Source organism: Asparagus officinalis, chromosome 1 (genome assembly GCF_001876935.1).
Source record: "Asparagus officinalis chromosome 1, Aspof.V1, whole genome shotgun sequence".
In the NCBI taxonomy this organism is placed as follows: Eukaryota; Viridiplantae; Streptophyta; class Magnoliopsida; order Asparagales; family Asparagaceae; genus Asparagus; species Asparagus officinalis.
This window is the reverse complement of record NC_033794.1, coordinates 67030924-67136887: the sequence shown is the minus strand read 5'-3', so window position 1 is coordinate 67136887 and position 105964 is coordinate 67030924. Positions and strand designations below refer to the sequence as shown.

The window sequence follows — 105964 nt, the reverse complement described above, 5'->3', positions numbered from 1 at the left end:
GGAGCATTCGTTGCCTGTTGGCCTCTTTCCGCCTTCTTCCTTCTGAGGAATCGCTCGGCTTGCTCTCCTCGGACCTTTAGATCCTTCCATGTCTTGGACGGTGCTGTCCCCATTGCTTCCAACACGTCTAATGCGAGGTTGTTGTGGCAAGTCTGGAGAATGAACTCCTCAGTGATCGGGTCCCGACAGTTCATCGCCTTGTTCCGGAACCTCTTGACGAAGGTGTCAACCAATTCCCCGTCTTTCTGTTTCTCATCAAGCAACGACCCGATGGATATCTCTGTGTCGTCGTCGAAGAAGTTGGCGAGGAACTTAGTCTCCATATCATCTTAGCTGTTCACGCTTCCTGGCTTGAGACGGCGATACCAATCGAAGGCAGCTCCACGAAGAGTGCCAACGAAGGACCGGACCATCAGAGGCTCATTACCAGAGATAACCCCCAGGTGCGATTTGAAGTAAATCGAGTGGGTGAACCCATCCCATTAAACGGCGTGAAGTTAATTAGGTTGAACTTCGCCGGATATGGGATCGATTCCCACTCTCTTGGGGATGGACAGGGAATGCCTGTTTTCTTCATCTCTTGAGCGGAAATCAATGTATTGATTTTGCTCTCGAGGTTTTTAATTTTCAGGCTTTTTCGTTGGCATTCTCGTTACCACCCCCTGCATTGACGGGAGGATTATTAGTATTACGAGCTTCATTCGTATCCTCGTCCTCCTGATGAACTTGGTTGCGACGACTTGGCTCGCCTTGCTGGGTTGTCAATGCTTGGATTTGTTGGTCATGCATTTCTCTCATGTTCTGCATGGCCATCTGCATTTCGAACCTGAAGCTCTCCTGTTGTTTAGCCATGGCTTCTTCGAGTATCTTGGCCACTTGTTCGGTGCTTATCATTAGCGACTCGCGGGGTTGTCCCTCGCTGGATACTGTATTATCCGATGCGACCGCCGAATCGGCATCCGACTCTTCATCTTCTGAAGGTACCCTTGTTCGAACCCTACCATAAGTTTTTCGTTTGATGGCTCCAGACTGCAGACGGGTTATACGCTGGGATGCTTTCAGAATTAACTCGAGATTATCCCGTGCCGATGTCCCTCTGCTGGTCATGTTAGTGGTGACTCTCGGAAATTCTCCGTCTTCAACCACCATTCTTCTTCGTCGGAAACGCCTAAGCCTTGGTTTTGGCGTTTCGGTGCTGAGCCTTTCGAAAACCGAAACTCTTTCAGGGACCGCCTTGATGAAGTTGCACTCAGACAATACTGCCCGAATGAGTTTGGAACAGGGGCATTGAGTTTCCAATCTTCGGGGACTCCTCTTCCTGGTTTTACTCGTACCCCCAACACGATAGTACAATTCGTCTGCTTGACCTATCGTGTGTTGGCACGACTTCTCAGGTATAACATTATCGTCATCAGATGATAATGTTTCCTTCTGAGGGTGAACTGCCTTCTTTGGGCTTTCAAAAGTCACGCGCCTCGAAACCTGTCTTTTTGGGCGTGAGTTCTCAGCGGGCTCCTGAACTTCGATGCGCAAAGTAGTGCGCTTGGGTGCCATGATTTCTTTGTCATGTTGAGGGTTGCGGCGACCCCCATCATGTTGATTCGTTCGGGGTTTTCTTAGTGGGCCCAAACGTCCTTGGATTGGAGCTTTGCTTCGCTCCTCGGGAAGTGGACCGAGGCGCTCCAGGACTGACTTCCTTTTCTAGGATGGTCCTGCGGGATCTCCCGGAGCAGTTGTGGAAATCATCGGTGGTCTGGATTGATTCGCCGGAGGTTGAACTTTCGAAGGCTGTAGATGTTGCTCCTTAGTCTGAATCGCCGCTTCAGACTTAGGTTTCCAGGCTTTGCGGGTTGATGGCGGCTTCTTGGCCACCTCTTTCTGCATCTTTCTACGGGCTTCTTCAGCTTGAGCCCGCGCCTGTGCTGATAGTGCGCGGCGTTTGCGGATACGTTCTTCCAGTGTCGAACGATTCCGTTTGACATGGACCCATTCCATTGTTGGCGGCTTGGAAGAGGCGCCGTTCATCTGTTGTTGAGGCTGTTTGCCTCTCTTGTTCTTCAGATATGCGTTGAAGCGGATTCCGTCGGTGGACTCCATCGCTTTGGCGAATTCTTTGGCTAAGCGTTGGCGTCGCCTTTGGCGGGCTCTCTTTGAGAGAGTCACCGGCTCTCTTTGAGAGAGTCACCACGCCCTCTGCGGCAGAAGGGTTGGCCAGAGCAGATCTACCTTGGTTGGAAATTGGAGGAATCTCACCCGATGCGACTTTGGCATCAAACGGGGCGAGATCTTCGTTGGTGTTTTCAACGTCTTCATACCAACGAGTTTTTCTCCTGGAGGAGAGCTTTTTGGACTTGCGGGGGGAGGTTGATCCGGACGAGGACGATAAGTATTCCTCGAACTTCTACTGGTCGAACTCGTATTCGACCTCCTCCACGACCGGGATTAAGATCCGCGGCTGCGACGCTCCGATCTCGGCAGCGAGATCGGCGGCTCCCACTGTGGTCGCCAGATTGTTCGCGGGAAAACAGTTATCGATTACAAAAAATCCGGTCTTTTTATAAGATCCGGTTACAACGAGATCAAAAGAAAAAGAAAATTATAATTCTTTCCTTATTTGTCGAACGAATCGCGAGCTCCTGTTTTGCGGTCACTCGCTTGTGTGGGTTCTTTGCATGCGCCGGGGTTAATCCGTGGACCACCGCACGATCTAGATCCGATCGGATCTACGCAGTATGACGGGTATTATTTCGCAAAGGAAATAATAGTCGGGGGGGGGATTAATTCACCAAGGAAATAATCGCCCTAGTTCTCAGGATCAAAAGCCAAGCTTTGATCCGGAGGATGACTACGTAGATCTGAGATCCGGTTCCTCTCGAACTCTTGCCTTATTTGGCGTTGACAATCGCCGAGCACCGGATCTGGAAGAGCAAGTCCTCAAAGTCCCAAAGCTTCAATCTTTCTGAGTTCTAAGCCTTGAATCCAGCAGAGCTTCGCCTCCAAAAATTCCAACCTCTGAAAATAAACCAAGGAGGGCCTATTTATAGGCTACCCTCACTGTGCCCGGGCACAGATCTGGCCGGCCACCCATAGGTGGCTCGGCCACCTAGCCACCTATAGGTGGCTAGGCTTTGGCCGAGCCACCTATAGGTGGCTCGGACCCTCACTGTGCCTTGGGCACAAGGTGGCTCGGTTTTGGCCGAGTCCCCTTGGTGTTTGGGTTTTTGACGTTTTTTCCGGTCTCGTGGTTGATTTGGACTCTGATTTGTTGATCTGAATCCTGATTTGGCAGTAAACCCGCTTCGTTGTTGATCCGAACTCTGATTTGACAGTCTGAATCCCAATATGGCAGTAAATCCACCTCGGTATTTGAGTTCAAATCCGTTCTATGGTTGGATGACTCGTTGACTCACCGAACTGTTAGCTTGATTCCGCATGCGAATGGATGTATTCCATTGTTTGCGTGCGGTTTGTTAGCCTCGTCGCCTCGTTAATCCGCTTCGTTGCGTGTCACTTGGCTTTGGCGTTGTGGACTGACGCTCGTGTTTGGATACGTCGCCCGATGGTTCGTCGGTTTGTGCTGAGCTGTGCTAAGGGACCGATAAGCAATTTTATACGCCTACATCGGTTACCTCCCGCACTGAGTGGAAACATCAAGACACAAGATAGCGACAAAGGCTTGGGCAAAGTCCTATCAAAAACATCTGAGCCTGACATTCCCTTGTCTGCCACATGCCTGTGAACCTAAGTAAAGTCATGAATTTGCTCTGATAATCAGTCAATGACATGTCTCCCTACTCTAGTCGAGATAGTTTAGCCTCCTTCACAGCTTTCGCTGCAAAAGATATGTACTACTGATAAAAAATAGATAAAATCCTCTTAGCTGACCGTCATCCATTGCTCCAGTGAAAACTGGAGCCTATACCATCCCCCGACGTCACCCTTGAGGCTAAATGCTGCTAACCTCCGCTTCTAAAATGGATCGATGTCGAGTAAATCTAGGATGTTCCCCACATCCTTCTTCCACTTATGTGCTGTAAGTAAGTCTGATGAACCCTAAAACTCTAGGGCCTTCATCTTCTGATACCTCTCAACCAGACGAAGCCAAAACTCCTACTCTGCGGCTTTGTTTACAGTTTGTGGTGGTGTAACCATTGGTGATGCTTCTACAATAAACATAAGTGTTGCTAGTGATGGCACCACAGGAGGTGGTACCACTGGCGGTACTGGATTCGCCACTCACTCCTCGAGCGTTGTCAGTCTAGCTACAATTGATGCCAGCAAGTCAATCAGATACTTTGGAGCCTACTACGGCTCATGCTCTAGCTCAGCCTACCCAGCTCCCCAGGTACAAGATCTACCTCTACCACGTCCTTGTCCTGACATCTGAAATTTCAGGAGGAGAGCTTATTAGATAAAGTAAATGAGACCACAAATGCTAATCACATAATATATAGCAATAGGAAGTCATAACACATAGTATTTTCGAAAATACTTTGTAACCAAAGTAAGATAAGCATAAAAAATTGAAAATTTTTGAGTTATGCATATTACAGCCTAATCTAGGATTCCCTAGCGAACTCTATACATGAGCCCTAGGGAAACTCTATACTAGCTTCATGACACGACACAGGATATCATAAGGATACATGAACTAGAGCTCTGATACCAAAGATGACACTCTTGGTTTTACACATGGCTGTAGTCCAAGGTAAATCCAAAGATGTCAAACCTGCCAAGCACCCAACACTCTACATAAGCATGTTTCACTGTCATAATCACTATCACTCTAGCAGACGTCAAATGTAAAGTAGTAAGGGTACAAGCAGATATAAAGAATGAAAATATAAGGAACAAAATATAGAGTAGGTATATCCAATAGTATCTATAAATATGTCCCAACAGAAGAATAGAAAGTACATCTGATAAACTAAAATAAAAACAATGAGTCTCTAAAGCATAAGAGTCAACTGAAACAGTATTAACCCTCTCAGGTTCCAAATTTAAATACATCTCTAAAAGACTAAAACTATAAACAATCCACTGTGGAGCACCAACTAGCTACCTATGAATAACAGTAATCTATGCTGAATCTCTATCAATCTACGGCTCTTCGAATTCCCGACCTGCTATCTAAAAAAGGTGGAAACAACGAGCGTCAGAGCGCTAGCAAGAATATCTCCCTCCGCCCCAGGGGGAAGGGGTAACGCCTATATAATACTACACATAGTATATGTATATGTATCAGCTATCTTGTACCAAGAAAAGTTAAGATTTAAAAATACACAACACGAGATGAGTACGTCGAGGGAATAATCCAAATAAGGAAACCCTCATATATACCATGTAACTCAAATTGTAAATAGCTAAATATCAACTCCAAACCCAAAGAACAAGTAATAAAGAAATATATCATCAACTACTGATCCAGGGCATATCATACATGTCATGGCACAATATCTCACACTACTCTCGGGTAAGTGGCACGGGAGTAAATTTACAATCCTATGTAATCATTACCAAAGATGTAGACCGTCGCAAAGTATACATCAATAATGGACTACATCCATAAATGGTACCCTGCTGAGACCTAGGCGATTAAATTTTCCATAATGTTGTCGCTTGTAAAATCCTGCGGCTCATCGCATCATCATGTAGGACAGACTACCCACTAGGGCATCCTACATAGTACAAGGGCATCAGCCACATCATATTATCATGCGGGATGGACTACCCACATGAGCATCCAACGGGTACGGCGCTCCGGCCTCATCGCGTCATCATGCATAATGGACTATATTCTCTGGCATCCTACGTGTACGGTGCACCGACCTCATCGTATCATCATGCGGATCGGACTACCCACAAGGCATCCTTTAGAGTATCGAAGCATTGGCCAACTCCAGTATGATGTACCGACGCACTACCTTAGGTAATATTGAGCTATGCCCATCAACAATACCCATGCAAACATTTGTAACTCTAACTTGACATCTCCAATCGCGACAAAACCAACACTTGAGGTTACATACTTCCAAGGATCCGTGCGTGCTCAAACCCCACATGTGCACTTTATGGACGTGCACGTGTATTGATGTACGGGATCGTGTTTTGAGTTCGTGACTAAATGTGTGTGGAAGATCAACACACACAAAACAACACCAAATCAGTCGACTGGTATCTCATTAGTCAACTGAAAATCGATCAATCGACTAATATCTCATCAGTCGATCGAATAGTGATCAGTTGACTGATTTCCCATCAGTCGACCGATCAGCGATCATGCACAAAATATAAGTCTTGATTCGTCGACTAATTATCTATCAGTCGACCGACCTGAGAGGATCGAAAAATCCTTAGATGTCGATCGGTCGACTGATCAATAGGCTCAGTCGACCGACCCGAACACTGAACAAAAAATTTCCAATTTTCTACAGTTAAACGATTTTCTCAAAATCTTGTAAAATTTCAACATTAGGTATGAATCATGTTTTAAATCTTGCATTTACCAAAGTGGGGTTTGTCCTAAAATGTTTCATCAAATAAAAACATGGTTTTGGGATCCAATTTCCCTAAACTTCACTAATAAATGTTAACTCGATTAATTAGGGTTTCTAATCCTAATCAATTCGTCAATTAGCAAAACATTAGTGTTTTAGTCATCAAGATCAAATATTTTCATCATTTTTTGATTAGATCTAAAGTTCTATTCATCAATCTAGGGTTTAATCCGTCAAAAAATCAAAACTACTAGGGGATGGGTTTAGAAGAAGATGAACTTGCCTTTAGAAGTGGTTTTGATCCCTCCAGCGGCTGATTAGTACGAACTTGCTTCACAAAAGATGTAGATCTCGTGTTCCTCTTGAACTTTGCTTCACAAAGTTTTTCCAAAATAAAACGAAATTTTTTTAGGGTTTGAGGAGGGGTAGGCAGCTGCTCTGCGAGAGAGAGAAGGAGAAGAAAGAAGGACGGTAGAAAAGGGTTTTATATATATATATAATTATATATATATATATATATATATATATATATATATATATATATATATAATATATTATATATATAATATGTATATATATATATATATGTGAAAACTTGTGTCAACTTAAGTGATAGGGAATAGTGTGTGCACCAAAGTTTTTAACCATTCATATTGCCTAGGGATCCATGTATTATATAAAAAGGTGTTTATATTAATAAATGTGTGGCTACAAACTTTGGTGGACATCAACTTAAGTTGATAGGAGTCTTGCTCTCTCTCTCTCTCCTCTCTCTCATCTCTCTCTATGCTCTCTCTATCTATCTATATATATATATATATAAGTATATGTGTGTGTGTGTGTGTGTGTGTGTTGGTGTGTTGTGTGTGCTTGTGCTGAGAAAATAAGGTTTTAGTCTCTGTCATCAGAACGCAATGAAACTTTACCCACATCGTAGTCTCGACATTCTAAGATCAATGGTGTAAAGCTCGTGCCCATTTGATTAACAGAAAATTTACTAAAAATGAAAATACGGTAGATTACAACAAAATAAACAAGGAGAAGAAATAAATAAAATAGAAAATAAAAATCAGAAGCAATAATATTAAATAGGAAAATCAAAATAAATAAAAGATTGACAAAATCAAGTAGAAAAAATAGGAATTAGAATTGAATCTACTAGTAAATTTCATTAGAATTTGCGAACTACTCACTTTTTGTCAAAATTTACATTAGATTATCAAACTACTAAAGAAAGCATAATTCATGAAATTATCATCCAAGAAAAATTTTATTCATAAAAAACAATTGGATAATAATTCTTCACAACTATAACCTATCAGAACACTCATCATAGGCATAGATTATCATATTCTTCTTCTACCAATTTAGTTCTCTAAGTGATTATCCATCATTCTCTACCCCTATTTATAGCCTACATCAATAACTAAGAGCCATTAGATTTGGTTTGAGCTCTATGAAATAAATTTTAGCCATCATTATTTCTGTTATGAACCAATTTGTTGGCTAATCTATTAACCAATCGATTGGTCGATCAATTAGCCAATCGGTTGGTGAACCGATTTGTTTATAATAGAATTGATTCATTGCTGACTTGTTGACTCAATTTTATATTGCATCCTTGGGCTTTGGTAGACCTCTTTTTGACTTGATCTTGAGCTTTAATAAGTGGTAGAAAAATGAAACAATTTGATACTTTCGGGCTCTTATTCATTTATTCTTTATTTCCTATAAATTAAGATAAAAACTTGTTATACTACAATAAAATATAACATCACCGACGGAAAAAAAAAACGTCAACAAAAGTTTAAAAAACATCAAGAAAAATCTTTCCCGACGCAAAATACAGTGTTGCTAACGCATCACCAACAGTGCGTCAAGGAAAATATTTGGCGACGCAAACACACTACGTCGGTAAAGTCAACACTTTTAGAGATGCTTCATACGTCGAGAAAAGTACATCTTATAGTGACGCATAATATTTTGCATCGACAAAAATATGCAGAATTTTTTCATATACAAAAGTGCGTCAGTAAAACTTGTACTTTTGTCGATGCATGCATCATCGGTAAAAACCAATGCGTCGACAAAAGTATAGCTTTTAGCGACGCAAAACTGTTCTTCGCTAAAAATTATACTTTTGGCAACGCAAGTTAGCGTCGGCAAAAGTATAGCTTTTAGCAGCGCAGAATGTAGTGTCGCTAAAAACTATATCTTTGGCGATGCAAGATAGCGTCACTAAAAGTATAATTTTTGGCAACGCATAATTATGCGTTGGTAAAAAGTATACTTTTGTTGATACTATTTTGCATCGCCAAATATAATATCTTTTCTGTCAACTACAAGCCTACACTGAACCTGAACATCCATAAAAAATTTACTCCCATTCACATCAACACTAAAACCAAACGTCAAATTATACTCCAAACAAGTTTTATTTTATGATAAACAAATAATTTGCTTCCATTGCAAAATAGTTACATTCATTTCCATTTCCATGTCAACACTCAAAGACCTATTTAAATATTCCAGTTTGCTTGTAATTCATGAAGGAAAAAAGAAACACAATGGAAAGATAGGAAAATATGAAAGAAAAGAAAGAAGGGAACAACTGTTTAAATATTCCAGTTTACTTGTCAAAATTTTTTAAAATTATTTGAGAAAGGCTACACATTCTATAAAATGTTTTAGGTGTACATATATCATAATCATTAAACCAAAACATACACATGACAAAAATAAATTTTGTGCAGCTTTTGTGAATTGTGCATTTCTTCGTATTTAGAACTTTCGATTTGTAAATCATAAATCATATATGGTTTGATCAGATAATTTAGAATCCTGTTGATTGTATCTAGTTTTTTTGGCTAATGAATGTATTCTAGTTAATATACATGATCACAATCTTCAGTCATGATTTCTAGATTTTAAGAAATTTTAGTTTACAACAGATTTAGTGCACATGTATCAGATCCGTGACTAGATGTGTTCCTGAATTTTATTGGTCATATTATGACTCCCCAGGTTTTGTGCGAGGCTGCAGTCCAAGGCGAAACCCAGAATGTCAAACCTGCCAAGCACCAAACACCGTGCTACGACATGTTTCACCATCACAATTACTATCTCTCTAGTGGAAACAACAAATAGGTGAAGGTACAAACATGCAAATAAAAGAAATAGAGTAAAGCCAGATATACACAGAGGAAGCATGAGAATAATCATCAGTGAGCCTAACAAAAATAGAGTAGAAAACTAGAAATACCTCTGAGTCTGAAATAAACCTCAAGTATAATGAGTCAAATAAAATATCACTATGGCTCTCATCCTCTACAAAATGAAATACAAGTCTAGAGTTTGAACATAAACAACTAACTATGGAGTTCTGAAATAACTACTAAATAGTAAACAGCTAGATGGAATCTATGAGGAAATCCCATCAACCTGCGACTCTCTGTGCGTCTGACTCAGTGCCTGAAAGGGAGGAAAATAACGAGCGTCAAAGCGTTATAGCGAGATCATCTCCACCTCTCCCCAAGGGAAGGGGTAGGAGTAGATAGAAAATAGAGTTTGTACATATACATATGAAATCATTCATAAAATTCTAACTGGAAGTTAATATTTAGGAAATCATAACACGAGAGTTAGTACGTCGAGCGAAGTAATCCAAACAAGGAAACCCTCATGTATATACCATGTCTCAAATTGTGACTCCCTAAATACTAACTCCAAACCCTATGAATGAAAGCAATAAACCAAAAGGAAAGCACTCCAAACCTTAAACATATAGAAAAAATATCTCATCTCAATTACACTCGGGTGGATAGCTCTAACATAAGAGGGATCTCATCCAGAACAAAAAATCAATCATAAGCCATGACATGTAAACCACGATCTTAAAGGAAATACACTACTCGTGGGAAACCAATATGAAAGCAAAATACGACAAATAATACATACATATATGCATCTCCTTATGCAATAGCGATATTTTTGTAATACTCTTACTCAATCGCCCTGCGGAAATAGGTATTATCTCCCTATTTCGGAATTCAATGAAATATGGTATGCTCTTCATATTTATCAACTTAAATTAGGACAAAAAATTATGTTGACACCACATATTCTAAACATACATGCATATATCTCGGTGTGCGTGTCCATAACTGGTGTTCACTGATATCTAAGGTGTTATACAACTCATAAACATTGAATTATAACAATACAAGGTCGAGAGACTAGCTCGAAAACTCAATAGTCGAACAAAACATGCACAGGGTCACTCACTGTGTGGCGGTCGACCACGATGGGTTCCAGAGCCTACTCAGGCCTCTATCCTGCACGCGATCGACCACCGCTATAGCACGGTCGACCGTGGGCTGATATTCCAGATTCTCAATCTGTTTGTGTGTCGTGTTCACGCCGTGTTTAGGTGATTCAAACATGATTAAAATAACATGAAACTTGTATGAAAGCATGTCTATAGTAGATAAAAACTTCTGGAAACAAACTCAACATATATAGCATGATTATTTGCATAAAATTTATATTCAAAAACCTAAGTCATGCTTAAAAACTCAAAATAAAGAACAAATCATCTTTCTTTAAATTAAACCATGTTTTAAATTATTTTCAGATCTTACATACTTCTGTAAATTCGTTCTCAAACTTTTTAACATGAAAAGACCTAGTCTTTATACATATAATATAAAAGAATTGACTTTTATTCATAAACAAGTCAATTTGGCTCTACAAAACATGTTAGAAACTCTTTAAAAACATTTTAAAAACTAGGAGGGGGATTAGCAGGGATGAACTCGCCTGGGGTTTGTAGAAAAACGTTTAAGAAGACAAGCCAAGGAAGATATATAATCCAAATGCCAAAAATCACGTGAAAATCCACTTGAAAGCCTTCAATCTTCTCCAAGAATCAAAATTAGGGTTTAAAGGGGTTTTGGTGGTTGTTAGGGTTCTTAGAAAACTAAAAATATCGTGAATATATGATATATATATATATATATACCAGAAGATGGATATGGGCTTTAGAAAACCAAAACCAACTCAAAACAGGAATCTGACTTTCTGCAGGTTTCGCGGTCGATCGTGATGGTCGACCGGACTGCGGTCGATCACGGCGGTCGACCGGACTGGAATTTTCCAGTTACACATATTTAGCCATTGTGCATGTTTTGACTCTTTTCTTTCTCATGTATGAACTCGTTCATATTCAAAACACATGGTATCATACTCATACCCCATTTAACTATATTTATCAAAATAAATATCCATAAATCATAATTAATCTCATATTAATTATGTTAACATAAATTTTTGGGGTTTACATTCACCCCCTTAAAAGAATTTTGTCCTCGAAATTCTGCAGTCACATCACATAGATTAATAATACGAGAAAAGTACAAAAAGGGGATAGTCCAAACAAGAAAACCCTCACGTACACATCTCGTATCATTAATCTTCCGATTTAAAATATAAGCAACATTTAAACTTAACAATCTAAAATGTGTACATTCTCACTTAACCCCTAATTAGATGGAACTAGTATGTTGGGCAAAGAATCCAAACAAGGAACCCCCATATATATACCATATGTTCCGAATAATTAAGAGCTAAGTGTTGAATGACCCGTTCTAGCGTTAAATATAAATGTAACTAAACAACACATATAATCAAATCTATCAACGCATATAAGCACAATTAAATATCGACCTTACCTATTCAAATAGGTGCGGGTAGCCGTGATGAACATCCTCCTCGCGCTCCCAAGAAATCTCTTCGGCTCCTTGCCGGTTCCATTGAACTTTCACTAATGGAATGACTTTGTTTATAAGTTTTTTATTCTCTCTAGCAAGAATTAATACTAGAATCTCTATTGTAGTCAAATCATCCTCGATCTCAATCTCTAGTGAATCAATCACTCTCTGCTGCTTTTCGTCATGCAAATGCTTCTTGAGCATCGAAATATGAAAGACATTGTGTATGGTCGACATCGATGCTGGAAGGTCTAATCTATAAGAAACAGGTCCAATGTGCTCTATAATCCTGAAGGGACTAACATATTTCGGAGCAAGCTTCCCCCGTCTACTGAATCGCTGAACGCCCTTCATCGGTGATACTTTCAACATAACTAAGTCTCCGACCTGAAATTCTAAGGGTCGTCTCTGACGATCTGCATAACTCTTTTGCTGACTCTGTACAGTAAGAATGCGCTCCCGAATCAATACCACCTTTTTCGTGGTCTGCCTAACTAGCTCCAGGTCAAGTAATAGACTATCCTCTGGCTGTGCCCAACATATAGGTGATCTGCAAGGCCTCCCGTACAAGGCTTCATACGGCGCTATCCCGATGGTAGCTTGATAACTATTATTATATGCAAATTCAATCAATGAGATGTGATCCTCCCAGCCACTACAACAAAGCTGTTTTTTTATAGTGTTGAATGATAGCGTTTATGTTGTAAGTGCTATAGATCGTATGTGCCTTATTTTTTGAGTTTAAAAAATTTTAAATGCTATAAGTAGTTGATCGTAATTTTTTTTGTTCTGACGCGTTGAAAAGTTAAGCGGGAGACTGAAAATTAAAACAAGCGCCCCAAATTATATCGATCCCTCTCCTATCAAATCCCTGTTCCTTTTCCTCTAGTCAAAATCTCAAACCATAGTTTTTCCCCCTTTTTTTCTTTTTTTGGGAATCAGGGAGAAGTGCTGAGCGGTCTGAACGATCTCGTGATGATGAACCCTAGCCGATCGACTCTAGGTGACCGCACCGCTGTGTACCCCTGCGCTCCGCTGGATCTCGAGGTGGTTAAGGGCAACATCAGATCCATGGAATGGGACGAGTGCCCCATCGGATCGATCCTGGCCGTCGGATCCGTCGTGGCCGTGCCGTCGGATCTCTACAAAGCTCACTTCCTGTTTCTGATTTCTTTATTATTATTATTTGGTGCTTAATGTTTTTTACTGGATTTTTTAATCATTTAATTTGGGTTTGTTTTGATCTGAGATGTGCCGATGGGAGAGGCAATTGTGTGAGGAAGACATGAGATAGGGCTTGGGGCTGAATCATATGGTAATTTCTTAAAGACACTTAGTTTTTTTTCTTTGTGATTGAAATTATTGGGTTGCTTGTAAATCCAATTGATGTCTGAAATTTATTATGGTGAGTAACAAAGTTTGGGGTTTGCATTGCAATACGAATAAACACAGTACTAGATCTCATTGGTGTGAACTTGAAATAGAATCAATTTAATGCTAGAGTTTTGGTTCTTGAGCTTCGTCTTGTTTCAATCAATTAATGATATCGTTTAGGATTTTGTCATGTGAAATCATTTTTCCCTTTGCTAATCTTCTTATTTTCTAGCCTACTGGATGTGGGGAGATGTTATCTGTTCATTTATTTTACGTTATGAGGGATTTATGGATTCTTTAAAATTTATGCTTTGGGTGTGTTTACTGGTTATAAGAGATTTAAAGATGCAAAGTTCATGTTTTTGATGTCCTCTTTGAGATCCAATGATGTAAGTTTTGCTCAATCAACGATGAAAATTTGGGTTTTCTTGATTTATAGAATTTTTATCTTTTTATAACCGTAGAGTTTTGTATCTCTTTTTTTTTGTTATGACATATCTCTCTATCTCATAACCTCTGCTCATGTTCATTCAAAGACATATTACTTTGTATTTAGCTGACATTGGTCAAAGCTTGCTATGTCTTATTTGTGGGCTATATATCACGAGCTTTCTTATTGTACAAAATGGAATCACATAATTTTCAGCATGTTATAGGAAACTTGGATTACAGTGCAGGTCATATTAATCAGATTCTCTCTTTAAACGATTTCAATATGATACCACTTCTAAAAATGCTAGAAGTTGTGTCGCATGCCTTTGTTATGTATAATTGTATTTGTGAAGCAAATTTGATGTTCCCATTTCTACTTATTGGCATGCTATAACTATTTATTTCTGTCGTTTAGCTTTTGCTGCTGTTAAGTAATTTAAAAATCAAAAGTTCTGCCCTGGTGCAGTATGAAGGAAATGGATAAAATACTGCAAATATAAATCCTTTTTGCATATAGTTTTTAGCTCACAATACATGACTTTCTTGACTAATTGTCATTTAGTACTGAAAATTGTTTCTAGCAAATTTCTATATATTGTACAATGTGCAAATCTTCTGAGATTATTTTAGAAGAATGCTTAGAGCATGCATACAGTGATATCTGATAAAATTACATATATGAGCACAAAATATGTCGAGCGTCTGGGTATTCTGTGGTTTCTCCTTTTGATATTATAGTTGTAACCTCTCAATAATGCAGGTTGGGATCTTGGATGCTGAAGGATACTCGGTTAATATTCCCTGGAGCTGTGAGGGTGTGGGGGATAATGAATACATTTTTGCCTTCCAAAACATTATACTTCCCATATGTACTGTCTTGTACTTGTTGAAGACCCTCTTATTCTTCAGTTACCTATTTGATGATGCCTGTTCTTGGATGTTCCCCTTAATTGCCTTTGGTTTTCCTTAAAAGACTAATGATTGCATGTCCTAATGTTCATCTCTATTTCCTTTCTCTGCTTTTGCCTTTTGTTTTATGCTGGTTATCCTTATGTTTATACTGCTCTCTTGTGCTTCGCCTCAACCATTTATTACTAATGTGATTTGATGTTCCCCTTAACTGACTTTGGTTTTTCTTAAAAGACTAATGATTGCATGTCCTAATGTTCATCTCTATTTCCTTTCTCTGCTTTTGCCTTTTGTTTTATGCTGGTTATCCTTATGTTTATACTGCTCTCTTGTGCTTCACCTCAACCATTTATTACTAATGTGATTGGTTTAATTGCAGCCTCCGAATTTGCACTTGATATCACTATTATATCAGCAGTATTTGATGCAGCAAGAGGTGATCCACTTGGCTGTTATGATGTAAGGATTGCATTATCGGTTTTCTTTTACTTGTTAGATATGGAATAACTTATTTCCTTAATTTTATTTCCAATTCCTCTATTAAGCATGTGGATGACATCTATAATTCCAGCACCTTTATATATTCGATTCGATTATGGGTTTTCATGTGCTCAAACAATATGGTTCGAATTAACCATGCTATGTACATTGATCGATATGATTGTTAATTAGAAGGCGCAAAAAGAGCTTTGAACTCGTGATTTAATAGTTAAGCTGAATGATAACATATATGACTTAATTCTCATCATATAGCTGGTGATTCAAAGTGTCTTCTGCGCTAGGTAACCCCTGCTGGATATGCACAGATGACACACATGTTGACTTCTCTTTCCTAGGCAAAGTTGCTCGTTTGTACTTGATGGAGGGTAGGCACTTCCCCTGCCATCCCTTTTCATTTATTTTATTTGGCATATTTAGGCCATGTATCCGTTGTCACTAGTTTATCCCTCTCTTCTTTGTTGTTTGCAGTTACAATCTTCAATCAATATCTTCTTCAACTACAGCAGTAGTTAAGGTATTTTTTTTGTTTTTTGTTGCATGATGCATCAGATTCCATTCTCATTGTCATATGTTAGTAATGAATAAGATTTTAGTTCTTGCAGTTCTCAATTTTGTCTCTCTTAGAAGTGCTTGATTTATGATGTCTTCTGACCTCCTGTTAGCTTTATGAATGAAGTAAAGCAATTGTTTTAGTAATGATTATTGTTCACCATATAAAGATTCAAAATTGAAGGCATTAGCAGGAATAGCAGTAGGAACATGATCAGGTAATGATATCAGGAGAGTTCTTTGTAGGAAACTAAGGCCCAGCTTGATAAATGGGGTTAAGTTGTAGTGGTCTATGTTTCTAGAATGGGAGTTAACAGGCATTACCAATTTGGAATTTTTTGGGTGTTTGGATAATTGGGTTAGAGCGTAGGACTTACCGATTTGCATATCTATCTTTCATTTTCCATGCATATTGTTCAATTCTTGATGTGTATGAAAATTACAAAATATACATCCCTCATATTGTTAATTAAAAGCAATGTTGTATAGATTCTTGTTGTCATGTATCTTTGAAGTCGCATATTGGTTAAATCCTCTCTAGGGGCCTAGCTTTTTACCATTCTTTTTACATATCTTCAGTATAAAAAATGGAATCTGAAGACCTCATGTAACTTGCATGTGGAGGATGACTATTAACTATTAGCAAATCATTTTCAGGACAATCCAATCTATTCCTCTACCTCTCTCCGCTGACAGCCGCCCACTGTCCCCTTCCCTATTTTAAGTTAAGATTACGGTGACGGTAAATACTCTCATGGTAAAATTTTTAGCTTCCATTTAATTGATCTCTTCATTCTCCTTTTCACGTTAAAAAAATCATGTTACTGCCCTAAATATTTTGTTCCAATTCCTGCATTTTCTGTTGTTTATATTTTGATTGTTGATTTCTGTTTTTAGTCCAAACCTTCATGACTCTAGGATTTCTAATTATTGGTGGTGTTGTTTTTTGTTTTGTGTCCATATATTCATGGCTCTAGGATCTCATTATTGGTGTTGTTAATTTCTATTTTTGCAACAATACTAGTACTCAATTGCTGAAGATGATGAGTCTCTCAAGTCATATGTAATGCAGCAAAGTTAGTTTTTGTTGTTCTGTGTACTATGGTTAATTTCTTGTACTCCATGTTGGATTATCCAAAGACTAGTATTTGTTTTTTGGCACATTTGTGTTGAACTTTTTGATTGCTACAACTTGGTTATGTATCAGTTTGAACCTTTAAATGAAATATTTGCTTTTATAGTTGTCATAATTGGAAGCTATTTCTAGTTCAACCTCAAAGGTTTATAGGCACAACTGAACTGCTATAAGAAGTGAAAACAATTACTGAAATGCTATTAAAAGAAGAAAGACAACATTCACTGAAACGCCATTGTAGTAACTCAAACGCTATCAAATGTAAGACAATAGCAACGTTGAAATGCTATGAATGAAAACTAACTAATAGCTTTTTGGCACATTTGTGTTGAACTTTTTGATTGCTACAACTTGGTTATGTATCAGTTTGAACCTTTAAATGAAATATTTGCTTTTATAGTTGTCATAATTGGAAGCTATTTCTAGTTCAACCTCAAAGGTTTATAGGCACAACTGAACTGCTATAAGAAGTGGAAACAATTGTTGAAATACTATTAGAAGAAGAAAGACAGCATTCGCTGAAACGCCATTGTAGTAACTCAAACGCTATCAAATGTAAGACAATACTAGTGTTGAAATGCTATGAATGAAAACTAACTAATAGCATTTTTCAACTGCTATGAAAGATATTTGTCATAGCAATACATAAACGCTATTGAATACCCCTTTTATAGCTACATAAAAACGCTATGCTTGGAACCTTTTTGATAGTGTTTGGGGAAACGCTATGTAAAGCCACAGACCTACTATAGCAGGTTCTAACACAGCGCTGATTAAAACGCTATGAAATAATACCATAGTGTTTTTCGCCGCTATAGATGATTTCAGGTGGTGTAGTGAGTTACCCTGAAAATCTATAACACAAGCTCTCAGCATATTCTCCAATACCTGATTCACCCTCTTGGTCTGACCATCTGTCTGGGGATGAAATACACTGCTAAATAATAACTGGCTGCCAAAAGCATCATGAACACTCCTCCAGAAATAGGATGTAAAGATTGATACTCGATCTGATACAATCATCTTCGAAACTCCATGCAACCTGACAATCACTCGAATAAAAATCCTCGCATAGGTGTCCGCCGTATAAGTCGTCATCACAGGTAAGAAATGCGCTGACTTTGTCAATCTGTCTACTATCACCTATTTGGGGAGAAAGTTGATTGATTTATTGCTGTGTTCATTACAACTTCAAACGTTACAATAAAAACAAAAGTTAGTCTTTTTATAAGACCTTTACACAATGAAAACAAAAGAAAGTACAACTCTCGTCAAACAGCGCAACGGGTGTTTATCACCCGCTGCTTGCGTATGATCTTAGCCTGTGATGGGGATGTTGATATCCGTGGACCACCAAACGATCAGATCAGATCCAGAGCTTCGTTGATTCACGAAGGAATCAAAAAACCGAAGCAGTTATCTCGGCAATAGCTAGATAACCACTCTTCTCGAGATCACCGTAACGGGGCGATCTCAAGGAAAAGAACTAGGCTGCAGATCTATCGAACTCTTCTTCTTTATGCCGAAGAATTCGCTGAAGTCTCCTCCTCCTCTTTGAAATTCGTGCTTCTTCAGTCTTTAATTCAGCAGGGCTTCGCCGACGCTCGAGAATTCTAAATCTAAAAAATGAAGGCCCTGGGGCTGTATTTATAGGCTTCAGGAGCCTTGTGTTCGGATAAGAACGATCGATTCACTCTTATCTTTAGTTATAACCACTTAACCACATTTTTGGATGATATCAGATCAATTAAAACAAATCCATGCGGTTAACGATCACAAAACAGCTTAAAACCGCCAAATCAGCATTTTTGGGTTGCGGACACCCGTGGGTGTCTCATAAAATCATATTTTATTATAATTTTATACCCTCATTGTCTATTTATATGAATAAATATGTCATTAATACTTGTTTTTATCTTTAATTGCAGGTTAATGAAGAATAAAGCCCAAGATCTCTTCTTTCAACAAAAACCATGAATTAAATGAAGAACACAAGCAAGAGCCAAAAATCCCAAGCCTAGAATCAAGCCGAGTAGCCTATAGAAGTCGGAGAAAATAAAAAAAATCAAATATGAAAAAAAAATATATTCAAGATAGTTGGCCGTAAAGAAAGGACGATATCTCTCAATCCAGAAGGCGGTATTTAACATATAATATATGAAAATCACATATCTCGACGAGAAGAAGCCATCCGTGAAGGCAAAAATTTGATAGGAGATCGATGCTAGCATCGATGCGGGCATCGATGCCAGCATCGATGCTGGCATCGATGCCAGCATCGATGCTTACAGATCAATGGCTGATTTTTGATGGTTTTGGATAAGGATTCAATCCAAGGGCTCTCATTCATTGATGTTTTATTATAAATAGGGGTAGATAGTGAGGGGTTAGGGATGTGAAAATTTTTATAACTCCATTTGAAGAGGAGGGTCACTCTTAATTGAGAAGGCCTTCCAAATTAGTAACTTTTATTATAATTAATAAAATAATTTTTTTCACCACTTTAAATATTTCTTCTCTTTGTTAGATAATGAAGATGGAGATGAATAATTATTTGGAGGTTTGCATTTATTTTATTTTTCTCTTTTATTTTATTTTATTACTTATTAGTTTAGATTTATTTCTATGCTTGAAGTTAGATTTTATTTTCTTGTTAAATAGCCAAGAGGCTAGAACCCTCTTGCCTTAGATTTATTTCATGCTTATAGGTTAGATTTATTTTCTTGTGTTTAATTCTTACAATTTATTTTATAGTTTAGATTTTATAATTTTTTTGTAGTTAGATTTTAATTTCTTGTACTATTCACCTTGAGGCTAGAACCCTCTTGGGTTTAGTTTTTCTTTTTGTTTATTTTTATTTTTTTGTATTCGCCTTGAGACTAGAACCCTCTAGAGAATTACAATTTTATTTTTTTACACTATTCACCTTGAGGCTAGAACCTTCTTGGGTTTAGTTTTTCATTTTGTTCATTTTTATTTTCTTTGATTCGCCTTTAGGCTAAAACTCTCTAGGGAATCACTCTTTTCTAAGAAGTGGATTCAATTCTAGATTATCCATATCTTTAATTGAATTCGCCATCTTTAATTTCTTGAATATTCTTTTTATTCTTAATTCTCCTTTTTGATTCTTGATTTTATTCATCTTTTCTTGTGAAAATCATTCATTCTTTGTCACATCCACTCTCACTTACATTTCGTGTCGATTTACACACTATCACTTCCACTATCTCTCTCTCCACAACCATATTCACTCATCACTCCTAATTGTCACGCACACAACATAAAAACGAATTCTAATTTTCTCCTACAAAACTCCTTTCTCGTGGGGTCGATAACTTTCTATACTATAACTTGATTGGTTGTGTAGTTATAATTTTTGGTACATAATTATGCCGCATCAAGTTTTTGGCACTGTTGCCGGGGAAGGTGCTTAAGTTGGATTTTATGTAATTTAGTTCTTTAACTTGTGTGTTTTTTGTGAAGGAACCTCTTGGAGCTTGAAGATCACAGATTGGAGATCTAGAACTTGAATATTTTGCTTTTGGGTAACTCTTCTTTCTAGAATTTTCAATTCCACCCTTTAGCTACTTCTTCACAATTAGAGACAATTACGACTTATAAAAAAAGATTTTATTTTTTTGTCAACCATAATAAAATCCACCCTCCACTTTGATATTTACTAACAAGATAATAAATTCAGACAAACTTCCCCCTTTTCATTTGTTTGATTGTTAACCCTAATTAAAAAAAGATTTTTATTTTTACCATCATTTTTAGTTGCTTTTAATTCATAGGGTTGCATTGCATATAGTTAGTAGGAATTCACCAAAGTGATTTAGGCATCTTGATTTGGTACACACTTAAAAATATTTTTAAGGGCAAAACCCCATAATCAAGATAAGGTGAGGGATTTCTTCACCCTTTCCTTAGCCCAAAAATCACCAATTCCTCACTACACCACCCAAGCCTAATAAAACTCATTAGACGTTGGCCCTAAGGATTCGAGCTCAATAAGGAACAAAAAATCCTTAAGTGAATCGGTTTAAGTTTTCTTGGATTAGTTGGTGTCTAAGGTAATGTTTAGGGGTTGCGTAAAGTGCGCCGCAAGGACCAATGTACTTAATTAATCTCTGATCACCCTCTAGTACTATCCTTACCTGGCTGATCCGCAAGGAACGATGTACTTTAGGAGTTTTTGGTTAGGAGCTAGTATAGTTGAGTTAGGCTAAACCCTAGAGTTAGAGAGATTAAAAAGTGATTGCTTTTGATTTGTTTTAGTTAGGATTTTCTTTTTTCTTCTCATAAAAAAACTAATTTTTTTCTCCTTAATAAAAATTGTTTTGGGTGTATGCAAACGTGGATTAGGGATAATACACATCGATTAATTCGCTTTGAACCAATCATAGAAATGACATATCCTAATCCACCCGTCTTTCAAGATATATGCTATCCTATTAGGAATAAAATTCCCTTGCATTAGTCTCCCCCAGGCAAATGGAACTAACTTTGAGCTTCGACCGTACTATATCAACATGCTTCCAAAATTTCTAGGGAATGAAACTGAAGATGCATATATTTTTATCTCAGAATTTGGAAGTATGTATGATGATTAAAATGAGAGAATTAACTGAAGATACAGTCAAACTCAGATTTATTCCTTTTGCCCTCAAAGACAAAGCAAAAAAATGGCTATACAGCTTACCCATAAATTTCATCACAACTTAGGAGGAATTTATCACCATTTTTCTTCAAAAAAATTTCTCGATCCATAAAATGGTGAAGCTAAGAAATAGCATCATGAATTTTAAAATTGTCCCGGGAGAACCTTTTTGGAAGTATTTTGACCGATTTAAAGATCTCCTCATCCAATATCCTCATCATAGTTTAGAAAAATGGCGATTGTGCCAAATAATTTATGAAGGATTAGATTGTTCTATAAAAACTTTCTTAGAGTCAATGTGCCACGGGGATTTCATGAGGAAAAACGCTGATGAAGCTTGGGAGTTTTAAGAGAGTCTTTCAGAGAAAACCATGCAATGGGAACATTGTGATGATAGGGTTTCGTCAGTTTCCCAACCTAAATCTAGTGGTCTTTCCATAGAGTCGAACATTGCCTCCGAAGCAAAGATGGCGACAATTCTGCGAAGGTTAGAAGCCTTAGAAATTAAGGAACGAGCTCTAGCTCAAATTAATCAAGTTTTTTCCCCAGGTTGTCATAATTGTCAGTCTCCTGCCTATGTTTTAGAGGAATACCCTCTCCTAGGAAACACCCATTTGTTAGAACAGATGAACGCTGCATTCCAATGTCCAATGAATGATCCATTTTCGTCAACCTAAAATCCAGGTTGGAGAAATCATCATAATTTCGCATGGAATCAAGGAAGTCTCCAAAGGAATCAAAATTTCAATCCCACTTCAAACCAACACTTTACTAGGGGGAACACAGTTCATTTTAATTCTCATCCACAATTTCAACAACCCAATCTGCCATATCAAAATCAGTCTTCTCATCAAGCTGTAATTCAGACTCCTCACAATCCAGATCAGGATAAACGTCTCAATGTCTTAGAAAAGGGTTTGGAAACCATAATTAAGGCCTCCACTCAAACTACGAATATGTTGACTCAAACGTTCAGCACTCTGAATTCCTTTATGCAATCAACCGGACAAATGCTCAACTCCAACACTCAAGCTATAGCTAGATTAGAATCCCAACTTAGTCAACTAGCTAGTGCCGTGAGTGAAAGAGAGAAAGGAAAATTTCCGAGTCAACCCGTGGTCAACCCTAAAGACACAGGATGCAGTTCATCCTATGAAGCTCAAGTGAATGCAATCCATTCACTTCGGTCAGGTAGACAGGTCGATAATCAAGTGAGAACTCCGCCAAGTCAAACTCTTGATCCTGTACAAATTCCTTCTCCTTCTCCTTCTGATGAATCTATTCAACAATCACTCCCCTCAGATGACCAAGAACCTGAACCCGAACCTGAGCCTGCTTTTGATAGATTTAGACCGGTTGCTCCCTTTCCAGATAGACTCAGGTCTAGGAAACACTCTCCTCAGGAGGAGAAAATCCTAGAGACATTCAAGCAGGTTAAGGTCTCAAAACATCAAAATTCAAGTATCTCATATTTTCATGTTTTGGACTATTTTGTAAAATGATGATATTCAAGTATCAGTTCATTGTAGAATGTTTATTATCATGTCTACAATCATTCCCCAAAGTTTTACATTTTTTGGAATTTATTTGATATTTTAAACAGTGTTTCAAAATCAGATATACAGCCTTCAAATCCTGTTTTCTATGTATCAGTATTCGGTCGACCGAACCGGTCGACCGATCATTTGATCTTTCATCACTGGGCGACAGAGAGTCTGTCGGTCGACCGGTCCGGTCGACCGAAAGCTCCATCGGTCGACCGCACCGGTCGACCGACGATTGTCCTGAGCTAATCTTTGTGTTTTTGCTCTCCATCGGTCGACCGACAGAATTTCCGGTCGACCGACAATAGATCCGTTGGACTTCAACGGCTATTTCTCTGAGCTTTTTGCTGGGGCTGTTTTTTGTCTTTTGTTTGGGCTTCTTGACTGAGATTTCAAGTGGGTATATATACCCTATTGCTGCTCTCTTTCAAGGTTGCCAAGAAGTTTTTAAACAAGGGTTTTAAAAAAGAGTTTAAGCTAGTTTAAGCTTGTTTAAGGGTTTGGTTTAAAGCAATTTTAGCTTTCACAAGTGGAGGAGATTATCTTATTGTTTTAAGCTTGTTTAAGGGTTTGGTTTAAAGCAATTTTAGCTTTCACAAGTGGAGGAGATTATCTTATTGTTTGGGCCTCAAATCTCCATCTCTCCATAAGCAATTTTAGCTTTCACAAGTGGAGGAGATTATCTTATTGTTTGGGCCTCAAATCTCCATCTCTCCAGCTTGATCTAGATAAGTTTTCCTAAACTCAACTCTAGCTTTTACTTATAATCATTTGTTAATTATCAATTCTATTAAAGCTAGTTTTATATTGAGTTTAGATTTGATTTTATTTTACTCATTGTTACACACACCCACATTGAGCTTTTAGTATTTACATACATAGTATAGTTGGGTGGTGAGAGATTGTAACTTTGAGTTGTGCTTTCATTGTGTTCTCATCCATAGTTGAGAACAATCATTTGTTATATTGTGCTTATTGTGAGATTCACTTTGTAATACACTTGTACACCGAGTGAGGAGTGTGTGGTGAGAGTCGGGGATCGTCCCAAGAGGAGTGGCGTCGGTTGACGAGCCTAGGAAGAGGTTGTAACCGAGCACTTGAGGGAGACACGGCTAGGTCCAACACTTAGTGGGTGTAGAGTGTGATTGCAAGAGTGTGAGTTATAGAGTTTTCGGTTAGCTAGAAAACCGAGTGTGTAGAAGAAGTTCCGGCTTCCAAACCGGATTGTGTTAGTGGATTTCTCCCCGGGAGTGGGGAGCGGAGACGTAGGACGGAAGGTCCGAACTCCGTGATCATATTTCTTGTTTGAGTTTGTCTTTGGCGTATTTGTTTTTGCATTCATCTTATATCGCCAATTGTGCATTGCTCATTTATTTCATCCACTATCTTGTTTAGATTGTTTACCCTTATGTTAGTTTATATATATCCTTGCATATATATTTCATCATATAGGATATATCTCATTGTTTACATTGCTTATCCTAGCTCATATATTTTGTTATATTTCATACTTGCTAGGATAACTTCTTAATTAATTTTAATTGACATTTAATCGGATTAGATTAGCATAAGACCCTAATCACCCCCCCTCTAGGGTCTAACAGGTCAACTAGTGAGTGCCGTGGGTGAAAGAGAGAAAGGAAAATTTCCGAGTCAACCCGTGGTCAACCCTAAGGACACAAGATGCAGTTCATCCTATGAAGCTCAAGTGAATGCAATCCATTCATTTCGGTCAGGTAGACAGGTACTCACATTGATAAGGCGCTTTTAGACTTAGGAGCCAGTTTTAATTTGCTTCCATATTCAGTCTACCAGCAATGGGGTCTAGGTGTACCAAACCCAACTCGTTGTACTTTACAGTTAGCTGATAGATCTATCAAGGTCCCTATGGGTGAGTTAAAGAATGTTCTGATTAAAGTTGGAGATTTCATTTTTTCAGTAGATTTTGTAGTCTTGGAAACACAGCCCGTTTCTAATCCCAAAGGACAGACACATGTCATCTTAAGACGACCATTCTTAACAACTTCTATTGCTCTCATCAACTGTAGAACTGGTCAAATGAAGCTATCCTTTGGGAATTTGACTGTTGACCTTAACATTTTCAATCCAGAGGACTAACCAAATAATCAGCCTCTGGAAATAAATTACATTCAGGAAAGATTAGAAGAAGAAGAAGAGTCTGATTTGAGTTTTGAGGAAATTTTTGATGAAGAGTTGGAGTTTTTAGAAGAAGCAGATCAGGTCATTGAGAATGATGAAACTGTGTTAAATATTTGCTGCCTTGAATTAAATTTTAAAGAATTATTTCTTGATGAACTTAGATTCTTGGAGAATAATCAACAACCAAATTTTCAGAACTCAACCATGAATCTTGGGGTTGAGGAAAATGCTATAGAAGAATTGGTTGTTAGAAAACAAAAATTCACAGTACAAGAATCTGAGTTTATTAAGAAATGTAAAATACATGACACCAATAATACATACCTTACTTTGTTGCAAGAATTATTAAACACCCCGAAATGCTTGGAATTTCACATTATTGATTATATCATTCTGAATTTGTTTAAAATCTAGGGAAGAATTTTTAACAGTAAGGTAGGATTCAATGTAGAATACGAGCTCTTCATGTTGAACCATTCATTCTATATTGTTTGTTTTGTTTTGTTTTAGAATAATAAAAAAAATTTATTCTTCTCTCATTCGAGAGTTTCTTATTCAATTGTAAAAAAAAGAGAAAAAAAGAAAAAAAAGAATAATTTTTTTTTCATCCTCCTCAGACCAAAGATAATTGTAGATTTTTATCAGCCAACCAAATATAAGTACTTCACTTCTTATCTGCTTTACTTTGTGCATCATAGAGTTTACATTAAGGACAATGCAAAATTTAGGTGTGGGGGTGAAAATTAGTTATTTTTTTCTTTCTTTTACCTTTTTAGTTGCATTTTTTTCATTTTCCTTAAAAAAATTATAAAAATATTATCACTTGCCAAATTGATAGAGTTATGTAATAATTGATTTATTTGATAATTTTTAAAATTTTCTAATCCCTAGTTTGTTATTTACTCAAGTTCAACTTTTATGATAACTCTAAATAAATTTCTTAAGAAATGATTTTCAAAGTAGTATACTTTACTTAAGCCTTAACTTAGATTTTTATTTAAAATAATAGAATTTATGTTTGCTTAGCTTAGAGTTGAAAATAATTTTTCAAAGTATCTTAATTTACATATTTTTAGAATATATATACATATACATATTGAAAATAATAATAATAATAACATTACAAAAGAAGAGTGCGAAAAATGGGCACCAAAAGAAAGAAAAAAAAGAAAAAAAAACTCTTGAATTCAAGGTGATTCTATCTTATAAAGCCTAAGCTGACCGAGTAATTAAGCCCAATGAGTATTTCCATACTTAATGATCTAAGCCTAATTGGATTGGGATCTATTAGCTCAAAACTCATTAAATGGTCACTTAGAAAGTCAGTTAAAGTAAAAAAATCATCAAGGAAGAAAGAGTTAAAAATAATAAAAAATACTAATAAATGTTTTATATATATAGTTATATTTGTATATATGGTCTTGAAAATATTTTAGATCAAACAACTTGAAAATTATTTAAAACAAAGAGTTAGCATATTCTTTTCAAAACTTTTAAATTAAATTTCTAAGTTTGGCTTGATTTTGTATTACTATAATGAGAATATTTTCTTGGAAATATACCTTAGAGTTATATATAAAAACGTTTTCTTGAGTGATAACTAGATTCAATTTGATTGTCTAAAGTTATCAAGTGAATTTAGTTATTTACTAACTTCTTTAATTTAACAAGTTGATCGAATTTTGTGGGTATATTCACTGCAAACCCTCACGAGACTACAACTCGTCCACTAAGGTAACCTAGGGGTTTAAAGGCTTGTTGTATGCACTAAATACAACCACGATTTCTACGAAAGTGAGTTGGGTTTCCTTTCCTTTTTCTTTCTTTACTAGAGGACTAGCAAAAGTTTAGGTGTGGCAGTATTTGATAATCATATTTTATTATAATTTTATACCCTCATTATCTATTTTATATAAATAAATATGCCATTAATAATTGTTTTTATCTTTAATTGTAAGTTAATGAAGAATAAAGCCCAAGATCTCTTCTCTCAACAAAAACCCATGAATTAAATGAAGAACACAAGCAAGAGCCAAAAAGCCCAAGCCTAGAATCAGACCGAGTAGCCTGTAGAAGCCGGAGAAAATAAAAAAAATCAAATATGAAAAAAAAATGTATTCAAGATAGTTGGCCTCGCAAAGAAACGATAATATCTCTAAATCCGAAAGGCGAAATTTAACATATAATATATAAAAATCACCTATCTCGATGATACAAAGCCATCCATGAAGGAAGAAATTTGATAGGACATCGATGCTAGCATCGATGCGGGCATCGATACTTACAGTTCTGTTACAGATTAATGGCTGATTTTTGATGGTTTTGGATAACGATTCAATCCAAGGGCTCTTATTCATTGATGTTTACTATAAATAGGGGTAGAGAGTGAGGGGTTAAGGGTGTAAAAATTTTTATAACTCCATTTGGAGAGGAGGACAACTCTTAATTGAGAAGGCCATCCAAATTTGTATTTTTTATTATAATTAATAAAATAATTTTTTTGCACCACTTTAAATATTTCTTCTCTTTGTTAGATGATGAAGATGGAGATGAAGAATTATTTGGAGGTTTGCATTTCTTTTATTTTTCTCTTTTATTTCTTTTTTATTGCTTATTAGTTTAGATTTATTTCTATGCTTGTAGTTAGATTTTATTTTCTTGTTAAATAGCCAAGAGGCTAGAACCCTCTTGCGTTAGATTTATTTCACGCTTATAGGTTAGATTTATTTTCTTGTATTTAATTCTTACAATTTATTTTATAGTTTAGATTTATAATTTATTTTATAGTTAGATTTTAATTTCTTGCACTATTCACCTTCAGGCTAGAACCTTTTTTGGTTTAGTTTTTATTTTTGTTTATTTTTATTTTCTTTGATTCGCCTTGAGGCTAAAACCCTCTAGGGAATTACCATTTTATTTTCTTATACTATTCACCTTGAGGCTAGAACCCTCTTGGGTTTAATTTTTCTCTTTGTTCATTTTTATTTTCTTTGATTTGCCTTCAGGCTAGAACCCTCTAGGGAATCACCCTTTTCTAAGAAGTGGATTAAATTCTAGATTTCCCATATCTTTAATTGAATCCGCCATCTTTAATTTCTTGAATTTTCTTTTTATTCTTAATTCTCCTTTTTGATTCTTGATTTTATTCATCTTTTCTTGTGAAAATCATTCATTCTTTGTCACATCCACTCTCGATTTTATTCATCTTTTCTTGTGAAAATCATTCATTCTTTGTCACATCCACTCTCACTTACATTTCGTGCCGATTTTACACACTATCACTTCTACTATCTCTATCTCTCCACATCCGCATTTACTCATCACTTCTACTTGTCACGCACACAACATAAAAACTGATTCTAATTTTCTCCTACAAAACACATTCCTCGTTGGATCGATAACTTTCTATACTATAACTTAATTGGTTGTGCACTTGTAATTTTTGGTATATGTTTATGTCGCATCAGTCTCGGCCTGGCCGAGACACCTTGGGGTTTCTCGACGAGGCCCAGAACGTAGTTTCGCGCGCTCTGTCCGTTTTCACTGTATTTTCGTTGTCCAAACTCAGAATTATGTGATTCAAAGTGCGTTGTAAAGCCGACGAGGAGATCTACGAGCTTCCATGATTGAATCACATATGGAGTAAATGAGACCTGAGGGGTACTTCGTCTTTTGTAAGCGACGCTCAGCTCCCGATCAGTTCGTGTTTAGTTATTCTGAAGTTCCGTTGCTTCACACGGTTTGTCGACTCACTTCATGCATTTGTCATCGTCAAATGAGCTTCTATGACTTGAATAGTTATGTTCATCATCTTCTCTCTGTCTTGAGCCGCGTGCGGGGACCCATAGGTAATTTTTGATGCCTACAGATACCCCCTCCAAAGTGTTTTAGTCTCGTTTCTTTTATAGATAAGCCTAAAATACTTTAGATATGATTGGTCCAACCTTCAGTCGGTGTAAAAGGACCTGTAGTTAGCTTTGATTCTTGACTCCTTCGATTTTTAGTCACCTTCAGTCGGTGTAAAAGGACCTGTAGTTAGCTTTGATTCTTGACTCCTTCGATTTTTAGTCTATTCGATATTTTGACGAAGGACCTGTAGTTAGCTTTGATTCTTGACTCCTTCGATTTTTAGTCTATTCGATATTTTGACGAATAGATGAAGTTCTCCCGGTGCTGCGTTTATCGTCTGGCCATCGTCGAAGTCTTGAATCAAAAACTGGTGAGTTGATTTTAGCTCGTGTCATCGAGTTGACTTAGAACTAACTATCTCTGTCACAATATATTGACTTAGGGCTATGCGTTGAACGGCATTGACTTTTCATCATAACGCGTTGATTGTCGTTGACCTAGGGTTACGCGTTGATCGGCGTTGACTTTAGGGTTTCGGATCACCTGGTGTTGACTTTTCATCGTAACACGTTGACTGATGTTGACCTAAGGTTACGCGTTGATCGGCGTTGACCTTAGGGTTTTGGATCGCTTGGCGTTGACTTTTTATCACAGCGTGTTGCCTAGCATTGACCTAGAGTTATGCGTTGACCAGCGTTGACCGGCGTTGACCTTAGGATTTTGGATCGCCCGGCGTTGACTTAATTTATACTCGTACGTTTGTTGGAGTATACACAGTTTAAGCTCTTAAGGTATTTGAGCATGGCGGTCCTAAATTTTAGGCTACTGGACCAACTGTTAAAGTTGTTTCGTATGCAGATATGGATCTTATCCCGAATTTGTTGGACGCTCCAGTCACGAGACCAACTAATGGGGCTAGTGCGTCAATGACTCTTGTATATATAGGATTTTTGGCAAACCCTCAGCCATCAACGGGTTTGATGAGCCTTTACCGACTACCATTTGACAGTTTATACTCATACGTTTGCTAGAGTTTACATAGTTTAAGCTTTTAAGATATTGGAGCATTACGGTTCCAACAGTTAGGGCTGCAAGACCAACTGTTAAAGCTGATTCGTCTGCAGATATGGATCTTATCCCAAAGTTGTTGGATGCTCCAGTTACGAGACCAACTAATGAGGCTAGTGCGTCAATGACTCTTGTATATATAGGATTTTTGGCAAACCCTCAGCCATCAACGGGTTTGATGAGCCTTTACCGACTACCATTTGAGTCGGGCTAGCGTGCAAATTGTTTAAGTCCGTTCTGCACGTAACGTTGTGCTAAGAGAGTTAACTCTCTTAGTGCTATGATATTGAATACGTAGACTTCGTCTTTCTCACATGAAAATACTAAATGGCGGCGCGTGTTAGGCATAGACTTTAGGATTTTTGGTAAATCATCAGCCTTTAACGGGTTTGATGTATCTTTACCGATTACCGTTTGTATCGGGCTAGCATGTGAATTGTTTAAACCCGTTTTCACATGTAACATTGTGCTAAGAGAGTTAACTCTCTTAGTGCTATGATATTGAATATGTAGGCTTCATCTTTCTTACGAGAATAGACTACCCGGCAATACGTGTTAGGCGCTGACTTATCCCTTCTTAGGATTCGCGATGAAAGTCCCCAAACTTGAATTCTAGTATCTTCTTTAATCGGTGAAAGACTAAACCGGTAACACATGTTAGGCGCTGACTTATCCCTACTTAGAATTCGGTATAAAATTCCCTGTACGTGTGAGGCACGGATTATGATGTTATTAATAACAATCTGCCACAATGTCGAATATGTGGGCTTTTATCCTTTTTACGGTTAAAGACTAACCGGCAACACGTGTTAGGCACTGACTTATCCCTATTTAGGCTTTGGAATAAAATTTCCCAGACTTGGATTCTGGTGTCTTCTTCAATCGCTGAAAGACTAAACTGACAACGTATGTTAGGCACTGATTTATTCCTACTTAGGATTTGGGATAAAATTCCCCGTGCGTGTGAAGCACGGATTTTGGAGTTGAAGGATGGTGTCTTCTCTTGGGGCAATGACGAACCCAAAATGGGAGAGGAAGAATTTTATATTCTATCTCCCAAAATCAAAGAGGAAGAATTTTATATTCTATCTCCAGTTGCAAAGGAGACTCAAAGTGGGATCTCCACCTCAAAAATTGAAGAGTGAAACTAAGAGTGGGATCTCCACTCTGAGAATTGAAAAGATTCGGATAATCCTAACTGTCGGAAGGTTTGATTACCGAGCTAAAGGTTGATTTCTCATTTATCGATAGTGAATTATGGTTTTAGCCCTAACTGTAGGAATGTTTGACCAAGCAGGAGTTTGAGATGACCCTAACTGTAGGAAGGTTTGATCATTCGATTTGAAAGTGGACCTCTCGTAATGGAAGGAATCGAGAGGAGATTTTGGCTTTGGTTTTGGTCCTAACTATAGGAAGGTTTGACCAAATGAACAGTGAGAGTAGGAGTACAAATTATAATGGGAGTGTTGATTCGTACAAATCACTCGAAGAGAGTTCCTGGTGTTAAGTGACAAATACTTAACACGAATGGGTTTGACAATTGTCAATGATCAGGAGACTAAAATTCTGAGTACTATGTCAGGACTTTAACAGTGGGAGTTTAGTATTTATCACTTTGTTTGTAATGACTGGGTTATCCCTAAGAATATTACATGTAACATTCTTCCGGGAACTTCCCGTTACATGAATCATCCATCCCCAACTTCTTTTGCGAAACTGGGTCTAACATTATACTTAGTTGGATGATCAAGCTATCCTTAATAATACCAGACATGGCACTCTTTAGGAACTTCCCGTAAAAGAAAGGAAACAGTTTAGACTCATATATCTGTTGGAGTATGCATGAAGCAGTTTAACCTCATATACCTGTTGGAGGATTGAGAAGCAGTTTATACTCGTATACTCTTCGGAATGTCAGAAGGAGAAGTTTATACTCTTATACTTGTTGGAGTCTTCATTCGACTTAATTGAGCGTTATGACGCCGGCTTCAACCAAGGTTTGGATGCTATTCTTGAGAGTGAAACAAACCTTGGTAGGGTGAAGATCCTCTCGTGGTACGCACAGTACTTCGGATCCGTAGTATTATCAGTTTCCTCCTGATCTGTGATAGGTGATAACTTGATCTTGTTATTTTTAAGGAGGGACTCGAAAATGGCTGGAACGTCTTTGTCCTTAAAGGAGTACTCCTTTTGGAGTCTCGGATCCGAAGTCTTTTGCTGTCTTTGGGGTTGTTGTTATGACGTTTGATTAACATCAATAACTGCTGCAGGCGCATTCCCCTTACCATGAGAGACAAAGCTTGAAATTGAGGGTTAGCTGTCGGTTGGCTTCTCTCGGCTTTCTTCCTTCTGAGAAAGTGCTCGACCTGCTCTTCACGCACTTTTAACTCTTTTCAAGTGCTGGACGGTGCTACTCCCATAACTTCCAAGACGTCCAAAGAGAGGTTGTTATGACAGGTTTGGAGGACGAAGTCCTCTGTAATCAGATCTCGGTAGTTCATCGTCTTATTCCGGAAGCGCTTGACGAAGTCGTCGACCGTCTCGTCATATTCCTGTTTCTCATCGTAGAGTGTCTTGATTGATACCTCGGCATCATCATCAAAAATATGAGTAAGGAACATGTTCTCCAGGTTGTCCCAGCTGTTGATGCTTTCAGGTTTGAGATGGCGGTACCAATCGAAGGCAGCTCCGCGAAGGGTGCCGACGAATGACTGGACCATCAGGGATTCATTCCTAAAAATCACACCCAAGTGAGACTTGAAGTAGATTAGATGCTGAGTGGGGGAACCCTTTCCGTCAAATAGCATGAAGTTGATCAGGTTGAACTTCGTCGGATACGGTATCGAATCCCACTCTCTTGGATAAGGACACGGAACACCGGTCTTCTTCACCTCTCGAGTAGACATCAGAGCGTTGACTTTGTTCTCAAGGTCTTTTATCTTTTCATCCTCACTCGTATCCTTCCTTGGTCGATTTTGAGGAGGAATAATGAGGCCACCCCCAATGTTGTCATTATTGGTGGAACCACCCCCGACATTGTTATTCTCAGTGGGGCTACTCCTAACATTTTGGTCAACAGGAGGGTCATCTGCATCGAGCTGTTCATCCACATCTGAATCGCTAGCTGCTTGACTAACATTGTTACGATGACTGGATTCACTTATCTGATTCGACAAGGCTCGGATCTGTTGATCATGCTCTTCCCTCATTCGCAGCATAGCTATTTCCATTTTGAACTTGAAGTTCTCTTTTTGCTTAGCTAAGGCATCCTCGATGATTTTGCCCATTTGCTCGGTGTTGACCATAAATGCCTCATGGGATTGTCCTATGCTGGACACTGTATTGTCAGAAGCGATGGCAGAGTTTGCATCTGATGCTTCATCTTCCGAGGATAATCCGCTATTCATCCTCTCATAGTCCCTACGCCTAGTAGTTCCTGCGTGTAACCAATTTATACGTTGGGATATGTCCAAAAAATGTTTGGGATTGAAACTTCACGTTGACTTCTCCTTATTGACCATATTGATGGTGACCTTTAGGAGTTCATCATCTTGCGCAGCTGGTCTTTTTCTATAGAAACCCCTTGGCGTAGACTTGGACATTCTAGTAGAGATCCTTTCAAATACCGAGACGCTCTGTGAAGCGGTCTTGGGGCAGCTACATGCTGATAATGCTACCCTGATAAATTTAGCATACGGACCGTGAGAGTTCGCTTCCCGGGTACTTCTCTTTCTAGATTTATTCGTACCCCTAGCCTGATAGTACAACTCATCGACGTTGCGGTCAGAACAACCTATCGGCTGTTGGTTTGATTCCACAGATAGAATGATGTCATCTGTTCGGCGCATCTTCTTCTGAATAGGCAGCGCTTTATTGGCTTTAGTAGAAGTCACACGTTTGGAATCACACCTGTGTGAGGATGAAAATTTAACGGGCTCCTGGCTTTGTACAGGCATCTCCACGCGGGTAGTTACGGGAATCAACTTATTAGGATCTCGCGTATGACCCCTAGTCTAAATGGTTGCTCGGGGTTCCTTCAACGGTCCCAAGCATTCCTTAATAGGCGCTTTGCCTTGATCTTCGTGTAAAGGACCCAGGCGACCCTTCAATGGAATTCTAAATTTGGAGAAGTCAACGTCGCCGTAGGGTTTCATCGAAGGTGTGGTTGCAGAAGGAGCGGGATCCGAAGTTGACGAAGGCTGGGGAGCAATGTCGCTTGCTTTTGCCTTAGGCGTTGATTTGGCCTTTGGCATCCAAATTTGTTTGGATCTTGGTGATCTCTTAACGGCCTCTTCCTTTTGCATTTCTTGTGCTTTTCACACAAGGATCTGGGCATGTGCAAGAAGTACGCGACGCTTCTAAATGCGCTCCTCAAGAGTGGAACAGTTCCATTTGACACGAACCCATTCGTTAGTATGTGGTTTGGAGGAGGTTCCCGAAGCTTGCTGTGGAGATGGCTTAGCCACTTGGCGCTTTCTGAACTCCAAATCCGCTTGGTAACAGAGTCCGTCCACCTGATACAAAGCCTTAGCGAATTGGCGCGCAAGGCGTTGACGTTACTTTTGATGTGCTCTCCTTGATAGCGTTAGTGCGCCTTCAGCAGTTAACTCCTTGAACGTGGAGGAGTTCAGATCTACAGATCTGGTCTCATTGGATGTCGACGGATCATTGTGAGGTACGGCTGCAGCAATGGTAGCAGGGAATTCACCTTCTTGAGTCTTCAGATCTGAAGACCAGCGGATCTTTCGGGTGGAGGAGACCTTCCTATGCTTGTAAGGAGAGGCGGATCTAGAGGAGGAGGAGGAGACGTACTCTTTGAACTTCTGTTGGTTGAACTCATATTCAACCTCTTCAGCCATGAGGATCTTGATCGTCGACTGCGGCACGACAGCCTCGTTGACGAGACTGTTGTCTCCCACTGTTATCGCCAGCTTGTTTGGGGAGAAAGTTGATTGATTCATTGCTGTGTTAATTACAACTTCAAACGTTACAATGAAAAAAAGTTAGTCTTTTTATAAGACCTTTACACAATGATAACAAAAGAAAGTACAACTCTCGTCAAACAGCGCAACGGGTGTTTATCGCCCGTTGCTTGCGTGGGATCTTAGCCTGTGATGGGGATGTTGATATCCGTGGACCACCAAATGATCAGATCAGATCCAGAGCTTTGTTGATTCATGAAGGAATCAAGAAACTGAAGCAATTATCTCGATAACAGTAAGATAACCACTCTTCTAGAGATCACCGCAACAGGGCGATCTCAAGGAAAAGAATCGGGCTGTAGATCTATCGAACTCTCCTTCTTTATGCGAAGAATTCACTAAAGTCTTATCCTCCTCTCTGAAATTCATGCTCCTTCAGTCTTCAATTCAGCAGGGCTTCCCCGACACTCGAGAATTCCAGATTTGAAAAAATGAACACCCTGGGGCTGTATTTATAGGCTTCAGGAGCCTTGTGTTCCGATAAGAATGATCGATTCACTCTTATCTTTAGTTATAACCACTTAACCATGTTTTTAGATGATATTAGATCAATTAAAACAAATCCAGGCGGTTACGATCGAAAAACAGTTTAAGACCGCCAAATCAGCATTTTTAGGCTGCGGACACCTGTGGGTGTCTCGACATGGCCGAGACACTTGTGAGTGTCTCGGCCATTCCATGGCCGAGACACCTCCGGGTGTCTCGGCGAGGCCCGGAACGTAGTTTCACGTGCTCTGTCCATTTCTGCCATATTTTTGTTCTACGAACTTAGAATTGCGTGATTCAAAGTGCATTGGAAAGCTGACGAGGAGATCTACAAGATTCCATGATTGAATCACATGTGGAGTAAACAAGAACTATGGGACGCTTCATCTTTTGTAAGTGACGTGCAGCTTCCGATCAGTTCGTGTTTGGTTATTCTGAAGTTCCGTTGTTTCACACGGTCTGTCGACTCACTTCATGCGTTTGTCATCATCAAATGAGCTTTTGTGACTCGAATAGCGATGTTCATTATCTTCTCTCTATCTCGAGCCACGTGCGGGGACCTATAGGCACTTTTGGACTCCTACATCACCCAAATAGAATCATTTCCTTTCTTTGATTTCGGCAACCCTAAAATGAAGTCCATAGAAATATCCGCCCACTTTCATTCTGGAATGGGTAAAGGCTGAAGTGTTCCTACTAGTATTTGATTCTCTGCCTTCACCTACTAGTAGGTAAAATACTTAGCTACATATTCTGCAATATCTCTACGCATTCCACTCCACCAAAAGTGTCTCCTCAGGTCCTTGTACATCTTGATGGTTCCTAGATGTAGTGTATATCGAGTGTGATGTGCTTCATCAAACAAGTCCCTCTTCAGCTCTACACTAGCTGGCATAACCAACCGACCCTTTATCCGAAGGCCTCCATTTGGTCCAATGGTCCAATCGTCCTTGGGCTCTTTAGAAATCTCCTCTTTCGGATTTGAATCCAAGAGTCCTCCAACTGAGCTCTGACTACTCTGTCTCTCCAAGATTGGTGCACTGATATAGCTCCCAAGTATGCACTGGCCCCGCCAATCTCTAGCCTAAAATCGAACTGTCTAAGAGTGAGAAGATCTCTATACAACGAGCACCTCAAAGTTGCGATCTAATGTCGACGCTTCCTACTCAAAGCATCCGCTATGACGTTCGCCTTCCCCGGGTGATACTGAATCACGAACTCGTAGTCCTTGATGAGCTCAATCCATCACTGCTGCCTCTGATTAAGTTCCTTCTGGGAGAAAAGGTACTTCAGACTCTGGTGGTCTGTGAATAACTCAAATTGTACCCCGTACAAATAATGCCTCCACGCCTTCAATGCAAAGACCACTCCTGCTAGCTCTAAATCATGCGTGGGATAATTCTATTCATGAGTCCTCAACTGTCTCGAGATATAGGCTACAACTCTCTGGGTATGTATCAATACTCCTCCAATACCCGATAAAGATGCATCAGTGTAGACAACAAAGAGTCTTATCATTGCTGGGAATAATCAATATTTGTGCTAAAGTCAACTTAGTCTTTAATATCTCAAATGCCTTCTGGTACTCTGTGCTCCAAATGAACTATACACCCTTTTTAGTAAGGCGTGTAAGTGACGTGGAAATCTTCGAGAAATCTTGAATAAATTTTCTGTAGTAGCCTGCCAGACCTAAGAAGCTACGAATCTCTGTAACTGTCTTCAGTGGTTCCTAATCAAGCATGGCCTCTACTTTAGCCGGATCTACTGCAATGCCCTCTCGGCTGACGACATAGCACAAAAATCTGAGACATAGCACAAAAATCTGACCTCCGATAACCAGAATTCACATTTGCTAAATTTTGCATACAGCTGGTGTTCCCGTAGAGTCTGCATTGCCAACCTCAAATGTTGCTCATGTTCTACTTCCGATCTCGAATAGATAAGAATATCGTCAATGAAAACTACCACGAACTGGTCCAAATATGGACGAAAAACTTGATTCATCAAATCCATGAATATTACGGGTGCATTGGTCAGCCCAAATGGCATGATAAGAAACTCAAAAGACCCGTATCGAGTCAAGAAGGCGGTCTTGGGAATATCAGTCTCCCGAACCTTCAACTGATGATAACCGGAATGAAGATCTATCTTTGAAAAACACTGAGCTCCCTGCAACTGGTCGAACAAGTTATCGATCCTCGATAATGGATACCTGTTTCGGATAGTGACCTTGTTCAACTCGCGATAATCAATGTATAATCGCATACTCCCATCCTTCTTCTTCACGAAGAGGACCGGTGCTCCCCATGAAGAATGACTCCGTCAAATGAATCCCTAAGACAACAACTCATCTAGCTAGATCTGTAGCTCTCTCATCTTAGCTGGCGTCATACTGTAGGGAGCTCGGGAAATCGGCGTGGTGCCTAGCTACAACTCTATGCAAAACTCGACCTCTCTCACTGGCGGTAATCCTGGTATGTCCTGGAAGACATCCTGGTACTCTGAGACTACTCACATCTTACTCAAATCTACGCCTCGATCCCGCATTATCACCTCCTCGACGTATGCCAAATATGTCTCCGCAAACTGGTTGCCTCTGGAGGTCACTACCACTAACTTAGATCCATCATAGGCTCGCAAACTGACTGTCTTCACAAAACAGTCGATACTCATATGGTAGGAAGATAACTAATGCAGACCAAGGATGACATCAAACTCAGACATATGCAACATGATCATGTCTATCACAAACTCGGAATCGTCCAAACTGACGATACATCTCCTACAAACATTCTCTAAAAGAGATGTCTCCCCTAAATGAGTGGATACCGATAAAGAAAAATCTAATGGCTGTGCCACAAGCTAAAGTCTAACCACAAAATCATAGGAGATAAAAGAATACGAATCGCCATAGACAAAAAGAATACGTGCTGGAAAGGAATTTACAAGGAATGTACCTTCAACCACAGCCCCACTCGCTCCATGATCATGAGGAACAACTGCATACACTCTACCCGTCTGCTGTGTTGCATCGCCTGGAATGTATGAGACTATTTGTCCCTGCTGGGTCTCCTGAATTGCTCGAACCTGTCCCTCAATTCTTAGGACTACTGGAGGTGCCTCTATCCTCAACTGCTGACCCTGACCGCATCCCTGAATGCGGTTTTGATGCTGTTGCTACTGATTACTACCCTGCTAGCCTACTATGGGTGCGCTGCAGCATTCTGCCTCTCTATGCCCAAGCTTGTTACAATTGAAATAAGCTCCACAAAATCGGCGCTGCTACTGTACCCTCTAATCCTGTTGATGGCCCTTCTTGTGGGAGCCCTGTTGCTATGAACCCTTACCCTGCTGTTGGGGTCCTCCTGAGCCTGAAAAAGGTCTCTTGCCTTTACCTTTATCCTCAAACTGCCCTGACTTAACATTTCCATCTTTGCCCTTAATGAATATAGTTGTGTCTGTCTCCTAAGCCATGGCAGCATCTGCCACCTCCCGCACTGAACGAAACCTCCGAAATACTAGGTATCAGCGTAAACCTGGGCAAAGTCCCATCATAAACATCTGAGCCTACCTCTCCTCGGTGTGCCACATGCTAGTGAATCTAACAAGTAACATGAACTTACTCTCAAAATCCGTCACCGACATATCCCCCTGCTCCAATTGAGCCAGCTCTAACTCCTTCCCGGCTTTCGTTGTAGCCGATACATATTGTTCATCGAAGAAATACACAAAAGTCTCCCATGAGGCTGTCCACCTATGCTCTGGAGTAAAACAAAGCTGATACCATCCTCCTGCATCTCCCTTGAGGCTGAAAGCTGCTAGCCTTTGCTTCTGCACAGTATTCATATTAAGCATGTCCAGAATGTTGCTTACATCTTCCTTCCATTTGTGTACCGCCATGGAGTCCGTTGAACCATGAAACTCTGGAGCCTTCAACTTCTGGTACCTCTCTACCAAACGAAGCTAAGCCACCTGCTCAGCCACTCCATCATCAACTGAAGGTGGTAGTGTGACTATCGGTGTTCCTTCTGACATCTCCTCCTGAATGGTAGTTCCATGTCAAACCTGATATGCTAACTGCTCCTCGATAGCTGCCACTCGAGCTACTAACGGTGCTATGAGATCCACCAAGTACTACAGAGCTTGCTGCGGCTCGGGCTCTCTATCGACTTACTCAGCTTCTTGAGCACGAGTACCTCGACGTCCACAACTTCTTCCTGATATCTATAATATAGAAGTAGAGCTTATTACACAGTAAATAAAATCTTAAGCAGAAAAAGATATAACGTATACCAATAAGTAAATCGTATCACATATTACTCATAGCATGCCTTATTATTCAAATCAAACAGTTCATCATAAAAAAATTGTAATTTTCCACGTATGTATATAATACATTCTCACTCATAGTAGGATTTCCTAACAGACTATATACATGATTCCTAGGAAACTCTATCCTAACTACACAATATGACACATGGATAACCCTAAGGATATTAGAACTAGAGTTCTGATACCAACTGTGACGCCCTAGGTTTCGCACGAGGCTACAGTCCAAGGCGAAACCCAGAATCTTAAACCTGCCAAGCACCAAACACCGTGCTACGACATATTTCACCATCACAATTACTATCTTTCAAGTGGAAACAATAAATAGATGAAGGTATAGACAAGCAAATAAAAGAAATAGAGTAAAGCCATATATACACAGAGGAAGCATGAGAATAATCATCAGTGAGCCCAACTAAAATAGAGTAGAAATACCTTTGAGTCTGAAAATAAACCTCAAGTACAATGAGTCAAATAAAATATCACTATGGCTCTCAGCCTCTACAAAATGAAATACAAGTCTAGAGTCTGAACATAAACAACTAACTGTGGAGTTCTGAACTAACTACTAAATAGTAAATAGCTAGATGGAATCTATGAGGAAATCCCATCAACGTGCGACTCTCCGTCCGCCTGACTTGTTACCTGAAAGGAAGGAAAACAACGAGCGTCAAAGCGCTATAGCGAGATCATCTCCACCTCTCCCTAGGGGAAGGGGTAGGAGTAGATAGAAAATAGAGTTAGTACATATACATATGAAATCATTCATAAAATTCTAACTGAAAGTTAATATTTAGGAAATCACAACACGAGAGTTAGTACGTCGAGCAAAATAATCCAAACAAGGAAACCCTCATGTATATACTATGTATCAAATTGTGACTCCCTAAATACTAACTCCAAACCCTATGAATGAAAGCAATAAACCAAAAGAAAAACACTCCAAACCTTAAACATGTAGAAAAAATATCTCATCTCAATTACACTCGGGTAGACAACTCTAACATAAGAGGGATCTCATCCAGAACAAAAAATCAATCATAAGCCATGACATGTAAGCCACGATCTTAAAGGAAATACCCTACTCGCGGGAAACCAATATGAAAGCAAAATACGACAAATAATACTTATATATGTGCATCTCCTTATGCAATAGTGATACTTTTGTAATATTATTACTCAATCGCTCTGCGGAAATAGGTTTTATCTCCCTATTCTGACATACAACGAAATATGTTATGCTCTTCATATTTATCAACTTAAATTAGGACAAAAAAATATGTTGACACCACATATTCTAAACATACGTGCATATATCTCGGTGTGCATGTCCATAATTGGTGTTCACTGACATCTCAGGTGTTATACAACTCATAAACATTGAATCATAATAGTACAAGGTCGAGAGACTAGCTCGAAAACTCAACAGTCGAACAAAACATGCATAGGGCTACTGACTGTGTGGTGGTCGACCGCACAAGAATGACGATCGACCACGACGGGTTCCAGAGCCTATTCAGGCCTCTGTCCTGCACGCGGTCGACCACCGCTATGGCGCGGTCGACCATGGGTTGATATTCCAGATTCTCAATCTGGTTGTGTGTGTCGTGTTCACGCCGTGTTTAGGTGATTCAAACATGATTAAAACAACATGGAACTTGCACGAGAGCATATCTACAGTAGATAAAAACTTCTGGAAACAAACACAACATATATAACATGATTATTTGCATAAAATTTATATTCAAAATCCTAAGTCATGCATAAAAACTTGAAACGAAGAACAAATCATCTTTCTTCAGATTAAACCATGTTTTAAATTATTTTCAGATCTTATATACTTCTGTAAATTCATTCTCAAACATTTTAACATGGAAAGACCTAGTCTTTATACATATAATACAAAAGAATTGACTTTTATTCATAAACTAGTCAATTTGGCTCTACAAAACATGTTAGAAACTCTTTAAAAACATTTTAAAAACTAGGAGGGGGATTAGCAGAGATGAACTCACCAAGGGTTTGTAGAAAAATGTTTAAGAAGTCAAGCCAAGGAAGATCTATAATCCAAACACCAAAAATCACACCAAAATCCACTTGAAAGCCTCCAATCTTCTCCAAGAATCAAAATTAGGGTTTAAAGGGGTTTTGGTGGCTGTTAGGGTTCTTAGAAAACTGAAAATATCATGAACATATGATATATATATATATATATATACACCAGAAAATGTATATAGGCTTTAGAAAATGAAAACCAACTCAAAACAGGAATTTGATTTTCTGCAGGTTTCGACGGTCGACCGGACTACGGTCGACCGCGACAGTCGACCGCGGCGATCGACCGCGACGGTCGACCGAACTGGAATTTTCCAGTTACACATATTCGGCTATTGTGCAAGTTTTGACTCTTTTCTTTCTAATGTATGGACTCGTTCATATTCAAAACACATGGTATCATACTCATACCCTATTTAACTATATTTATCAAAATAAATATCCATAAATCATAATTAATCTCATATTAATTATATTAGCATAAATTTTTGGGGTTTTACCCATATCCTAGGTAACAATCGAAGCACCTGATCATCTATCTTCAGCCCTAATATCCTGAATAAACAACCATGTGTTTTAAAAGTTCCTCTTTAAAAGAGCCATCATGGTGATTTTCCATTTCCATTGATTCAAAGAGCATCTAAGCATAAAAGCCCAATCTAACATACATGCCCATCAAATCATGCATTTTAACTTGCCATATTTCGTGTCTTCCCAAATTCCAATGGCAAACTTGTCATTTTACAACATGAGTCTACGGTCAACTTTACTAATGTCACAAATTTAATTGAATAATGATATAAAGAAAAGGTGAATCTGATATGTAATTAATGATATATTATTATATATGCTGCTCTCGATCGTATGAGGGCTTTCTAGTTGGTCGGGGTGGGCAATGGATGATGGCTCAGGGTGGGGCTGGGCATTTCCCTGTGTAAACAAGTTGCTTGTACAGTGCCCCTAGGCTTTTCTTATACACAACACATCTCTTTTTTTCCATCCACTTTTGCCATCATAGTTTGACCTTTGAAGAAACTTAGTTCTCAAGGATTCCATCAGGGTCCAATGAAGCAATTTCGAACATTGTTCTTATTTCATGCATAAGTCTGAACATATGCATGTTTCTAAAGCAAAATTCTGTGAATTATTTTATTTACATTTTTAGGTTAATCTAAAATGACATATATTATCCACAAGGCTAACTACATATTATCCTTGCTAACAAAATAATAAATCTCAATTTAGTAATACATGTATAAAACCCTAATCAACAATTTTGGCAATAATATGCTTAACTTAAGCAAAATGCAAAGTAAAAGCTATATGATTGGGTCGACTAAAATCCACTAATGCATATTAATGAAAAAACTCATCTGTTATGTTATGATATAAGCCATCTAAAAGCTCAAAAAATGGACGACAACATACCCTCAAGGTATCGCGTGCCTGCAGTTTGATCATAAGCTGCAAAACAAAGTGTATTACTTCCAATAAATCGGCAAGATAACTAAAAGTTGGAAAACAATTTCCTAATAAGATAATCAGTTGTAAGAATAAAAAATATAAATTCAACTAAGCAACCAACAATACTCAGATGCACGCATGCATCTCTAAAATAAAGTGAAGTAAAATAATAATAAAATAAAAACCATTACCAAAAGAACACAATTCAAGCATTTCTTTAACTAGATTAACTCCAAGTATTTATCTTTTCACCACTGGTATACGCTGTAACAATTTATTAGCATATGCAACTTTATTTTCACGCTGAAGCCTTTATGAAGCACACTGACACATTTACAACATAATAAACATATGACAACACAGATGGAGACAAGCTTCGCAATACGTATATTAGTTAGAAAGAGATTTTGACAATGCGGAACACAAGAAAAGAAGTTACCCAGTTCCCAGTTCTCTAGTTTTTTTTTCAAATGGTCAAGCTTGTAACAATTTGCTGCAGATAACTTGGCAATTAACATCCATCCAACTCATTCCTCATATGCTTGCTCAAATAGCCTCATCTAGTACAATTAACAAGGAAGTGATATACCTAAGAACTAAACAAATCCATGAAATAATCTTCCAGAGAACAACAACAACAGTCTCTGAACATTCACACTAAAGGCGTAATTTTACTTTAAGATACCTAACTAAGAGATCAAATAACTATAATATCTGGGTAACAATTCACAACAAAGAGATTATATTTCATGTACCTTCTTTCCATGTCTCATAAGCCTCAGGGAAACCTCTACAACAGTGTTGGCTATTGCAATCACATCCGCTGCTCTCCCAGTCACAGGTCCTTCTTGAAGTACATGTGTGCAACAACTGCAATAAAACCATCTATATGACATCCCCATGTCACTGCAGTCGAAAGGAAGCTATAAATATTCTTACAATCCTTATAAACTTTTTAAATTAAGAAATGGTAGACCACTAAGCCTTACATTTTCACAACATCATTCTCTTCCAAGACAGTCTTATCACTGGCCAATGGTGAGTAATGACATGCAATGTTGTTGACCGAAAAATAAGTTGGGAAAGCAATGTCCCTCTCAATCTTTTTCTTTACATTCTTATACATGCTTCCATCTTGCCTAAAGACACCATTACAGTACATGATATAAATTTTAACTGGAACTATATTTTACAAGTACTAGTATAGCGCACGTGCGTTGCACGTGGACATATTTGTTTTATCTTCTAATACTTTACACAATTTATCATTTACTTAATGGAATAGTTTTATTTTGAATGTAATTATAACAATATTTGAGGACTTATTTGTAATTTTCTTACAATTTAGATCATATACTTCTTTCAATCTTCTTAAGATTTAAGTTTTGAACTATATAGGGGTTTATCTGTAAAAAATTATGAAGTTTCAGTATTTTTCTATAAATATATGAAAACTATATAGGGGTTTATCTGTAAAAAATTATGAAGTTTCAGTATTTTTCTATAAATATATGAAATTTCTATGGTCTTTGTGAAAATTATGAAGATCCATGGTTGTTTGTGAAAAAATTTAGGATTATTTTGTGAATATTGGCAAATCATGGAATACCCAAAAGATAAATTTTTTTTAATATTAAAAGACATAGTTCTATTTATTTTATAATTTAAGATAATGAATGGCATTTAATAACTACTGGTAGTTTTATGTGCAAATTTAGAATATAGTTTTAACATTAGGGAGGTTATAATATACTTATTATATAAAAAATTTACATAAAAGAAAAAATTTTCAAGTTTGTTCTTTAATTTTATGTTAAGTGTGTCATGCTATTCCAGTTTATATTAATTATCTTTATTTTTTCTATTCCATTATAACAAAATAAAATTCTCACTTTCACCTTCTCTCTCTTCTATTATAATATAATTAGTAACATGCTACAAAAAATATATCTACTAAGTTCATGGATAATACAATATTTTTCTCAAATCACAATTAAGTACAAAGTAATAATGATAGAAATAGAAAAAAAATTCATTCCCCCCCCCCCCCCCCCAAAAAAAAAGACCTTAAACTTTAACCTCAATCCGAATTCTCCACATTTCCTTATATCAATCGTATCCTCAATTCGCATATAGCCGTTAGTCTAACAATCACATCAGTATAAAGTATAATCCGAGTAAAACTTAGTACTTCCTCAGCACAACTTCAATCATCTTCACCCCTTTTGTCGTTATCTCTTCTGAAGGGATAATGTTTTCACTGGAGAGCTTGTATCATCCAAATAATATCATAGTAAAGTCATGTGGTGAGTATAGGATGTTGTTAGGGTTGTAAGAGGTAAGTGTAAATCTAAATCATAAAATGAGTGAATTTATATAGGTTGCAAGTAAGGGCTATTATGATAAATAAATAAAAGCAGGCTCTTTAGGTTCCGTAACAGTCAAATGTAATTGCCACTTAAATAAAAACTACAATTAAAATTTTAACTCTCATTTGAAGTATGCATTAATGCATGTACTAATGGCATTTTAAGTTGACACTTTGTTTGCAAATTAAAACGTATATTATTAGTTTGTCACATTTCGTTTTAAGTGGAGGAGTTACAAAAAATAAAAGTTAATATTAGTGAACAATTAATAGGAGAGTTATGCCATTATTAAGAATGTATGCATGTAAGCATTTTATATTGATACTTTGTTTGCAAATTGAAACGTATATTATTAGTTTGTCATATGTGTGTGCATTCAATTCTCAGCTATTATGTCAAATACAACTTACAATCTTAATTTTTTTTATGATAACATTAATAATGGATTAGTGGAAGGGTAGTTTGTCATATGTGTGTGCATTCAATTCTCAGCTATTATGTCAAATACAACTTACAATCTTAAAAAAATTTATGATAACATTAATATTGAATTAGTGGAGGGGTTACAAAAAATAGAAGTTAATAATATTAGTGGACAATTAATAGGAGAGTTAGCCATTATTAAGAATGTATGCATGTATATGTATGTGTTTATATGTATGCAAGTATGTGTTTTATGGATGCATGTATGTAGTTTGGAGGGCATTTTTGGAAGAAATGTTTTAACATACCAACACACTTTTATAATAGTATTAGATATATTACATGCAAATTTTTAGACAAGCCGCAGACCTATAGTTAACGTTAAGACTTGTAACTCCAAAGGGTCAGTCTACATTCAAATTTTTAGGGTTTATACAGAGCGGTAAAATGAAAATTTAGGGGGGGGGGGGTGGGGGTGGGGGGGGTTGCGGATTTTTTTGGCGATGCAGATGAATAAAAAAGCGTCGTACAAAATAGACCTTTTAGTGGCACAAAGCAGGGATGTTATGAAAGAGAGACTTTTAACGATGCTAACCTAACACGTCGTGATAAATGCACACTATCAGCGATACCAACACTAAAACGTCGCTAAAAATATATATTTTTATCGAAGAAAATGAAAATCATCATGAAAAATCCATACAGTTTTAACGACGCTAAGTTAAAACATTACAAATAATATACACTTTTAGCGACACTAATTATAAACACTGGGAAAAATTTTTGTTCTGCCGACGCTAACTAAAATCATTGGGAAAAACATAATTTTTAGTGACGTATTTAACCATCCGTCGAGAATAAACATTGGGAAAAGTGCAATTTGTTGTAGTGTTATTAGTAATATATTTATTCAGATAAAAGTATAATAAAATATAATGATGCAAAATTGTGAGGGTATAAAAGTATAATAAACTATGTTGATAAAAAATTAAACTAGTTTCATCTAATCCTAGAATTCCTACAAGAATTAGCTATTCATATTATAAAATAAAATAAAGAAAGAAAATTTATACTAGAAAGCATTAAAGATAAGAAAGTAAATCAAAACTAAAGTAAAAAAATAAAAAATGGTAATAAAAGAGCAAGAAAACAAATCTATATTACAATGTATGAAATAAATTGACACCACAAAGCAATAACTCTAATCTATCAAACATGAAATAAAAATGAGAAATAAAATCTTAAAATATACAATTCCAAAATAAGAAAATAAAATAGTAGAAAACTTGCATTGTAAGGGTTGGCCCCAATGTGAAGAATATCTTCATATTCATCTTCATCATCAAAATAGAAGAAGAACAAAAGTTAAAAAGGAATGAAATCTTTATTTCATTGCAAGCAAAAAATTTATAATTGGATGACCTTCTTAATTACAAGTGGCCCTCCTACCCAAAAATATGCTTAAATTTTTTTACATATCCTAACCCCTCACTCTACCCGTTACTCTACAGTTTTCAACCTTAGCCCTTGGATTAACAAGCGTATTATGAGAATAAAAATCAATCAGTGATTAATTCTATTCCACTCTAATAGATGAGCTCATCAACAGGCTCAACGATGGGTTCATTGATGAGTTAATCGATGAGTTATGATAGAATTGTAATAAACAATGTTGAACTTCTTGATTCCATCTTCTATGGGCTTTTGGGCTTCTTCTGGCTTCAATAAAGTCTTAAAAATGGGGACAATTGGTCCATTTGGTCTTTTATTCTTTAAATCTTTATTACCTATAAATTAAGATAAAAATATTATTTGTAAATATTTTTATTCAAAGTAAAATAAACAATGAGGGTATAAAAGTGTAATAAAGTACGATGATCTGTGATGCCCCTAGTTCTACACAAGGTTGCAGTCTAAGATGAACCTAAGGATGTCAAACCTGCCATGCACCTACACTGTGCAATAACATGTTTCACCATCAAAGTAATATCTCTCTAGTAGAATCAATAATAAATAAGTGTAGGTACAAAGCAGATAGAATAAGATAGTAATGCAGTGAACATGATAAAGGAAATGAGATATCCAAATAAACATGATCATGTTCGAACTGAATAAAAGAGAGTACAACTGATAAACTGAAATAAATATGAAGTATATCAATATATAGAATCAAATGAAATAGTACTAAGACACTCAGCCTTTACAAAATAAAATACAACTCTAAATGTCTGAAAATAAACAATATCTAATGTGGAGCAGTAATGACTACTAATAATATAAGATGGTGAGCTAAACTACCTCTCCATCAATCTACGACTCTCCGGACGCCTGGTTTGCTGCCTAAAAAAAGGGAAAACAACGAGCGTCAAAGCGCTAGCGAAATCATCTCCACCGCCCCCAGGGGGAGGAGGTGAGGAGTATATAAGAAAATACAGGTTAGTACATATAGATATAAAATCATCTATTATGAACTATGTGGAAATTAAGATTTAGATATCCACAATACGAGAATTAGTATGTCAAGCAAAATAATCCAAACAAGGAAACCCTCATGTATATATCATGTCTCAAATTGTGAACCGCTAAATCCCAACTCCAAAATCCTAAGAATAAATCAAACAATGAATAAAAGACAATACAGCACCAAACCTCATTTGAGGGAAATTATGTTAAAATCCTCACACTACCCTTGGGTAGTTGGTGCAAACACAAATATAATATTCTGGTGAAGGAAACTCACATAGGTTATATGCCGTGTATTGAAAACCTTAGTACTATACCCTACTCTCGGGTAACTAGCATGGGAGGATGAATAAAATATGTGCAAATTTCTAACAAAAACAACGATACTTTTGTAAAGCGCTCACAATATCCCGTGGCATCACACACCTTACTCAATCGTCCTGCAGAAATAGGCATAACACTCTATTTCGGAAAACAATGATGCACAATGGAGTGTAGTCTATTGCGGTCTTATTGCAGTATACAAACTAACCACCCTGAGTATAATCTATCGCAGTATCATTGCGATATACCAACTAACCTCACTCAATCATCCAAACTATCATGAAATACAATATGCATCACTCTCAATCATAACAAATACAAAGCTTAGGTTACGTACCTTTAAACGCTCGTGCGTACTCAAATCAAATCCGTGTACTGCATACATCACATGTATCTCGGTGTGTGACTCATACATCGTACGTATGATCGAAACATATGAATAAAATACAAAGTTCACAAAAATACACAAATCAGTCGACCGATCGCATTCGAACGGTCGACTGATAGCTTGCACAAAGTGTGAACAAAAGTTTTGATCAGTCGACTGATCATCCTTGATCGGTCGACTGATCAGAGTCGAATCCAGATTCCTGTAATAATAAAACATTCTACGAAAGTCATCAAAAATCAAAATTTCTCAACAAAGCTTATGTATTAAAACTTGTTTAAGGAAAATTAGGGTTTATTCTATTACATGAAATCATAAATACAAATTTAGGAATAAACCTAAAACCCTAACATGTTGATATGTGTAAGATCATCATGAACATCTAACTTAAATCAAAATTTATGTTAAATCACGTTTAAAACTTTAACTCACATCTGGAAATTTATTTTATATCCTTTTAAAATAAAAAAGATTAGATCTTTGTATCATACGGCTCAAAAAGAAAAATCTTTATACATAATCTAGGCTTAAAAGATTCAATAAAACCAGATAAAAACATTTAAAAACACGGGATGAGTTTGGAGGAGATGAAACTCGCCTCAAAACGTGCTAGACTCCTCAAATACACAAGAAACACGACCCTCCTTCGTCAAACTTCGAGAATCTCACCCTATTCTCACTACTAGAAACAGGACTTTTAGCGACGGACAAATGCGTCGCTAAAAGTCGAAAATCTGTTGCTAAAACCTTTAGCGACAGAAAAAATAAAATTCCGTCGCCAAAAAACCGTCAGTACAGTGAGGGTAGCTAAAATCGTGTTTAGCGACGAATATTCCGTCGCTACATTTCAGCGACGGATAATCCGTCACACTATTTAAAAAAAAAAAAGAGAGAAAAACATTTGCGATAGATTTTTCGTAGCTAAAATAACTTTTAGCGACGGAATATCCGTCACTAAAAAATATTAGCGACTGAAAATCCATCGCTATAACTATTTTAAAAAAAACAATAATAAATAAGACGAATTTTCCGTCGCCATTAACATTAGCGATGAAAAATCCGTCGGTAATGTTTGTCCCCCGTATCTGTTTTTCGTCGCTAAAAGTCTATTTAGCGACAACTAATCCGTTGCTAAATATTTCCAATATTTTTTTAAAAATAATTTGAAAATTAAAAAAACCTGTACAATAATATAATAAATTTAAAACCCTGTTCAATCAGCAGTATAATATTCATTCTCACATATATATATAACGCATATAATTTAATTAAAATATCCCAACATAATAAACGTTGTTTTTACAGCACGTACCATGATAAATATTGTTTATACAACACACTCATTCATTGTTTTCAAAGGTAAAAAAACAAATCACGCTCACATATTGCTGTGAGACATTTTTCATTTATTGGAAAGTTACTTAATTTCGATATCTACACTATGGCAACATTACCCTCTTATATTTCAATTGTGCGCAGAAGTGTATTCTCACTTGTTATGAAGGGTAAAAAAAATTGTAACTTTTCGGAAGAAAATAAGGGAGAGAAAACTCATCCTCCCTCTGCTCAACATTTTCTTCAATGACTTCATCCTTCCCATCACAGGAGACTTAATCTCCTCCAACAATTAAACTCCAATAATTACCGACCCCCTTATAAATTACGAAGTACCAAATTAAACTCCAATAATTAATCAATTACAAAGTACCAAACATTATGTAGGAGGAGAGAGAAAGAGAGATTGAGGGGGAGAGAGAAAGAGAGATTGAGGGAGGAGAGAGTACCTGGGTCCGACGTTGGCGAAGAGAACGAGAAGGGGGAGAGGGGGGGAATGAAGAGAGAGAGAGGGGAAAATGGGAATTGAGAGAGAGATTTGGGATAAATCCCTCTCTTGGGCGCAGGCTGCCATAATTTTTTGGGCACGCCCGCGCCTAATTTTTTTCCCATCTATCTTTTTTAGCGATGGAAATTCCGTCGCTAAAAAACTTTTTAGCGATGAAAATTTCTTTTTTAGCGACGGAAATTTCGTCGCTATAAATGTTTAAGCGACGGAAATTCGGTCGCTAAAAATCCGTTGGTACAATAATAGCGACAAACATTTTCCGTCGCTAAAAATGATTTTTCCGTCATTAAAATTATTTTGCCGACGGAATAATCGCGACGGAATTTGTCATCGCTATAACATGGCTTATAGCGACGGAAATTTCTATCGCTATAAGTCCATCGGCAAAACCTCACATTCTAGCAGTGTCTAGGGTTTATAGCTTCACAAAACTCTCAAAATTCACCAAAATAAGATCTAAGGTTTTGAGGGGAGAGGGTGGTTGTTTATTCATGTGAAAGATGGAGGAAAAACAAAGAAATATCATATATACACTTAAATACACAAACGGGCCGAATCAAAATGAAACAGACTTTAAACCAAAACCTACACAGAATATGGCACCCTATAAGTCGAATTATAGGTAAGCATAAGTCGACTTACCCGAGGCATTTTCCAGCCTACAGGTTTTTCATGTGTGTGCATGTTTAACACTTGTATGCTCTCATATATATACTTAATTGATCTCAAATCACTATCACACTCATTCATCAATAAATGATATTAATCATAATAAAAACTCATTTAATATTATTTTCCATAATATTTCAAAATTTTACGAGGTTTTACATGATCGTAAGGCATAATAACTGACCTATTGAGACTAATTATAATGGTCCTATATTGTTATACCGAGGCTAATAGTTAGGTCCATGGGCCACTACTGTATTGTATGTTGAAAGCAGATGTCCAATGCTATATGAAGTTAAAGTGCGTACCTAGTCGGCCAAGTCAACATAACGTCGTAAATTGGTTTAGCTTACTTAATTATAAAATCTAGGTCATTTTTGAAATAACTATCAAGCATCAAAGCAAAAATATGGAGGGTAGGACAATTGTTAAATTTACCAAGGAAAATCAATATGATTTTCTCTAATCGCAAGAGACCTCTATGGGAATGGTGGGTAGGATGGACAAAAGTAGATGGAGGAACCGAAGTTAGGAGTGGTGATAGTAAATTTTGATGGTGTTGTTTTATCAAATCACGGAGGCATTAGAGTTAGAGTGGTAGCTCATAATTTTGAATGGGACTTTTTAGCTACTCTAACCAAAATAATTTCTATCAAAGGCAAGGCAGAACATGTAGAAATCATGGCAGCATTGGAGTTTGTTCAGTTTGTGCACGATATTAACTTTTAGAGATATTAAGCTCGAGGGAGATTCTGAAAATATCATTGGGACAATCCAAAGCTAGGCTATGGTGTTTTCTGTTCTTGGGCAAACGTTTGACTACATCTGAAGTCAATATGAAGAATTTGGAGCAATTTAGCTTTGAGGTACTTGAAAGAATTGGAATATCATGCCTCATTTGCTAGCAAAAAAGGCGATTGATTTGGACGACTTTCAATAGTGGCTTGAGGATACTCCGAAATTCATTTTGCACAACATGAGGATAGATCCTAGATGTGAGCTTAGAAGTTTTGAATTTTATCTCTGTTTTGGGCTATTAATATCTATTTATAAAAAATAACTAATTTTGCTCATATGCTCAAGTACATTTCTACATGATGTTACAGTATTCAAATGTATCAAGCCATACATCTCGATGTTCCAATAGTTTGACCTCAGAACACGTGAGAGTTAGTTTCGCTCAGCCTCTTGAGCTTTGGAGAGTGTTGCACATAATCTCTCTAAAGAGGGGTGATAGGGGCACACCTCCAACCACACCCTCTACCACACCTCCTCTCCCTCTATAGTGCATTGGGTCCCACATCAAATTTTTTTTAAAAATTTGATGTGAGGCCCAATGCACTATAGAGGGAGAGGAGGTGTGGTGGAGGGTGTGGTTGGGGGTGTGCCCCTAACATTTCTAATCTCTAAACTTTAAATTTGTATCTAATAATCCCTATGAAATTTGGGTGCCTCACAAAACCTCCCCAACTTACCAACTTTTCTCATTAGACGCCCTACATGTAATTCATAAAGACCAATTTGTTTTGAGAGAGAAAATTTTAAAATTTGTCATTTCTCATTTATAGGCAAGATACACCTTCTCCTAAATTTTATATTTCTTCTCTCAAAGAGATTTTAGTTATTTACAAATTATATATAAGGGGATCAAGGAAGGAAACTTCAAAATTTACAATGGCTTTGTGGACACCTGAAAGGTTACTGGTAAGGGTTATGTGAGATAAATATTGTTCAGGGGTCGTATGTTCAATATCCCCTAACATTCAAGGGGTTATGTGAAATTATCCTAACATGTTATTCTCACAGTACTATCCAATCAACCTGTTTAGGAGTACTTTAGAAGTATTGCCCCATCTATTAATGATTCTTTGATAATGGTCAGGTTCTGATCACCTTAACAATTGCAGCAGGTCTTACACATAATTCATGAAGAAGATAGAAGAGACCCCATTTCATAGTCAAAAACATTTTAATTCTGAAATTACAGCACAAATAAATCTTTTAATTGATTCCATATAAATCATTTTTGTCATTAATTTTGCCTTTACAAAACTAATAAAACATAGTACCTTATAAACACAATATAGAAACAAAAAGCTTGAGATGCAAAAATAGCAATAGGAAGCACCATTTGCCATATCACCGCTTCTTGCATCATATCAAATAATTGATCTTACCAGCATAACACATGGGAGCTTCGTTAGGACGTAGTATGTACAATATCTCTTGTTTGAGTAATAATAAACTCTCATTTGTTACTAATAATTGTTTGAGATGATATACAACAATATCTCATGTTTCCGTTAGGATGTAGTATGTACAATATCACTTGTTTGAGTAATAATAAACTCCCATTTAATACTAATAATTATTTGAGATGATATACTATAGGTAAATACAAGTCTAAGATGTGTATGAGATAAAACAACATGATAATCAGCTCATAAGGTAATTTTACCCATCCCACCATCGATAGTCAATAGTGACTCATCAATGGTAGTGAACTCATTGATAGCTACGGGAACCAATTGATAATTTTTCAGAAACAAAATTTCAGATTTTCAACAGTATCAAGGAACTCATCAATGATGTCTCAACTCCAACGATGGTTGAGTACAACTATTGATGGTAAAGTCGGCTGATTGTAGACTTTAAGTTTTATTACAATCATTCATCATTCCTTTGATCTCCAAACTCTACCACATTACAATATCTCTTCCTTGACCTATTGTACACTATATATCATTGAAAGAGAGAGAAAGAAGAGAGAGTTTTGATTTGAGTAGAGATTATACTAAAGGTTTTGCCCCACGGAGCCTCGAAAAACTCCTTCTTGTCGTACATAATATCTCTAGGTCATTTCAGTGGGAGAGCTGCCCTTAGATATATCACCTACACCATTTTCATCATATTATGCTTAGATTCTTTAAAGCATGGTATGTTTATCAAAAGGGCTTAATATCTTTAATATTTTTGTGCTTGAGTATGCTTATTTGGTTTTGACTTAAACTTGTATTTTTTGTGTTACTCATTGTCGAGAGTTAGGTTACATGATTGGTTTCGAGTTGATTCCTAGATATGGTCCTGTATGAGAGTTTTTTTTGTCCACTGATTGTGATGTTTAGAGTAGTATAGAGAAGGATATAGTGTACAAAAGGTATGAATGCTCTTTATTATTCTTTAATTATTAAAGAATTTAACCATGTGTTAATATATTCTACTATGCAGGAAATCTGGATAACTTCAGAAGTTACACACAAGGAAACTTCATAGGTGAAAGAGGCGAAACTTACAATACTTGTAAGTATGAGAATTTAAAGATGAAGGATTATAGAGTATTCACGATATCTTCACCCAATTTATGAATATTGTGAACAATTAAAATCTATGGGAAAGGAGTACAATAATAAGAAGGTTGTGAGAAAAAAATTTCATTTTTTTTAGGGATTGGGAACCAAAGGTCAGGCCTATCAAAGAATTATAAAAGTTTTCTAAATTGACTCTTACTTATCTTATAGGTAATCTTCTCACTTTTGAAGTGTGACTAAAAGAAAGAGAAGATAACTCGAAGATGATATTTTTAGCTCTAAAAGTGAAAAAGGAGAAATCCCGACCCACAAAGAAGAAAGAGTTAAGCTCAAGTTCTAAAGATGAAAGTGGTCAAGTTGTAATAGGATTCAAACCTTTTCTCATAAGAAAGAATGGATAGAAATACCGATAAATGTTATGAAATCAATTTAGAAATAAGGTAAATAAATATGTATCTAGTGAATTTAAAATCGAGCCTACTTGTTATCGTTATAGGAAACCCGGTCACTATAAAAACAAATGCACATCGAATAAGAAGACAAGAACATGAAGGACAAAAAATTTAAGGTGACAACTTGGAATATGATGAGTGATGAAGAATTGTAAGTTGTCTCAAGTGAGGATGAGAAGAAAGTAAATCTATGTCTTACAGGGAGAAAGAGTATAACTCCAGATATTCAGAACAAAGTGAAACATACAACTTTGAAACTAAAGGTCCAAAAATGAGGTATATCCTTCATATGATGAGTCATATTCTAAGTATAAAGATATGCTAATTCAATTAAGAAAATTGCTAAAAATATAAAGTGAAAGTAAGAGTGAATTCAAGTTTGACGAAAGAAAAGAAAATCTTATGTGAGAAAATTGAATCTCTTTCGCTAAATTTGGATTGTCGTAATTTACCTTGTCACAATTGATTGCACATAATGTGTGCATTTCAAGATCGAAATTCCTGTTTATCTAAGAAACTAGATGATAATATCAATGAGAATGAAAAATTAATTTCTAATGTAAAAGAACTATTGTGTCAATTGTCTTCTGAAGAAATAAAGTTTGAAGCTAAGTACACTACTATTGGTTCTAAAAATGGACAACTGAAGTCCAAAAATATTGATTTAAAAAAGGACATGAAATTTTTTTCATCGGGATCTAATGGTTTAAATATGGTCCTCTTCAATCAATGGTTTGCAAAAGCTAAAAATGGACTTGGTTATTCAAATTCATGAAAATTTCAAATATTTTAACCTTCATTTGTAAAAGTAAACAATTTAAATATCTTTGGACCAATTTCTAATGCATCATCCATTATGTGTATCTTACATGGTTGAATGGATCATATTTTAATGAATTGTCACATGCAATGCAGAGTTAAAATTGCTTAGCAAATTTTTGTACCTAAATATTTTCCTAACCAACATGAACATATATGGATACTTAGTTCACACCTATCTACTTTCTATAGGGCTACAGTAGGATCGAGGATTGGTGTATACACAAGAGTTGCTCAAGGAGTGCTAGATCGACAATCCAATTCTTAGTCTGACAAAAAAATAAGGAGACATAGGTTTTTAATATTATTTTTATTGTCTCCTTAAATGGGTAACTTCTTTTCATAGGTATTCTCTCTTTACCTAGTTGTATTATATTTTTCCTTTTTTAAATGTTATTTGCTTTTTATTTTTTATTTTATTTTTCTTTTTTTATTAAAGAAATATTTTGGGGGTTACCATCGATGATCCAACCTCCACCATCGATGCGCTTAAAACAGTGGGGATAAGTTTATTTTGTCATATTTTACCCTTTTACTCTTTTCACTCTTAAATTCTTCAACTTCTCTTTGATTTTCTTAGATTATTTCTATGATCTAATGAGTTTGAGAAGTTTATAATCTCTATTTTGTGATCTAATCTCATTTAGTTCATTATCAAGAGAATGTCATGCCTAAAATGGACCTGAAGTGAGCCACTTTCAAGAGCTATACAAGAGAGGTATGAGAAACTTCTCTTTGTCTTCAAGAGAGGAGTCGAGTCACAAAATTTGAAGGGGTTTGCTAATATTGTTTAGATACTGGATAGAGCAGGGCTGAGCTCTATGATGGACAATGGGGTGAGAGAGCGAACGTCACTCTCGTGAGGGAATTCTTTATGTATTTTAATAGAGATCATGGCTCTAATGTTGCAGTTACTCGAGTGAGAAGGAAAGAGATCAAGATTAGTGTTGCATACATTCAGAAATTCCTACATCTACCACCCTTTAATGATAGTTGGAACGTGTTCAACTACTCAATAGGAATTATAGCATGTTTTGAAAGCTACAACAAGATGGTGGAGTTTCTTTATGGCAGAATACATTTTGATATCTTTAAACTCAGGACATCTCAAGCCTGAATTTTTCTCTTAATCTCTTCCTCAAGTTTGATGTATGTCCTAGTGCTGCCTACACTATTCTTAACATCTAGGATATCTTCTTATTGTATTAGCTTGCCAGGGGTAAGTCTTTTGATCCCACTAAAGATCATATTTATTTGGATATGTATGGTTGGTACTGTTGCTAGGGAGGATGTTTAGAAGAAGTCTCGCTAGAAGACTCAAATGGTTTATCCATTTGTAAAACCTTGTAAATTTTGAAATATTATGGAAAATAATATTAAATAAGTTTTTATTATGATAAATATTATTTATTTATGAATGAGTATGTTAGTAATCAATTTGAGATCGATTAAGTATGTATATAAGTGTAAACGAGTGAAAATATGCACTGGTGCACAAAACCTGTAGGTAGGATATTTCTCTGGTCACTTGACCGATGGCAAGCCATCAGTCGACCGATAGGGGCTTATCAGTTGACCGATGGTAAGCCACCAGTCGACCGACGAGTGCACAAGGCAGTTTCCCAGTCTATTTTGGTTTCGGGTAAAATTGATTTGGTTCGGGTTTATTGGTATATATATGAGTATATATACCCGAAATTTCTCTTTTTCTTCATATTTTCATGTGAACAAAAGCCACCCTTCCCCCTCAAAAACCCTAGAGTTGTTTTTGTGAGTTTTGAGAGCTTTGAGAAGCAAGAATCAAGAGGAGACGAGATCCACGGCTTTTGGTGAAGGAGGATAATGTTTTCTTGCATATTTGGGGAGACCAGCACGTTTTGAGGCAAGTTTCATCTCCTCCACACCCATCTTCTACTTTTCTTTGGTTTAGTTTGGATTTGTTGGATTTTTGAACCTAGTTTATGTATAAAGATCACTTCTTTTTGAACCATATGATACAAAGATTTAATCTTGTTGATTTAAAAAGATATAAAATAGATTTCCAGATGTGGGTTTGGGTTTTGAACGTGATTTAACAAGAGTTTTGATTAAAGTTAGTTTTTTCATGATAATCTTATGTATATGAACGTGTTAGGGTTTTTGATTTATTACCAAATTCATATTTGTAATTTCATGCAATAGAATAAACCCTAATTTTCCTTAAACCAATTTTAACACATGAGTTTTTTAGAAATTTTTTTGATTTTTAAATGAATTTATGAGAATATCAGTTTAAGGCTGAAAACTATGTTTTTACATCTCGTCGGTCGACCGATCAAGGATGATCAGTCGACCGATGATTTGTTAGCAGGGTTTTGTGTTTGCTTTGATAGGTCGACCGGTCATGGACCACTAGTCGACCAATCAAGGTAATTTTGTGCATGGTTGTTCAAGCCATCAGTCGACCGATTGCACATGATCGGTCGACTGGCTTGGGTTGTTCTGTGCATTTTAGTTTTATTTCATGTGTTTTCGTTCGCACACACGAAGTACGAGTCGCACATCTAGATAGGTGCATTGTATATGAGGGTACACGAACTAGATTTGAGTACGCACGAGCGTTCGGAGGTGCGTTTTTCCATATTTTAATTTGTCATGATAAATAGTGACATATATTGTATTTATGATGGTTGGATGCTTGAGTCGGTTAGTTGGCATACGGCAATGAGACCACGGTAGACTACACTCAGGGTGGCTAGTTGGTATACTACAATAAGACTGTGGTAGACCACACTCCGTTGTGCATCACTGTTTTTGAAATTGGATGGTTAGTTGGCATATCACAATGAGACTAAAGTAGACTACACTCAGGGTGGTTAGTTGGCATACTACAATGAAATTATAGTAGACTACACTCCGTTTAGCATCATTGTTTCTTATAGAGGATTACACAGACTGCATTCATGCCCCCATGATATTTCCCCGAGAGTATGGTATAAGATTGAGGTTGTCATACACAACATATTCTATATGAGTTTTCTAGACCAGTATATTATACTTGTGACTACACCACCTACCCGAGGGTAGGGTAAGATATTTGACATGACTTGCATTGGTTGAGGTTTGGAGTTAGTATTTAGAGATTCACAATTTGAGATACGAGGTATATACATGAGGGTTTCCTTATTTGTATTATTTTGCTCGACGTACCCATTTTCGTGTTGTGGAGTTCTAAATATCAATTTCCGCATAGTCCAGGATAGCGATGACCTTGAACTCTGGTGCCCAACTTCTAGTATATCTCCACTAGACAGAGCCAGCCTCCTACTCTGTTGTCCTATAACAGGCTGGTGGCGACTACTCTGCAATAGGGCACATGAGCTGCTGGTGGTGGCACCACTGACTGGTGTCACTTAGCGAAATTGATTTCGCCATCCTGCTCCAAATCGTAAGCTATCCGGGCTACAAACGTGCTAGAAGTGTCGATCAATACTGTGGAGCCTGCTACGGCTTGGGCTCTCTGGATCATCTGGCCTAGCTCCCTAAGCACGGTGATTCCTTCTCAGCGACCACATCCTCTTCTCGACATCTATAATTTATGGAATATAGCGTATAGACATAGTAAATGAAAAAAACTCAAGCAATAACAAGCATGATAAAATAAGAAAAGTCCCGTACAACATGATCCTGGCAATGCAAATACTTTTCAATCAATGTAATGATAATTATAAAAAATTTATAATTTTTTGAGTTATACATATAAGTCATCAGCTTAAATCTAGGAATTGCCAGTGTACTCTAGTACATGAATCCTAGGAAACATTTATCTAGCTCTCACAAATTGACACAGGATTATCTTAAGGATACTGGAACAGAGTCTGGTACCCAAACGTGACGAACCCTGGTTTCACAGCAAGGCTACAGTCCAAGGTGAAATCAAAGATGTCAAACATGCCATGCTACGTCCACACTATGCAACATCACGTTTCATATCACAGTAGTATCTCCCTAGTGGAATCACATAAAAAAGTGTAGGTACTAAGTAGATTAAAATAGAATAAAGAATACAATGATATGTAAAGGAAGGAGACTAAAATATAGTTTATCATATTCCCAACATGAATAATTAAGTAAACTGTGTCTGAAACAGTGTGAAAATTCATTACATAAGAATTCAACTCATAGTACTAAAGCATTAACAACCTCCAAAATATAATAACAACTGTAATGTGAAACAAATAATAAAGTACTGTGATGCGATAATGTAATGACCGTAAAATTTAATATTGAGCTTGAAATAGTTTTTTTTTTTAATATTTTAATCATTATTTAGAAAGTTTTGTATTTTGTAATTTTCTGTAATTTTCTATGTTTAAATCCAAATTTTATATTATATAAATGATTTAATATCTGTAAATATTTGAGTGGTAAAAATTTCTAAAATTTAATATGGTTGTGTTCAATGTCGGTATATTATGTATTATTTTAAATTAATACGTTGTATTATTTTACCGGTACCGTATTAATTCTGCATGTATTATGTTGAATTAATAACTTCGTATATTCTGTGTAAATTATCGTATTATTTTCAATTAGTATACGTATCAGCTGTCGATATTAGCACAACGGTATGTTTTACTATGTATATGTAATTAATCCATATTTATTTGTATCCCTGAAAATAAGTAATTATAATTTTATTAATTAATTCTTGTTTTAAGTTTTATAATTATGGTATTATTTTTCAGTTTCGTAATCAATTGTTGTAAATAGCACAACATGTCGTTTTAATTGTGGCCTAATTATTCCTGTAATAATTAATATTAAAGTACTATAATTAAATATTGTTATATTAATTTAGTTTAAATACCTAAACCCTAACGCCTAATTTTAATCTATATATATACCCTTCATATTCTCTCCTCTCTCTCCGGTCTCTCTCTCTCTCTCGTATTAATTTCTGCCGCCGCCTTCTATTTCTCTCTTCCTGTCACGAGAAAAACCCGACGCACACCAGCCTGAAACTCACTCGCCAGCAGGCACCTGTTGCCCTCAGTGCGCCAAGTCACATGCCGCACCCCCACTTCCCCCGTCGGCCTGACCTCCGACGTTACTTGCACCGAGCCTCACTACCAAGATCCGTGCCTCACAAGCTCGCCGCCCCTCTCCTTTCACCCGACGCCCACGACCGCATGAGACCCGCAGCCGCCGCCTTTGCTCCTCCTCCGTGGCACCACTCCAGCCCCCTGCAGGCAGCCCTTCCAGCCGCAATTCAACCACCACCACTCCCTCGTTCGACCCAGCCGCTGAGCCGCCTGCTTGCACCCCTGACGCGAGCCCCTGCACCGCTCAGCCCAGGCCAGCCGCTCGACCTCTGAGCCGCCGACCATGAGTTCCCCAACCCCGACCAGCGCCACAGATCCACCTCGTCGCCAAGCGTTCGTGCCGGCTCGCTGTTGCGGCTCATGATCCCGCTGCCCGTCGCTGAACAGTCTCTGCGCAGAGCTCGTTCCCGTTCGCCGGTCGTGCTCCTCCATGTCGATCTGATCCTCCGCACGTCGAGCTGACGACACGTTCGCAAATACATCGAGATCCCAGATCTCTACTTTACTTGTTTCTTGAATTAATGGTTCATATGCGCTGAATTAATAATGGTGATTTAGATGTAAAGGTAAATTATTTTATAAGAATAATACGTTGTTAGTGATGATGATTACATATAGTTAAATTACTATTGTGGTTAATCGTATGTTGAATTATCTGCGTGGAATGATGATTACGAGCCACCGTGAAAATTAGATAAATAATGTTGTTAATTGTATTTTTAAGGAATTTCGGAGATGAAATGATAAGTATGTATTAATTAGAATTTCATGAGATTTTATAGAAAAGGAATTAATTAAGGTAATTTATAAAAAATAGAAAATATACTTTCATGTAGAAATGGTAATTAACAAATATAATTATATATATCTATTATATAATATATATATTATAATGATATATATATATATATGTATATATAATATATATATATGATAATATATTATATATATATTATATATATTATATATTATATATATATATATATATATATATATATTATATATAATATCTTAATATATATATATTATATATATATTATATATTTGTTTTTAAATTAATTGATTATTGAGAAATAGTTTTCAGAATAAATTTTGGAGAAAGAATATTTATTATTTATGAAAGTATGACTGATTATCCGTAGAGCGCGGATATTTCATGTGCGAAAACGACACAGTTTCTAGTTTTCTTTTTACCGTATTATAATAGAGATAAGTACAGTAGGATATTTGTATCAGAAGTTCCGGACACCAGCGGTAAGATAAATAAATGAGCCCACCATGTAATTAGTATCTGTATTTTGTTTAACATTTCATTGTTCATTATAGTTCTCCTTTCTGCTTCATAAACCTTTTTGAAATCATGTTTAACATGCTATACTATAATTCAAATGATCTGTTGTGTGTTGAGACCTTAGTAGTTCATTGATTTAGTACCTGTGCGTCATGAAACAGACTCTAGTGACATGTTGTGGAATGTTAGGTTGTGAACCCAGTTTCAATAAGATTATGATTAATTAGAAAAATGAGAAAGAGTTCAGGAATGGGGAAGTCATGGTTATTGTGATCGATAAGACTGTGTGATGTATCTCCAGGCTCGCTCCCATGGTTGGGTCGCCACCCCGGTTGTTTGTAGGGCTAAAGCTGAAGTGTGTAACAGTCACTTTAGTCAATAAACATCGTTTCGTCACCCGAGTTGTGGGCTTGAGTTCGACCCAGGTAGAAAACGGTTTACATGTAGTCCTCTAAACTGCGATGTGTAGCGGGGTTGGAATGCACGTAAGGATTTGTGAAGCAGTCAGTTTTATCCGATGACAGGAGCGTTGGCTCGTGTGTGAGGATGTGGCCACTAAGGGTTAGGTGGTTAGTATTTTGACCGTTATGGTAATTCACATCGCTGTAATGGTTACTATTCGATTACCCAGTATGATGTATCATCGTCTTCTTGTTAGTATTACTATTGTTTATAGTATGGTCCCGTATAGAGCTGTTTTATTTGTTCAATCCGTGAGATTTGCCGTTGTGCTATGCCCCTGACGTACACCGTTTCTCTGTGTGCGTCAGACTTTAGGAGACATGAACAGGTTCCAGTTCGAATATGCAGCGAGCCAAGTGTATGCCCGAGGCCGGAATGTCCTTACCGATGGAGTGGAAGATCAAACTGAAGCCTAGGAACGTGTTTTCTGTTCTGCACGTAGCTGATAAACATTCAGACTCTTTATAGTATTTGTACCTTAAGTTGATGATGGATTTAAGTTATTTTACCAGTTATTTTCTTTTACAAATATGTGTTTTTATTTCCTAGTTGGACCATTATTTGTAATAAGGGTATCGTTTAACCCGATATTCTTATTCTGGATGCAATTTAATCTGTAGACTGATCTTTTATTTCTTATTCTTGGATTGTCCTTATATTCTTGCTATTGTGATCGGGACCTGTGATAGAGATTTACGTATTGACACTTAGCGTATTCAGGTTGAGAAGAAAAGAAAAAGAAAAATAAAAAATATAGTCGGTATATTCTTCTTCATCTAATACATCGCGGACTTGTTCACATTCGCGATTCCTGAGTATTTGGGAAGCGGGCGTGAAGATAAACTACTAATATCTAATAGTGGGCTAACAGGTTCCCCCTCAACTGCGACTCTCCATGTGCCTGACTGCGGTGCCGTCGAAAAAAAGAGAAACGGCGTAAAGCACTAGCTGGAATCATCTCTCCCGCCGGCTAGGGTTAGGGGTTAGGAGTATATAAAAATACAAAGTTAGTATGCATATATATATATATTAATAAGTAGAACTTTGCAACTTAGGTGATAGTGAAAGTGTTCACCAGCAAACTTATATCCACTCATTTTAACATATAAAAAAGTCACTTCATATCATGCAACGGATCCATAGGAAACATCTAAGGTTAAAAGTTAGTGATGTCGCACCTTAAATTGGACACAATTTTTGCTCTATATATAATATAGTATATATATACTATATATATAGTATATATATATTATATATAGAGAGAGAGAGAGAGCGAGAGATAACTCCTATCCAACTTAAGTCGGATAGGAGTTCTTGTCGCACCAAACTTTATCCACTCTCTTGTCCTTAAGATTTGTGCATCAAAAGACTGGGCACAAATCTAAAAGATTTCTTCATATCTATCAACGGATGCCCACATATCAACGGTTAAAAGTTAGTGGATGACTTATTCTATCCAGTTAGTTACATACAGCTTTTAACTATATATATATATATATTATATATATATATATATATATTATTATATTTATAATATATATAAATATATATATATATAATATTATAATATATAACTGCGAAAGATGTACTCCGTGTAGACAACAAAAGTCTTTATCACTGCTCGTATGATCAAAACCGGTACCGTAGTCCAACTTGGTCCTCAAATGTAAATCAAAGATCTTCTGACCTCTGGTCCCCCAAACAAGCTGAACACCCTTCTTCGTAGGCGTGTCAACCAGGGTAGGCAATCTTTGAAAGTCTAAAATGACTTCCTGTAATAGCCGGCCAGACACAAAATGCTACGAATCTGTATGGTATTCAGCGACTCCTAATCAAGAAACTGCTTCCACCTTGGCTGGATCAACTGTAGTGCCCTCCTTACTGACGACAATGGCCCAAAAATCTAACCTCTGAAAGCAAAACTCACATTTGCCTGAACGTAGCATACAACTGGTGCTCCCGCATGTCTGTAATGCTAGACGAAGAATTGTTGCTCATGCTCGGCCTGTGATTTTCGAATAAATAAGGATGAATGTCGATGAATAATCAACGAACTAGTCCACAGTATGGACGAAAAAACTTGGTTATCAAATCATGAATATTATGGGTGCATTGATTTAGCCAAATGCATGACAAAGAACTAAAAGCTTCAAATGCGAGTCAGAAAAGAGTCTGAAAAATATCCATCTCTCCGAACACCTGCAATTGGTTGGATAACCAGATTCAATAGATCAATCTTCAAGAATACTAGCGGCTCCTAAGCACTATCGAAATAGATCGATCAATCTTTGTTAGTGGATACCTATTTCTGGATGATGATACATAACGAAAGCCTGCCGTCATTCTTACTTAACGAAAAGACGATGGTCCCCATGAGAGGATGACTCTCCGATGATATAAACCCTAAGATATAAGCTTCATCTAACTGAGTCTGTAGCTTCTCTCATCTACGAAGCTGCCATAGATAAGCATGTGCGTGTAGATTCGGTGTTGTTTCCTACGCTGAGCATTTAATTGCAAAAATCAATCACTCTTCAGCTAGAGGTAATCCATGTGATGTCCTGAAAGACCTGTCCTGATTACTCTGAGACTACTCTGGTCCCCTTGCTGAAATTAGCACCCGTGATCCCGCATCATACTCACCTCCTCAACGTATACCAACAATAACTCCTGCAAACTATTGCCGTACTGAGGTTTCCATAACGAAACTCAGTCCCATCGGATGCTTGCAAGCTGACTATTTCACAAAAACAGTCATACTAACATCGGTAAAGATAACCACTATCCATACTGGGAATGCACATCGAACTTAAAAATATGTAAAATTATCAATACTTACTACAAACTCAAGCACTCGTCTAAGCTATGACGCATCTCCTGAAAAATCCTCTAGAAGCGACACATCCACCTAGAGGGGGTAGAAACTTACAATGGAACATGTCTAGGGCGGATTCAACTAACTGGAGTCTAATCATAAAATCATAGAGATGAACGAATGCGAAGCTACAGGACATCGAAACAGAATACCGGGTGGAAGGATTTCACAAGGAACGACCTTCCACTACGGCCCACTCTACCATGATCATGTGGTAGCGACTGTATACACCTCTGTTTGAAGATGAGACTACTATGTTGAAGATCTGCAGCATCGCGACTATTCTATCCCTGAGAATCTCGTTGAATGATCGAACAAACCCTCAATCCTTAGAACTACTTCAGCGTGCCTCAAGTTTCACACTGTTGGCCCTGATCTTAGCCCTATACTCGGTTCTGGCTACTGACCTGACCCTTGCCTCTGGCCTCTTGCTGGTGTAATGCACTAACTGCGACTCTGTGTCGCGAATCTTATGGTAGTTTAGTCATGCAACTGAAAATTACGTGCTGTTGGTCGTCTCTCTGATCATGTTGTGTCCCTTTTTATAGGGACCCTGTTGTTAGTGTGTACCACTTCGCCTTGCTGCTGGGGGGTTCCTCCTAAAATGGTTTTCTTGTTCTTGCCCTTATCTCCAGTCTAACCTGCTCTAGGTATTCCCGTTCCCTTGCACTTCTGAAACGTGGTGGTCCTCTGTCTCCTATAAGATGGTGCATCGACAATCTTCCTGCCCTGAAAGAAATATGCCAAGAGCACTAAAAATCGACGTAGGCATCGGGCGAAGTCCGCATCAAAACATCTCTGAGCCTGTCGCTCCCGTAGTCTGCCACATACCCATAAATACTGAGCAATCCACAAACTTATTCACAAAGTCAGCTAATAGAATATGTTTTCCGTCTCCAACCGAGCTTAGCTCAACTCTTCCTGGCCTTTCGCCGTCAATGTACATATAGCTGCATCGAAAAATAGTTTAAAGTCTCTCTTCAGTGAGTGTCATGTGCTCACCGGAGTGAACTAAAGTCGGTACGACACCCTCCGGCGTCTCCCTTGAGGTTGAAAGTTGCCTTAGCCTTCTTCTTCTGAACTGAACGACGACCAAGCATGATCTAAGATATTCTCCACCATCGTCCTTCTCATTTTATGGGCTACAAGTGAACTGATGACCTTGGAACTCTGGTGCCCGTTTTTGTTGCCAACTTCTAGTATTCTCCACTAGACAGGCCAAGCCTCCTACTCTGTTGTCCTATTTAAACAGGCTGTGGCGATCTACTCTGCAGATAGGGCACATGAGCTGCTGGTGTGGCACCACTGGAGCTGGTGTGCACTAGCGAAATGTGATTCGCCATCCTGCTCAAATCGTAAGCTATCCGGCTACAAACGGGTGCTAGAAGTGTCGATCAATACTGTGGAGCCTGCTACGGGCTTTGGGCTCTCGGATCATCTTGCGTAGCTCCCTAAGCACGGTGTTCCTCTCACGACCACATCCTCTTCTCGACATCTATAACGTTTAGGAATATAGCGTATAGACATAGTAAATGAAAAAACTCAAGTCAAATAACAAGCATGATAATAATAGAAAAGCCGTATCAACATGATCTGTGGTCACATGCAAATACTTTTCAATCAACTGTAATATAATTATAAAATTAATTTTATAGTTTTTTGAGTTATTCATATAATTGTCATCACTTAGAATCTAGGAATTGCTAGTGGACTCTAGTAATAATCTAGGAAGAGTCATTATCTGCTACTTCTTACAAATTTGACACTAGGATGTATCCTTATAGGATACTGAACGAAGTCTGGTACCCGTAAACTGACGAACCCTGCGTGTTGGTCACACGAAGTCTATCATGCGCAAGTTGTGAATCGCTAAATGATGTCAAGACATGCCGATCTCGTCGCACAGCTGATTGCAACATCACTGTTTCATATCACAGTAGTATCTCCCTAGTGGAATCAACAATAAAAAAGTGTAGGTACTAAGTGAGGATAAAATAGGAATAAAGAATACAATGATATGAGTAATACGGAAGGAGACATTAAATGATATAGTTATCATATTCAATATAATTCAAGTGAAAACTGTTCTAGACAACAGTTGTCTGAAACAATGCTGACAATATCCCGGATTACATAAGCAAATCAACTATAGTAGCTAAGGCATACACAACCTCCAAAATATAATATGACAACCTGTAATGTTTGAAAACAAATAATACAACTACTGTGGAGGCGATAATGTAATGACGCGTCAAAATTTAATATTGAGCGAAATAGTTTTTTATTTTTAAATATTCTATATATTATTTTAGAAGATGTTTTGTATTTTGTTAATTTTCTGTAATTTTCTATGTTTAAAATCCAAATTTTATATTCTAATATAAAATTGATTATTAATATCTGTAAAATTATTTTTGAGTGGTAAAAATTTCTAAATTAATACTGTTGTGTTCAATTCGGTATTAGGTTAGTAGTTGATTTTAAATTAATACGTTGTACTTATTTTTAACGGTTACGGTATTATATTCGCATGTATTACATGTTGAATTCATATAACTTCGTATTATTTGTGTAAATTATACGTATTATTTTCAATAGTATACGTATCAGGCTGTCGATCCGATTAGCAACAACTGGTATGTTTACTATGTATATGTATTAATCGCATTAGTTATTTGACTCCTGAAAATAAGTAATTAATAGATTTTATTAATTATATTCTTGTTTCTAATTTTACAATTATGGTATTATTTTTCAGTTTCGTATCAATCTGTTGTAAATAGGCGACCAACATTCGTTTTTAATTGTGCTAATTATTCCTTAATAAGTTAAAATTTAGTATAATCAGTGACTATAATTAAATAATTGTTAATTAATCTTAGTTGAACTACCTAAACCCTAACGCCTAATTTTAATCCTATATAGTATACCCCTTCATATTCTCTCGCTCCTCTCCGTCTCTCCTCTCTCATCGTCGTATTATAATTTCTGCCGCCGCCTTCTATTTCTTCTCCTTCCTGTTCACGAGAAAAACCCGACGCAGCACAGCCTGAGACTCGCTCGAGACCCTCCCCTTGCCGCAGGTGTGCCCTGTCGCACGAGCTCCACATCCGCACCCCCACTTCCCCCGTCGGCCTGACGCTCCGACCGTTACCCTTGCGACCGAGCCTCACTACCAGAGATCCGTGCCTCCAAGCTCGCCGCTCCCTCCCTTTCACCCGACGCCCACGACCGCATGAGACCCGCCAGCCGCCGCCTTGCTCCTCCTCCGTGGCCACCACACCAGCCACCCTGCAGCAGTCCCTTCCAGCCGCAATTCTCAACCCACCACCCACTCCCTCGTTCGACCCCCAAAGCCGCTGAGCCGCCGCTTGCACCCCTGACGCCAGTCCAGCCCGCAGGTCCACCGCTCAGCCCAGGCCGCGCTCCGACCTCTGAGCCAGCCGACCAGGAGTTCCCCAACCCCGACAGCCCACAGATCCACCTCGTCGCCAAGCGTCGTGCCGGCTCCTGTTCGCTCATGATCCCGCTGCCCGTCCGCATGAACCAGTCCTCTGCGCAGAGCTCGTTCCCGTGTCGCCGGTCGTGCCCTCCTTCCATGTCGGATCTGATCCTCCGACACGTCGACGCTGACGAATCACGTTCGCAAATACATCGAGACAGATCTCTACTTTACTTGTTTCTTTGATTACAATGGTTCATATGCGTCTGAATTAATAATGGTGGATTAGATGTAATAAATTATTTTATTAAGAATAATACGTTGTTAGTCGATCGTGATTACATATAGTTAAATTAAGCTATTGGGTTAATAACGTATTTTGAATATCTGCGGGAATGATGATTACGGCCGACCGTGAAAATTAGATAAATAATGGTGTGTTAATTGTATTTTTAAGGAATTTCGGAGATGAAATGATAAGTATGTAATATAAATTGAGAATTTATTGAGATTTATCGAAAAGGAATTAAATTAAGGTAATTTATGCAAAAATAGAAAATATTACTTTCCATGTAGAAAGGAATTAACAAATAATCACATTAATATATCTATTATAACATACTACATAGTTATACTGATATACATATACTATACTGATAGTAACTAATATGATATATATGACTGACTAATATCCATCTACTACTATACTATGCCTAGTCAATATATTATCTACACTAGTGTATGCGTATATACTATATATATATATATATACCTTATACTATATATAGTATAGATCTATAACTAAGCTACTATATTACTACTATCTCACCGTATATATCTATATATAATTGTAGTGTTACCCTAAGATTATATCGTCGACTACCTATTTATGTTGTATTATAGAAGATAGTTTTCAGAATAATTTTGGAGAAAGAATATTTATTATTTACTGATAGTATAGACTGATTATCCGTAGAGCGCCGATATTTCATGTGCGAAAAGCGACATCAGCTTTCTAGTTTTCTTTTTACCGTATTACTTAATTAGGAGAATACAGTACAGTAAGGATAGTTTCGTATGGACAGAAGTTCCGGACCATCCAGCGGTAAGATAATAAATGCGAGCCCACTCTGTATATAGTCATCTGTATTTTGTTTATACATTTCATTGTTGCATTATAGTCTCTTCATTTCTGCTTCATAAACCCTGTTTTTGATCATGTTTAACCATCTATACTATAATTCAATGATCTGTTGATGTGTTGAGAACCTTAGTAGTTCATGATTTTAGTAGCCTTGTGCGTCATGAACAGACTCTAGTGACATGATGTGGAATGTTAGGTTGTGAACCCGAGTTTTCAATAAGATTATGATTAACTTAGAAAATGAGAAGAGTTAGAATGGGGAAGTCAGGTTCATGTGATCGGATAAGACTGTGTATGTACCTCGTCAGGCTCGCTCCCATGGTTGGGGTCGCCACCCCGGTAGTGTTTGTAGGGCTAAAGCTGAAGTGTGTAGGCATCACTTTAGTCCAATAAAATCGTTTCGTCACCCCGAGTTGTGGCTTGAGTTCCGCACCCAGGTAGGAAAACGGGTTACATGTAGTCCTCTAGAACTGGCGATCGTGTAGCGGGGTTGGAATGCACGTAACGGGATTTGTGAAGCAGTCAGTTTATCGATGACAGAAGAGCGTTGGCTCTGTGTGAGATGTGGCCCACTAAGGTTAGGCTGGTTAGTATGTTTGACCCGTTATCCGGTAATTCCATGCTGTATGGTTACTATTCCTGATTACCACAGTATGCAGTGTATCATCGTCTTCTTGTTAGTATCTACTATTGTTTATAGTATAGGGGTCCTTAGAGCTGTTTTATTTGTTTCAATCCGTGAGATCTTGCCGTTGTGCATGCCCCTGACGTCACACCGTTTTCTCTGTGTGCGTCAGACTTATAGGAGACATGAACAGAGTTCAGTTCGAATATCGCACGGCGAGCCCAGGTGTATGCCGAGCCGCCGGAATGTCCTTCCGATGGAGTGGAAAGATCAAACTGAAAGCCTAGGAACGTGTTTTTCTTTTCTGCAGTAGCTGATAAACATTCAGAACTCTTTATAGTATTGTACCTTAGTTGATGACTGGAGTTTAAGTTAGGTTTTACCAGTATTTTCTTTTCAATAACTATGTGTTTTTATTTCCTAGTTGGACCATTTTTTGTAATAAGGGTATCGTTTAACCCGATATTCTTATGTCTGGATGCATTTTATCTGTAGACGATCTTTTATTTCTTATTCTTGGATTGTCCTTATATTCTTGCTATTTGTGATCCGGGACCCGTGTGATCTGAGATTTACGTATTGAACCTTAGCGTATTCAGGTTGAGAAGAAAAGAAAAAGAAAAATAAAAAAAAATAGTGTATATTCTTCTTCATCTAATACATCGGCGGACATTGTTCACATTCGCATCCTGAGTATTTGGGAAAGCGGGCCGTGACAGATAAAACTACTAATAATCTAATAGTGGAAGCCTAACAGCCGTTCCCCTCAATCTGCGACTCTCCATTGCCTGACTCCGGTGCCGTGAAAAAAAGAGAACACGGCGTTAAAGCACTAGTGGAATCATCTCCACCGCCGGCTAGGGTTAGGGGTTAGGAGTATATACAAAATACAAGTTAGTATCATATATATATATCTATTAATAAGTAGAACTTTGCAACTTAGGTGATAGGTGAATTTGTGTTCACCAGCAAACTACTATTATCCACTCATTTTAACATATAAAAAAGTCACTTCATATCATGGCAACGGATCCCTAGGATACATCTAAGGGTTAAAAAGTATTAGTGATGTCGCACCTTAAATTGGACACTGAATTTTGCTCTAATATATCAATATATATATATTACTACAATATATATATGTATACATATATAGTATCGTATAGAGAACGAGAGAGAGACGAGAGTAATAACTCCTATCCAACTTAAGTCGGATAGGAGTTCTTGTCGCACGCAAACTTTTATCCACTCATCTTGTCCTTAAGATTTGTGCATCAAAAGACTGGCACAAATCTAAAGATTTCTTCATATCTATCACGGATGCCCATGCAATATCAACGGTTAACCAAGTTAGTTGATGACTTATTCCTATCCACCGTTAGTTGACATATAGCTTTTACTAATAACTTAGCGCCCCCGTATATATCCATAATACCTAATACTAGTACTATGACTAATATATATAGTATCTACCGTCCAGATATACTATATACTATAAAGTATATACTACTACTATACTACGCTAGGTATAGAGTAGTATAGACCTCTATCCTGGAGTAAGAAACTTAGTGGACGTCCACTTAAGTTGACACAAGTTTTACTCTATATATATATATATATATAGAGCAAAACTTGTGTCCACTTAAGTGGACATCCACTAAACTTTTTAACCCTTAGATGTTTCCTAGGGATCCTTGCATGATATGAAGTGACTTTTTATATGTTAAATGAGTGGATATAAAGTTTGGTGGACACACTATTCACTATCCACCTAAGTTGACACAAGTTCTACTCTATATATATATATATATATGTACTAACTTGTATTTTTATATACTCCTAACCCCCTAACCCTAGGGGCGGTGGAGATGATCTCACTAGTGCTTTAACGCTCGTTGTTTCTCTTTTTTTCAGGCACCGAGTCAGGCACATGGAGAGTCGCAAGTTGATGGGAACTCTGTTTAGCCCACTATTAGATTATTAGTAGTTGTTATCTGTCACGCCCCGCTTCCCAAAATACTCAGGAATCGGAATGTGAACAAGTCCGCGATGTATTAGATTGAGAAGAAATATACACTATTATTTTTTATTTTTCTTTTTCTTTTCTTCTCAACCTAATACGCTAAGCGTCAAATACGTAAATCTCAATCACAGGTCCCCGATCACAATAGCAAGAATATAAAGACAATCCAGAATAAGAAATAAACATATCATCTACAATAAATCATCCCAGACATAAGAATATGGGTTAAACATACCCTTATTACAAAAATGGTCCAACTAGGAATAAAAACACATAGTCTATGATAAAAGAAAAATACTGGTAAAATAACTAAATCCATCATCAACTAAGGACAATACTATAAAGAGTTCTAATGTTTATCAGCTACTGCAGAAAAGAAAAACACGTCTAGGCTTCAGTTTGATCTTCCACTCCATCGGAAGGACATTCCGGCTGGGCATACACTGGCTCGGCTGCATCATCGAACTGAACCTGTTCGTCTCCTAAGTCTGACGCACACCAGAGAAAACAGGTGTACGTCAGGGTGCATGGCACACGGCAAGATCTCACATGAACAAATAAAACAGTCTAACGACCCATACTATAACAATAGTAATACTAACAAGAAAGACGATGATACATGCAACTGGTAATCGAATAGTAACATACAGCTATGTGAATACGATAACTGGGTCAAATACTAACCAACCTAACGCTTAGTGGTCCACATCTCACACAGAGCCAACGCTCCTGTCATCGGATAACTGACTGTTCACAAATCCCTTACGTGCATCCAACCCCGCTACACATGCAGCTAGAGGACTACATGTAAACCGTTTTCTACCTGGTCCGAACTCAAGCACAACTCGGGTGACGAAACGATTTTATTGACTAAAGTGATGTACACACTTCACTTTAGCCCTACAAACCAACCCGGTGGCGACACCAACCATGGGAGCGAGCCTGGAAGATACATCAACAGTCTTATCCGATCACATGAACACTGACTTCCCCATCCTAACTCTTCTCATTTTTCTAAGTTAATCATAATCTTATTTGAAAACTCGGGTTCACCACCTAAATTCACACATGTCACTAAGTCTGTTCATGACGCACAAGGCTACTAAATCATGAACTACTAAGGTTCTCAACACATCAACAGATCATGAATATAGTATAGCATGTTAAACATGATCAAATAGGTTTATGAAGCAGAAATGAGAACTATAATGAACATGAAATGTATAAACAAAATACAGCATGAATAATACATGAGTGGGCTTCATTATTATCTTACCGCTGGGATGTCCGAACTTCTCATACAAAATATCCGTACTTACGTATTCTCTAATATAATAATACGGTAAAAAGAAAACTAGAAACTGATGTCGTTTTGCACATGAAATATCGCGCTCTACGATAATCAGTCATACTATCATAAATAATAATATTCTTTCTCCAAAATTATTCTTTAAAACTATTTCTCATAATAATTAATTTAAAATACAAATATATATATATATATATATATAAAGTAATATTTTCCTATTTTATAAATGACCTTAATTAATTCCTTTTCGATAAAATTTCGTAAATTCTAATTTTAATACATAACTTGTCATTTCATGTCTGAAATTCTTAAAATATAATTAACAACATTATTAATCTAATTTTCACGGTGCGCTCGCAATCATCATTCCACGCAGATATTCAAAATACGTATTAACCACAATAGTAATTTAACTATATGTAATCATCATACTAACAACAGTATTATCTATAAAATAATTCATTTACATCTAATCACCATATTAATTTCGATATGAATCATTAATTAAGAAACAAATGTAAATGCGAGATCTGGGATCTCGATGTATTTCGCGAACGTATTCGTCAGCGTCGACTGTGCGGGGATCAGATCGACATGGAGGAGGCACGACCGGCGAACACGGGGAACGAGCTCTGCGCAGGACTGGGTTTGCCATGCGGGACGGGGCAGCGGGATCTGAGGCGGAGCGGCACGAACGCTTGGCGACGAGGTTGGATCTGTGGGCTGGTCGGGTTTGGGGGAACTCCTGGTCGGCTGGCTCAGGAGGTCGAGCGCGGCTGCTGGCTGAGCGGTGCCGGGGCTGGGACTGCGTCAGGCGGTGCAAGCGGCGGCTCAGGCGGCTTTGGGGTCGAACGAGGGATGGGGGTGGTGGGGTTGGAATGCGGCTGGGAGGGCTGCCTGCAGGGTGGCTGGTGATGATGGGGCCACGGAGGAGGAGCAAGGGGCGGCTGGCGGGTCTCATGCGGTCGTGGGGCGTCGGGTGAAAGGAGAGGAGGCGGCGAGCTTGTGAGGCACGGATCTGGTAGTGGGCTCGGTGCAAGTAAGTCGGAGCGTCAGGCCGACGGGGGAAGGTGGGGGTGCGGCATGTGACTTGGCGCACTGAGGGCAACAGGTGCCTGCTGGCGAGTGAGTTTCAGGCTGGTGTGCGTCGGGTTTTTCTCGTGAACAGGAGAGAGAGAAATAGAAGGCGGCGGAGAAATTTAATACGAGAGAGAGAGAGAGAGAGAGAGAGAGAGAGAAAGAAGGGTATATATATAGGATTTAAAATTAGGGTTAGGGTTTAGGTATTTAACTAAATTAATTAAAATATTTAATTATAGGTACTTAAAATTTTAACTTATTACAGAATAATTATCCACAATTAAAAACGTACATGTTGTGCTATTACAACAATTGATACGAAACTGAAGAAATAATACCATAAATTATAAAATTAAACAAGATTAATTAATAAAAATTATAATTACTTATTTTCAGGATCAAATAATTATGGGATAATTATATACATAGTAAAACATACCAGTTGTGCTAATACGACAGCTGATACGTAATAATTGAAATAATACGATAATTTACACAAATAATACGAAGTTATTAATTCAACATAATACATGAAATAATACGTACCGGTAAAAATAATACAACGTATTATTTAAAATAATACATAATAATACCGATAACACAACATATTAATTTTAGAAATTTTTACCACTCAAAATAATTTTACAGATATTAAAATCATTTATATAAATATAAAATTTGGATTTTAAATCATAGAAAATTACAGAGAATTAACAAAAATACAAATACTCTTCTAAAAATAATAATTAAATATTTAAAAATAAAAAACTATTTCAACTAATATTAAATTTTACGGTCATTACATTATCGCTCCACAGTAGTTTATTATTTGTTTTCAGACATTACAGTTGTATTTTATTTTGGAAGGTTGTATGCCTTAGTACTATTTAGTTGATTCTTATGTAATGAGATATTTCACATTTGTTTCAGACAACAGTTGTACTTAATTTATTTCAGTTGGAATATGATAACTATTATTTTAATGTCTCCTTCCTTTATCATATTCATTGTATTCTTATCTCTATTTTATCTACTTAGTACCTACACTTTTTTATTGTTGATTCCACTAGGGAGATACTACTGTGATGATGAAACGTGATGTTGCATAGTGTGGGTGCATGGCATGTTTGACATCTTTGGATTCACCTTGGACTGTAGCCTTGTGTGAAACCAGGGTCGTCACAGTTGGTACCAGAGCTCTAGTTCCAGTATCCTTAGGATCATCCTGTGTCAATTTGTGGAGCTAGGATAATGTTTCCTAGGATTCATGTATAGAGTCCACTAGGAATTCCTAGATTTAAGTGATGACATTATATGTATAACTCAAAAATTATAAATTTTTTTATAATTATCTTACATTGATTGAAAAGTATTTGCATGCATGATATGTGATACGCTTTTCTTATTATTATATGCTATGTTATTTTGCTTGAGGTTTCATTTACTATGTCTAATACGCTATATTCCTAAACTTATAGATGTCGAGAAGAGGATGTGGTCGGAGAGGAACACCGTGCTTAGGGAGCTAGGCAAGATGATCCAGAGCCCAAGCCGTAGCAGGCTCCACAGTATTTGATCGACCTCATAGCACCGTTTGTAGCCCGGATAGCTACGATTTAGGAGCAGATGGCGAATCACATTTCGCTAGTGACACCACCTCCAGTGGTGCCACCACCAGCAGCTCATGTGCCTATTGCAGAGTAGTCGCCACTAGCTGTTAATAGGACCACAGAGTAGGAGGCTTGGCTCTGTCTAGTGGAGAGATACTAGAAGTTGAGGGCACCAGAGTTCCAAGGCTCATCAGATTCACTTGTAGCCCATAAATGAAAGGACGATGTGGAGAATATCTTAGATATGCTTGGTGTCGGTTCAGTTCAGAAGAAGAGGCTAGCAACTTTCAACCTCAAGGGAGACGCCGGAGGGTGGTACCGACTTTAGTTCACTCCGGAGCAGCACATGACACTCACCTGAGAGGACTTTAACTATTTTTCGATGAGCAGTATGTATCATTGACGGCGAAAGCCAGGAAGGAGTTGGAGCTAGCTCGGTTGGAGCAGGAAAACATATCTATAGCTGACTTTGTGAATAAGTTTGTGGAATTGCTCAGATTTATGGGCATGTGGCAGACTAGGGAGCGACAGGCTCAGATGTTTTTGATGGGACTTCGCCCGAGCCTACGTCGATATTTAGTGTCTTGGCATTTTCTTTCAGTGCAGGAGATTGTCGATGCCACCATCTTATAGGAGACAGAGACCACCACGTTTCAGAAGTGCAAGGAAGGGAATACTAGAGCAGGTTAGACTGGAGATAAGGGCAAGAACAAGAAACCATTTTTAGGAGGACCCCAGCAGCAAGGCAAGGGTACACAACAACAACAGGGTCCCTATAAAAAGGGACCACAACATGATCAGAGAGCACCACAGCAGCGTAATTTTCAGGTTGCATGCTATAACTACCATAAGATCGGACACAGAGTCGCAGTGATGCATTACACCAGCAAGAGCCCAAGAGGGCAAGGGTCAGGGTCAGTAGCAGAACCGAGTATAGGGCTAAGATCAGGGCCAACAGTTGAGACTTGAGGCACCGCTAGTAGTTCTAAGGATTGAGGGGTTGGTCCGAGTCATTCAAGAGATTCCTCAGGGATAGATAGTCGCGTATGCTGCAGATCCTTCAACATAGTAGTCTGCATCTTCAAACAGAGTGTATACAGTCGTACCACATGATCATGGTACGAGTGGGGCCGTAGTGGAAGGTACGTTCCTTGTGAAATCCTTCCCAACCCGTATTCTTTTCGATTCCTTAGCTTCGCATTCGTTCATCTCTTATGATTTTATGATTAGACTCCAGTTAGTTGCACATCCCCTAGACATTCCATTGTAAGTTTCTACCCCCTCTAGGTGATGTGTCGCTTCTAGAGAGCATTTTCAGGAGATGCGTCATTAGCTTAGACGAGTCTGAGTTTGTAGTAGATTTGATAATTTTACATATTTCTAAGTTCGATGTGATTCCCAGTATGGATTGGTTATCTTCCTACCATGTTAGTATTGACTGTTTTGTGAAAATAGTCAGCTTGCAAGCATCCGATGGGACTGAGTTGGTTATGGAAACCTCATAGGGCAACTAGTTTGCAGAGTTATTTTTGGTATACGTTGAGGAGGTGATGATGCGGGATCAGGGTGCTAATTTCAGCAAGACCAGAGTAGTCTCAGAGTATCAGGAAGTCTTTCAGGACATACATGGATTACCTCTAGTGAGAGTGATTGATTTTTGCATTAAATTGCAGCCAGGAACAACACCGATCTCACGCACATCTTATCGTATGGCAGCTTCTGAGATGAGAGAGCTACAGACTCAGTTAGATGAGCTTATATCTTAGGGTTTTATTCATCGGAGTCATCCTCTATGGGGACCATCGGTCCTTTTCGTTAAGAAGAATGACGGCAGCTTTCGATTATGTATCATCATCCAGAATAGGTATCCACTAACAAAGATTGATGACTTATTCGACTAGTTGTAGGGAGCGTAGTATTTCTTGAAGATTGATCTTTGATCTGGTTATCACCAATTGCGGGTTCGAGAGATGGATATTTTCAAGACTGCCTTTCTGACTCGATATGAAGCTTTTGAGTTCTTTGTCATGCCATTTGGGCTAAATCAATGCACCCATAATATTCATGGATTTGATAAACCAAGTTTTTTCGTCCATACTTGGACTAGTTCGTGATTATTTTCATCGACATCATCCTTATTTATTCGAAATCACAGGCCGAGCATGAGCAACATCTTCGTCTAGCATTACAGACATTGCGGGAGCACCAGTTGTATGCTACGTTCAGCAAATGTGAGTTTTGGCTTTCAGAGGTTAGATTTTTGGGCCATGTCGTCAGTAAGGAGGGCACTACAGTTGATCCAGCCAAGGTGGAAGCAGTTCTTGATTAGGAGTCGCTGAATACCATTACAGAGATTCGTAGCATTTTGTGTCTGGCCGGCTATTACAGGAAGTTCATTTAGGACTTTTCAAAGATTGCTACCCTGTTGACACGCCTTACGAAGAAGGGTGTTCAGCTTGTTTGGGGACCAGAGTGTCAGAAGATCTTTGAGACTTTGAGGACCAAGTTGACTACGGTACCGGTTTTGATCATACCGAGCAGTGATAAGACTTTTGTTGTCTACACGGATACATCTTTGTCGGGATTAGGAGGCATTTTGATGCAGACTCAGAGAGTAGTGGCGTACATCTTACGACAGTTGAGGACTCATGAGCAGAATTATCCCACTCATGACTTGGAGTTGGTAGTGATAGTCTTCACCCCTAAAGACATAGAGGCATTATTTTTATGGAGTTCAGTTCAAACTATTCACCGACCATCAGAGCCTGAAGTATCTTTTCTCCCAGAAGAAACTTAACCAGAGGCAGCGGCGATGGGTCGAGTTCATTAAGGATTATGAGTTTATACTATAGTATCATCCGAGGAAGACGAATATCGTAGCAGACGCATTGAGTAGGAAACGTTGTCGGGGGCTTGCAGCTTTGAGGTGCTCATTATATCGAGATCTTCTCACTCTTAGTCAGTTGGACTTTAGGCCAGAGATAAGTGGGAGTAGCGCATTTTTGGGAGCTTTAGCCGTGCAACCATCATGGATGGACAGAGTGATTAGTGCTTAATTGGAGGACTCTTGGATACAAACACGAAAGGAGGAAATTTCCAAAGAGCCTAAGATTGATTGGACCGTCAGATCAGATAGGGGCCTTCGAATGAAAGGCCAGATCGTAGTGTCAGAGAATCCACAGTTGAAGAAGGATTTGTTTGATGAGGCGAACCATACCAAGTACACCGTGTATCCAGGCACAACCAAGATGTACAAGGACTTGAAGAGACATATTTAATGGAGTGACATGCGTAGGGATATCAGGAAGTATGTATCTAAATGCTTTACTTGTCAGCAAGTAAAGGCAGAACATCAGCGACACGCGGGAATCCTATAGCCTTTACCTATTCCTGAGTGGAAATGGGTAGATATTTAGATGGACTTAATTGTGGGCTTGCCAATGTCTAACAAAGGGAATGATTCGATTTGGGTGATTGTTAATTGATTGACGAAGTCGGCGCACTTCTTGCCAGTTAAGACGACATTTACGATGGAGACTTATGCAAGGATTTTTATGTTGGACCCTAGAGGGGGGGGGGGGGGATTAGGGGCTTAAGGCTATAATTGTGCAATAAAAATGAGACAAGCAACAAACCACAAAATGAACGACTATAGTAAATGAGATAGAGTTAGAAATCATTATCCAAGTGACGCGTGATGTGTTAATGAGGTTCGGCCCACTGACCTACGTTCCCGATCCCTACTCTCGAGGAGAATCCACTACACAACCAAGTTTGGAAGCCGGAACTTCTTCTACACAACGATCTCTATAAGATCTCACAACTACATAGTTGATCACCACAAGATCTCACTCCCACACAGTTGATCTCCACAAGATCAAGCTCTCAACAGTAGTAATGGTGTAAAAACTCTCTCTTTACAATGTTCCTATGGCAAGGAGAAAGATTACACTGAAGCTGGGAAGTGAACTTGAAAACAGAGAAAATCAGGTTTTAAAAGTTTGCTCTCAGTAAAAAACAGATCTCTGATTTTTCAAAATGTTTGGGACACTTGAAGAAGAAGGGGTATAATGGGTTTAAATAGGAGAAAACACTACAGCCAAAACCCACACCCATATCCCCTAAATCCCGTAAAAATCATCGTCTGACACTGTACGTAAAAGTCCGTTGGAGTAAACGGCGGTCGACCATGAAAATCTCGCGATTGACCATGAGCCACTTTCGAAGCTTAGAATTTTCCAGAGACTGTTGCGGTCGACCGTGGCGGTCGACCGTGGGAAATTTTGAGCTGACGGTCGACCGTGACGGTCGACCGTGAAAGTTACTGCTGCCCACTCAGAAAAAGAACACAGGCGCGGTCGACCGTGACGGTCGACCGCGAACTGATACATGCTGACACTGTTTTAAAAACTATTTTTGACTCTTTAAAAATCTGTAAAAATATTTAAATAACTTCCAAAAATTGTGAAACTTTGTAAATTATTTTTAACACTAAAAACAAATTGTTTAGAAATGGAATTTTGTGAATAGGTCCTCATACTTGTGAAAAATAATATTTTGTCAAAACGCTCAAAAAATATAAGTATGAAAACGTGTGTGTGATATCCCAATAGCTTCAAATAAAATCTATAACTACTTGTCTACATTCTAGCACTAGAGAGAAAAGAAAAACTAGCTAATATCCTCACATAGAATTACAATTCTTTGAATCTTGATATAGCTTGAGTTGATGAAGCTTCTCATTGCATTTATTGTTCTTGAATAAACATTGCTTCATCACTATGCCACCTCCTCCTTTGGATATCATCGTTGTAGCTTATATTCCATCCAATCCTCCATACGTGGTACTAACAATCTTGATATATATATTAACTATAATATCACTCAACAAGCAATTAGTACTGATAATGGTGGTTGTAAAACATCATCAAAATATAAGGGCTAATAATCTCCCCCTTTTTGATGATGACAACTAACCATTATATAGGAGCAAAAGAAATATAGCTTATAGATAGTAGCTCCCCCTATCTATGAGCTCTCCCTTACTATGTGCATAAATGAGGAAATTTCTCTCCCCCTTTGTCACCATCAAAATGGGGTAAAAAAATGGTCACTAAAATGCATATGAAATGTAACTAACCAAGCAAGCAAATAGAACTTTCACATAGTGCATAAGCCCAAACCATTTCTTATGCGACAAAAATCATCTTCACTAAGAGGCTCGGTAAAGATGTCCGCTAATTGAGATTTTGTGTCAATATACACAAGGGATACATCTTTCCTCTCTACATGATCGTGTAAGAAATGATGGCGCACATCAATATGCTTGGTTCTAGAATGCAAAATTGAATTTTTTGAAATATTGATAGCACTAGTGTTATCACAAAAGATTTTTATATTTTGAAAATTCAAATCATAGTCAACTAAACATTGTTTCATCCACAAAACTTGGGCACAACATAAGCTGGCGGTAATGTATTCTGCTTTCGTAGTGGACAAGGCTACACAATTTTATTTCTTGGAAGCCCAAGAGACAAGAGAATTACCCAAGAATTGATATGTGCCACTCGTACTCTTACGATCTACCTTACATCCGGCAAAGTCGGCATCACAAAAACCATAAAAATCAAAAGAGATTCTTTTTGGATAAAATAAACCAAGATCAATTGTTCCATTAACATATTTAATAATCTTTTTAACCGTAATTAAATAAGATTTTTTAGGTGAAGCTTGAAAATGTGCACATGCACACACACTAAACATGATATCGGGTCTACTAGCGGTGAGATAAAGAAGACTACCTATCATACATCAGTGTAGTTTTTGGTCCACATCCTCACCACTATCATCCACATCAAGCTTGACACTTGTACTCATGGGAGTTGGTGCATGCTTAGAATTCTCCAAAGTGAATTTCTTCACCAATTCTCTAGCATACTTGCTTTGAGAAATGAATATCCCATCCTTAGTTTGCTTGACTTGGAGCCCGAGAAAGAATGTGAGCTCTCCCATCATGCTCATCTCAAAATGATCTTGCATAACTTTAGAAAAATCCTTGCATAGAGATTCATTAGTAGCACCGAAAATGATATCATCAACATATATTTGAACTAAAATAAAATCATTTTTCCTTTTTCTCACAAAAAGAGTATTATCAATTTTTCCTTTAGAAAAACCATTTGCAAGAAGAAAGCTAGAGAGACGAGCATACCAAGCTCTAGGAGCTTGTTTTAACCCATATAAAGCTTTTTGAACCCGGTAAACATGATTAGGAAATGCATGATCCAAAACTCGGGGGGTTGCTCAACATATACTTCCTCTTCTATAAAACCATTTAAAAATGTACTTTTAACATCTATTTGAAACAATTTAAAATCTTTAAACCTTGCAAATACCAAAAACATCCTAATTGATTCTAACCTTGCAACCGGTGCAAAGGTGTTATCATAGTCTCTGCCCTCCTCTTGATTGTATCCTTGGGCAACCAAACGAGATTTATTTCTAGTTATAATGCCACGTTCATCAAGTTTGTTTCTAAAAACTCATTTTGTTCCAATTACACTAGCATTGTTAGGTCTAGGAATTAGTTTCCAAACATCATTTCTTCGAAAATTGTTTAGTTCATCATGCATAGCTAAAACCCAAAATTCATCATTTAAAACATCATTAATCTTCTTAGGTTTTAATTGAGATAAGAAGGCAACATTACCACACTCACTCAAAGCCTTTGAGCGAGTTAGAACCCCTTGTGAAGGATTCCCAATGGTTTGCTCCTTTGGATGATTTGGTGCAAATTTTCATGCTTTGGAGAGTTCTTCTTGATCTTGCTCTTGAATGTTGGTGCTATCCCCATCCTTTCGAGTATCTATTAAGGGTGTTTTATGTATTTGCAAAAATTCTAATCCTCCCTCAACATCATCATCATCTTTCCTAGGCAAACCAACTTGTAAACCAATATTAGTCTCATTAAAAGTAACGTTTATAGATTCTTCAACAAAAAGAATTCGTTTGTTGAAGACCCTATAATCCTTACTTCGAGGTGCATATCCTAGGAAAATGCCAACATCAATTTTAGAATCAAATTTATCATGGTGATCTTTTGTATTTAAAATAAAATATTTACAACCAAAGATACGAAAATATCCAATGAAAGGAATTTTGCCATAAAATAGTTCATAAGGAGTTTTCTTAAGCTTTGGTCTAATCAAAACACGTTTTAGAACATGGCAAGCCACATTGACGGCTTCCGTCCAAAAATACTTAGGCAAATCAAAAGAATTTACCATAGTTCGTGTCATCTCTTGTATGGTGCGATTTTTCTGTTCAACAACATCATTTTGTTATGGTGTTCTTGGAGCGGAAAAGACATGAGTTATACCATGATGTGCACAAAAATCATAGAAAAATTTATTTTGAAATTCACCACCATGATCACTTCTTATTTTAATTACTTTCAAATTTTTTTTATTTTTAATTCTTTTAACATGATTCGAAAATTCTTCAAAATATTTATCTTTACTTGCAAGAAAGATTGTCCATGTAAAACGAGAAAAATCATCAATGATAACAAAAACATAGTGTTTGCCTCCAAGAGAGGTAACACGCATAGGACCAAATAAATCAAGATGAAGTAATTGCAAGGGTTTAGAAGTTGATACCTCATTGATGGATTTGAAGGTAGACTTAGTTTGTTTACCTTTAGCATAATCTTCGCATATGGTATCTTTGAAGAAATGCAAGTTTGGTAACCCTTTTACAAGATTCCTCTTGGACAATTTTGATATCAATTCCATGTTCGCATGTCCAAGCCTCTTATGCCAAATCCAAGGGTTTTCATTAACCACCACAAGGCATTTGACATATTGATATAATAGTTCATTCTTCTCAAAAATGTATACATTAGATTTTCTATTAGCAACAAAAATAGTTTTTCCATTTGAGCTAACAATGCATTTGTCCAGTTTAAAAGAAATATCAAAACCTTTATCACTCAATTGGCTAATACTAAGAAGATTATGATTCAAGCCACTAACCAAATAAACATCTTCTATTACGGGAGAGGGTGTCTTACCAATACATCAAATACTAATTATTTTACCTTTCTCTCCACTACCGAAGGAGACGCTACCTCCTTCAATCATTGATAGGGTCGCAAATAGCTCTTTGTTGCCCGTCCCATCCAACCTCCAACGTGGTACTAACAAGCTTGATATATATATTAACTATAATATCACTCAACAAGCAATTAGTACCGATAATGATGGTTGTAAAACATCATCAAAACATAAGGACTAACATTTTATTCAGGAGATAGTTCGATTGTGGAGTTCCAGAGACGATTGTGACGGATCATGGCTTAGTTTTTAGTTCACAATTCTAGAAGAGCTTCCAGAATTCTTTCGGCAGCCAGCTATCATATAGTAGTGTTTTCCACCTGCAAACAAATGGCCAGACAGAGAGAGTCAACCAAGTATTAGAGGACATATTGCGAGCATGTATTATAGACTTACAGGGCAGCTAGGAAGACTATATTTCATTGATTGAGTTTGCATATAACAACAGCTATCAATCAACTATAGGCATGGCTCCTTATGAAGTATTGTACGAGAGGCCTTGTAGATCCCCGATTTGTTAGACGGAGTTGGAGGATAGCTTATTGCTTGGACCAAATTTGGTTAGACGGACTTTGGAGAAGTTATTGTTGATTCAAGAGTGTATTCTTACGGCACAGAGTCGGCAAAAGAGTTACGCGGATCAGTGTTGATGATCTTTAGAGTTCCAGGTTGGAGATTATGTTTTGTTGAAGATATCACCTATGAAGGGTGTTCAGCATTTCGTCAGACGAGGAAAGTTTGCCCCGAGATACATTAGACTATTTAGGGTTATTGATCATGTTGGATCCGTCTCGTATCAACTAGATCTTCCAGCATCGATGTTGGGTGTGCATAATATTTTTCATGTTTCAATACTCAAGAAACACTTACGCGACGAGGAGCAACAGATGGTGTTTGATGCACCAGATTTAGAGCTTCAGGAAGATTTGACCACCATTAAGATCCCAGTTCATATTCTTGCCACAGAGGATAAGAAACTTTGAAATAAGGTTATCCCTTTAGTTAAAGTCCAGTGGAATCGGAAAGGAGCTGAGGAAGCTTCTTGGGAGTGCGAGGAGGATATGCATCGTGACTAGCCACACCTGTTTGAGCAGGTAAATTGTTAGTTATGATTTGTTTGTGATCATGTTATCTGTATAGCCGCATTTATACTTAACGTTGGAATGTGGGTATTAACACTTAGCTCCTAATCACTAGAAATATATGCTATATACAAGGGGGCTTCCTTGTTTGGATTTTTCACCCAACGTACTAGTTTTGTTTAATTAGGAGTTAAGTAGGAGTATTTGTATTCTAATTTGTTAAGTATAAATATTACTTGTGTTTCATATCTGAAAATTAATGATACGAGATGTGTATGTAAGGGTTTTCTTATCTGGATTATCTCCTCAATGTACTTTTCTCGTATTATTAATGTCTAAGATACGATTATGGAATTTTGAGGAAAAAAATCTTTTAAGGGGAGGTGAATGTAAAACCCCGTAAATATTGAAATATTATGGAAAATAACATTAAATAATTTTTTATATATACCTGAATTTCTCTTTTTCGGGTTAAATTGATTTGGTTCGGGTTTGTTGGTATATATATGAGTATATATACCCGAATTTCTCTTTTTCTTTATATTTTCATGTGAACAAAAGCCACCCTTCCCCCTCAAAAACCCTAGAGTTGTTTTTTGTGAATTTTGAGAGCTTTGAGAAGCAAGAATCAAGAGAAGGATGAGCTCCGCGGATTTTAGTGAAGGAGGATCGTGTTTTCTTGCATATTTGGGGAGTCCAACATGTTTTGAGGCGAGTTTCATCTCCTCTACAACCATCCCCTATTTTTATTTGGTTTATTTTGGATTTGTTGGATTTATAAACCTAATTTATATATAAAGATCACTCTTTTTTGAACCATATGATATAAAGATCTAATATTGTTTATTTAAAAAGATATAAAACGGATTTCCAGATGTGGATTTGAGTTTTGAACGTGATTTAACAAGAGTTATGATTAAATTTGGTTGTTTTCATGATGATCTTATGTATATGAGTGTTAGGGTTTTTGATTTATTTCCAAATTCATATTTGTAATTTCATGCAATAGAATAAACCCTAATTTTCCTTAAACTAGTTTTAACACATGAGTTTTACTGAAATTTTTTTAATTTTTAAATGAATTTATGAGAATATCAGTTAAAGGTTAAAAACTATGCTTTTACATCTCGTCGGTCGACCGATCAAGGATGATCAGTTGATTGATGATTTGTTAGCATGGTTTTGTGTTTGCTCTGATCGGTCGACCGATCATAGATAACTAGTCAACTGATTAAGGTAGTTATGTGCACGGTTATGCAAGCCATAAGTCGACCGATGGCACATGATCAGTCGATTAGTCTGGGCTGTTCTGTGCATTTTAGTTTTATTTCAAATGTTTCCATTCACACACACGAAGTACGAGCCGAACATAGAGATACGTGCTTTGTATACGAGGGTATACGGTTTAGATTTGAGCATGCACGAGTGTTCGGAGGTGCGTAATTTTATGTTTTGATTTGTCATGGTAGATAGTGACATATATTGCATTTATGATGGTTGGATGCTTGAGTGGGTTAGTTGGCATACCACAATGAGACCACGGTAGACTACACTCAGGGTGGCTAGTTAGTATACTACAATGAGACCACGATAGACTACACTCCATTTTGCTTCACAGTTTTTGAAATTAGGTGGTTAGTTGACATACCACAATGAGATCATGGTAGACTACACTCAGGGTTGTTAGTTGACATACTGTAATGAAATCGCAGTAGACTACACTCCGTTTAGCATCAGTGTTTCTGATAGAGAATTACACAGATTGCATTCATGCTCCCATGATATTTTCACCGAGAGTAGGGTTTAAGACTGAGGTTGTCATACATGGCATATTCTATGTGAGTTTTCTAGACCAGGATATTATACTTGTGACTGCGTCACCTACCCGAGGGCAGGGTGAGATATTTGACATAAATTGTATTGGTTGAGGTTTGGACTTGTATTTCTTATATTCATTGTTTTATTCATAGGAGTGTGAGAGGATTACCTAGCTTGCACTTCATCAAAGATACCACATGTGAGGATTGTATTAAAGGTAAACAAACGAAATCCTCTTTCAAATCAATCAATGAGGTATCAACTTCTAAACCCTTGCAATTACTTCATCTTGATTTGTTTGGTCCTATGCGTGTTACCTCTCTTAGAGGCAAACACTATGTTTTTGTGATTATCGATGACTTTTCTCGTTTTACATGGACAATATTTCTTGCTAAGAAAAATGATTGTTTTGAAGAATTTGATAATCATGTCAAAAGAATTGAAAATGAAAAAGATTTGAAAGTTGTTAAAATAAGAAGTAATCATGGTGGTGAATTTCAAAATGAATTTTTCTATGATTTTTGTGCTCATCATGGTATAACTCATATGTTTTCCGCTCCTAGAACACCACAACAAAATGGTGTTGTTGAACGGAAAAATCGCACCATACAAGAGATGGCACACACTATGCTTAATTCATTTGATTTGCCAAAATATTTTTGGACGGAAACCGTCAATACGGCTTGCCATGTTTTGAATCGTGTAACTTTATTATGGAAAAACTCCTTTCATTGGGTATTTTCGTGTCTTTGGTTGTAAATGTTTTATTTTAAATACAAAAGATCACCATGATAAATTTGATTCCAAAATTGATGTTGGTATTTTCTTGGGCTATGCACCTCGAAGTAAGGCTTATAGGGTCTTCAATAAAAATAAAGTCTCGTTGTTGAAGAATCTATAAACGTTACTTTTGATGAGACTAGTGTTGGTTCTCAAGTTTTTCTACCTAGGAAAGATGATGATGATGATGTTGAGGGAGGATTGGACTTATTACAAATCAATGATACTCCTTCTATAGAAGCTCAAAAGGATGTGGATAGCTCAAATGACAATGAACAAATTGAACCTCCTAAAGCTTGGAAATTCACATCAAATCATCCAAAGGAACAAATTATTGGAAGCCCTTCAAAAGGAGTTATAACTCGCTCAAAAGCCTTGAGTGAATGTGGTAACGTTGCATTTCTATCTCAACTAGAACCTAAAAAGATTAATGATGCTTTAAATGATGAATTTTGGGTTTTGGCTATGCATGAAGAATTAAACAATTTTCAAAGAAATGAAGTTTGGAAGTTAGTTCCTAGACCTAACAATGCTAGTATTATTGGTACAAAATGGGTTTTTAGAAACAAACTTGATGAACATGGCATTGTAACTAGAAATAAAGCACGTTTGGTTGCCCAAGGATACAATCAAGAGGAGGGCATAGACTATGATGAAACCTTTGCACCGGTTGCAATGTTGGAATCTATTAGGATGTTTTTGGCATTTGCTAGCTTTAAAAATTTTAAACTATTTCAAATGGATGTTAAAAGTGCCTTCTTAAATGGTTTTATAGAGGAGGAAGTGTATGTTGAGCAACCCCCCGGTTTTATAGATCATGTTTTTCCTAATCATGTTTACCGGGTACAAATAGCTTTATATGGGTTGAAACAAGCTCCTAGAGATTGGTATGATCGCCTCTCTAGTTTTCTTATTGAAAATGGTTTTTCAAAAGGATCAATTGATAACACTCTTTTTGTGAGAAAAAGGAAAAATGATTTTATTTTAGTTCAAATATATATGGATGACATTATTTTCGGTGCTACTAATGAATCCTTGTGTAAGGAATTTTCTAAAGTAATGTAGGATCACTTTGAGATGAGTATGATGGGAGAGCTTACATTCTTTCTTGTGCTCCAAGTCAAGCAAACTAAGGATGAAATCTTTATTTCACAAAGCAAGTATGCGAAGTAATTGGTGAAGAAATTCAATTTGGAGAATTCTAAGCATGCGCCTACTCCCATGAGTACTAGTGTTAAGCTTGATGCGGATGAGAGTGGTGAAGATGTGGACCAAAAGCTATACCGAGGTATGATAGGTAGTCTTCTTTATCTCACCGCTAGTAGACCCGACATCATGTTTAGTGTATGTGCATGTGCACGTTTTCAAGCTTCTCCAAAAGCATCTCATTTAATTGCGGTTAAAAGGATCATTAAGTATGTTAATGGAACTTTTAACCTTGGCTTATTTTATCCAAAAAGCACCACTTTTGATTTATATGGTTTTTGTGATGCCGACTTTGCCGGATGTAAGGTAGATCGCAAGAGTACTAGTGGAACATGCCAATTCTTAGGAAATTCCCTTGTTTCTTGGGCTTCCAAGAAACAAAATTGTGTTGCATTGTCCACTACGGAAGCGGAATACATTGCCGCCGGCTTATGTTGTGCTCAAGTTTTATGGATGAAACAAAGTTTAGTTGACTATGATTTGAATTTTCAAAATATTAAAATCTTTTGTGATAACACAAGTGCCATAAATATTTCCAAAAATTCGGTTTTGCATTCTAGAACTAAACATATTGATGTACGCCATCATTTCTTACGCGATCATGTAGAAAGACAACTTATCTATAAGCTATTTTTATTTTTATTTTTTTCTCTTATATAATGGTTGGTTGTCATCATCAAAAAGGGGGAGATTGTTAGCCCTTATGTTTTGATGATGTTTTACAACCACCATTATCGGTACTAATGGCTTATTGAGTGCAAATGTAGTAAATTCATTTATCAAGCTTGTTAGTGCCATAAATGGAGGATTGGATGGAACATACGCTACAACGATGATATCCAAAGGAGGAGGAGGCATAATGATGAAGCAATGTTATTTCAAGAACAACAAATTCATATAGAAGCTTCATCAAAGTTAAAGCTATATCAAGACTCGAGAACTTTATTCTATGTGAGGATATTAGCTAGTTTTTATTTTCTCTCTAGTGCTAGAATGTAGGCAAAGAGTTATTGAATTCACTTGAAGCTATTGGGATTCACACACACGTTTTCATACTTATGTTTTTAAGCGTTTTTCACAAAATACTATTTTTCACAAGTATGAGGACCTATCTGCAAAATTCTTTTCCCAAACAGTTTGTTTTTAGTATTAAAAACATTTTACAAAGTTTCATAATTTTCAGAAGTCAAATAAATATTTTGCAAATATTTTAGTTAAGTCAAAAAATCAGTTTCTACAATGTATCAGAATGCGGTCGACCGGACCGGTCGACCGCACATATGATCATTCGTTACTGGGCTCCAGAGAGGTCGTCGGTCGACCGGTACGGTCGACCGAAATCTCGATTTTATATCGGTCGACCGCGTCGGTCGATCGATGATGGCTCTGCTTGTTTTCTAAATTTTCAAAGTTGTTTGCGGTCGACCGGATTTTCGGTCGGTTGATCGGATTTTCGGTCGGTCGACCGAAGTATTTTTTCGGTCGACCAAAAATCCCTTCGATCAACCGAAATTTTTCTTCGTTCAGCCGTGACTTTTTTTCAAACGGTCGATTGCCTCGTTTGCTGTGCTTTCACTTAACCGTGTTTAGCACAGTCTTTGGTAATGGTCTGAAAAAGAGATTATTTTCTTAATTGGGAAGATTGAGTTGTGTTTTTAAATGTTTAATCTCTTCTATTTAAACTCAGACTTCTTCCTTTTCAACTTGCCCTAACGTTTGCAAAAACCAGAGAGACTGCTGTCTTCCTGAGAAAATTTTCAAATCTGTTTTCTCTGTGGTTTTTGTGTGTGTTCACTTCCAAGCTTCAGTAATTCTTCTCTTTGCCATAGGGGCTATGTAAAGAGAGAGTCTTGCATCTTTCCTTCTGCTGTGTGAGTGAGATCTTGTGTAGATCAACTGTGAGGGAGTGTGATCTGTTGAGATCAAACTGTGTAGTGAGAGATCGTGTGGGATCGCTGTGTAGACGAAGTTCCGGCTTCCAAACCGGGTGTGTAGTGGATTTCTCCTCGAGAGTGGGGAGCGGGGACGTAGGTCAGCGGACCAAACCTCGTTAACACATCGCGCGTCAAAGGATAACGATTCCTAACCCTATCTCTTTTACTTTAATCGCATTACTGTTTTGTGGTTTGCTTGTGTTTAATTTTTATTGCATATTAGAGCCTCTTGACCCTAATCACCCCCCCCTCTAGGGTCCAACAAGATGGATTGAAGCTCAAATATCAATGAATTGATCTCAACTTCCTCTTGTGAAATTCTTCACAACCAAACCCTTAAACAAACTTAAAACCAAACTTAAAATAAACTTAAACCCTTGTTAAACTCTTGTTTAAAACTTCTTGGGTTGTTATGAAAGATGAGATCAATGGGGTATTTATACCCACTCAAACCTTTAGCAAAACCCCAATCAAAATGACCAAAAAGCCCAAGAGAAACAGCTCAGAAAAAAGCCGTTGGACCCAACGGTCAGTTCAGCGGTCCACCGTGGCGGTCGACTGCGAGCAACAAAACAACAAAACTACAGCTCATAACAACAGACGGTTGACCGTGGCGGTCGACCGCAAAACTCTCTGAACCTGGTCTTCCTCCGGTCGACCTTCTCGGTCGACTGTGAGCCATCAAAACACATATTAAGTCTCTGGACTCAAGGGCGATCGACCGTGACGGTCGACCGCAAACTGATACATAAAATTCCAGGTTTGAAACAGTTTTTTTGATTTTAAAACTCTATCTAAAAATATCAAATAAATTCTAAAAAATATAAAACTTTGAAAAATAATTGTAGACATGATAATACACATGCTACAAAAACTAGTTTTCAAAAAAGACCTCCCAAATAAAAATATCATCATTTTACAAAATAGTCCAAAACATGAAAATGTAAACACATGAGTTTTGACATTTTAGCTTAACCATATTTTGTAACATTACAAAATAATTTTATAGACTTGAAGAAAGATGTAAAGTATTGTTATGAAGTCTATAAATAATGAATATAGTATTTTATCAAAATACACATATAATGCACTAAAACATGATTTCATTGAACTAAATAAAATCGATATTGATTAAATCATATATATGCATATAAGTATGAAACAAAAATATGTTTTCTAATTATATTCAATTCTTTCATATTAAAACTTAAAAACTATCAAACCAAAACATATATGTATATATATAACTATATATATACGAAACCAAAGCGTGTATGTGTGTATATGATTGTGCTTAAAGTACTAACACACATAATATAAAACCTAAAACTAAATTTACCCAAGCTTGATAGATCTTCAATGAGCTTGACTTGGTACACTTTGCGGATGAAGCTTAAACTTGAATCTTTAACTTTGAATTACATAGGCTTCACTCTACAATTCTGCCAACCTCCATTGGATATGATTATAAATGCGCAATTCCATCCATCCTTCAACATATTATTTGTCTACAATAATTAAGAAAACACGAATACTAGACAAACAACATTAGTAGTAAATTGTTTGTTAAACATCATCAAAACAAAGAGGCCAACAAAGGAGAGAGAGCTAGGGGAAAATGATGAGAGATGGGGAAATAAGGGAGGGATTTAGGGAAAAATCCCTCTCTCGGGCGTGGGTTGGCCAAATTTTTTAGTCACGCCCACGCCCAAAAAATTTTCCTGCTTTTAGATTTTAGCAACGGAAATTTCCATCGCTAAAACCACTTTTAACGACGAAAATTTACCAACAAAAAATTTCTTTTAGGAAATTAATGGCGACGGGAATTTTTCGTCACCAATATGTATATTTCCAACGGCAAAACATTTTTGCCGACAGAACAATAGCGACAAAAAATTTTGTCGCTATAACATTACTTATAGTGACGGAATTTTTCGTTGCTAAAGTCTCGTCAGCAATAGTTCAATTTGTGTATAGGCTCTCAATCTATAGATAAGTCTAAGTATTGAGACATGGCAAATTTAAACTGCAAGTTGATTTGGGATAAAAATATATTAACAAAGATTTGTTATCCTCTAGAGTATCCCATGAGCTTGTATTGAGATAACTAGGTTGCCATTCACATATATGAGAATCCTATGTTTTATGAGAGGACAAAACATATAAAGATTGATTGCCACTTGATTCGTGAGAAAATGGAGAAGGGAATCATTAGAGCCAAGCACATAACATCAAAATATCAACTTACAGACATTCTCACAAAACCCCTTGGCAGAACACAAATAATTTTTATTTGTAGCAATCCGTGCATGTGCGATATGTATGCTTACCTTGAGGGGGAGTGTTGAGAGAGTTGTTGTAGTCCTTCGTTGTTTAGTTCTACTTTTGTTAGGGACAAACTCTTTTATATACCTAAACACTATAACTGACACCCAATAGAGCTAATAAAAGCTCTTGGGAGTTTTCTCAATAACTCTCCATAGATATGCCCATTGCAAGTCTCACTTCAATCTCATTCCTGAAGAGACTGTGATAGAATAAATCTAGCTTATCAACACTAAAGTCGTGTAAAATAGCATATATGATTTTGGATAGCTTTTTGGTCCAGCGCATATTTGCACACTTCATTAATGAGCTAAATGTTTTCACCTCATCTAACATTTATTGCATAAGCTCATTATCTAGGTTGGTCCTACGAGCTTCTTCCTTGCTAGCACATGACTTTGCCTTAGATGTTGATATATGGGTTGTTCCTTAGGTAGAGGAGGAGTATCCTCATTATCTAGAGAGTGCACGTGAGGAGATTTATCGATAGACAAAGGAGAATCATCATCATCTCCAAGATTAGTGGACTCACTACGACTTACCTTTTTGAAAGTATCGTTAGCAAAGTATTCTCTAGCCTGATGATCCCCGATGATTATTGCAAGATCCTTATAATGAACCAATGACTTACTGATGTACTTCTTAACTTTAGAAGTACTAATTCTCTTGTCCTAAAAAATTATGTGTACTAATGCAATGAAAATGAGAAAATTTATGTTATAAAGTCATACTGATAAGTTTAAAATGTTTACCTCCATTCAACTATCCAAACATTCAACATTCATGATGACAGTCTTGGTGTTATCATCCTATATGACACCATTAAGACTACGACAAGTTTCCATATCACTAAATCTAGCATGTAAGGTTTTAATGTGATAAATGATATTCTTAATGTAGTGTTAAATATATTGTAGATATGTGTGGAAGCCATTGTTATGAACAATTCTCTTAAAGCTTTTCTCAGTTTTATAACTATCTTTTGTCAAGTTTGTAATAAATGGAATGAGCTCATTATTATAACGAGAATTCTAAAATAAATTTTGTTCCCTTGGGACCTACCGGCCTCACTATTCTTTTTCCTTGTTGAAGTTTTCTTTCCTCTTCTTCTTTGATTTTGGTGAGGTTTCTACTCCTTTGATAAGATCCTTTTGTTGCAACCTTATTCTAGATTCTAACCATGATCACTAGTGAGAAATAGTTGCACTCCACTAATACTTAGGCTTTAAAAATTTTGATGCAAAATAGGAGAACTGAGCACATTCATAAATGTCCTGGTTTGTGGTGCGTTTGGAAGTAATTGGCATCATAACATGGCAATGTTGTAAAAGGCATTAGGTGGCTATCTAAAGTGAGAAGGTTGACTGGGAAAAATCCATTGCTAGCTCGAGGCATTGTCCGAGGATATTGAGATGGAACTATATCCTTGCTTATATGTATACCAATCCCACATAAGGATGTGTTTTAAGTCATTACTAATTTAGTAGAAAGAGTTAGATGCAACATAATTAATATGACAAGGAAAGCATAAGAACATGAATGAAAAAAAGTATAAAAATATAATTCGGAATTAATGTTATTGAGTACTAAATTAATATTCACAGAAAGCAAAGCATTAAAAATAAGAAAGCTAAACATAGAGTTAGGCCTTAGGAGTAAATGAATAAATAAAAAGACTAAAAAAATTTAAAGTTAGGTCTCAGTGGTTACACTAACATTATACTCATCACAACAATCAACCCACATTGCCTAGACAATCTCACCTTTAAGGGTCTTCCACTTATTTCTTGGTTGTGCTTGTTCTCTTTAGGTCTGAGTTTGTGTAAAATTAGCTATATTGTTGATAGATTCATTTGGCACCTCACCATTAATATCTTCAATGAAATCGACTTACTGAGTTTATTATTTGGATCAACAATTACAATGAAATTATGCAGTACAATGCAAGCTAATACAATAGCTACTTGTGTAGGCAATGGGTAATGTGGCTTAGCATACACAATTTTGAATCGATTCTTTAATGTGCCAAAAATAGATTCAATCTTAGACCTCAAAGTTGAATGTCTTAAATTGAACAACTCCTTTCTATTCTTAGTTGTTTTACGAGTATGTTCATTCAAATGATAACAAACACCTCGATATGAGGGATGAAACCTAACATGTTTGGTAGTCAACATCACACATATAGTATTGACTATAATTTATTTAAGAAAAATTATAAATAAGCCAAATATATATTTTAAAATGGAAATTATTTTAGGTCAAAACTATAAACAATTATCGTCATAGACTCACAATCTACGTGGTTGTTGCCTAGATAATTATTTGGCAACCTCTCCTAACCTACTAACACATGTGAATATCTTGTTTTACTGTACAAGCTATAAGTACATTTTGTATGACACCTTTGTGGCCTCGAAATCCTACAACAAGATTAATCGACAGTGTCACATCAACATGAGTCGCATCTATCATACCAACATAATCCTATAATTAAATTACTTAGTTAACTTATGTTCTTGTTGAATATACATGTAATTATACTTTGTGTTGATACTATACCTTAAAATATAGGTAGTATAGCAGGCTATTAAGGTTCTCTTGTGAAATGTCATTAAAGGATTGTCTCATGTAGCATCCACATACGTAAATAACTGTTTTTAAGACCTTATTGAAATATCTACCAACTATATCCCTGATCTAAAGAAATGGCACCTCACAATGCAGTTTTTAGATTTATTATCCAAAATGTTTAATGCCATGATAACTAGCTCTTCTACAGTTACAGCCCTTGAGTCTTTTACTAGCCCATTTTGTCTCATGATCTTTGCTAGTTTCGCAAAAGCACGAGTCCTCATTTTAATAAAGTTTACACAACTATTACTATGTTCTTTATATATAAGCTCTATCTTCTACTTTTGTCTTGCTTTCTTTTTTCCTCACCTTGTCCACTACATATCGATCTACGTCTAGCTTGCATACTCCTATAAATTTAAGTACTGTAACAAAACAGATAATGCAGCCTCTTGGCACCTTTCAATAAGGGTTTCTTCATCAATAAATTCCCCATCACACTCCATCTACAATACACACACATGTAGACGCATCCAAAAATAAATATACTATAACAAGGGGAAGAAATTAATTGAGTAACATAATATGTGCCTGCGGAAATTTTGCAGAGAATCTGACATTAACTTAAGCCTATGACCACATCATTCCAAAAAATAAATACAATTCTAAAGCAAAAGATTGCAGGAATATAACTATTGAGTGCAAAATAATCGAACAAGATGTAACTAAGCTTCTTTTGAATTCTATAACCTATTGGTATATTCATGATTGTCATGGAAGGGACCAGTCTAGAATATTGCAGTGTTTTAGGAAATTTCCATTATAGTCAAAATATGAACCTCGTGCACCATATTAAAGTTTTGTCTAATCTTAACAACTTCCACATTAGTGTAAGAGAAAAAATAAAACTTAGAACAAAAGGCACGATCTTGATGGGGTAACAAGATTTGTATGTCTATATGGCAATTATTGGAGTATTAGACACATAATCAAAAGACTTGTAAAATAGAAATTGCTTCATCTCTCCCAATTATTTGATATTGACCAGCCCTGGCATCAAATGTAACTATCAATCGCTCTCAGCAGTTATTTGATCTCTTTGCCCACCATAAGGAAATTCAATAGACATTCTTTTAATAGGTGGGAATGCAAATTTGTCAATTTGAGGATTGATATGGCGTATTGGTGAAAATCTCAGCATCAGATTATAGCTGAAAATATAACATCAATTAACTCTGTTATAGAATAGAAGGATGCATCAATAACATTCAAAATAATCAAAATATCACCAAATAATTATCAAATTATAAAATTATCAAATAACTACAACTAACAAAAAATAGGTCACTGGTGATGTGGTAATCTATCATCAATGCCCTGAAATCTGTCACCAATGAACATTGGTGATGGAATTGGGCCCATCACCAATAAATCCATCACCAATGTTTATTAATGACTAAATAGTTTGCCCATCGGTCAATCGGTGGCGACGTGCACAAGCATGCACACACGGATCAGCTTCGGTTGGTCGACCGAATGCATACGTCGCTCAACCGACCAATGAGAAAAATACCAAATCCTGCAGACCGATCGGTCGACTAATTCTTCTGATCAGTCGACCAATCCTGATGATGGATCAAAGTGACAATTCTTCTCTACAATTACCAAAGTCGAAAATTTTTCAAAAGAACACATGTACAAAAATCTTATTTAGGGTATTTAGGGTTTACTTTACTACATGAAATCACAATTATCAACTTGAGGAGATCTACTAACCCTAGCATGTTTATGTTTGTAAAATCATCATGAAAACAAATAACTTTAACAAACTCTTATGTTAGATCTATTTCAAATCTTAAACCCAAATCAAAGAATCTGTTTCATAACTTTTTAAATCAGAAAGATTAAATCTTTACGTCATACAGATTAAAGAGGTGATCTTTACTCATAAAATAGGTTTTAAAAAATAATCTAATAAAACCAAGTAAATGGGGATGGGATTGGAGGAGACGAAACTCGTCTCAAAAATTTCGTGTTGAGCTCCCACACACGCGAAGAACTCGATCCTCCTTTACAGAAAACCGCCGATCTCTCCCTCTCTTGGTCTTTTTACTTCTCAAAACTCTCCAAAGACACAAACTGATAAATTAGGGTTTTGAGAGGGTGGCTGGTACCCAGAACATGAGATATGAAGAATAAAAGAGGAAAAAGTCGGGTATATATGTATATATACATGTACAAAATAGACCCGACCCGAAACCAAACCAAATCCTCAGCTATCCATTGGTCGACCGATTGCTAGGGTCGGTCGACCGACCAGTGTATAGATGCAGACTGACAGGTTTTATGCACATACATATTTATACACATATAAATATATTTATATGTACTTAATCGATCTCAAATTAATTACAATCATGTTTATTCATCTCAGAACAATATCATCCATAATAAACTCATTTAATATTATTTACCATAATATTTTTAAAATTATAGGGTTTTACATTCACCCCTCCTTAAAGAGAATTTCGTCCATGAAATTCAGTAACTATAAATCACAAAACATGTATCATACACGCAATATTTATACTTAACAACTAGAATGTGAATACTTCCACTTAACCTCTAATTAAACAGAACTAGTACGTCGGGCGAAAAATTCAAACAAGGAAACCCCTATGTATATACTATAGGCTCCGAGTGATTAGGTGTTAAGTGCTAGTACTCACATTCCAGTGTGAAATGTAAAAATGCGGCTATATAGATAAAATGAACACAAACAATACTATAGTTAATACTATACATGCCCAAACAGGTGTAGGTAGTCGAGACGCATATCCTCCTCGCACTCCTAGAAAGCTTCTTCAGCTTGATCCTTTCCTATTCCACTACACTTTAACTAATGGTATCACTTTATTTCGAAGTTTCTTGTCCTCTCTAACAAGAATTAAAACTGCTATCTCAACTGTAGTCAAATTTGTCTAAAGTTCTAAGTCTGGCGCATCAAACACTCTATGCTGCTCCTCGTCGTGTAAGTGTTTCTTGAGCATCGAGATATGAAAGACAACAAGTATACCCGATATCGATGCTGGAAGATCTAGTCGGTACGAGATGGCTCCAACACGATCAATAATCTTCAACGGACAAATATATCTCGGGGTAAGCTTTCCCCGTCTGCCGAACCATTTGACACCTTTCATAGGTGATACCTTCAATAAGACATAGTCTCCAACCTGAAATTCTAAGGGTTGTCGCCTCTGATCTACGAAACTCTTGTGTCGGCTCTGTGCTGCAAGAATACGCTCTCAAATCAACGCTGCCTTCTCTATAGTTTGTCTCACAAGATCTAGTCCAAGCAGCAGTAAGCTATCCTCTAGCTCTACCTAACAAATTGGGGATCTACAGAGCCTCCCATACAATACTTTATAAGGAGCCATACCTATAGTCGATTGGTAACTATTGTTGTAAGCAAACTCTATCAATGGTATGTGATCTTCCCAACTGCCTTGGAATTCTAACACACATTCCTGAAGCATGTCTTCCAATATCTAATTAACTCTCTTCGTTTTACTATCTGTCTGCGGGTGGAAAACACTACTATAAGCTAGCTGGCTGATGAAAGAATTCTGGAAGATCTTCTAGAAATGTGATGTGAATACTAAGCCACAATCTGATACAATCGTCTCCGAACTCCATGAAATCTCATAATCTCCCGAATAAAAATTCTTGCATAAGTCTCCACCGTATTAGTAATCATTCCCTTTGCTAGACTCGACAAACCCGTAATGAAATCCATTGAAATATATGCCTACTTCCATTTAGGAATGGGTAAGGGCTGTAGGGTACCCGTGGGTCTCTGATGTTCTGCCTTCACTTGCTGACAAGTAAAGCATTTGGATATATACTCCGCAACATCCTTACGCATGTCGTTCCATTAAAAAAGTCCCTTCAAGTCTTTATACATCTTAGTTGTACCCGGATGTATCGTGTACCTAGTACGATGTGCCTCATTAAACAAATCCTTCTTCAACTACGGATTATTTAGCATTATTAGCCGGCCTTTCATTTGAAGACCCCTATATGATCTGATGATCCAATCTGCCTTAGGCTCTTTAAAAATTTCTATAGGATCTACGGAAATAGTGGTGGTCATTGTGTGGAGTGACCTTCTTTGAATTGTGATGTATTTGTCATCATTGTAATCCTTGCTCTGATACCAAGTGTAGGATTTGTGGAAGCACACACTAAACACACGAGGGGGGGGGGGGGGGTGAATAGTGTTATTTAAAATTTTTACAGGATGAATTATAAATTGTAAGAACGAATGATAATAATCACAAAATTTTAACAATCACAAACAAGAGAGTTATACTGGTTCCACCACCCCAGGTGTACATCCAGTCCCCAAGCAAATCTTGCTTGACATTTCCATTATGATTTTGAAATAAATTACAAAATCATACCTGACCAATTTGTAAGTCCCTGCAAATTACAACATCAATCTCTATACCAATAGATCTTCTCATACACCCGAGAGAAACCTTCTTTGAAGAAAAACACAAATTCCTATAAGCCTTGAAGTATTAGTGAAGGGTAGGAGTGGATTAGGAACTTTTTAACTCTCTGAATATTGCCTAAACAATCATTAATAATGATAGGGAACAAAGGCAATCTCAGAACTTTCTTTTCTTGACACTTAGAATGAAAATTTGAATCAAGAGAGCATGAATTTGTACAAATTTCGAATCTTATATATATGTAAGTTGGTGAGCAAATTCTAAAGTTAATACCTATTTATAGCCTCTGAAAAACTCAAAATTTAAACCCAACTAACATTTTAAAATGACTATAAATGATCACTTATTCAAATTCAGAACAGTTAAAAAAACTATCTCTGTAGTCGACTACTAGTCTTAGTAGTCGACTACACTGAGTCTATTCAGACTTTGTGAAGTCATAAAACTAGTTAATAGTCGACTACTAATGCCATTAGTCGACTAATTTGTAGGACTAAAGTTTCTGTAAGTTTGAACTGACAATGAGTAGTCGACTATTAAACATAGTAGTCGACTAATCTGTAAATTCACAGTTTCTGTAACTTTGACTAAGACTTGAGTAGTCGACTACTAAAGGTATTAGTCGCCTATTGATATATAGATATGAGATATATAATATATTTTGAGACTCACTCTATATCTATAAACTCTAAGGGTTAACTTAAGGGATTTCTATAGTTAACCACACACTAAGCATGTGTTAGTGTGTTCTAAATACTATGTGCATGTATGTGTTGTGAGTGATCAAGACTTGTACAAAATTCTAAGCAAAGAAAAAGTAAAATTACAAATTTACGATTAAGCATATCTTCTTTATTGCTTGTCTTGTTGCCTTGAACTCATCCTGCACTTAGTTCATACATCTTGAGCATATCGGATGTTGTTATCTACATTGATATGTTAGTGCATATATAATACACATAGTAAATAAATTGTTATCATTAAAATTATATTTATCTACATTGATATGTTAGTGCATATATAATACACATAGTAAATAAATTGTTATCATTAAAATTATATCTTGGGGACAAGATATCCAACAACATATATAATACACATAGTAAATAAATTGTTATCATTAAAATTATATCTTGGGGACAAGATATCCAACAATTTCTCCCTTTTAGGTTTGAATCAAAGAGTCCTCTAATTGAACACTAATCACTCTATCAATCAATGATGGTTGTACTGCTAACACCCCCAGAGACGCACTACATCCACTAGTCTTTAGTCTGAAGTTAAACTGACTGTGCGTAAGAATATTTCTATACAATGAGCATCTCAAAGCTACAAGTTTGTGATGACGCTTCCTGTTCAAATCATCTGCTATGTTGTTCACCTTCTCTGGATGATACTGAAGCGCAAACTCGTAATCCTTAATGAACTCGACCCATCCTATTGCCTCTGGTTGAGTTTCTTTTAAGAAAAGAGATATTTTAAGATATGATGATCAGTAAATAAGTCAAACTGAACTGCGTAAAAGTAATGCTACCACACTTTAAGTACGAAGACCACTGCTGCCAACACTAATTCATGAGTGGGGTAATTCTGCTCATGAGTCCTCAACTGCCATGAGATATAACCGACTACTCTTAGAGTTCGCATCAAAACGCCTCCTAGTCGTAACAATGACACATTCATGTAGATAACAAAGGTCTTGTCACTGTTTGGAATAATCAACACTGGTACAGTAGTCAACTTGGCCTTCAAAGTCTCAAAGGCTTTCTGATACTCTGGCCCCCAAACAAACTGAACACTTTTCTTTGTAAGGCGTGTCCAAGGGTAGAAATCTTGGAAAAATCCTGAATAAATTTCCTATAGTAGGCAACAAGCTCTAAGAAGCTACGAATCTCTGTAATGGTCTTTGTCTGCTCACAATCAAGAATTGCCTCAACTTTAGCTAGATCAACTGCAATACCCTCCTTGCTAATATCGTGGTACAAAAATCTGACTTTTGAAAGTCAAAACTCATATTTGCTAAACTTCGTGTACAACCGGTGCTCTCGTAAAGTTTGCAATCCTAAACGAAGATGTTGCTCATGCTCGGCCTCTGATTTCGAGTAGATGAGGATGTCATCGATTAAAACAATTATGAACTGGTCCAAATACAGATGATAAACCCGATTCATCAAATTCATTAATATTGTGGGTGTATTAGTTAGCCTAATGGCATGACAAGAAGTTCAAAGGACCTATACCGAGTAAAAAATGTGGTCTTGAGAATATCCATCTCCCGTACGTGCAACTGGTAATATCCAGATCGAAGGTCAACTTTCAAGAAACACTGCGCTCCCTGTAACTAGTCAAATAAGTTATTAATCCTTGGTAATGGATACCTATTTCCAATGGTGATCTTATTCAACTCACGATAATCAATGTACAAACGAAGGCTGTCGTCCTTCTTCTTCACGAAAAAGACCGGTGCTCCCCATAGAGAATGACTTTGGTGAATAAATCCCTATGAAATGAGCTCCTCTAACAGAGTCTATAACTCCCTCATCTTAACAGGTGTCATGCGATAAGGTGCACGGGATATCAGTGCTATTCCCAGTTGCTACTCTATGCAAAACTCAATTTCTCTCACTGGAGGCAACCTAGGTATGTCCTGAGAGACATCCTGGTATTCAGAGACTACTCTGCTCTCGCACAAAATGGCACCCTGATCCCACAACGACACCTCCTTGATGTATACCAAAAATGACTCCGCAAACTAGTTTCCCTGTGAGGTTGCTACAACCAACTCAGTCCCATCGGACCCTCACAAACTAACTGTTTTGGCAAAATAGTCGATACTGACATGATAAGAAGATAACCAATCCATATCAAGGATGACATCGAACTCAGACATGCATAAGATGATCAAATCAACTATGAACTCAGACTCATCTAGACTGACAATACATCTCCTACAGATACTCTCTAATAAGGACATCTCACCTAAAGGAGTAGAAACTGATAATGGTACATCTAGGGGATGTGCAACTAATTAAAGTCTATCCATAAAAGCATAAGAGATAAAAGAATGCGAAGCTCTAGAATCAAATAGGATAAGGGCTGGGAAGGAGTTCACAAGGAACGTACCTTCCACTACAGCCCTGATCGCACCAAGGTCATGTGGTACGGATTGTAAAAACTCGACCGAAAGCTACGGTCTGCTGTGTTGAAGACTCTAAACTGTATGGAACTATCTGTCACTACGGTACCTCCTGAATAGCGTGTACCTAACCCTCTATCCTCAGAACTCCCGATGGTGCCTCTAGTCTCAGTTGCTAACCCTGGTCTTGGTTCTGGGGTTTAACCTGACTTTTGCCCTACTGGCCTCCTGTTAGTGCACTGTGACACTTTACGGCTCTATGACTGAACTTGTGACAGTGAAAGAAAGCACCCTAAAATCTACGCTGTTGTAGTGCTCTCTGATCTTGTTGCGATCCCTTCTTATGAGGACCTTGTTGCTACTGCTGTGAACTCTTGCCCTACTACTGTGGTCCTCCGGGTTCTAAAAATGATCTCTTGCCCTTTCCCTTGTCTTCGGACTATCCCTCTTTAGAACTTCCTTCCTTACTCTTATGAAACATGGCGGTCTCCGTCTCCTTTGAAATGGCGACATCGACAACCTCTCGCACTGAGTGAAAACGTCAAGACACAAAGTAGTGACATAAGCTTAGGCGGAGTCCCATAAAAAACATCTGAGCCTGACGCTCCCCTGTGTGCCACATGATTATAAATCTAAGTCGAACAACGAACTTGCTTTCATAATTAGCTACTGACATGTCTCCCTGCTCCAACCAAGCTAGCTCTAACTCTTTC

General features: G+C 37.2%; 1 long non-coding RNA gene across 21 annotated transcripts; it reads left to right on the top strand.

Annotated features, from left to right (window-relative positions):
* Positions 13056-73802, top strand: LOC109825473. Of its 21 annotated transcripts, none has more exons than XR_002242995.1 (11): positions 13056-13580; positions 15360-15439; positions 15763-15846; positions 15950-15995; positions 16688-16787; positions 20649-20710; positions 28064-28096; positions 55470-55541; positions 57013-57166; positions 57468-57538; positions 57732-58183. It is a non-coding gene; the product is annotated as an uncharacterized LOC109825473 (long non-coding RNA). The 21 variants fall into 21 exon arrangements; XR_002242987.1 differs by having other exon boundaries at positions 57631-58183; XR_002242988.1 differs by having other exon boundaries at positions 57615-58183.